This window comes from Capricornis sumatraensis, chromosome 10 (genome assembly GCF_032405125.1).
Source record: "Capricornis sumatraensis isolate serow.1 chromosome 10, serow.2, whole genome shotgun sequence".
Taxonomy (NCBI): Eukaryota; Metazoa; Chordata; class Mammalia; order Artiodactyla; family Bovidae; genus Capricornis; species Capricornis sumatraensis.
In genome coordinates this window covers 57,446,394-57,553,463 of record NC_091078.1, presented here as the reverse complement: position 1 = coordinate 57,553,463, position 107,070 = coordinate 57,446,394, and the positions used below count along the sequence as shown (strand labels likewise).

The 107,070-nt window shown below is 47.0% G+C and overlaps 2 protein-coding genes and 1 pseudogene across 3 annotated transcripts; all 3 read right to left on the bottom strand.

Moving 5' to 3' along the window:
• Positions 1 to 7,623: 7,623 nt before the first annotated feature.
• LOC138087658 (tRNA pseudouridine(38/39) synthase pseudogene) lies at positions 7,624 to 9,052 on the bottom strand (annotated as a pseudogene).
• A 35,906-nt stretch (positions 9,053 to 44,958) lies between these two features.
• Positions 44,959 to 64,557, bottom strand: EXOG (exo/endonuclease G). Of its 2 annotated transcripts, XM_068982898.1 has the most exons (6): positions 64,395 to 64,557; positions 62,678 to 62,827; positions 59,779 to 59,918; positions 58,026 to 58,102; positions 55,904 to 56,018; positions 44,959 to 45,524 (listed from the first exon to the last, which is right to left on the bottom strand). In XM_068982898.1, exons 1-6 carry the CDS (start codon positions 64,555 to 64,557, stop codon positions 45,063 to 45,065), a joined length of 1,107 nt encoding a protein of 368 aa, XP_068838999.1. In that variant the 3' UTR covers positions 44,959 to 45,062. The 2 variants fall into 2 exon arrangements, with proteins under 2 accessions (XP_068838999.1, XP_068839000.1); XM_068982899.1 differs by lacking the exon at positions 62,678 to 62,827.
• A 12,898-nt stretch (positions 64,558 to 77,455) lies between these two features.
• Positions 77,456 to 104,318, bottom strand: ACVR2B (activin A receptor type 2B). Its single transcript, XM_068982212.1, has 11 exons — positions 104,267 to 104,318; positions 83,644 to 83,851; positions 83,298 to 83,407; positions 82,991 to 83,142; positions 82,769 to 82,912; positions 82,124 to 82,267; positions 81,657 to 81,805; positions 79,984 to 80,098; positions 79,201 to 79,339; positions 78,966 to 79,096; positions 77,456 to 77,650 (listed from the first exon to the last, which is right to left on the bottom strand). Exons 1-11 carry the CDS (start codon positions 104,316 to 104,318, stop codon positions 77,456 to 77,458), a joined length of 1,539 nt encoding a protein of 512 aa, XP_068838313.1.
• Between the last annotated feature and the right edge of the window lie 2,752 nt (positions 104,319 to 107,070).

Genomic DNA, 107,070 nt, shown 5'->3' with positions numbered 1-107,070 from the left:
ATTAAGTGTTCTGTAAATTTCCTTTTTCTAATTAAAAAATTTGTATTTATTTATACATTTATGTATTTTTTTATTCGGGCTGTGCTGGGTCTTCCTTGCACCACGCAGAATCTTTAGTTGTGACGCGAACACTTAGTTACATATGGAATCTAGTTGCCTGACCAGGGACTGCACGGGCCACCTGTATTGGGAGAGCAGGGTCTTAGCCACTGGACCACCGGGAAATCCCTGTAAATTTCCTTCAATTCCATTATCATTTCACAGTTCTTTTCTTGTTTCTTACTTTTTGTTTCTCCAGGAAAAAAAAAAAGCGTTCTATAGTATATATTCAAGTATCTTAAAATGCTGGAATATAATCAGCACAAATGAAAAATGAAATCATTTCAAGAAAATAATTTGTTGATGCAAAAAAAAATCTTCATGATGTTTCATCTTGTCCTCATTTCTTGAGCCGATCTGTATCTTTCACTCTAGATGAATGTTCACTCTAGATATTTAAAATAAAATAAGATATTGTTGCCCACATCTTAAAATTGCATAACCATTCCTTACTTTTGACTGAGTAGTACTTGGAAGTAGAGTTAAGGATCTGCAAATGAGAAATGCTTCCTAAGTGTTTTAAAGAGGCTGTCGGGAAACACTATTTGGTGAAGTCATTTTGTATAACTTATAGCTCTTACTAGAGTCCAAGCTCACTCTGCTCAGAGGTGTTAGGATCAAGAAGGGACTTTATTCGGGAGCTGGCTGACGGAGAAGATGGCAGGCTAATGCCTTATAATAACCATCTTCTCAGGGCCTGGTTGCTAGGTTATTTATGGATTGGAGACAGGGGGAGGTGAGGAAACCAAGTAAAAAGACTATTAAATCCTTGCAAATGTCTCTTAGAATGGCAAGCCTCAGGCAGGGGAATGTGTTAGTTGCACTTCCTTACAGTCCTTCTCTGGTGGGCAGCGCAGGTTATCTCCCTGAGGCAGGCCATTATGTACGGTTATAATAAAAAAGGGTTAAAGTCACTGAAGCAGATCCAGTGTAAATTTAAAATTAACTCTTGCTGGTTACATAGTGTCCTCTCTACTCAACACTGCTGCTGCTGCTAAGTCACTGCAGTCGTGTCCAACTCTGTGCAACCCCATAGACGGCAGCCCACCAGGCTCCCCCATCCCTGGGATTCTCCAGGCAAGAATACTGAAGTGGGTTGCCATTTCCTTCTCCAATGCATGAAAATGCAAAGTGAAAGTGAAGTCTCTCAGTCAAGTCCGACTCTTAGTGACCCCATGGACTGCAGCCAACCAGGCTCCTCCCTCCATGGGATCCCAGGCAAGAGTACTGGAGTGGGGTGCCATTGCCTTCTCTGCTACTGAATACCACTGGGATGGAAAATGTAGAAACCCCAGGATGAGTAATATGTTCCTTTTTTTTTTTTTTTAATAAGCAGGTCTTGCTGTCTCTAAGCTGAACCTGGTCACCTTTTTTTGAGCAAAGAAGAGCCCTGGGATGTGAAGAAAAGGAGACAACAGTCACGCACCCAGGTAGGTGGGGATGAATAATGCAGATTGCGCAGGGCTGATGTCCGAAGGCCAAGGAGGAACCGAGGCCTTAAACTGTGGCTGGGGCGGCTCTGTCTGCTTCACTGGGGATTCCCTCGAGAAGTCCAGGCCTCTGTGTCCTGCCGTCACAGAGGTCCCTCTCCCGCTCCGCTCCCCATGTCCTAAATCCTCTAAGGGTTTCCTTTTGCTCAGGTGATCTTCCGTGGCAACCGGAGTGAGAACCAGAGGCTTCCCCACTCCAGCAAGGGATGTTCCAACTCTTCTTCCATTGCTTAGGGGGGCTGGGAAAATCTGTGCGTTTACAGAGTTCCTTTATGGAGTTTGTGTGAGTTTCTCCTCCCGTGTCTCCTAGAGACACCTGCACGTCTGCTGACACCGGGAATGTGAGATAGACTGACTGCCCCCCATTCACGTCTGTGCGGAGCAGGCCTCCCCAGGGCCAGACCCTCCACTGGGTCCTCAGAAATGAACCTGGAGCCTCCCAGTGTTTACCCAGCATCACAGTGGAGTAACCTGGGCCACTTCTTTAAGATATCATTGATCCTGGGTCCTGCCTCAGACTAATTGACAGAAGCTCTGGGGGTGCAACACAGAGGATGGTAGAGTCCAAAAAAATAACAGAAATGATCCCATGGAGAGTCAAAGGTGAAAATGACTTTGGTGAATATTGCTCAGAATTTCCCATCTATATGAATTACTTTTGGATCCCATTAAAAACAGATACTGGGGGCCTAACACTCAGAGGTTATGACTCCCCAGGTCTGGGTCATTAATTTGCAATTTGAGCAACCAATGAAGTTGCTTCCCCCAGACCTCATTCCCAGCAGCATTAATCTAGAGAAATCAAGAAAAGTGCCTGAGTGCCTTACACACAACCACCCTATCTGAACACAAATACTGCTGCTCCCAGTGAAGACCACCACCAACTTCTGGAAAGATGACATTCTCTGCTCACCACTTGCAAAATGAGTAGGGACTAGAGAAAGCAGCGGAGTCTGAACAGTGGGGGGACAACACGTATTCATTCACGAAAGGAATGTTTCATGAGGATCTACTGCGTGCTCACACGTATGTGTTAAAGACACTGTGCTAAGATCCACACATTACGAGAGTTGATTGTTGTAATCTGCTGGGGACGGAGGCTTCAGTGTTGGGGACTGGGTATTCACTGTTGGGAACTGGGTGTTCTGTGTTCATCTTTACCAGGAGGATTTAGATGTCAGGCTTGCTTTCGTGGGAGTAGAGATTATCTTTGTTTCTTCTCTTTCCATATCATGGATAATAAAGATAAAACCCACCCACCAAATTTCAAGTCCTTTGCTCTCCTTAACCTGTCTGAGTCTGAGCATCAAAACCTGGAAATGCCAGATCCGTTCACGAAGGTGGCAGAGCTGCCGGGAGCTCTGGTCTCTGAGCTGCTCTGAGAAGGGTGACCAAGGCATGGGGGCGGAGCCATGGTGGGACATTTTTTCCTTTTTTGGTCGTTTAAGTGATCATTTTAAATGGAATCTGAACTGACATTTCCTATTAGGCTCTGCAAGTCTGATTTTGGAAGAGGGACTATATTCTGGATGAAAACTCTGGAGCAGCAGAGCTGTGGCTGCAATGTTAAGCGTCAAATGAGAAACAGGAATCTGGGGCATTAAATGGGCTGCTTGTGAGATGGGACTGATCCTGGGTGACCAGCACCCCTGATTCCAGTCTGCTCTTGGGGCAGATGCATTGTTAGAGTTACCAGATTCAAGTCACCATGAGTTTCACCTGGATTCCCTGTGCTGGTGTGTGCCAGAAGTCCTCCGTGCGCTGTTCGGTGTGTGGTGGGAGACGGATAAGGCAGGCAGAGTGATATTACTATCAAGGGCGAAGTCTCTGATCGTAGGGCACAGAGGTGCTGGGGAGAGGTTGGCACAAGTAAGGGGGGCTGGGAGGAGTGGGAAGAGACTGCACTGAGAGTCCTCAGCCCCAGTGCACCTCAGCGAGGTGTTCAGGGACAACAAGAGGAGCGCGCTCCCTGTGAAATGTGGCACTGTGTGTTAGAATACTAATTTCTGCCCATTTCAGGTTTTCAAGAGTTAATCTGAACCTACCTCTTTTCAGTTCCAGCAGCCTCAAATCAAAGGTGGTTAAGAGCACTTTATCTGCAGGAACTAGGGGACAGGTTTTTCTAGGAAAGGAAAGTGGAAAGTTAAGTTGCTCAGTCGTGTCCGACTCTTTGCGACCCCATGGACTGTAGCCCACCAGGCTCCTCCATCCATGGGATTTTCTAGGCAAGAGTACTGGAGTGGGTTGCCGTTGCCTTCTCCAGGAGATCTTCCAGACCCAGGGAATGAACCCGGGTCTCCCACATTGTAGGCAGACACTTTACCGTCTGAGCCACCAGAGAAGTTGGTTTTTCTAGAGAAGATGCCAAATGAAAGCAAGATTACTATTTGATTGTATATTACCATCACCGTGGTCTTGAAAAGCCTAGGTCGCTGGGTGTGATTGACTGTTCTTAATTTGTTTTCTCAGGTTAACATGCCTAGACTCGATATTAAGTTTTGTGTGCTTAAATAGGCTACCAAAGCGTGAGAATCACCTCAGTTTAGTGGCCTCCTTGTTTAATCACTTTTAACAGTGGGAACTCAGTAGGCGGAATATTACACTTCTCATCCATTTGCAAGCTAATTTAGGAGTTGTCCACCTAACACAGAAATGCACAGGCGTTTGGGTGCAACAGTTTCACCAGATAAGCCACGTGTGTAGAAACCAAAGGCCACGTCTGTGACAGCAGGAAAAAGAACATGAGCAGCTGTGTAAATGCATAACTACCAAGTGTTCTGGTTAAGTCGTTTTATTCATAATTACCGTGGAATAAGGCGCTGTTTGGGAATGCAGGAGATCCATTTCTACTGGTGTGAAAGTATCACCTTCAAATATCACTGGTAAAGGAAAGCAATTTCATTGACAGAAAGTCTGATCTGACAATATGTCAGTATTGAACCATGTACGTAGTATCTTAGCAGTGGGGTATGTCTGGATGTGTACTATACAAATTCAAAAGTAGTTTGTGACACATGGAAGTTGCATAGCCAGGAGGATACACTTAGTAGTGACTAGAACACCTGGAGATAACATGTTACTACCTCTGGGGGGAGGTGGTTAATTCATGGACATTTTTACTTGATTTTATTAAATATTTCATAATGTGTGTTACTTTATAATTAAATTTGCTCCTCTGTAATTTTCTATCGCTACCTTAATATATGACCACACGTTTCGCAGTTTAAAGAACATTCTACAGTTCATAAGTTAGAAATCTAGCAGTCTTGGCTGGGCTTTCTGTTTCGGGTCTTAGAAGGGCAATGAGGAGGGGCTCGTGAGGCATAGGTTCTTATCTGCAGCTTCCAAGAGAGTCCACTTCCAGGACCACTCAGGTGCGAAGCAGGACCCAGTTCCTTCTGGTGGCCTCTGTGCCACCCTTCCACCATCACACCTTGCACCTGGTGTCCCTGAAGGAGAGAAGAAATACTGTGTCATTGTGGACTCATGTGTTCTCTAATCTTGTACAGTGTATTCAGTTGAAAGGATCATCACAAGTATTTTATGTCAGGAAGGTTATTACCTCAAGGTCTAAAACTAGAAACTAGTCACAGTTAGGTTATGATTTAAATGCAAGTCATGGGATTAGTGAATAGAAAAAATTAGTGACCCCCCAATCTACCCACTGCAACTACCATCACCCGCCTCCATCCCTCTCCTCCTTCATTCTCTGCTCCTCATTGTGACCTCATGCTCTCAACCTGTGACCTTCAGATATCTCTGGAACTAATGCTCCCCCTTCTCAGCCTCTTTACTGCGCTCCCACACCCATCCTGTGCATTTCAGACCTTGATCTCCATGAAACCTCTGCCCCTGATCCCATACTCTCAGCCCAGCCCTCCCCACTTCTGCTCTCCCAAGCCTTTTATCCTTTGTTTCCTCCTCCTCCTTTGCCCTCCCGTCATTCCAGAGACTTCGGCCCATTTCTCATGTCTTGTGTGTCTAATGCCCTCAAATGTTCCAGTCTTCAGTTACCAAGTGTCCTGCACCATTTCCCCCATCCCTGTAATTCCTGACTCTGCAATTTCCCCTGCAATTTTGGGGAATAGTTTGAGAATAGATATTAACTCTTCTCTAAGTGTTTGGCAGAATTCACTTGTGAAGCCATCTGCTCCTGAACTTTCTTTTTTTGGAAGCTTTTTTAAATAGCACCTCTATATATGGCATTCTCTGATGACTTAGCAGGTAAAGAATCTGCCTGCAATGTAGGAGACACAGGTTCAATTGCTGGGTAGGGAAAATCTCCTGGAGGAGGAAAATGGCAGCCCACTCCAGTATTCTTGCCTGGGAAATTCCATGGACAGAGGAGCCTGGTGGGCTACTGTCCATGGGGTTGCAAAGAATCGGACGCAACTGAGCGACTGATGCCTGCATATCTATATCTATATAGATAGACAGAAGTGTATATCCATCTGGCGCAATGTGTCATTTAAGGCCGGTGTTTCCTCATTGATTTTCTGTCTGGATGACCTGTCCAGTGTTATCAGTGAGGTGTCAAAGGTCCCTACTTTTATTGTGACTGTCAGTTTCTCCCTTATGTTAATACTTGCTTTATGTATTTTGGTGCTCCTATGTTGGGTGCATAAACACTTAAAATTGTATTTTCTTCTTGGATTGATCCTTTGATCATTATGTAGTGTCCTCCTCTGTCTCTTTTAAAAGTCCTTATTTTAAGGTTGAATTGGTCTGGGAATTTCCTGGCAGTCCAGTGATTAGGACTCAGCGCTTTCACTGCCGTGAATCAGGTTCAGTCCCTGGCAGAGTACTAAGATCCTGCAACCCACGCAGCCAAAAAACATTTTTTTAAAAGGTTGTTTTAAAAATCACTTAAAATTTTAAATATACTGGCATGTGGAGTATGAGAGACTTCTTGGGATATACTAAAGTTTCAAAAAAGTTAAAAATAGAATTACTGTGTGACCTAGTGATTCCACTCCTGGATATATATTGAAGAAAAAGCCCAAACACTGTTTCAAAAAGATATATGTACCCTAGTGTTTATACTAGCAGTATTGACAATTGCCAAGATATATAAGCAACCTAAGTGTCCATCAACAGATGAATGGATAAAGAAGATGTGTATTCACACACACACACACACACACACACACACACACACACACACACACAGTGTAATACTACCTAACAGTGAAAAAAATGAAATTTTGCCATTTGCAGCAACATGGATGGCCTTGGAGGGCATTGTGCTAAGTGAAGTAAGTCAGAGGAGGCAAATACTGTTTGAAAAATATAACAAATGAGTGACTATAGCTAGGAAAAAAAAAGCAAACTCACAGATACAGAGAACAAACCAGTGGTGACCAGTAGGGAGGTGGGAGGTGCAGTATAGGGGTTGCGGAGTGGGAGGTACACGGTGCTGGCTGTGAGACAGGCTCAAGGGGGACTTCCCCGGTGACCCAGTGGCTAAGACTCCCATGCTTCCAGTGCAGGAGCCCCAAGTTTGATCCCTGGTAGGAAACTAGATCCCACATGCTGCAACTAAGTGCTGGCACAGCCAAAAAAAAAAAGATAGGCTCAAGGGTATAGTCTACAACATGGGGGAAATAGCAATATTTTATAACCGTAAATGGGAAGTAACCTTTAAAATTCTACTACATTTTTTTAATTGTTAAAAATTAAAAATTTTAAAGATATTTTATTCTCAAAGAATATGTGAAAAAGTAGATAAGCTTTTGTCAAATTTTTCTCTTAATCAGTGTACTTCAGAGAATTGAGAAAATATGTAAGTTGCACCACAATTCATAACACACACATAGACACACAATAAACAAAAATGCTGATCTACTGATTCAGTTATAATATATGCTTTATTAACATAGATCACAGTTTCCTTTGTGAATCATCAGTATATATTCATGACATCATTTTTATTTTTATTTTTTATTTTTTTTTACTTGTGGGTTCTGGTTTTAATGACTTTGAACACAAGGCACAGGTTTCCAGGTGTATGTCAATGTATGTCCATTTAAAAATTTCTTCTTGCTTCTCCCACCTCTAGTTCTTCTGTACAGGAATGAAGGAATGTTTAAACTTTTTCTTGTTCAAGAGACTTCTTTAGCCTAATGGTGTTTTGTTGCCTCCTAGATCTTGGTGAGTTTTCTGTGGTTTAAATGATGCTTTTAAGTTCTGTATCAACACAAATTCTCTTTGTTGGTTTCTCAAAAACAGTATTTTCTTCCTCTAGTGTGTCACTACAGTCCCTTTTGGCTTTTGTTTCTTCCTCATGGAACAAATGTGGGTGTTCAATGCGTCCCCTGCGTACAAAATGCTGGATCCGGGATTCTAATCCTTGGCATTTAGGACGATCCATTAGTGGCTTATAAGTGCGCATTTTCACTCCTTCTACAAAGGCACTGGTCTGCTTTGTGACAGAGGGCTTAACATTTCTCCACTCTATCATCCCATCCATCTTTGGTCCTATATTGAGGCTTCTGGGGATTTTTCTCTATGTTCAGCAGCTCATCAATAACCTCTGGCTTCTCCATTCCTTGGCCAATCAGAAAAAAGAATAGCCATCATACAGCGGACTTGATGATAAAGGAACGCCTGGCCAGTCACTTCAAACTGGCATAACTGAAAGGGTTCTTGCCATCCCTCCTCGGCCAGGTTCTGGCCCACTCGCTGTACTTGAGCAGACAGGATAGTCCTCTGAAAATTAGTCACCCCATTGGCTACATCCATTTTACATAAGTTCCTAAAATCATGTGTGCCAACATACTTCTGGGCTGCATAGTTCATGGTTACAATGTCTAAGTTAGCACAAGGGAAGAAATAGCGGTAGGTCCGCTCCAGACAGCTGAACCTAGCACTGAAGCTAGATTCTACGGGCGCCCAGGCCAGCACACGGATGTCTGGAGGGAGTACCCGATTGAGAATGTGGGTATAACGGATCTCTGTAGCCACATCATTGACTTCGTCTTTTAAATTAAAATCCTCAGAATCCCTGCCCTTTGGAAAGTGAGAACGTAGGTCAAGAGAAATCACCTGTCCAAAGGCACTGACTCCTTTGTCTGTTCGCCCACACCGGTGATAGTTGGATGTCTGCCTGTTTTCTACCAGTCGAGTCTTGGTTAGAGCCTCAAACAGTTTCTCTTCAATTGTATTGCTTGTGTTTTCCTGACTGGCAAAGCCCTGATATCCCCAGCCCAGATAGGCGATCTTTAGAGCTACATGTCTCTGACCATAAGCACTGAAATCAAAGGCACGCTTAGCTTTTCCCCCAGCTCCTGAAGAATTCTCTCTGATGTTTGAGTCCTTGTTATTGGCCTGTTCTTTTTTAAGTCGTTTTACCTCCTGCTCCAGTTCCTGTACTCTTTGTAGGAGTTTCTCAGTCTGGATTCTGTCTGCGTCATTTTCAGCCATGATACGACAACTTCAGGAATAAATACAGAGAGATCCACCCTATCTTCCGGTTGTCGGCCACGCAGCTTTCCATGACATCATTTTTAAAGGCTTCTGTCCATTCCCAGCACAAAATGCCAATCCACCCTCCATTGTTGCCATTGGTTTATTTTCAACCAAAACTGCAATGCAAACAACTTCACTGCAAACAAAATGAACAGTCACCTCTGCTTATTAAAGATACTGGCTTTTCAAGTGGAGGTTATAATCCGTCCAGGCTTGTTCTTGAAGGTTTCCATTACTCTCCACACTCTCGTAACAGAGAGTGACATTCTTCCTTATTACTTCTTTGTATTTTCTAAACAGTTTACAAGAATCATATTTTCAATGTATGCTCAGTCATGTTAAATTTCTGAAATACGTTTGAACTCAACTGATAAATATTTTCAAAGACCTCAAGGATTCAGAACCAAGAGCTCTAACATTTTTGATATTGTACATATGTGTCCCCTAGTGTATTTGTAAAATGTAAAGTGTATCATCCACAGATTGACAAGATTTACCCAGGTGAAAATAATTAGTGTGAATTCTTCTGTAAATGTTTGATAGAGGGAAAAAAAGCTCAGTAGAAATCACCAGTGACGCCATATAGTCCTGGTACTATTTGCTGGGAGATTTTTGAGCACTGTTTCAGTGTCCATAGTAATTTGATCCGTTCAGATTGTTTTACTTCTTCGTGATTCAGTCTTTTTCTTTTTTAATTTTTTACTTGGCCTATAGATTGTTTAGGATCATGTTGTTTAATTTTTACATATTTGTCAACTTTCTAGTCTCTGTCCTGTTGTTCATTTCTGGTTTCTTACCATTGTGGTTAGTCTGTAAGTAAGCAAGTCAGAAAGAGGAAGACAAATGCTGTATGATATCACTTCTATGTGAGATCTAAAATACGACACAAATGAGCCTATATATGAACCAGAAACAGAATCCCGGACATGGAGAACTGACAGGTGGCTGCTGAGGAGGAGGGGTTCTGGGCAGGATAGAGGGAGGTTGGGTTAGCAAATGTGAGCTTTTATGTACAGAATAGATAAACAGCAAGGTTGTACTGCAAGTTATATTCAGTATCCTATGATAAACCATAATGGAAAAAATGTGTGTGTGTGTGTATATATATACACACATAAATATATAAGACTCACTAATAATTAGTATGATATCAGTCTTCTTAAACTGGCTAAGATTTGTTTAGTGAACCATTACTTGATCTGTCCTGGAGAATGTTCAACAAGCAGTTGAGAAGACTTTCGCTGCTATTGGATGAACTGCTGTGTTTTTGCCTGTTAAGTCCATTTGGTCTAACGTGTAATTCACGTTTAGTACTCCCTTACTGACGTACTTTCTGAATAATCTGTTCACTGCGGAAAGTTAGGTATTAAAGATCCGAACACTTTTTTTCTTTTCTCTATGTCTCTCTTCAAATCTGTTAGTATTTGCTATGGCACCCCACTCCAGTACTCTTGCCTGGCAAATCCCATGGACGGAGAAGCCTGGTAGGCTGCAGTCCATGGGGTCGCAAAGAGTCGGACACAACTGAGCGACTTCCCTTTCACTTTTCACTTTCATGCATTGGAGAAGGAAATGGCAACCCACTCCAGTGTTCTTGCCTGGAGAATCCCAGGGACGGTGGAGCCTGGTGGGCTGCCGTCTATGGGGTCACACAGAGTCGGACACCACTGAAGTGACTTAGCAGCAGCAACACAGTAACACTGGTGAGTGCATATTTATTTGTTTGTCATCTTGATGAATTGACAACATTATCATTATTTCAGTTCAGTTCAGTTGCTCAGTCACGTCTGACTCTCTGAGACCCCATGAACTGCAGCACACCAGGCCTCCCTGTCCATCATCAACTCCCGGAGCTTGCTCAGACTCATGTCCATCGAGTCAGTGGTGCCATCCAACCATCTCATCCTCTGTCGTCCCCTTCTCCTCCTGCCTTCAATCTTTCCCAGCATTAGGGTCTTTTCAAATGAGTCAGTTCTTCACATCAGGTGGCCAAACTTCATCAACTTCAGCATCAGTTCTTCTGATGAATATTCAGGACTGATCTCCTTCAGAATGGACTGGTTGGATCTCCTTGCAGTCCAAGGGACTCTCAAGAGTCTTCTCCAACACCACAGTTCAAAAGCATCAATTCTTCAACATTCAGCTTTCTTTATGGTCCAACTCTCACATCCATACATGACCACTGGAAAAACCATTGCTTTGACTAGATGGACCTTTGTTGGCAAAGTAATGTCTCTGCTTTTTAATACGCGGTCTTGGTTTGTCATAGCTTTTCTTCCAAGGAGCAAGTGTCTTTTAATTTCATGGCTGCAGTCACCATCTTCAGTGATTTTGGAGCCCAAGAAAATAAAGTCTGTCACTGTTTCCATTGTTTCCCCATTTATTTCCCATGAAGTGATGGGACCAGATGCCATGATCTTCGTTTTCTGAATGTTGAGTTTTAAGCCAACTTTTTCACTCTCTTCTTTCACTTTCATCAAGAGGTTCTTCAGTTCCTCTTCACTTTCTGCCATAGGGTGGTGTCATTTGTGTATCTGAGGTTAAACTATAAAGAAAGCTGAGCGCCGAAGAATTGATGCTTTTGAACTGTGGTACTGAAGAAGACTCTTGAGAGTCCCTTGGACTGCAAGGAGATCAGTCCTGGGTGTTCACTGGAAGGACTGATGTTGAAGCTGAAACTTCAATACTTTGGCCACCTGATGTGAAGAGCTGACTCATTTGAAAAGACCCTGATGCTGGGAAAGATTGAGAGCAGGAGGAGAAGGGAACGATGGAGGATAAGATGGTTGGATGGCATCACTGACTCAATGGACATGGGTTTGGGTGAACTCCGGGAGTTGGTGATGGACAGGGAGGCCTGGCGTGCTGTGGTTCATGTGGTTGCAAAGAGTTGGACACGACTGAGCAACTGAACTGAATTCTGCATATAAGGTAAATAAGCAGGGTGACAATACACAGCCTTGACGTACTCCTTTCCCAATTTGGAACCAGTCTGTTGTTCCATGTCCGATTCTAACTGTTGCTTCTTGACTTGCACCAAGATTTCTCAGGAGGTAGGTAAGGTGGTCTGGTATTCCCATCTCTTAAAATGAATTTTCTACAGTTTGTTGTGAGCTACACAGTCAAAGGCTTTGGCATAATCAATAAAGCAGAAGTAGATGTTTTTCTGGTACTCTCTTGCTTTTACCATGATCCAGTGGATGTCAGCAATTTGATCTCTGGTTCCTCTGCCTTTTCTAAGTCCAGCTTGAACATCTGGAAGTTCACAGTTCACATACTGTTGAAGCCTGGCTTGGAGAATTTTGAGCATTACTTTGCTAGCATGTGAGATGAGTACAATTGTGCAGTGTTTCAAGCATTCTTTGGCATTGCCTTTCTTTGGGTTTGGAATGAAAACTGACGTTTTCCAGTCCTGTGGCCAATGCTGAGTTTTTCAAATTTGCTGGCATATTGGGTGCAGCACTTTCACAGCATCATCTTTTAGGATTTGAAATAGCTCAACTGGAATTCCATCACCTCCACTAGCTTTGTTTGTAATGATGCTTCCTAAGGTCCACTTGACTTTGCATCGCAGTATGTCTGGCTCTAGGTGAGTGATCACACCATCGTGGTTATCTGGGTCATGAAGATCTTTTTGTACAGTTCTTCTGTGTATTGTTGCCACCTCCTCTTAATATCTTCTGCTTCTGTTAGGTCCATACCATTTCTATCCTTTATTGAGCCCATCTTTGCATGAAATGTTCCCTTGGTATCTCTAAGTTCTTGAAGAGATTTATAGTCTTTTCCATTCTATTGTTGTCCTCTATTCTTTGCATTGATCACTAAGGAAGGCTTTCTTATCTCTCCTTGCTATTCTTTGGAACTCTGCAATCAAATGGGTATATCTTTCTTTTTCTCCTTTGCCTTTCGGTTCTCTTCTCAGCTATTTGTAAGGCCTCCTCAGACAACCATTTTGCCTTTTTGCATTTCTTTTTCTTGGGGATGGTCTTGATCACTGCCTCCTGTACCATGTCACAAACCTCTGTCCATAGTTCTTCAGGCAGTCTGTCTGTCAGATGTAATCCCTTGAATCTATTTCTCACTTCCACTGTATAATCATAAGGGATTTGATTTAGGTCATACCTGAATTGGTCAAGTGGTTTTCCCTACTTTCTTCAATTTAAGCCTGAATTTGGCAATAAAGATTTCATGATCTGAGCCACATTCAGCTCCCAGTCTTGTTTTTGCTGACTGCATAGAGCTTCTCCATCTTCGCCTGCAAAGAATATAATCAATCTGATTTTGGTATTGACCATCTGGTGGTGTCCATGTGTAGAGTCTTCTCTTGTGTTGTTGGAAGAGGGTGTTTGCTATGACCAGTGCATTCTCTTAGTAAAACTCTGTTAGCCTTTGCCCTCTTCATTTTGTACTCCAAGGCCAAATTTGCCTATTACTCCAGGTACCTCTTGACTGCCTACTTTTGCATTCCAGTACCCTATGATGAAAAGGACATCTTTTTTGAGTATTAGTTCTAGAAGGTCTTGTAGGTCTTCATTGAACCGTTCAGCTTCTTCGGCATTAATGGTTGGGGCATAAGCTTGCATTGCTGTGATACTGAATGGTTTTCCTAGGAAATGAACAGAGATCATTGTGTCATTTTTGAGACTGCACCCAAGTACTGCATTTTGGACTCTTGTTGACTATGATGGCTACTCCATTTCTTCTAAGGGATTCTTCCCCACAGTAGAAGACTCAAACACAGGTCTGGCTCAGTCTCTGTGGGGTCTCTGGATCCTGGTGCAGACAAGATTTTGTATGAGCCCTCTGAGCATCTCTGGTGGGTATGGGATTTGAGTCTAAACACGATTTTGCCCCTCCTTTCTTCTTTCTGAGGCTTCTCCTTGCCCTTGGATGTGGGTATCTCTTTCTGGTGGGATGCAACATTCTCCTGTCGATGGTTGTTCAGCTGCGAGTTGTAATTTTGGAGTTCTTGCAGGAGCTGATGAACACACATCCTTCTACTCTGCCATCTTGCCCTTCTCCTATTGTATAATGACCTTAATTTTTTTTCTTGTTGCAGCTTTTGGCTTAGAGTCTGTTTTGTCTGGTGTAACTCTTGCTATCACTGCTTTCTTTTAGTTTCTACTTGTATGGCATGTCTTGTCCTAAAGCTTCACTTTGAGCCTAATTTGTGTTTTTAACACTGAAGTCAATCTCTGATAGGCAGCATATAGTTTGATCTTATATATTTTTTCTAATCCAGTTGATTTACAATGTTGTATTAGTTTCAGGTGTACAGCAATCAATTATATATCCGCATATACCCATTCTTTTTTAGATTCTTTTCTCGTATAGGCCATTACAGACTCCTGAATAGATTTCCCCTTGCTATGCAGTTGGTCCTTATTAGTTATCTATTTTACATATCGTAATATAGTAGTGTGTATAGGTCATTCCCAATTTCCCAATTTATCCCTCCCCCACCCTAACGCCAGTAACAATGTTTGATTTCTACATCTGGATTCTATTTCTGTTTTGTAGATAAGTTCGTTTGTACCCTTTTTTTTTAGATTCCACGTATAAGCGATATAATATGATATTTGCCTTTCTCTGACTTCACTCAGTATGACAGTCTCTAGTTCTATCCATGTTGCTGCAAATAGTATTATTTCATTCTTTTTTATGGCTGAGTAATCTTCCATTGTATATATGTGTTGTGGTCTGTGCAAGGGTTGGAAAAGAATCTCCAGACGTGGAGTATTTCAGAAAGGAGCATGTTTATTAAGAATAAATAGCAGAGGTAATGTGGGCACTGCAAGCGCAGTCAGGCCAACTTCCTGACAGATCAGGGAGCAGCGACCAAAGGGAGGACAGAGAGGGAGAAGGGGATAGAACAGTCGGCAGGCTCAAAGGAGAGCTGACGCTTTTGCGGGCTTGAACTTGGGTGAAAGACGCGCAGTTGTGTCTGACTCTTTTCGACCCCATGGACTGTAGCCCACCAGGATCCTCTGTCCATGGAACTCTCCAGGCAGAAATACTGGAGTGGGTTGCCATTCCCTTCTCCAGGGGATCTTCCCAACCTAGGGATTGAACATTGCAGGCAGATTCTTTACCATCTGAGCCACCAGGGAAGACCTTTTGTGGGCCAGCAGCCAAGTATTATAGCCTCAAGACAGAAAATTATTGCTGAAAGGGTGGCATTAGGTGATTGGTTAGGGCATTTTGGGTGAATACTGGAGTGGGTATTTTTACCTAATATGGGGTCAGGGAACTGGTCAGTAAGGATGATGGGGGGAGCGCTTAGCAATGGTTGCTATAGAGTTCAGTCAGTTCCAGAGATAACAGTGCTGGGCTCCGTATCTGTGGCCTTGGTTCAAGGCCTCATACCTGTGACCTCAATATGGGACTCCACAGTATGTATGGAATCTTCTTTATCCATTCCCCTGTTGATGGACGTTTAGGTTGCTTTCATGTCCCAGCTATTGTAAATAGTGCTGCTATGAACACTGGGGTGCATGTGCCTCTTTAAGTTATGATTTTCTCTGGATATATACCCAGGAGTAGAATTGCTGGATTATATGGTAGCTCTGATGCTGGGAAAGACTGAGGGCAGGAGGAAAAGGGGATGACAGAGGATGAGATGGTTGGATGGCATCACCGACTCAATGGACATGAGTTTGGGTAAACTCCAGGAGTTGGTGATGGACAGGGAGGCCTGGCGTGCTGCAGCCCATGGGGTCACAAAGAGTCGGACATGACTGAGCAACTGAACTGAACTGATGGCAGCTCCATTTTTCATTTTTTAAGGAACCTCCATACTGTTCTCAGAAGTGGCTGTACCAGTTCACATTCCCACCAACAGTGTAGGGGGGTTCCCTTTTCTCCACACCCTATCCAGCGTTTACTGTTTGTAGATTTTTTTGATGATGGGCATTCTGACTGGTATGAAGTGATACCTCGTACTGAATAGTTTTGACTAGTATTTCTTTAATAATTAATAATGTTGAGCATCTTGTGCTTTTTAGCTATCCATATGCCTTTGGAGAAATGTCTATTTAGATCTTCCACCCAATTTTTGATTGGATTTTTTTAAAATTGAGCTGCATGAGCTGTTTGTGTATTTCGGAGATTAATCCCTTGTCAAGTTGCTTCATTTGCAAATATTGTCTCCCATCCTGAGGGTTGACTTTTCACTTATATCTTCTTGATGTATTAATCCTTGTATCATTATAAAATCAGCTTGTGTCTTGCTGTTGGTTTTGACTTAAAGTCTGTTTTATGTGATGTGAGTGTGGCTGCCTCCACGTTATTTGGCTTCCACTCGCATGAAATATAGTCATCCATCCCTTTACGTTGAGTCTATTTGTGTTCTCTGAGCTGAAATGAGTGTCTTATATGCAGACTATAATCCAGCCAGCCACGCTACAGCTTTGATTTGTGCACTCAGTCTGTTTACATCTAGAGTGATTGCTGACATGTATGGACTTAGACTGACATGCTAGCGATTGCTTTCTGGCTGTGTTGTTACTCCATTGTTTCTTTTCCCGCTCTGTGCCTGTCTGTCTCTGTAACTCAGTGATTTACCAAGTTGGTATGCTATGCTTGCTTTTTTTTTTTTTTTTTTTTACTGTTTATGATTCTACTAAAGAGCTTTGCTTTGTCGCTACCGTAGGGCATACAGAAAACATCCCATAGTTAAAACAGTCCATTTTATGCTGATGGAAACTTATCTTTGCATGCCTGTAAGTGTTCCATTCTTTTATTCTTCTCCTTTTATGTTATTTCACAACATACCTCATTTTACCTGCATATTTGTTAAGATGCTATCGTAAGTATCCACTTTTCTCTGACATTTTTCCTTTCATTCATTTTAGTTCCAGACTGGTTTTTGGTTCTTTTTTTTTACAGTTTTTGCCTGTTATGTTTTTCTGCTCTTTTCTTCCTTTTCTTTTTTCTGATTTCATTGAACTCTCTTTGTCTTTCCTTGTAGCTTACTGAGATCTCTTATAACAGCTTTTTAAAGTTATTAATTAGGTAGATTGAAGATTTCTAAGTCTTTGGGGTTGATAACTCAAAGACTTGTGAAGTCACTTAGTATTGTTAGATTACTTTTTTTTTTTTTAATGTTCCTGGGGGGTTTCTGCTACTATACTCACTTCCCAAGTAGCAGCCACCTGCTCCAGGGTTTACTAATTGTCTTCAGGAAAGAAACACCCTCTCTCAGCCCTCTAGAATTAGAGAGGGCTTTCTCAGCTTTCTCAGGCCTTTATGGATAAACCTGATTCACATTTCTTATCATATCTTTTGGCAGAATTCTTGCGCTTATATACCATCTTTTGATCTTGCAACACAATAGGCTGGGTGCTGACAGCCCCTCTTTTCTTCTCCTAAGGATGGTGCTACTGCAGAAATTTCTGGTCTGCCTCTGTCCTACAGATGTGACCCAGCTTTCTGTGTGTGTTCTCAAGCTGTTGCCCAAAGCTTGCTCTCAGGGCCTCGGTGGGGAGCGCACATGGTGAGCTGACCACCAAGCTGCGGATTTGTGGTGGTAAGCTGTGCAGGACACCGAGGCTGCCCTCTGGCCAGTCTGGAGGCTGTCTGAGAGGAGCATCCCTGTTGACTGGCGGATGGGCGTCTTGATGGAGCCCGCAACACAGTGAGTAGCATCTGTACCACATCGGTGTCTTAGGAGAATCCTATGAGCCTTCTTCCCAGCCCCCAGGCATGAAACTGACTCAAAATTCAGCACGCTGGCTGGGGCAAGAAAGCAAGAGGCCTGTTTTGCTGCACTCACACAGTTGGGAGCGTGCTGTCCCCAGCTTGGGTCTTTTTCCTCAGGATTGCTTTGGCAATGTGGGTATTTTGTGGTTCTGTATTTATTCTAGGATCATTTGTCATAGTTCTCTGAAAAATGTCATGGGTATTTTAATTGGGATTGCTTTGAATCTGTACATTGCTTTGAGTAATAAGGCTATTTTAAAAAGACTAATTTTTCCAATCCAAGAGCATGGGATATAGCTTCATTTATTTGTCACCTTTAATTTCTTTTTTCAATGTCTTATACTTTGGGTATATAAATCTTTCACCTCTGTGGTTAAATTTATTCTGAGGTATTTTATTATTTTTGGTACAATCACATGGTTTTTTCTTAAGTTCTCTGGTAGTTTGTTATTAGTACAGAGAAAAATAACTTATTTCTGTGTATTGTGTATATTTCAAATTTACTGAATTTATGCTAATTATTTGGTGAAATCTTTAGGGTTTTCTCTACATGTTATCGTGTCATCTGCAAACGTTGACCGTTTTACTTCCTTTAGAAATTAGATCCGTTTTTATTTTTTCGCTGTGACTAGCACTGTTAATACTGTGTTGAATAAAAGTGCTGAGAGTAGGCATCCTTGTCTTGCTCCTGTTCTTAGAGGAATTTCTTTCAGCTTTTCACCACTGAGTGTGATAGCTCTGATTTGTCATGCATGTCCTTTAGTATAAAAGCTATGTTGCCTTTATACCCACACTGAGAGTTTTTATCATCAATCATCCTTTGAATTTTGTTGATACGATAGTTTGCCAAATACTTTTGCTGGAGGAAGATCATCATATGATTTTTATCCTTTGTTCTGCTAATCTAGTGTGTCACCTGTTGATTTGCATATATTGAAACATTCCTGCAGGGGTGAGCTAAATCCCATTTGACCATGGTGTATGGTTCTTTCAATGTATTGTTGAATTCAGTTAACTACTATTTTGTTAAGGGTTTTTGCATCTGTGTTCATGACTGATATTGACCTGTGATTTGCTTTTTTTTTTGATAGGGTCCTTCTCTGGTTTTCATCTATGGGTGATGCTGGCCTCAGAAAATAAGTTTGAAAACACTCTTTCTTCAGGTTGGGGAGAATAGTTTGAGAAGAATAGATGTTAACTTTCCTTTAAATGTTTGATAGAAATTTATCAGTGAAGTCACCCAGTCCTGGACTTTTGTTTAGTGGGAATTTTTTGATTACTCAATTTCATTTCTAGTATTGTTTCTATTTTTATTTATTTTTTATTTATTCCTGATTCAATCTTAGAAGATTTATGTTTCTAGGAATTTATTCACTCCTTCTGGGTTGTCCAATTTGTTGGTATATAACTGTTTGTAGTAATCTCTTCTGGTACTTTGTATTTCTATGGTGTCTTACAACTTCATCTCTTTCATTTCTGGTTTACTTGGGCCCTTTCTTTAAAAAAAAATACTATTTTTGTCTTTTATTCTTTACAGAAGCTTAATAAGTGTTTGATCTACTACCCTTACTATATGTATACCTTTTCCAGGGAGATTTTTTACTTTTGTGTGGTTTTTTGTTACTGATTAGTGACACTTCTTTTAAGCTGAAGAAAATTGCTTCAACATTTCTTATAAGGCTGTTTTATTAGTGATGAACTCATTTAGCTTTTGCTAGTCTGGGAAACTCCTGATCTCTCCTTCAATTGTGAATCATAATCTTGCTGGTAGAGTGTTCTTATTGTAGGCTTTTTTCTTTTTAGAACATTGAATATATCCTATCATTCCCTCCTGGTTTGCAACGTCCGCTGATAAGTCAGCTGACAGTCTTAGGGGAATACTTTGCACATAACTAGTTGCTTTTATTTCACTACATCCATGATCCCTGTTTAATAAATTTTTGAGCCTTTAACATGTCTTGGTGTGGACCTGTCTGTCTTTACCTTGATGGGGACTCTGTGCTTCCTTTCCCAAATTTGGAGAGCTATCAGTTGTTATACCCTCTGATAAGGTCCCTGCCCCTTTCTTGCGTCTTTCTGGGATCCCTATAATGCGCATGGTGATATTTCCTGATGTTGTCTCAGAGGTCCCACTTTCTATTTGTTCATTCTGTTTCCCTCTTGCTATTGAGCTTGGGTGATTTTCATTTCTCTGTCCTCCAGATCACTGATTTGTTCTCCTGTATTACATAATCTAATGTTGCTTCCCTCGTGTGTGTGTGTGTGTGTGTGTGTGTGTTGATCTCAGTTATTGTATTTTCCAGCTCTTTGGTTATTATATGTTATTACTCTCTGAAGTTCTCACTCTGTCCATCTATTTTTCTCCTGACTTGGATGAGCATCTCTGTAATCATTATCTTGAACACTTTTTTTTTTTGGATACAACACTTCTGTTTTATCTAGTTCTTTTTCTGATGTTCTATCTTGTTACCACAACGTAACAAATTCCTCTGTCTCCTTACGTGTCCTGATTCTCTGTGCACTTCTCTTCATTAGGTTCAGTTCATTCCATTTCCCGGTCTTGGAGAAGTGGCCTTACCCAGGAGATGCCTGGAGGGCCCAGCAGCACATTCCCGGGCCAGCACCGGCAGGCGCCCGGGGGTGACCCCTCTGTGGGCTGCGTGGCGGGGCCCACTATTGTGGACCGGCTGGTAGGCGGCGTTGGACCCTGAGCTAAACTGACGGCAGGTCCTGCATTTTGTGGTCGCCCTGGGCGTGCTGGTGGGCAAGGCAGCCCCCCCCCATTATGGGTGGTGGTGTGTGGCGCTCCAGGTGCAGAGGGGATCGGCTAGGCCCCCAGTGCCTCTGGTTGTGAGGCCTCTGGTTGTGAGGCCTCTGGTTGTGGTGCAGAAGCAGCATAGGCATGCTGGCAGCTGGGGCACGCCGGGTACGCCCCAGGTCGAGGGAAGACCGAAATGTGGCCTGCCAACGTCTCGGTCCCTAGCGGGAGTCCCAGCTGCCTCTCGCCTTCGCTGAGAAGTTGTCTTGAGTTGAGCAGGTGGGTCCGAGCCTGGTGTCTCTGAAACTGCTGGCTCTGAGCGGGGACTGAGGATGGGGGGAGTCTGTGTGGTGTCCCCGAGAGCAGAGTGTCAGTTTCCCTTAGCCTCCAGCTCTCCGGAACGTGAGCCCGGTGGGTTCTCGGAGCCGGACCTGCTGCGCTGGGCTGAGCAGCCTGATGGAGGCCTCAGACCCCAGCCCCCTCATGCAGCTGTGACACCTTCCAGCTGCGAGTCACTGTGCTGGAGGTGTGGGTACCGTTAGACTGTGATTCCAACCCTCCTATTCACCTGTGCTTTCTCCTTCCTTATACTTGCAGCTGTGAAGAATTTCTCTGCTAGTCTTCAGGTCATTTCAGAGATAATTGTTGTGATTTTGATGTGTCTGTGGGAGGAGGTGAGCTCAGTATCTTCCTGCTGCTGCTGCTGCTAAGTCGCTTCAGTCGTATCCGACTCTGTGTGATGCCATAGACGGGAGCCCACCAGGCTCCCCCGTCCCTGGGATTCTCCAGGCAAGAACAGTGGAGTGGGTTGCCATTTCCTTCTCCAAAGCAGGAAAGTGAAAAGTGAAAGTAAAGTCGCTCAGTCATGTCTGACTCTTAGCAACCCCATGGACTGCAGCCTCCCAGGCTCCTCCGTCCACGGGATTTTCCAGGCAAGAGTACTGAAGTGGGTGCCATCGCCTTCTCCGCAGTATCTTCCTACTCTTATCTTTTTGATCGCCTCTCAAGAGCTTGTTTTTTTAAAAAATATATGCACCTAACACTATAAACATAACTCTAAATTGTTTTACCTGTACTCCACGAGCTTAGATACTTGCATTTCCAATTTTGTCTGCTTTAAGATATGTATTTTTTATTTCTCTATTGCTTTATTCTTTTAAAATATTTATTTATTTGACTGTGCCAAGTCTTGGTTGTAGCACACGGGATTTTTAGTTGCAGTGTGTAGGATCTAACCCGGGCCCCCCTGCATTGGAAGCCCAGAGTCGTAGCCACTGGACCACAAGGGACGTCCCCCTATTGATTTAGTCTTGTGTGCAATCGCTGTTCGGAGCTTGTTGTTCAAATTGCTAAGTGTCCTTGAATTTTTAATTATTCTTCTTGAGTTTCAGTTTTGAACCATTGTGGTAGGAGATGATGCTTGACATGATTTCAATCTTCTTAGATTTTTGAAGATTTCTTTTGTGGTATAACATCTAATCTATCCTGGGAAATGCTCTATGAATACTTGAGAAGGATGAAAATTTTGCTGCTGTTGAGTGCAATGTACTGTAAATGTCTGTTACGGTCACTTGATATCAAGTGTGTATTCAAGTTCAGTGCTTCTGGGTGGGTATTCTGTCTGGGTGATCTATACAGTGTTGAAAGTTGGGTACTGACATTTCTTACCATTATTTTATGTCTTCATGTTTTCCCTTTCACAAGTGTATTTCCTTTACATGCTGAGATGCTCCAATGTTGGATACATACATATTTATGTAGGATATATGTCTGTTGGTTACATACATCATCTCTTGATGAATTACTCCCTTTATGATTATATGATAACCTTCATTTCGTTGAGAGGTTTAAGTCTTCTTTGCCTTATAATAGTGAGGCAAGTATCATTTGCATGGAATATCTTTTTTCCAGTTATTCAATTTTATCCTATACATGGCCTTAAAATTTACACAAATCTCCTGTACACAGTATGTAATTGATTTTTGTGAATCCATTCAGCCACCCTATGGATTATTTAAATCGAAGTATATGTCATTTATAATATTACATTAGTCTCAATGGTACAAAATTTTAGTACTTTTATACATTATGCCCCTCTTGGTTATTACAAACTAATGATTTTATTTCCGTGTTGTATAATATATCCATGGGTGTTTTTTTTTTTAATTTATCTTTTTATTGAAGGATAATTTCTTTACAGAATTTTGTTGTTTTCTGTCTAACCTCAACATGAATTAGCCATAGGTACACATATATCCCCTCTGTTTTGAACCTCTCTCCCACCTCCCCCCATCCCACCCCTCTAGGTTGATACAGAGCCCCTGTTTGTTTCCTGAGCCATACAGCAAATTCCTGTTGGCCATCTATTTTACATATGGTAATGTGAGTTTCCATGTTACTCTTTCCATGCATCTCGCCCTCTCCTCCCCTCTCTCTGTGTCCATAAGTCTGTTCTCTATGTCTGTTTCTCCACTGCTGCCCTGTAAATAAATTCTTCAGCACCATTTTTCTAGATTCTGTATAGATGCATTAGACTACGATACTTATCTTTCTCTTTCTGACTCACTTCACTCTGTATAATAGGTTCTAGGTTCACCCACCTCATTAGAACTGACTCAGATGTGTTCCTCTTTATGGCTGAGTAATACTCCACTGTGTATATGTACCAAAGCTTCTTTACCCATTCTTCTGTCGATGGGCATCTAGGTTGCTTCCAGGTTCTAGCTGTTGTAAGTAGTGCTGCAATGAACAATGGGATACATGTGTCTTTTTCAATTTTGGTTTCTTCAGGGTATATGCCTAGGAGTGGGATTGCTGGGTCAAATGGTGGTTTTATTCTTAGTTTTTTAAGGAATCTTCATACCATCTTCCATAGTGGCTGTATCAATTCACTTTCCCACCAAGAGTGCAAGAATGTTCCCTTTTCTCCACACCCTCTCCAGCATTTATTGTTTGTAGACTTTTTGATGAGGGCCATTCTGACCATTGTGAGGCCATCCTGACCGTTGTGAGGTGACATCCCGTCATAGTTTTGATTTGCATTTCTCTGATAATGAGTGATGCTGAGCATCTTTTCATGTGTCTGTTAGCCATCTGTATGTCTTCTTTGGAGAAATGTCTGTTTAGGTCTTTCCCCCACTTTTTGGTTGGGTTGTTTCTCTGGCATTGAGTTGTATGAGCAGCTTGTATATTTTGGAAATTAATCCTCTATCAGTTGTTTCATTTGCTATTATTTTCTCCCATTCTGAGGGTTGTCTTCTCACCTTGCTTGTATTTTCCCTTGCTGTGAAAAAGCTTTTAGGTTTAATCAGGTCCCACTTGTTTACTTTTGTTTTTATTTCTGTTACTTTATTTCTGATCTTGCATAGAGGATCTTGCTTTGATTTATGTCGAGTGTTCTGCCTATGTTTTCCTCTAAGAATTTTAGTTTCTGGTCCTACAGTTAGGTCTTTAACATTCTGGGTTTATCTTTGTGTAGGGTGTTAGGAAGTGTTCTGATTTCATTCTTTTACATGTAGCTGTCCAGTGTTCCCAACACATTTATTGAAGAGACTGTCTTTCCCCCATTGTATATTCTTGCTTCCTTTGTCAAAAATAAGGTGCCCATAGGTGCATGGGTTTATTTCTGGGCTTTCTATCTTGTTCCATTGGTCTCTATTTCTGTTTTTGTGCCAGTACCGTACTGTCTTGATGACTGTAGCTTTGTAGTGGAATCTGAAGTCAGGAAGGTTGATTCCTCCAGCTCCATTCTTCTTTCTCAAGACTGCTTTGGTTATTCGGGATCTTTTGTGTTTCCATATGGACTGTGAAATTTTTTGTTCTAGTTCTGTGAAAAATGCCACTGGTAATTTGATAGGGATCGCATTGAATCCGTAGATTGCATTTGGTAGTATCGTCATTTTCACAATATTGATTCTTCCTACCCAGGAACATGGAATCTCTCTCCATTTATGTCATCTTTGATTTCTTTCATCGGTGTCTTATAATTTTCTGTGTACAGTTCTTTTGTCTCCTTAGGTGAGTTTATCCCTAGATATTTAATTCTTTTCGTTGCAGTGGTGACTGGGATTGGGCCCTTAATCTCTCTTTCTCATTGTCATTGCTAGTGTATAGGAATGCGAGTGATTCTGTGTATTGGTTTTGTCTCCTGCGACCTTGCGGAATTCCATGTGTGTTTACTTTCTACGTTTGTTGCTGTTTGGTCACTAAACCATGTCTGATTCTTTGCAACCCTGTGGACTGCAGCATGCCAGGCTTCCCTGTCCCTCACTGTTTCCCAGAGTTTGCTCAGATTCATGTCCACTGAGTCGGTGATGCCATCCACCCATCTCACCTTCTGCCACTGCCTTCTCCTTCTGCCTCAATCCTTCCCAGCATCAGGGTCTTTTCCAATGAGTCAGTTGTTCAAATCAGGTGGCCAGAGTATTGGAGCACCAGTCCTTCCAGTGAATAGTCAGGGTTGACTGGTTTGATCTCCTTGCAGTCCAGGGTGAATTGCCATGTCCTCCTCCTATGGACCACATTTTGCCAGAACTCTTCACTATGACCTGTTCATCTTGGATGGCCCCGCACGGCATGGCTCATAGCTTCCTTGAGTTTCACAAGCCACTTCACCTCGACAAGGCTGTGATCCATGAACAGGATCTTCTGCATAGGGTACCGATTATCTTTCCCTCCCTGCTTCATTCTCCCCCGTAGTAACCATTACTTTGTTCTCTCTGGGTCTGTTGCTGTTTTGTTATATACATTTCTTCCTTCCATTTTTTTAGATTCTACATGTGAGAACATAGAGTATTTCTCTAACTGATTTCACTACGTATAATACATTCTAGGCCAGTCCACGTTGTTGCAGGTGCAGAATTTGATTTTTTAACTATTTATTTTTATTTACTTATTTCTCTTTTTGACTGAGCTGGGTCTTCACTGCTTTGCATGGGCAGGTTCTCAACCACTGTTCCACCAGGGAAGGCCCTCCTTACAGTTTTGGTTTGCATTTCTAGGAATTACCTAATGGATGATCTTTTCAGCTGCTTTCTCCCCCCATGTTTTTAAAAGAATAAAATTTACCCCTTGAAATGAGCAACAGAAATTTGGCCCAGTTTTGAATTATTTTTCTTATTCTTATTACTTTTCTTATTCTTATTACATATCACATGATGTTTCTTGATGGCTGAGGTCATGTAGAGCCCATAAAAAAGTGTTCATGACTCAGGCATGTCCGACTCTGAGACCCCATGGACTGGGGCCTGCCAGGCTCCTCTGTCCATGAGATTCTCTAGGCAAGAATACTGGAGTGGGTAGCCAGTCCCTTCTCCAGGGGATCTTCCCCACCCAGGGATTGAACCCAGGTCTCCTGCACTGCAGGCGGATTCTGTACCATTTGTTGTTATTCAATCTCTAAGTCGTGTCTGATTCTTTGCAACCCCATGAACTGCAGTACGTCAGGCTTCCCTGTCCTTCACCATCTCCCTGGGTTAGGTCAAACTCATGTCCATTGAGTCGGTGATGCCATCCAACCCTCTCATCCTCTGTTGCCCCCTTCTCCTCATGCCTCAATCTTTCCCAGCATCAGGGTCTTTTCCAATGAGTCGGCTCTTTGCATCAGATGGCCAAAGTATTAGAGCCTCAGCTTCAGCACCGGTCCTTCCAATAAATATTCAGAGCTGATTTCCTTTAGGATTGACTTGTTTGATCTTGCTGTCCAAGGGACTGTCTAGAGTCTTCTTCAGCACCAAAGTTTAAAAGCATCAATTCTTCGGCGCTCAGCCTTCTTTATGGTCCAACTCTCACATCCATACACGACTACTAGAAAAACCATAGCTTTGACTAGACGGACCTTTGTCGGCAAAGTGATGTCTCTGCTTTTTAACATGCTGTCTATGTTTGCCATAGCTTTTCTTCCAAGGAGCAAGTGTCTTTTAATTTCATGACTGAGGTCACCATCCATGTAAGTAAGTAAAGTCGCTCAGTCATGTCCGACTTTTTGTGACCCCATGGACTGTAGCCTACCAGGCTCCTCCCTCCATGGGATTCTCCAGGCTAGAGTACTGGAGTGGGTTGCCATTTCCTTCTCCAGGGGATCTTCCCAACCCAGGGATCGAACCCGGGTCTCCCGCATTCCAGGCAGACGCTTTAACCTCTGAGCCGCCAGGTAAGCCCATGTGTCCATAAAAACCACTTTTAAATTTGTTGTTCTGGGAAATGGCCTCAAGGGGGCAGCATTTCTTCATGCCCCATTCTGGTAACAAGGACAGGCCTCATCATAGCCCAAGTCCTATCCGTGGGTTGTAGAGTGCACAGTGATAAACAGGAAAAACAAACAGCCAAGGGTCGAAGGTCATTACTTCTTATTCGTTACCCTTCACCCTCCAGACATATCCCAAGTCCTACCAGAGTGCTAGGCTGAGACTGTTGTGGTAGGATGGTGAAATGATTAAGTAGGAGGCTAGAAGTGGGAAGGCCACCACCAGATGTGGAGACGGGATGACTTTTCAGAGCTCTTCCAACCCAGAGTACGCACCATTTTTGGGGGGGAAATAGGCTTGGTGTAACTGCAGGAGAGTCCTGCTGGATCTGAAGATGACTGTCCCATGCAGAGGGAGCCAGGCACTCGAGTTCACCAGGGGAGGGCTCACTTGCTTACACATCCTCCCCACCACCTTAAGGAACATGACGGTCCATCCTTGGGATCCATGCCTGCTCAAGCCCCAGGGATGTGACACTCTCAGACTGCCAGGCCTGGGGGCTCTAGAGTAGGCATTTGTATTCATTTTCTTCTCATATAATTTTTATTTTATATTAGCATATAATTCATTTACAATGTTATGTTTGTTTGAGGTCTATAGCAACTTGATGCATATATACATTTATCTACTATAATCCTTTTTCAATATAGCTTAAGACAGATTGTTGAGGAGCTTCCTGTTATATCCAGTAAGTCCTGGTTCATTATACTTTTGTTCTATCTCTCAGTCTTGCTATCTATCTATATATCTTTTTATCCAGGCTATCTAAGTATCCAGCTATCCAACTGTATATCTATCTAGTTGTATCTACTTATTTGTATTTCCATCTATCTAGATGTCTGTAGCTCTATCGATGTATCTATCTATATTGAATTCCATGGACAGAGGAGCCTGGCAGGCTACAGTCAATGGGGTCACAAAGAATCAGATGACTGAGCAACTCACACACACACATATCTATCCAGCTATCTATATATTTTTTCATGTATATTTATATCTATGGGCTTCCCGGGTAACTCAGTGGTAAAAACTCCAACTGCAATACAGTAGAGACGCAGGTTAGATCCTTGGGTTGGGAAGATCCCCTGGAGAAGGAAATGACAACCCACTGCAGTATTCTTGCCTGGGAAATCCTATGGAAAGAGGAGTCTGGCGACGATACTCCATGGGGTCACAGAGAGTCAGACACTACTTAGCGACTAAACAACAATAATTTATACCTATATTTATCTAAGTATCAGTTTATCCAACTATCTAGCTATCTATCTTTCTCCCTATTTTTATTATCCAACTTTCTATATATCCAGGTATCTTTCTTTCTATATTTATATCTATAACTCAAGCTATTTATTTGTTCTTGTTCAGTCACAAAGCTGGTGTCCCACTCCTTGCCATCCCATGGACTGTAGTCAGCCAAGCCACTCTGTCCCTGAGGTTTCCTAGACAAGAATACTGGAGTGGCTTGTCCTTCCTTCTCCAGGGGATATTCCTGATCCAGAGGTTGAACCCGCATCTCCTCCACTGGCAGCCACATTCTTTACCACTGAGCCGTCAGGGAAGCCCAACATGCTTATCTATTAATCTCTCTATATATCTCTAAGTGTATTTATGTCTTTGGGCTTCCCAGGTAGCTCAGCAGTAAAGAATCCGCCTGCCAGGGCAAGAGCCGCAGAAGGTGCAAGATCAATCCCTGTGTTGCAAAGTTCCCAAGCAGGAGGAAATGGGAACCCACGCCAGCATACTTGCCTGGGAAATCCCATGAGCAGAGAAGCCTGGTGGGCTGCAGTCTATAGGGTCGCAAAGAGTCGGACACAACTGAGCAAATGAGCACACAGGCATATTTGTGTCTGTCCAGCTATCTATATACTCAGCTATCTATCTAAACTTGTATCTTTGGATCCAACTGCTTACAGCTATCAAACTGTCAATTTATCTACTTATTTCTGGTTATGTTTCTGTCTCTATCCAACTGTCTATAGATCTATCTATAAATATATGTTTATATCTACCCACTACCTATCTCTTTATGTATATTTATATATGTCTTGTGTGTATATATATACACACATACACACACACACACACACACACACACATACATACACACATATATATCAATCTTAAGGGAAATCAACCCTGAATACTCATTAGAAGGACTGATGATAAAGCTGAAACTCCAGTTTTGGACATCTGATGGGAACGGCCAACTCATTCGAAAAGTCTGTGATGCTGAGAAAGATTGAGGGCAGGAGGAGAAGAGAGCATCAGAGGATGAGATGGCTGGATGGAATCACTGACGCAACGGACGGGAACTTGGGCAAACTTCAGGAGATGGTAAAAGGCAGAGAGGGCTGGTGTGCCGCAGTCCACAGGGTCACGGAGTCAGACACCCCTGGGGGACTGAATAACAACAACGTTATGTCTATCTATCCAATCTCTATATATCTCCAGCTATCTCTTTATCTGTCTACCCCTCTTTATATCGACATCAGTCAAGCTATGTATAGATGTATCTACTATAATTACTATCTGCTGCAATTAATACATTAAGCTGTATAATTATGTCTCTGTATACACCTATCTATATGCAGATATACTCATCTGTCTTTATATCAGTAACTACATACATAGCTATCTATGTATCCTCCTCTGTATCTATGACTATCTTTCCAGCTATGTATGACCCAGCTATTCAGGTATCTCTTTATCTATCTGTCCATGTAACTGTATCTGTGTATGTTTTAATTCCTGCCACTTAGATTACCTAACCCCCAAGGCCCACACTTTCCTTAGGTGACTCTAAGTTTGTGTCCTAAGTCTGGGAGTAGGTTGCTGTTTGATAAAGAAGATCATTTGTATTCGTGTTGGATTCTATCTCAAAGCTGGTCTTCCTGTGAATATGTGGATCAGAGTGGTCTTCTGCAGTGTAGCAATGTTGCCTCCACTGGGAGGCTTTACTCTTGTCTTTCAGCTGAGTAACGTCCATTGCACACGCATACCCAGTCCTCACTGTCGATGTATATTCATGTGTCCAAGGACTTTTTTGTAGGTTTCATGCCTTGCTTCTTGTAAACAGCAGAGCATGGAATGTTGGGGTGCAAGTGCCATTCGGAAGAATGGTTTTCTCCAGATATAGCCCCAGAAATGTTATTTTAGTATCTCCTGGTTGCTATGTTTTCAGTTTTGAAAGGAAGCTGCTCATTGCTTTTTTGAGTGGCTTTTAGCCATCTGCATTCCCCTTATGAAGAAAAACGACGGTTCCATTTTCTCCATCCCCCTCGACCATTTATTTCTTGTAGACTGCCTGTTGACCAGCGCTGGATGACACCTCACTATCCCTTTGGGTTTCCATTTCTCTAAGAGATGATGTTGAAAAAAATACCCAGGGGTGTTTTTTTGGTTTGTTTTTTAGTGTGAACATATTATGCTCTTGATGGAAAACAGATTCTAAAATTTGGCCATTCTTCCTGCATTTTGTCTCACAAAACTCAGGCTCTGGGAGCATGTAGAACTCCGCAGGCCTTTGCCCAGGAGATGGCGTGAGCCACAGGCTTTCCAACTGTAGTTCCCAAACATGGCCACAAGGAGGCGACATTTCTTGATGCCGCCTCCTGGGAACCGGGGCATGCTGAGCCCTGGTCACAGCTGGGGTCCTGGGAGGTAGAGTGCAGAGAGAAACCACAGAGGGCCAAGGGTTGAGGGTCATCTCTTCAACATTACCCTTCACCCGCCCCCCCCCACACACACATTCCAGGTCCTGCCAAAGGGCTCTGCTGAAGCGGTCATGGGAGGATGGGGAGGTGACTGGAAAGGAGGAGGCCAGAATTGGTATGCCTAGCGACAGGAGTCGTGGAGACAGGGTGCCGTCCCAAGGCCCTTCCAGCCCAGAGTGTGTGCCGTGTGCTGAGGACCACAGGCCTGCTGGTGTGGCCGTGGAGGGTCCCGAGGAGCCCCACACTGTTGTCCCATGCAGAGGGGGCCAGGACCGCGACATCCACGGCAGGGCTCCTTGGCAAACACCTGCCCAGCTGACTCGCCACTGCACTGTCCGCCCTCAAGATCCACGCCTGCTCGGGCCCGGGATGAACCACTGCCCCAGCTCAGCGTGTCTGGTGAGGGCTCTAGAGCAGACAGCTGTACTCATTTCCTACTCTTCACAGCCTGTCTACCAGCAACTGGAGTCGTCTTGTGTACCGTTGCGCTTCTCTGAGGGGCACAGCCACTGGATGTGCTTTTGCACGTGCATCCGTCTGTCTTTCTGAACATCCCCTTTCCCGTAGCTTGAGAGTGCTGAGCTCTCTGTTGTTTGCAGTATGCCCCGGTTCATCACGCTGCCCTAGTGCCTCCCTCTCTCCTGTATCCCTAGATTCCTCTTTACAAATTATCATGCAGCTCTTGCTACCCAGCTTTCCAGGTATGGCGCTATCCACCCATCTCTGTTTCTAGCTGTTTCTCTCTGCAGCTGTCTCCAGATCTATCTGGGTAACTACCTGTACCATCCAGCGTGTATGGACCTTTGTGTTGATGTCTCTGCTGCTGTCTCTCTATCCGGCTGTCTCTGTACACTGACATCTCTGTACACTGACATCCGATTCACCCGGCCGGCTCTATATCTGTCTGTCTATATACCTGGTTAATCTCCTCTTCTGAACTCGATCCAGCTCTCGATATATGTATTTATCCGTGTGTACTATTTCGTCAGCTCCCCAATGTTCCAGCTCTAACTCTCCATCTTAAGTTCTAAGTAGGCCTCTCTTGCTTTTAACACACAGCTCCTTCTCTCTCTGATTGTAGCTCTAATCTCTCTTAGCTCTCCATAGATCTGTGTCGATATTTCCATCTCTCTGGCTACTTCTAGGTGCAGCTCTGTTCTATATCTACACCAATATATGTGATCGAACTGTCTCCTTGCAGGTGCCCACCTATCAATCCATGTGTGTATGTACCTGTCTCCACTGCACCTCTCTCTCTCCAGCCAGGTGCATGTCAATCTACCCGTCAATCTGTATCGATACCCACTTCTGTACACTCTCTCTTCCCATATATCGGTCCACATGCTCTGTAGACAGCTCTCTCTATGGATCACTCTGGATTCGTATCTAAGATCTCTCTGCCAGCTGTGTGTGCATGCCTCTCTCTCTTGGGAAGTCTCTCTCCGCCCACGTAGCTAGATATCTTTGCATCTGTATTCATATCCGTGTCTCTGTCACTCTCCTGGTATCCTTACATCCTGCTCGCAGGTACTAATGTATACATCAACCTATTAACTATTGGGACTTCCCTGGTGGCCCAGTGGTTAAGACTCTGGCTTCCAATGCAGGGGGTGTGGGTTCAGTCCCTGGTTGGGAAACTAATCCCACATGCTTTGTGGCATGACCACAAAATAAAATTTAGGTCTTCCCTGGTGGCTCAGAGGGTAAAGCGTCTGCCTGCAATGCGGGAGACCTATGTTCGATCCCTGGGGCGGGAAGACCCCCTGGGGAAGGAAATGGCAACCCACTCCAGTACTCTTGCCTGGAAAAGAGTGGATGGAGGAGCCTGGTGGGCTAGAGCCGATCGCTCTCTCTCTGCTCTGTATGTATCCAGCCGTGCCTTTCTCTCTCGGTCTACCTATGTCACTGTGCTTTACGTATTCGAATCCCTGCCACTTTGGTTACTTCCTCCCCCGCCGCCCCAGATTTCCTGCAGGTTACTCTAGCTGTATTTTCCAAGTCTGGGAGACTAGTCCATTTGTATTTATTTGCGATTCCACCTAGAAGCGGTCGCATATGGAATTCAACTCAGCGTGACTTCCGTGGGCCCCTGTGATCCTCTGCAGGTCCATCCACTCCTGGCCTGATGTCTGTCTTCTCTGCCGAGTCACGGCCCTTCGCACACCTGAGGCATTGCTGGAGTCCATTCACGTGCGTGATGGACATTTTTGCTTTTCTGCCCCTTGGTTACTATCAGTGGCGGTGCAAGCCACGTTGGGGTGCACATGTCTGTAGGGAGGATTGTTTTCTCCAGATGTAGTACCCAGAAAGGTATTCCAGGACCCCGCGGTTAGCTGTCTTTTGAGTTCTGAAATGATGCAACGTACTGTGTTTTCGAGTGGCTTTTAGCCATCTGCCTTCCGTCTACTGGGAAATGGGGGTTCCCTCTCGTCCTCCCCCCACTCGACCCCTTACCGTTTCGAGACTGCCTGCTGACCAGTGCTAGAGGAGACCTCACTGCAGCTTTGGTTTCCATTTCTCTAAGGGGTAATGATGCTGACAAATCTCCAGTGATTTTTTTTTCCTGCTGATTTTTGTGTCAGGAACATTTCCCTCTTGATGGCACTTGGCTTGTGCAGTTCAGCCCTGTTCTTCTTTTTGTCTTAGCAACCTCAGGTGGTTTATCTAGGGCTGGCATCATTTAGAACCCCGCAGGCCTTGGCCCAGGAGATCCCCTGAGGCAATGGCTTTCCAACAGTGGCTCCCAAAGATGGCGACATTTCTTGATGCCTCCTCCTGGGAAGTGGGGCACGCTGAGCCCCAGGCAAAGCTGGGATCCTGAGTGTAGAGTGCAGAGAGAGGAAACACAGAGGGCCAAGGGTTGAGAGTCGTCATCTCTTCGCCGGTACCCTTCACCCCACACACACATGCTAGGTCCTGCCAAAGGACTCGGCTGGCACGGCCACGGGAGGATGGTGAGGCGACTGGAAAGCAGGCAGCCAGAACTGGCACGCCACCACCAGGAGACGCGGAAACAGGTGACGTCCCAAAGCCCTTCCAGCTTATTAATCTGCATTAACAGATATGCATTCAGAAGATAGAATTAAACGTATGGATTGACACAGATATATAGCTAGCTGGGTGTGTGTGTATAAACACAGAGAGAGAGCAGGGATAGCTGGAAAGAAAGATATAGATAAAAATATAGGGAGAAGGAAATGGCAACCCACTCCAGCACTCTTGCCAGGGAAATCCCAAGGACAGAGGAGCCTGGCGGGCTACAGTCCACAGGGTCGCAAAAGAGTCAGACACAACTCAGCAACTAAACAACAACACAGATACACAGAGAGATCTGTGGATAGCTGGAGAGACTGACAGAGATACAAATATAGAAAAGCTGAGAGCTGAACACAGGGATACAGATCTATAGATATCTATACAGAAAGATATAAACAGATAGCTGGACAACTGGAAACACAGTTGGATAGAAAGATATAGATACTAATACATAGAGATATAAATAGAGATATATAGATAAATCCATAGACAGCAACACAGATACAGATGTAAATAGAGACAGACCAATACATATCTGGATAGAGAGAACTTACTAGGTTGGGATTAAAACACACATATTACTGTCATATATATACTATACATTAATACATATACATGAATGTATGTATAGATGACAGAATGGATATTGAATCAGGCATTACTGGACAAGACAGGAACTTCTACTCAACACTCTGTCCCAAGCCATCTGGGAGTACAATCGAAAAAAGAAACACGTGTATACATAACTGAATCAAGTTGTTTCCACTCAAACACAACAATGTAAATGAACTGTCCTTCCACAGAAAAAAATAATTACATGTATGTATGAACTATTACTTAACCAGGAAACAGAGAGAAATCATGCTTTTGCAGCGACTTAGACGATTTCTAAGTGAACATCCTGTTGTTGAAACCTAGCATCCACTCACACATATGGAATGGAAAGGAGAAGACAAGAGTACTGGGTGAGGCACAAAGGAGCAGCGTTTATTGCTTTGCCAGGCTAAGGGGGCCACAGTGGGCTCATGTCCTCAAGACCATATGAGCTACACTGGAGGGGGCAGGGAGTTTTATACCGTCCACGGAGCAGGCGTGAACAGCTCACAGACAAGTCTCGGATTAGTTAGCATCCAACCATCTCATCCTCTGTCGTCCCCTTCTCCTCCCACCTTCAATCTTTCCCAGCATCAGGGTCTTTTCAAATGAGTCAGCTCTTCGCATCAGGTGGCCAAAGTATTGGAGTTTCAGCTTCAACATTAGTCCTTCCAATGAACACTCAGGACTGATCTCCTTTAGGATGGACTGGTTGGATCTCCTTGCAGTCCAAGGGACTCTCAAGTGTCTTCTCCAACACCACAGTTCAAAAGCATCAATTCTTCAGCGCTCAGCTTTCTTCACAGTCCAACTCTCACATCCATACACGACCACTGGAAAAACCATAGCCTTGAGTAGACGGACTTTTGTTGGCAAAGTAATGTTTCTGCTTTTTAATATGCTATCTAGGTTGGTCGTAACTTTCCTTCCAAGGAGTAAGCGTCTTTTTATTTCATAGCTGCAGTCACCATCTGCAGTGATTTTGGAGCCCAAAAAGATAAAGTCTGACACTGTTTCCCCATTTATTTCCCATGAAGTGATGGGACCGGATGCCATTATCTTCGTTTTCTGAATGTTGAGCTTTAAGCCAACTTTCTCACTCTCCTCTTTCACGTTCATCAAGAGGCTTTTTAGCTCCTCTTCACTTTCTGCCATAAGGGTGGTGTCATCTGCATATCTGAGGTTACTGATATTTCTCCTGGCAATCTTGATCCCAGCTTGTGCTTCCTCCAGCCCAGCGTTTCTCATGATGTACTCTGCATATAAGTTAAATAAGCAGGGTGACAATACAGAGCCTTGAGGTGCTCCTTTTCCTATTTGGAACCAGTCTGTTGTTCCATGTCCAGTTCTAACTGTTGCTTCCTGACCTGCATACAGGTTTCTCAACAGGCAGATCAGGTAGTCTGATATTCCCATCTCTTTCAGAATTTTCCAGTTTATTGTGATCCACACAGTCAAAGGCTTTGACATAGTCAATAAAGCAGAAATAGATGTTTCTCTGGAACTCTCTTGTTTTTTCGATGATCCAGTGGATGTTGGCAATTTGATCTCTGATTCCTCTGCCTTTGCTAAAACCAGCTTGAATATCTGGAAGTTCACAGTTCATGTATTGCTAAAGCCTGGCTTGGAGAATTCACTGATCGCTGAGGAAGGCTTTCTTATCTCTCCTGGCTATTCTTTGGAACTCTGCATTCAGATGGGTATATCTTTCCTTTTCTCCTTTGCTTTTTGCTTCTCTTCTTTCCACAGCTATTTGTAAGGCCTTCTCAGACAGCCATTTTGCTTTTTTGCATTTCTTTTTCTTGGGGGCTGTCTTGATTCCTGTCTCTTGTACAATGTCACGACCTCCGTCCATAGTTCATCAGGCACTCTGTCTATCAATCAGATCTAGTCCCTTAAATCTATTTTTCATTTCACTGTATAGTCATAAGGGATTTGATTTAGGTCATACCTGAATGGTCTAGTGGTTTTCCCCACTTTCTTCAACTTCAGTCTGAATTTGGCAATAAGGAGTTCATGATCTGAGCCACAGTCAGCTCCCAGTCTTGTTTTTGCTGACTATATAGAGCTTCTCCATCTTTGGCTGCAAAGACTATAATCACTCTAATTTCAGTGTTGGCCATCTGGCGATGTCCATGTGTAGAGTCTTCTCTTGTGTTGTTGGAAGAGGGGAATAATCCTGCCCAATATAGGGAATGGACACAGAGTTGGAAATAATCTTGATTTCCAAGCTCAGCATCACTATTTTGTGTTAATAAAACATTACCTCTCTTTTAAATTGCTTTGCCATAGCACCTAGAAAAGCATTTGGAAAGTACTGGATGTATTACAATGAAGATCACTGCAGACAGTGACTGCAGCCATGAAATTAAAAGATGTTTGCTCCTTGGAAGGTAAGCTATGACAAACCTAGATAGCATACTAAAAAACCAGAGATATCACTTTGCTGACAAAGGTCCATATAGTCAAAGCTATGATTTTTCCAGTAGTCACGTACGATGTGAGAGTGAGACCATAAAGAAGGCCAAGCACCGAAGAACTGATGCTTTTGAATTGTGGTGCTGGAGAAGACTCTTGAGAGTTCCTTGAAATGCAAGGCGATCAAACCAGTCAGTCCTACAAGAAATCAACCCTGAGTATTCATTGGAAGGACCTGATGCATAGAGCTGACTCACTGGAAAAGACCCTGATGCTGGCAAAGATTGAAGGCAAAAGGAGAAGAGAGCAACAGAAAATTAGATGGTTAGAGAATATCACTGGTTCAGTGGACGTGAATTTAAGCAAACTCCAAGAGACAGTGAAAGACAGAGGAGTCTGGCATGCTGCAGCTGATGGGGTCACAAAGACTCGGACATGACTTAGCGACTGGATGACTACAACAATACCATGAAGACAATGGTTAAAATACACCCCTGCAGTGTTCTGCAAAAGAGCCCTCCTATTTTAGTTGTCAAACAAGAAAGTAATTTTTGAAGTGTTTCCTTTTTACCTATTTTAGTAACCAAGTCGCCTTTTCCTAGGAGGCTATAGCTTGAGCTGGGGCTTCCCAGGTGGCGCAGCAGTAAAGACTGCCTGCTAATGCAGGAGCTGCAGGTTCGAAGATCTCCTGGGGAAAGAAATGGCAACCCACCACAGTATTCTTGCCTGGAAAATTCCATGGACAGAGGAACCTGGCAGGTTACCATCCGAGGGGTTGCAAAGAGTGGGACACAACTGAGCACAACATACATGGTAGCTTGCACACACAGCAGCTTGAGCTTTCTTGTTTGTTATTACTGTTTTTAAAGTAGGAGCAAGGTTTCATGATTCTAAGACTTTGAGACCATAAGGTTGTATTTGGCAATGGATATATTGTTTTGAAAATGGCTGATGATATCCTTAAGTCTGATAAAGTTTCCGGGAGTATAGAAACGTGTCTGAACCCATGTCCATTATGGCCACCTAGTTCCCACTTTGGATGTCTGAACCACAGTTATTTCATTTTAATTTTTTAATGTAAGTTTTTTAAATGGCTAAAGTAGATGTACAACACATATTTAACAGGCCACAAACAGGCTGTTTTCATCAGCCCAAAGTTCAAATTCAATCCTGTGCAAGCCAGAATGATTTCCCCATACCTCAACATGTGAAAATGTCTTTCACCATGTTTCCCATTCGATTGCAGATGTTTCCATAAACACCACTGATAAATCAATACATTTCTCCAACGCTGCCAGGCTGGCTCAGTTGCCTGCTCTGGGTCCCTGTATGTCCCTTGGTGCTAAGCCTCTTTTTTTTTTTTTTCCTGCCTAGTTCTCCACTTTGGGGGAGAACGAATCAGATATCACAAACAAGCTCAGAGCTATGCTACTGGGGAAATGCTCTGTAGGCTATCCAAGTTTATCACTTGCACTTAATTGTCACACAGGCAGTGCACGCACGCTTTTGGCAATACGCAGCAAACAAGCACTGGCACGTCATGAACAGTTATTCTCTGTGGCATCTTCACTAGAGTGTTTTTTCATCCTGAATATCAGAGTCAGAAGTAAAACAGTAACTTTCCATTTTGATAGGGAGACAGACATTTGGTGAACAGTGCGACTGAGTGAGCGGGATGGTTCTTACAGGCCTGGTTCAGATGTTTAGGTCAGCTGTTTTTCCACTGCTGTTGTCCTCTTTTCACCTTGGTGTGGGTGTCATTTGGGGTCAGCAAGCTTTTCTATAGTCAAGTGGAGAGGCCCTTCTTAAGTGCAAAGTACAAACTCAAGTCAGCTTCCTTCGTTCTGTTGTACACGCTAGTTAAGAGTGCCTGATCGGGGTCCTTTGCTTGGGCCTAGTCCTTTCAGTCGGGTCTTTTCCAGTGCACATAATCCCTTAGCTGTAGGTCACACGGCATCTGATCTTCATCCAGAGAGAGGGGACTGTGACTGGCTTTGGAAACAAGCTTAAAACACCCTTTTACTAGTTCCAATGAACTGTACTAATATAACATAGCAATAAAGAGCCATTTTGGACGTAGATAATAAATACAAAGCCTCAGTAAACACAGAACTGCAATATCAACACATGTATACAACTGAAATATAATCTTTTTCTCTCTAGATTATCTTTTAACTAAACCCAAACTAATTAAGGCTGACTTGTTCAAAGTAAGTCTGGTTTCAATAACCTTGGCCTGATTACTTATATAAACTGAACTGTTTATATAGGCTTGTATTTATTTATTATGCCACACTGTGTGGCTTGTGACATCTTAGTCCCCTGACCAGGGACTGAACCCATGCTTCCTGCGTTGGAAGCACACAGTCTTAACCACCGGACCACCAGGTAAGTCCCTAGGCTCTTTAAAATTGGCTGCACTGGAACTTTTCAGTAGGAATCTCACATTGGACTTCTGAAGGCCTCTCAAGGCCAGGAAAACCATGCCAGTGGCTTGCCTTCAGATTCTACCTGTGATATCTATAGACTGAGTACATCTGTCTTTTTTCCAGGTCCCAATAATCTCTAGATTCCTACACATGACAAGGGAGTCTTTTCCATTCAGCTGATAAGGTTGCTCAGAACCCAAGAGGTCCTCCAGTTTCTGGAGAAACCAGGTAGAGACAAAACAAAAATATTTTAATTTTACCTGTAGGTGTAAATTATCATATTGTTGTAAATCACAAGAAAAAAAGGAGCTTTTCCATATCTGAAAAACAAAGATTACTAGCCAGAAGTAGGTCAGACAAGTCGTAAAAATCACCACCATATTGAGCAGCTGACTTAATCTCATATAATTAATCTTGGTTCTGTTTGAGTCCAATTTTCCCATTCGTTTTGTGACCTTGCCTGATGACTGAGAACGCTACTGACTGATCATTTCAAAAAGTCTGTGACGTTTTTAAGGACTGTATGATCTGTCCTGTGAAGTGAGTGTGTTGGTCACTGGAACTTGCGGAAACTATACTCCAAGTGCGAGACCCCACTGTGGCAGGATCGGCCCTGCAGGATGAAAAGCTATAACCCCTCGGGTGAAGATGAGGTTTGTCGGGGAGCCAGGAGAAGCCGAGTGGCCCTCTTGGATTTCCCACGGCCCTGATTTTTTAATTTACAGCTACTGTTTATTAATTTTAAATTCCCTGACTTAGGAGGAAACCATTTCCGTGCTATAATGGAGAGCAGTCTTAACAACACAGAAAAAGCTCTTTTCTTGAAGTACTTTTTTTCACAACCCTTTTTATCACTTTCTGGATTTGTATTAATTCTTCCCTTACTTTTCCCATCCAGAAACAACCACCAACTTGTAGGACAAAATTATCATCATCATATTTTCCCCTCAACAAAAATATCTCCAGCCTTACACCTTCTTTAGCTGGTAATGTAATGTATCTCGTACATGCTCTAAACACCAAAATGGTTCCCTTCCCATTTTAGTAGCTTTAATATCACAATTTTCAACCCCTAAAAAAACCCCTTACTCTCTAGTGAGAACAAAGAAGCAAGCAACTGTCAACCGTCATATTGGCATCAGCAAACTTAAGAACATATTCTGTAACCTCTAAAAACAGGCATTTTTTCAAACTACAATTTCTTTTTTCAAAGTGGTATAAGACATGAGTCTAACGAACACAACTATCCTTAGTTTCCCTTTTGCAAAAGTAGGTAATTGCAGATTTCATTTGTAAACACTTTTCTTTAAGCCAATTAAATAGAGCTCATGTACAAATTAACTTCAGCAACATTATTCAGACACATACTCTGACATAAATACATCCAAACAGAGATCTCATTTTTTAAAAATCTTTTTGTATTTCTTGACTCAGTCACTGCACCTAAATTTATCAGTTTATGGCTAACAGTCACAATAGTCAAATTTGCACGTTTGATTTTAAAAGGATCCTTTTTCTTCCCTCCTTCTTTCCTCCCTTTGACTTGAAGTTCTACCAATTAAAACTCAAGGCTGAAGTCCCAGGCAAAGTGGGCTGTGTTTGTACTTCAAAGGCATGGCAAGAGTTTACTGCAAGTTTTCTGCTAAGAATATTTTTGTTCTCTCAGGGTCAGTGTTCTGAAAAAAAGTATTTTTATCAAGCCAGTTTTCTCTAATTGTACATGCAAAAAAGGATCAGTTTTGGAATTTCAAAACAGTTTCAACCAATTTTCTCCACCTAAAGAATACTGTGACCACATGTGACCACATGGTGTTGGTTCTCTTTCCCTTATTTGCAGGTTCATAGATTGACCAGTCTGCCAGAATTTTCCCTAGGAGGCTGTCAGATGGAATCAAAATGAAGACGCGCTTGCCATGTGTGTCAAACACTCGCTGGCAAAACCAAAGGCACACCATACCCAGAGAAAACCAAACTTTGAAACGATACACGCACCCCAGTGTTCCATTCAGCACTATTCACAACAGGCAAGACACAGAAGCAACCTACATGTCCATCAGCAGAGCAAGGGGCAAAGAAGATGTGGTGCTTATACCAAGAGAGGCCTGCTCAGGCATAAAAAAAGAACAAAATAACACTAGCAGCACCGTGGACGCAACCAGAGATGATTATCCTAAGCGAAATACATCCGAATGAGAAAACAAACACCACACGATATCATTTGTTTGTGGAATCTGAAGTACAACACAAAAAAGCCTGTCTGTGAGACAGGAACGACTCACGGCCATGGGGAACAGACCTGTGGTTGCCAGCGGGGAGGAGGCTGGGGTTAGTAGATGTAAGCTATTATACACAGAATGGATAAACAAATCCTACCGCATAGCACAGAGAACTGTATTAAGTATCTATGATGAACTATAATAGAAAATATATATATATGTGTAACGGAATTACTCAGCTGTATTGTACAAATTAATGCAACACTGTAAATCAACTATGCTTCAATTAAAAAAGACAAAGTCCTGTGTCTACAACTTATTTTTTTAATACAATTTTAAATGGTTCAAGAAAAGAATGCAAATAAGACACAGTATCGAGGGAGAGGACAGTCACTGTACTTGCAACTTCTCTGAAGGCTTGAAATTAACTCAAATGCATTACGTCACAGCGATCCCTAAAGGTAATGTGGTTTCAGGGCAGACCAGTAAAGTTTAGGAACACGAAAAAGCAGCCCATCCAACCACCAACCAAGCATCCAATCTCCCCTGCCCCAAATTATACAGAGTGCAGGGCGTCCGGCCAGCGCTCTGACCTAAGGGTTGGTCCCCAGAGGTGGGGGGCCTATGGCATCCCGTGATGGGTCGTCTCCATGACAACAGCGGGCCAGATGGAGGCTGGAGGCGGCAAGAGCAGGAGTTGCGCAGCTGATACGAAGCCGCCCCTCACCAGCTCCACCAGAATCAATCAGAGGTTCGAGGAGGAGACTGAGGGCCCATGAAGGGGAAGGGCAGACAAGGTGGGCGTGGGAGTGAGCAGGCAACACACGGCAGGCCCTGGGTCGGGACAGGCTGCTGGCAGGAAATTCAAGGTGCACCATGCTGACACCAGTGACAGACAGACATGGGCTCAGGAGGATGACGACAGGGAGCCCGTGGGTACTCACGGTCACTCCTGCAGCAGGCTGCACCCGGCCCCATAGGGAGCCGCTCCCTCCAGAGCAGACTCTGCCTCTCCTGCTGGGCTCCAGTCTAAGTCCTGAAGGAGGGACGGAGGTTTCCAGTTCGAAGACCGAGGCGCGAGGCCGGAAGCGCTGGCAGGTGTTTAAGGAGCTCGCACGCTCATCCTACCTTGGCCACTTGGGTGAGGTCCCCCTTGCCCCACGATACTGGTGACACAGTCTCAATCCACAGACCAGAGAGCCTGAAGCCTCGAAATAAAGATGTCGCTGTGAGTGGAGAGATTAGCGAGCCCCTCACCCCCGGGGGGGGCTCTCAGCAGCAGAGCCCCCAGCCTGGTCCTTCTCCCCCAGCAGCACCAGGGGCTCCCTGGGTGTATTGGGGCAGAAGGCAGAGTCCCAGGTACAGGAGCCCAAAAACCTCACAGGACCGAGGAGGGCTGGACGGGGATCGGCTCAAGGCAGTGGTGAGGTGGACAGGCCTGGCCTGGGGCTCTGCTGCATCTGAGCCCCAGTTCTCAGACATCCCAAGGAGGAAGGCGGAAGTGATCTGATTCAGAGGAATGTCCTGAGCTCTATCTACACAGTGCTTACGTTTCAAAGTTTATCTTGGAGGGACTCTTACTGGAAGTGTGGAGACAACAATTCAGGCATCACGTGTGGTATACCAACACAACTTTTATATACAGTAATGACTGGGAGACAGCACATTTTATTTATATATATATATATATATATATATATATATATATATATTTAGTATGAGTAGCTATCTCTATTTTCCACAACAACCAGGTAGCATTTTCTAACACATTTTCTAAGGACCAATTTTCTAATTACATTCTAAAACATGTTAGAACACTTGACGGATCTAAAAATCAAGACTCTCTACCATCCAGGTGAATACACAGAAGCAAGAATGGCATGGGAATAACCCCACGTCTGACGGAAATTCCCGTGGGAGGACAGCAGAGTGACGGGCCCAGGGGGCATCGGATGGGGGCTCGCCCCTGAAGACAGGCACCAGGACCTCTGCCCCAGAGCTGCCCTCAGGCTCCTGGAGAAACACCCAGAAACACCTCTCCGATAAGGAGAGAAAGTAACAGATCTTTTTTTTTGGTTTCACAGTGACACTTTAGCTCTTTCTCCCTGAGAAGAAAAAGACAGGCACAACCTAATGGGGAACAGTGTGTTGAGAGAGGCCGGTATTAATCAGGCTGGAGTATTCTGACCTTCCCTCCCAACTTCTTTCTCTTTTACCCAAATAAAGCAGAATAAGATCTACCATTACCGTCTTACCTTCATCTTTTCCTTTATCTTGGGCTGTGCTGAGTCTCTGCTGCGGTGAGGGGGCTGCTCTTCGTTGCCGTGTGCAGGCTGCTCGCGGCGGGGCCTCTCCTTGCAGAGCAAGGGCTCCGGGCACTCAGGCTCGCACTGTGGTGTGCACGGGCCTAGCTGCTCCAAGGCATGCGGCGTCTTCCAAGACCAGGGGTTGAGCTCGTGTCCCCTGCACTGGCAGGCAGATCCTTAACCACTCAACCACCAGGGAAATCCCTCATGCCTTTATCTTAACGTCTTGGCATTTCTGCTAGAGATAAACACATCAACACCACGAAAACGGTTCTGGTAACACCACTTGGAAAGACAGCAGTGATGGGACGCCGTCAGACAAGTGCCTGTATGATACTTCAAGATATTTTACTGCCTACGCTTATGACAGCCCACGGAAGGATCCCACGTAAATCCCAAACTAGAGACTCGGCCCAGAAACACAGCCACTGCTTCCCCTAGAGCTGGCTGTCTTTGGCCCAACCACGGGCCCTCTGCCATCCACGTAGAGAAGCAAGCACAAAGGTGAGCAGGTCAGAAGCTGGTGACTCTGCGGGCACAGACCCTTCTTAGGTTCCTCAACCTCTGGGACAAAAGGCCCACCTGGAAAGCAACACACACATGGATCTGGCACCAGCCAGTCAATAGAAGAACCGCATTTCTGAAGGCAAGTAGGGCTCTGATAAACCCCAGAAAGCACTGACCTCTCTCGTTCAATCACTGTGACTGTTTCTTCCCAAAGCACTAAGGAGGGTTCAAGTCGGAGGACATTCAAGTCTCTTTGGCTGGATGGCAGGCAAGAAACCAGACCCTCTCACCAAGTGGGCCCCAGGCTCACAGACACCCGTGGAAGAACGTCTTTCTGAGCCGAAAGCCTCTGTGTCAGAGACGACTTCAACACACCCCATGTTGGGTGCCTCGTTCCTCGTGGATTACTTCTTTGGGAACTTTGGGCAAAACACTTAAGCTCTCCAAGCCTCAGTTTCCTCATGGGTAAAACGAGGACAGTGCCATTTCCCTCAAGTGGGATAATACATGGAAAACACTGAGCTTTGTATACACAACCCACGAAGTGAGCAGAAAATGCAGGCGCTGGGGGCTTCTACGTGACGGAAGAGGGGAAACAGCGGGTCCACGAGAGGAGCAACAAGAAAGAAACAGACAAGGCATGCGGTCAGGATAATGCAGAGAGGCGTTAGACCAGCTCAAGAGGTGTTAGACCAACTCACGTCTTAGTTAACGAAAACATATAAATAATGCTGGGCTCCAAGAAGGCGGAGCAGATACAAAGACCCTGTGCGACCTGGAGACAGAAAATATAACACCTTCACATCCAATACCTCCGAAGGGACACACCCAGCAGACACAGCCCTCCTTTAGCCTGACACAGGACCAGCCCGTGATCTGCAGGTGCTAACAGCTTCCTTATATAGTCACCTCCCGTGTCAAATACTGCACCAACCGAAAAATTTGACATCTTTCACCTTTTGGGGAGAAATTTGGTCTGAAACTTAGGATTCCACCATTTTAAGAACAGAGTTGCTAAAACACAGTATCCCGAAGAGGCCACACCCGCTTCCTTGCAGACCACGTCACGCTTCTGAGAGGAGAACTAGGAGGGCTTCTCCTCCAGGACGCCTGACTGCTCCCGAGCTTGGAGTTCCTTCAGTTTCTTCGCGTAGCGAGTCATGAAGTACTCGTCGGGCTCGATGCCCGCGTTCCGAAGATTTTCCATGACCTTTTCCAGTCTGACTACTGATCGGGCCCCCTCTACCTTTCTTGTGCTCAGGTACAGGGTGAACTCCCGGAAGTCCAGGAGCTTACAGGTGTCCACCGAGCAGATGTTCCTGATGTCCATTGTTCTATCCAGATGCGGGAAAAACGCCAGTCCCGACAGCTTCTCCAGGTCCTGCAGGCTCACCTGGAACTCATTCAATTGGGGCTGGAAGCCAATGGCCTTGTTGGGCACCACGAAGGCCCCGAGGGCCAGGGGCTCGGCAGAGCCCGCGCTTCTGCGTGCCAGGATCACCTTGTACAGGTGGGAGGGCACTGCCACGTTGTCCTCGCCGATCACCTACGAACAAAGCAGCCATTATCAGCAATGCTAATGTACACTGCGCATGCGTGCTAAGTCGCTTCAGTCGTGTCCGACTCTGCGACCCCACAGACTGCAGCCTGTCAGGCTCCTCCGTCCATGGGGTTCTCCAGGCAAGAGTACTGGAGTGGGTTGCCATGCGACCGAGGGATTGAACCCAGGTCTTTCGTGTCTCCTGCACTGGCAGGCAGGTTCTTTACCACTAATGGCAGCTGGGAAGCCCAATTTGCACAGTGCTGTGCTTAGTCACTCAGTTGTGTCCGACTCCTTGAGACCCCATGGACTATAGCCCACCAGCCTCCTCTGTCTATGGGATTCTCCAGGCAAGAATGATGAAGTGGGTTGCCATGCCCTCCTCCCAACCCAGGTCTCCCACATTGAGGTGGATTCTTTACCATCTGAGCCACCAGGGAAGCAAGTCCCAAATATTTCCTGAAAAGACTTCCAGATGCAATTCCAAAAATGCAGTTAACAAGCTACTCCACCCCATCCCAGTGGATTTCAATTCAACTGCCAAAGTTAATAATAAACCAAGACAGATTCTCAGAGAAGATGAGCATTGAACAGGTAGATTCTGACCATCTTTAAAGTAAGGTCACCCCAAAGACCAGGACTCCCATTCTCTGCTCTCTTTGTAGGACAAAGGAATGCCAGGAGTGAGTCCTGGGTGTTTCAATGGACAAGAAAAGCTGTCGCCTTCTCTTTGTCTCATAATCAGAACTTTCAGTGCTAACACTCAATAGTCAAAACTGCCAACTTAGGAATTCCCAGAAATAAAAATACAGCCTCAGTTTAGCAAATTCACTAGGAGCTAAACACATAGCCTTTCAAGAAGCAGCCAGACAGACCACATCAGGATTGCTATCTCCGGTGTCACCTAGACTGCAGCTCATTTTTATAATTAGATTAGGTAAATAGTAAACGCCCTCTGCTCAGAGCTCTGCACACTAGGGTCTGCCATCAAACACACAACTCCTGAATGTGTCATCAAATCTAACACTTTGGAAAGGTCTCTACACAACGAAGCAGCCAGAGCTGGAGACAACTCGGTCGCCTGTGCGGGCTGGCTGTAATGATGAAATAACACTGTTAGGAAACCTGTTCAGATTTCCTTCCATTTGGCCTAAGAGCCATTATCTGTTTTCTGCAAAAGAAAAAGTGAGCATCCGTTTCCTTAACGGCCTCCAATAAAATGACACGATCCCACAACAGCATGCTGTGCAGCCCTTGGTCCTCCCAGGCCCGCCCATCCTCTAAGAGGCCTCCCTTCCAGACCCAAACTGCCAGCTTGGGCAGGCCCCGCTGGAGCCCAGATAAGACAGAAGAACGGGAGCCGTAGAGGATTCGCTTCCGCCTTTCCCAGCTCCTACCCACGTGGCACAGCCCAACGACTCAGGCCATCTGCTGCCTAACACGCAGGGAGGCCCCACCACCATGACCCACCACAGGGCTGCGGGGAAGACCCACCCAAAGGAGTGATGTCAAACTAGCTGTCCTGGAAATTAGTGCAAGCGGTTGGTCAGGGTGCAGTTTAGAGTAAGGTTTACAGAACTGCACAACCTAGGTAACATCCTCCAACAACTCATTTTTGCGTGTTCCTCAAAGACCAAAAAACACACTGAAGTGAACCCGATGGAGTGCACAACAAGCCCATGTTCACTCAAGAATGCAACTCAGAGGTGCTGTGCCCGGCATGCTGGAAATACTTAAGGAATAAGGCTGAAAGTAAATACAGCTCACGCTGCTCTCAGGAGTGTCCCATGGCGGGCAGAAGTCAACTGCCGGGAGCCAGCGTGAGGAGCTCCGCCCATGGCAAACGTCATGAGGAAGGAGGCCCGGCATACGCAAAGGCAGGACCGAGCCTCAGGAGACCCCCTGTTCCCGAGCATCTACCCCCAAAACCAGAGTCTGCCTACTTTACTGCTTTACGCTCTCACCCACACCTCTGACTTTACAGGGGGCTGTCCCCCACCACCTCTCTCGGAGAAGGAGTTAACTTACAGCTCCAGTTAATAAAAATTCCTGGGCGTGACAAGAGTGTTTCAACTTACAAACTCCTCAGAAGGTTCTCTAGCCTGCCTGAGCAGGTTCGTCCAGCCACATGTGATTATTTACAGCCTCCCAACCGTGAGAGGCACGAGATGCTTTAAACTTTCTAAATACAGACTCTTTTGAGAAGTTAGAAAATTATTAGTATAGTATAGTGGGTTGATTAGGAATTATATTGGTGAAGGGTTTTTCATTTGTTGGGCCAATATTTGCTGCTAAGTCTCCATACCCCCTGCCCTTATATACATTAATGAATACAACTAGCATATAGCAGAAATAAGTATTAACCTTTAAGATTAATCATGTTAACCCTTAGGCTAAATTCCTTTCTCTGTTGTAACCCACTGCACCTTCACCCTACAGGAATGCAACTTTATCTGGTGCCTTCGGAGGGTGGCGCCTGGTTTACGAAAAAATCACCCCTGGAAAAATAAGTTTTCTGGTTGACTGACCGTTATCAGAAAGGGCCATAAAATGTCAGCAGGCCTCATGGCCAGAAGATGATGTAAAACCCCTAAGACCTTTGTATACATGTATATGAACCACCTGATTTTGACAAGGGTCAGGTCTACTGATCCCGCATGAATCTGTATTCTATCTCTATGTGTAACAAAAAGTATATAAGCAAACCTGAAAATAAAGAAAACGGACCAGTTTCTGGAAAGACTGATTCCGTTTTTCTGGCTGAATTTCCATCGGAGCGTGGAGGCTCGCCATGTCTACTTACTTGCCCTGGCTTCTAAGACCCACGCAAGAGGGAGCCCAAGGCAGGGCACCCTCTGGTATTCAAGTGGGCGCCGGTGGCCTATGTAGATGGTGCAAATTCCTTGTCTTGGAGTTTTATTGGTTTTCCACGTAAACCAAGTTATTCAGCATCTTTTTCTCCACTAATATTTCATACTACACTACCCTTTTCTAATCTCTCTTCATATCTATAATTAAATAGTTCTTTTCAGGATGCCGACTCCGTCCCCGCTTCGAATTCCCTGGATCTACCGGGGCTGGACCCTGGCAGTCAACACCCACAGTTTTCACTGCAGGTAGAATGTGGTGAGATGTCAACACAGAGCATCAATGCCTGCGCTGAGGGCGTGGGTGCAGAGGAAGTCAGGAACCAGAACTGAGGGCAGGGCAGCAGCTGCGCCAGGGTTTACAAGGGGGGGAGTCTAAATGGCCTTCAAGCTGGGAACCAACAGTTAAGCAAATCCTTGGTGCCACCTGGTGGACATCTCCGTCACTGCAGCACAGACCTCAGAGGGCCACTATGATGAGCCTTCAAGACCAGTCACTTGAATATTTTCTCTCCTCACGGACTCTTTGTTTACACACACAAATGACAACTCTCAAAAATAATTAATAGGTCAAGCCCGTGTGCTGCCAACCAGGGTTTCTAATAACCCTGGTTCATTAAATTCTAGGCAAAAGTAAAGAAGCTTGACATTTTAAGATTCATTGTTTAACCTCATGGAAATCTACCATTTCTATTAGATTTTCAAAAACACTCACATAGCTAGGGAACCTCCAATACTGCTTTTGAGAAACTGCATGGACACAGGAATTCCTACTAAGAACCACAAAGTGTGACTCTTCCACTCATGATCTTCTTGCAGTTTTCAACAAAAGGGGGATAAAATATTCTTCACAGAAATAAAGAGAAAAATAAAAACTTGGCCACTCACTATCTGCTGATTCAGTCTGCTTTGTTCTCAGAAAGTAAACATCTTTAACCTGCCTAATACCGGACCAGTATTATTTGGAAATTCAGAAAACTCATCATTTCTTCATTGAATTTAAAATTTAAAAAAAAAAAAACCTAAAATATTTTAAAACTTCTTTGTAGACAACTCAACCTACAACATAAATCCTTCCCATTTTCAGGAAAATTGGAAGACTTTCAGAATATGTTTCTAGAAAATAGGGCACCAAAACAGAATAGTTCAGCAAATTAAAACCCCAGAGATCTAAGGCTTTGCACTACGTTGCAAGTCACAGCCACGGTATCTTCTTTTTTCATTCATAAAATGGCTAGTGACAATCCCCAAGCAGTCCATCTCTGAATAGTTCTGTAGACACAAAGATACGTTAGTTGACAAAAGGATTTTGAAATCTGCAAGGCCTATGTAAAAAGTTATTTTTGTAGCAGACATCATTCGAGACAGGAATGAAACTGCATTTGGCACAAACGATGGTTCTGCACCGGGACAGGGGAAATGTGGGATTAAGCAAGATAAGACCAGTTCAAGGCGGACAAAAGGGATTCAGGAGAAGAAAAGTAGGCTGGACACAAATGATGCCCTAAACAAAGGACCCAGGGCTTAACTGATTTATCAGTAAGTAAATCTAGTCCTTTTCATATAATATTTAGGTATAAAAATACTTTACAAAGGAAATTCTTATTGCTGTTAAATTACCGAAAAGCACTGAACTCTTGTCAAGGGTGTAACAAAAACTGGAAATCAACCAGGAGGGACTAGAAAATACAATATATAACAATCACAAAGCTGGCACTCGCTCACGACCTGAGAGAAGTTCCCATGCCTGCTGGCCTGAGCTTGTCTCTTCCCACCCGAGAGACGGAGATGACAATTTGCTCCCCCGTCTCACCCCCAACTGACTCCATACACACAAAGCGGGGCCTTCATGCTGACTCTGTGCCAGAGAGACTGGCCACAAACACCACCCAGGCTAAACCTGCTCTCTGTCGTGCCATATACGCAGCATCAAGAGGAAAAGCATGTACCTACGAGACTCAGACAGCTGTAACACTGGTTATACTGGTTATCCGGTTACACTCCCTTGGCAAGACAATAAAAAGATATTCCAAAAACAAAACTGTTGGACACATCAAGAGATGAAGCCCTGAAAATAAAGTCAGACTAATCAAGTGAAAGAGAGAGACCGTGATGGTGTGATTAGCAGGGAATCCCGACCTGAGCGAACAGAGGGACAAGTGAGGGAGTCACAGGGGTGTGGCCCCCCCGTGTGCTGCCTGTGAAGCCTCTACGGACGCTCAAACCCCAGCAGACAGTCCTTCTCACACTGGGCACCCGCCCTGGCAGGGGTCGGGAGATGCCAAGCCAGTGAAACAAGCACATCTTCCCAGATGGTCACTTCTACTGAGTGATTTAGGATGGGGGTAAGGAAATATATATATTTAATATATATATCTATAGATTTGCTTGCTTTTTTAATAAGACTTTTATTTTTATTTACTTTTTGACCCTGGCCCGTAGCAGTGAAAGCGCTGAGCCCTAACTACTAGACCACCAGGAAGTTCCCGAGACTTTATTATTCTTATTTATTTATTTTGGCCTCATCACATGGCATGCAGGATACTAGTTCCCCAATCAGGGATTGAACCTGTGCCCCCTGCACTGGAAACTTGGGAGTCTTAACCATTGGATCCACCCAGGGAAGTTCCATAAGGAAATATTCATCCAATAAAAGAGTTGATGTCAATTAAATAGATATAGAAATTAAGACTGCATAAAGATAAAATAAGAGATTAAAAAAAATAATTGCTGATCACATCAGCTGATGCCTCGAAATCCCTGGAGGAATATTTTCAATTTCCTCCCCCTCCTGGAATTAGTGGAAGTTTGGAAAATAGTGCTGTAGAAGGAAAAAAGGCTATTAAGTACTTCTCACAGGACAACTCCCCCACTGCCGAGCCGTCAAATCTGAAGCTCACTTTCTTGCCAGGACAATTACAATGTTCAGGCTGGAATCTTCAGGTATGTTTCACTTGCCTGGATTCTATCTCTCCTTAGAACAGGCACATGGCTGACCTAAGCTATAATAAAGGGGGTGATTCTGATTAGAGCTGTCAGATGACTCACTTCTGATAAAATCACTGCCTCTCATCTTCCCGCGGGCTCACGTTCACGCTGGTCCTATGACGCTGCAGTGCTTTCCTACATATACCAGCAGACATTTCTGCCTGGCTAGAAGGAATCCTCTTGGCCCATTTTCTGCTCTTATTTTTGCATGCCAGCAACTATCATTTGTAACTGCTCTCCATCCACACCATGTTTTACCTCCTGGCCTTAAGTTTCTATATATGAAGAGCACAGCCAACCCTTCACTGGAGACTTTTGAGAGCTTAAAGAACAACGCTAAGAATGACGAGCAATTCTCATACAAGGAGAGAGACCCACGTTTGGATTTCCCCCTTGACAATTACTAGCAATGTCACTTGGACATGACCCCTTGAAACCTCAATTTCCTCCAATAAAGGAAGATAATCACTACCTGTTTGTAAAAGCTGTTTGTGAGGACTGACCGGGATAGCATGAACAAAGCTACATACATACTAGGAGGTATACAAGGCCCTTGGTAAATACCAGTTCACCTGCTCCACTTCCTCCAAAGTACACATACTAGCTACACATAAAGCTTCACCACTAGAGAGAAAAGTAAACAAATACATTATTTTTATTGGCTATATTCTACTCAAATAAGGTTCAGAGTGTAGTTGTAAACAAGAAGGAAATACCAAGTGGACAGATTTAATTTAAGAAAACAAATCATGAACTGTCATACGTAAGTGCAAAGCATTCCCTGGGAAGTAGGATCCATGATTCAAATACGCATTCATTCCTTGAGAGGAGCAGACCCACTTCCAGGGCTGGGCAATGCCATGTCCTCTTTCTCAGCATCTCTTAAGGACATGGTTTTACCCATAATAGTTTTATCACAAATTGCCAGAAAATAACCTGAATTTTCAGTTGCGGATTCAAGTTGAGCATTTGCATCTGCTGCAAATCTTACTTTTTTTTTTTTTTTCCAAAAAAACTCTTTTTGAAGTGTAGTTGATTTATAATGTCTTTGTTGCAAGTATACAGCAAAGTCATTTAGTTTTGTTTACACACACACACACAGATATTCTTTTTCAGATTCTTCTCCATTACAGTCATTACAAGATATTTAACACAGTTTCCTGTGCCACACAGCAGGGCCTTGTTGTTTATCCTTCCATTTTGCCTTCTTCCCTAGACAAGAGCTCTAATCCAGCTGTCTGAGGGACATACTGTCTCTTAGCACACATCCTACTTTTTCCTGCCTCTTCCCCTTGCCTAACTCTGCCTCCCATGTCTGTTTTCCTTAGCCAAATTCACCCAGGTTCATATGCGTATAGATTCATATGCATACGTCTATTTTTAGCCCAACCCAATTCTTAAAATGGTGAGCTCTGAGACAATTTTTTCCAGTTAAATTTACTAACGGACCATATTTTCCTTTCATGCTAATAAGTACACTAAGGACTTTTTAATGTAAAATTTCACCCGCAGTCAAGTTTGATCTGAAAAATGACGCTGGGCTTCCCTGGCAGTCCAGCGGTTAAGAATACACCCGCCATGCCCTGTGACATTGTGGGAGGCCTCCACAATCGCGCAGGTGTTCAGAGCTTCAGCAAAATCTGAGTACAAGTTATTAAGCTAAAGAACTGATGAAGGTGGTTGACTCAAAGACATTAAGAGAGAGAGAGATGACTTCCATAATGTGAAAGAGAGGAAAGAAGGGGAAAAGTATCCAAGGACACAGGCTGAAGTTTGTAATTCCATGTGCATGCCTCCCATGTGACAAGTACCTAAAGATCTGCTGAATTAAAAGATTTGCCAGTGTGAACATGAACAGGTCCTATCAATTACTACAGACATGGAAAACTAATGTTACAGGTTCAGAGGCCCAGAATCTGAAAGAAAAGGCCTAAGACTGATAATGCTTTAAACAAAAAACCAAGACTGTTACTCAGAGTACACTCTTCAAGAAGCTCACCGTGACTGCCCCCACACATTCATCACCATGACACTAACTAGGGTCAGAAGAGCCGACAGGTCTCTTCTAAAACTCTCTCTGAGAATACCTATACACGCCTTCATTGATCGACTATTTAGTAGGAAAAGCAAGGTTAAGTCTTTTTAGTAGTTAATTTTATATAACCCAGTGTAATAGAATTCTGGTATACAAAAGATATACTAAAGAGGTATATATATTTGCTTCATTCTGAATTAATTGCAAATTTAAAATGTGTCAGGATGGCATATGGAACACTTGTACTCCCTTCACCTGGATTCATCACCTCTGAACATTCTGCCCAATTCTGTTTATCACTCAACCTTTTTCTATGTTTTTTCCCCTAAACCTTTTGTATTTCTTAAGAGCAAAGACATTCACTCACATGATCACAGTATAATAAAGTCAGTAAGTTTAACACTGATAAAATATAATTATCTAACCTACAGACCTCAAATGTTACCAACTGTCCAAACAGTCTTATTCAGCAATTTTGTTTTTCTGATCTAGGATCTGATCTAAGATAACACAATGCGTTTTATTTCGTGTACTTTAGTCTTTAGTCTCCACTAATCTTGAACGGTTAATTTCTCAAGGCCCTGTCTTTGAGGGTACGCCTCTGTCTTGGAGGACACTAACATTTTTGAAGAGTGTCAGTCAGCTACTCCATGGCACGCCCCTCGGGTGGGGTGCATGACGACACTCAACAGTATGCATCCTGGGCAGAAGTGCCACAGCAGTGATGCCGTGTCCTTCCCAGTGCGACACGCCAAGAGGCAGTTTATCAGGAAGCCTCTGCTGCCAGTCCTTCACTCCCACAAGCACTTCTGGAACACTGAGTGTGTGAGCACCTCTGGACGCCTTAAAGACCCACCATCACTGCTGCTCAGAGCCAGACAGGGTGATCACAAGCCAGTCAAGGGGGACCCAATATACCCTCAAGTTGCTGTTATTTTCCTAACTCTGTTTCTCAGGGCATTCAGTTTTATCGCAGACTCCGTTAAGTAACTATATAACCTAACAGGTGGCATTTACTAAACATCTGTTCCCTTCAAACACACCCACCCTTTGACTTTCCAGGAAGTCCTTCAATCTCTCTCTGTTTACTTCCTCGACCACGTCTCTTATTCCTCCTTACCCCACTTCGTTCCTGGGCACTCGGTACATCTCACAGTACATCAACTCAGCCACCCTCTTGGCAGAATCCTTCATCTTACCCATCAACAGGCGTGGCCTCTCTCTCTCACACCACTAATCATATCTTCATTCTCCCTTTCCTTTAATCCATCAAGTTCTCAAATATCATGCATGTTAAAAAAAAAATTTTTTTTTTCACCTGTTTTAAAACAAAATCCAAGCATCTAAAAAGAAAAGCTTTTCCTCCCATTTATTCAACTAACTGGGCTTCCCAGGTTGGCTCAATGGTAAAGAATCTGCCTACAGTGCAGGAGCCACAGGAGACATTGAGTTCCATCCCTGGGTCGACAAGATCCCCTGAAGAAGGAAATGGAAACCCACTCCAGTATTCTTGCCTGGGAAATCCCAGGAACAGAGGAGCCTGGTGGGCTTCAGTCCATGGGGTCACAGAGAGACCGACACGACTGAGTGCCTGAGCCATGTATTCAACTATTAATAACTGCAAGCTGGATGTCTTCCTGAATGTTTCCTCTTCACCCCAAAAACTGAATTTGTGATGACTCTTTACTATACTTCTCTATTTCTCCTCACTCCACCTGCCTGAGTCCAGCCTTTATCTATAACGATACCTAAAGCCCACAACTCTGCTGTTGATCCTAAGTGTTCTGAGCTCACACCGCTCCATCTTCTGGAGTGCCCATGCTCCCCTCCTGCCTCTGTCCACTCTTATTCCTCCATCAAGATCTAGCTCAAAAATCACCTCCTTGGGGGACTTCCTTGGCAGCCCAGTGGTTAAGACTGGGCTTCCAATGAAGGAGCAAGGGTTCAATCTTGGGTCAGGGAACTAAGATCCCACAGGCCAAAAAACAAATAAATCAATCCCCTCCTCTGTGAAGTCTTCCTGACCCCTGCAAATAGGGTTGGTCACTTCTTTCTGACACCACTTCATCTATGCATGTATACAGCAGCTCACACTGCAACATAATTAGCTGATAACATGTCTGTCTCCTTGTCTAAACTGCGCACTCCTTGAAGTCAATGGTTGCTTTTTAACCCATCATTATATCCTCTATGCCTATCATTCCAACCGCTCAATAAATCCTTGTGAACAAATGAAACTAAAAAGTTGAATACAGAGACTTCCCTGGTGGTCCAGTGTCTAAGACTCTGAGCTCCCAAGGCAGGGAGCCTGGGTTCCATCCCTGGTCAGGGAACTGGATCCTGCCTGCTGCAACTAAATATCCTGCATGCGGCAACTAAGGCTCAGTGCAGTCAAATAAATAGATATTTTTTAAAATAATAATTCTAAAAAGTACAATACAGAATGAGATGATAATCTCACCCACATAAGCCCGAATGTTAAAACACGTTTCTACCTGGTAACTAACTGTTTTCTTCCCATCACTTCCGGTCTGAGGTAAGGTCAGCGGTCCAGATACTATCCAAACATCCTCAAACCTCTCTGTCAGTTCTCGACAGTACATTTCTATTCTGAAAAACAGAAAGCAAAAAGATATGTGATAGTCTCATACCCAAATGTAGAAAAGAAGCAAATAGTACCAAGTCCGTGGGAGAGGTAACAAGAATACTGAATTACAGAAATCAGTGCAAACAGTGAATATGGCATAAAACACTAAGAAGCAAATAAGCAACGTTCTTCCCAGTTTGCTGTATGAAAAAACTTAAAAAATCACATGCATTTATACAACTATCTACATGTTCCTGTGTGTCCATTCAACGTAAAGTTTAAGACTGAAATTATGTTTTGCTTCCTCCCTTATTTTTCTACGCTGGTAGTTCTCAAACTTTATTCAAGAATTATGTATCATTTTAACAAATTTATATTTTTTTAATGTAACTACATTTACTGTAGGACAATCAGGTTTATCCTAGCATTTCTTAAACACTGTCACACTGTTTTAATAGAAATGAAATATTAGTAGCACGAAATGAAATATTATTACTAGTATAAAATGAAATATTAGTATTAAATACTTAAAAGACTCCCTGACAGAACTGAACAAAAGCATCTGAAATATAGAGAACGCCCAGATGATTTTATACAATAGTTCCTCATCCACAGAGAATACATTCCAAGACCCTCAGTGAATTCCTGAAATTGCAGACAGTACCAAATCCTAAATATGCTGTTTTTTCCTATACACATATATCCATGATAAAGTTTAATTTTTAAACTAAACATGGTAAGAGATTACATACAATAATAATAAAATAGAACAATTATAACGATGTGCTTTAATAAAGGTTATATGGGTGTAGTCTCTCAAAATATCTTACTGTACAAATTCCTCCATCTAAACTAAGCCCTTATCCTCCTTAGCGGCTGTGATTTATGCAGCTTGAGGTGCAACAGCAAAAGTAGCGCAAGTTTTGCTTTTCTTCACAACTTCATGGATAAAAAGATTCCTTCTTACCTTACATCACAGCAATTCCAGCATCGAATTTTTTTCTTTAAGTCAACAACTTTTACCTTTTCACTTAAGGGAAGCACTTTATAGCGTCTCTCCAGCCAATCCAAGTTGCCACCATTGCTACTCTGGCATTTTGGGGCCATTAGTAAATAATGTGAATATAATCACTGTGCAAGTGAGATGGTTACTGACCAACAGGTGGGACACACTGGATGAAGGGAAGATTCACATCCCGGGCAGGACAAGGCAGAAGATACTAGGATTTTTTTTTTATCTTTAAAAAAAATTAAATTAATTTATGTGGCTGCGCTGGGTCTTCACTGCTGTGCATGGGCTTTCTCTAGTTGCAGCAAGCAGGCTCTCGAGCTCAGACCCAATAGTTGTGGCATGTGGGCGTAGTCCCCCGCAGCGTGTGGAACCCTCTCTGAGCAGGGACCAAACCCGCGTTCCCTGCACTGACAGGTGGGCTCCCACCCACTGGATCACCAGGGAAGCCCGGGAAGCACTAGGTTTTATCAGGTTACTGGGCAAAGCACCAATTTATAACTTAAGAAAATTAATTTCAAATAAATAAATCAAACTTATACTTCTGGAATTTTCCACTTAATGTTTTTAGACTGCGGCTGATGGTCAACAATTGAAACAGCAGAAAGCAAAACCACAGATGAGAAGGGACTGCTGTAGACAGCTTCCATCAGAGTGGGAATGGTTATGTTCAGGGGTGCGTTCTCAAAAAGCTCAGCAACTCTTTTAAGTACAAACAGAGCAAAATTCAGAGCCCTGTGCCCAGTGCACAGCGCTCCACTGCCTCGGGAATACTGTCTTCACTAGTTTCTTCCAGACTTGCGGCCAGTGGAAACGAGACCAAAAGGCTGGCTACGGACTGACGTCTGTACTTCCATAGGAAACCATCCCCAAATCCAGCAAAGAAAACCAGCCCAAAGCATTTATCTTCAGTATTGTTAGCATTTAAAAAACAAGAGACAGAAACAGCTCGGGCACGCATTCTCCTTGTCACATCCCTCATCTCCCACAGAATCACATTTTAAAAACTCTCCCTGCTCACCTGTTCCAATATCCAGCATTATTATCAAAATTCTGAGGCACGATATTAGAGAGGTAAAAGGTTTCAGCCATGGCTTTCTGCGAAAAGAAAAACAGAACATGTACTGAAATGCCTTCCCCTCCGAGAGGGGCAACCAGTTCCTTACTCAAACCTCAGCTCCAGGCAATTACAGCCACTATTTGTTTAGATAAATGAAAGCCACAACTGCTCCATGACAGAAAGCTCAATAAGGATTATCATCAGAATAAGGACTGTTACAAAAGTAGTTTGGCGTGCAACCTTTCTTCACAATTTATTAAATTCATATATGTAATGTCGACTACATGAACAAAAAATTTCCGACATATAGCTAAAAGGTCAATTCTAGTGTTAAGTCTCTGGCAAAGAGTTTCTCAACAAAGGTCAGCTTTCAGGAACACAGCAGTGTTTAAGTAGCATAGTACAAACACATTAGTTCAAAAGCGGTACCAAAAAAGTCCTGTTCTTTTGAATTTCTGGCCTCTGTGTGTTCATTCAGGCTTCCCTGGTGGTTCAGACAGTAAAGAATCTGGCTGCAATGCAGGACACCCGGGTTGGATCCCTGGGTGGGGAAGATCCCCTGGAGAAGGGAATGGTTACCCACTCCAGTATTCTTGCCTGGAGAATTTCATGGACAGAGGACCCCGGCGGGTCCATGGGGCTGCAGAGTCAGACACGACTGAGCAACTAACACTTTTTCATGTGTTCCTTCGCCTCCTGTTTCTGGCCTGTACGCCCAAGGCTCTGCACCAGGTTCCCTATTATTGACCTACACTAACTGCCAAGGTCACCAAATAGTCTTCAAAAAGTGGCTCTCAGGCTTGCATGCACGCTGACATAACCTACGGAGCTTCAAAAAAATGGATGCTTGGGTCCCATGCCCTAGAATTCCTGATTTACCTGCTCTGATTACAGTCTGGGTACCAGGATTTTTTTAAGACTTCCCCAGCTTCTTACAATGAGTATCTAAGGTTGAGAGTCACTATCTTAAAGACAATAATCACCAACAATTCATGTAATAAATCTCAACGTCAGAAAAGTCATTTCTCCCCTTTTTTTGGCAGAAAAAGTATCCTAAACTAAAGGAGGCTAGAGAGACATGACAATTAAATGTAATATGTGACTCATGATTAGATACTGAATTTTTTTTTTTAAAGTTCTAGATGACATACTTGGGATAATTTGGCAAATCTGACTGTGAACTGTATACTAGATATTATACAAAAACACATTTGCACACATTTCTTATAATGATATAACTTGATATATACTCAAATATCCTCATCCTCAGATAATATAATCTCCCAAACAACCTACCTAGGCATGAAATGTTACCATGTCTGCAATTTACTGTCCATGGTTTAAGAAAATTCATACATGAAGTAAATGTATCAAGATGCATTTTCTGTGCTATCCTCAACTTTTTTCCAAGTCAAAATATTTTTGCTGTGCTCTCTTTTCAACTTTTCTACAGGTCTGAAATTAAAAATGAGTGAGTCGTTTAAGCTCATATTGGCTTTCCAATTCCCTTTTGCATAGCTTTTAGTGTTCCTCACTCCACTCCTTTAAAAATGCTTGAGCATCTGAGCAAAGAAAAGAAGTGTAATCAGGAAGAAAAGTATAGAGTATGAAAATTCTCAAGGGTTAGGGTTTGGGTCTTAGGTTAATTTCCAAGTCCCACGGAATGCATAATAACCAGCCCTGTGTTCCCATCCCTCCCAAAAAATATGCCTACAGTTGAGAATTTGTTATTTCCTGCTGGAGCCATGTGGCCTCGTGACCACCCACTGCCAATATAGTCCTCGTTGAAGGCGCTGAAGGCTGGAGGGATGTTGGGATCTGGCTTGAATTTACAATGTTTTCTGTCTGCGGCACCTGAAGAAAAAAGACAGACAATAAGTGCACAAATATCTCTCGAGATTCTCTAAGCAAGGCAAGCTGCCAGCTGGTGTCTCTTTGAGCGGTTAGTAGGTAGTGTCAATCCTTAGTGATGGCATGCACGTCTCAAGTTCCTGGGATAGTTCAGATACTTCATTTGAGTTTAGCAAGAACTAAGTCTTGCCTTCAGTCCCCCTCACCCCATAAGGCTACAGAAACAAAAGCAATATGGCTTTAGTTAACCAGGACCACTCTGACCCTCTCTGGACTCTGGCATTCCCCCAAATACTGGCCTGGCAAAGCTCTACTATCATATAGGTTCTTCATATATATTTTTTTTTAAGTGATTTTTTTCTATATACTGCTAATAACATTTCTTGTTGTTTTCGGCAGAAGAGTTAATCTAAATAACTTAGCCTGTCATTACTAAAACTGTAAAACAAATGCTTCATACTAAAATCAAGGAAATCACAGGTATATTGCTTCCTGTTTTCAAATAATATTAATTAGCTCTATTTCACCTCCTCAAAACCATAGAGCTCACATGATTAACACTATGCAACACAGTGCTTTTTTTCACATACCTGTGAAAATAATAACTTAAGCGCAAGATAAAATTAGTAAAGCTGAAATCCCATCTTGGGCAAACTGTTGTATTTAAAGGAAATTTATCAGGCTTGAGACTAAATCAAGTGAGTTTCTCTTGATGTAAATTTATAATCAGAGACTTCCCTGGTGATCCAGTGGCGAAGACTCCATGCTCCCAAAGCATGGAGCCCAGGTTCAATCCCTGGTCATGTAACTAGATGACACACGCCACAGCTAAAAGATCTCGTATGTGGCAACTAAGGCCCGGGGCAGCCAAATAAACAACTTTTTAAATTGATAATCAATTTCACTTGCTATGATAAAGTTACACTTACATCAGTTCCCTTCTAGCAGTAAGCATATTTCCAAGTGAAAGTGAAAGTTGCTCAGGCATGTCTGACTCTGGGACCCCACTGACTATACAATACAGTCCATGGAATTTTCTAGGCAAGAATACTGAAGTGGGTAGCCTTTCCCCTCTCCAGGGGATCTTCCAACCCAGGGATTGAACCCAGGTCTCCTGCATTGCAGGTGGATTGTTTTACCAGCTGAGCCACAAGGAAAGCCCAAGAATATTGGGATGGGTAGCCTATCCCTTTTCCAGGGGATCTTCCCAACCCAGGAATTGAACTAGGGACTCCTGCACTGCAGGCGGATATTTACCAACTGAGCTACCAGGGAGGCCAAGCATATTCCAATCCTCCTGCTATTCTGCAGGTTAATGAGTACTCTACGAAGGCACACACTCATTTTAATATATTTAAACACAGTATGCAGTATAAAGCAATGGAGAAATAATTTGTGGGTCATATAGCAAATTAAAAGGCAAATAACAGAATGGGAATAAAACAACTCTGACAAAGCAACAGTCTTAATAGAAAAATTTCCTACAAAATTCAAAAAAGAATATCCCCATTGAAAATGGTAAAGAAAAATTCACAAAGAATAAATCACAAAATACTAACCCTCAAAGTGAGGGTTAATTAACCCTGGTAATGGGTTAATTAACAAACAGTAATGGTGGGAGTGTAACAGCAAATAGGACAAAGAGTGATAGTGGGCGTGTAAACTGGAAAGGCTTCCTAAAAATCAGTCTAACAGTAAACAGCAAGACCTGGCCATCCTGATTACAGGAATGCATCGAGACAGGAGGACATGTGAACAGACGCACGCACCAGCCTGCCTCTCCAATCGCGAATCCCGTTCGCCCTCGCTACAGCCAGGCTGGCCTTCCTTTAGGTCCCTAATGGAACAACACTCTTCACATGGAGGCCTCTGAAGAGGCAACTGGACTTCTCCTTCCCTGTCTGGAATGCTCTTCTCTGCATCCCGCTACCCACCCAGCTCACTGCCATCCACTCTTCAGGCCCCTTTCTCAGAGAAGCCTCGCTAAGCAGCATCAGGTTCTCCTGTTATAATCTCTCATCATCTTCTTTATTGTTCCTTAATTATGCAAACCCAACTTGCAATCACTTCTCCTCTGGAACAGTTAACACCAAGTGTAACTACACGTTCATGAGTATTTGATAGGTCAACACACCCGCTCCCTGACCCAGTGTCCTGGGGGTAGAGACCATCTACTCTGGTCACTGAGAGAAGGCCCAGCACAGTGCCAGGCACATGGCAGGCATTTGAAGGTATGTGTGGAGGTTATGTGGAGAAGGCAATGGCACCCCACTCCAGTACTCTTGCCTGGAAAATCCCATGGACAGAAGAGCCTGGAAGGCTGCAGTCCACGGGGTCGCTGAGGGTCGGACACGACTGAGCAACTTCACTTTCACTTTTCACTTTCATGCATGGGAGAAGGAAATGGCAACCCACTCCAGTGTTCTTGCCTGGAGAATCCCAGGGATGGTGGAGCCTGGTTGGCTGCTATCTATGGGGTCGCATAGGGTCGGACACGACTGAAGTGACTTAGCAGCAGCAGTGGAGGTTATGAATGAGTGGTGCTCACAGCAGCCGTATTTGTGACAAAGCCTCCAATTCATGTGTCAAGATACAGATCCTCTCAACCCCTGAGACAGCCAGACAGGGTCCATTTATCTAGTGAGCCATACAAACATTTTCTACAAGCGCAGTAATGTAGAAAGGGTTGAAATTATTCATAACCCTCCTTGTTCTCAATTTGGAAACATCTTTCATCAATACCTTTGCTTCTAACCACCTACCCATTATCTTGCTCTTGGATATATGTTCAAGAACCCATCGAGGCACCCGCTTTGATTGATCATAAGACAAGGCATGGTTAGTGTAACACCTTGTCTCTGTTCCAGCTAAAGGGAATCCAAATTGTTCCAAGACAGCCTTTTCCGAAGAACCTAAAAACGGAAAGGGTGCAAACATAACAGTTAGTGACTTTTAGTAGAAACAAAAAATAATAACGAAGGGGGTAAGACAAAGGACTGGCTCAACCATAACATTAACCAGGTAATCTCATTTTTGCAATTACTTACAAGGCAAAGGAGAGAGTAAGCAAAATACTAGTTTGGCCTAAAATCAAGTGCATAATTCTAGCCAAGTAAACTGTAGCTATTTCATTAACTGTTAAATAAGAATCCGATTTTACTGGTCTTTCACATCGAATTTTCAAATCTCTGCACCACACAACGCAGTGTACTCAAGAAAAACTCCTGTCATCGATATAACTGAATGGGAGACAGCCTACCTATTCACCATGCTTTAAGAGTTAATGTGGGGACAAAAGCATAGACTTTTAATTTTTAAATTTTTTTTTAAGATTCTCATTCAGGGACTTCCCTGGCAGTCCAGTGGTTAAGATTCCAGGCATCCAATGCAGGAGGTGCTGGTTCAATCTAGGATCAGGGAACTAACATCCCACATGCCTCGCAGTCAAAAAAAAAAAACACAAAAGCCAAAAACCCAAACAACAACAACAAAAAGACCACCTCACTGACACGCTTCCTCGATGTTCTGGTACTGAGGCAGAGATGTATGCAGCAGCAAGACAGTGGTGAAACGGGTACAGCTTTTCCTAATGAAACTAAACACCTGCTGAACAGGGAGTCAGTCTCCAAATAACGCTCTTTCCATGTCCTCTCCAGGCTTCAACTCACCAGAGTACCCTCTCACTAAATCTCAAGTGTCAGAAGGAGCAAATGAAATGCGTATGTTGGAGACAGAAATGAGCATGAGCTCATCTACTCTGTCAGACATAAGGTACACCCGGTAACTTGCAGATTTACTTGCGTTGAAGAAGGCTAGCAGATGTTCTTCATTGAAACAATGATCAAAGGAGGACAGCTCCGGGATCTGCTAAAACAGCGCCCCCCAACCTTTTTGGCATCAGGTACTGGTTTCCTGAAAGACAATTTTCTCAAGGACCTGGGGGTGGGCCTATGGTTTCAGAATGATTCAAGCTCATTACATTTACTGTGCACTTTATTTCTATTATAATTACATGAGCTCCACCTCAGATCATCAGCAATTAGACCCCGGATCTTTGGGACCCTTGTGTTAAAACTATGGGGTCCTTCGTTCATTCATCTACACTTACTAGACGCTAGACGTCCATTATGTACCAGGTACTGGGCCGTGTATACGGTGGAGAACAAAACTTTAAAGAAAAACACGGTCCGAAAAAAAAAAAAAAAACCACGGTCCGAGCGCTTATGGAGCTAACAATCGAGGAGAGGGCAGAAGACAGTGAAAAACACGTGTGGGGATCAGTACTTGGGGGATAGTAGACCCCGGCCGGAAGGAAGCACACGGAGCCGGCAGGTGAGACGCGCCGTGGGGAGAGGAGGCAGAACCGAGACTGGACAGCGGCCGGTCAAGGGCTGGGCGAGTGGCGACAGCGCGTGCACAGTTACTGCTCCCGGCCGAGGCAGAAGCCTGGACCCGAGCGCTGGGGGCCCACACACTCACCGTCCGGCTCCCTCACCACCGCCGCTGGCTCAGCATCCCGACTCCGGAGGAACTGCACGACCACGAGCCCAGTGCTTGCAGCGCCCGCGACAGCTCCGGCCACGAAGCCACTCAAAAAGCGCCGGGACCCTCGGAGACGGGAAGCAAAACTTTTAGCAGCCATCTTGCCCGAGACGCTAGCCTTCTGCCGCAGCGCATGCACGCTCCAGGTCGGCCGCTTTAAAGCCAATCGCAACCACGGCGTCCAGACACGCATGCGCCACCTCGAGTCGCCTGGCACGGAGGCTCTCCCGGACGCCGGAGGCTGGGGCGCAAGCGCGCGCCCTCCGGTGACCGACCTGGAAGCCCAGGCGCACGCAAGCTCCACCTCCAGTCCACTTGGACCGGGTGATGCGTGAGGGCATGACGCCATGAGGTCTCAGTATGTGCACATACAATCCTTTTAGTCCCACTTAATAGGTGAGTACACCACTTGCACATGCTTACAGTAAGGTCCTAAGAACCGAGATTCCAACTCAAATCTGATTCTAAAACCTGTGCCACATTGTGTTCACGACACGTGGCTTTGAAGCCGCATGATACACAAATCAGAACTTCCGAAGACAGCTTTGCACCTAAGGAGTTTCTTGACAAGACAGTACTCCATGGTGGTTCAGGACCCTGAATCACAGCACAGGGTTTTGGATCCCCACTCACCATTTCCACCTGCTTCCTCTTTTGAAACAAGAATTACTACTACTACTTCTTAGACCCTAGGGTTGTGAGGATTAAAGGAGATTAAGCATATGGTGTGTTGAGACGAACTTGAGGCATGTTGTTAAATGCTGTTAATATTCACAATTTGTTATTTCGCTCTACTTTTTATATGAAATCTAGTTTGCTGAATGCTTGCTGTCTAAAAATGGGTAAGTTTTATGCACTCCCACTCACAGATGGGTCTTCATTTTGCAGCATACTCTCTGGCATTCCATGTGGACTTAGTTCACTAAGCAGGAAGCCATTGCTAACTTCAATGTAGACCTTGTTTTGACAGTTTCATGACTCCATGCCTCCTCCCAGGAGTACCTGTCATGAAGTCATCTTGTATCATCCCCTGGGCCTCTGACACTAACTGGTTTAGCTAGGTCAACCAGAGTCTTCCTAAGGATTTTTAATCTGGAACTTTCTGCAGGTAGCAAAGTTGTGACAAGTGGAACTCTGGCACCTAAGGCCTTTTTTTCCTGCTAAGTAGTCAAAGAGCAGATGCATCTGGTTTTGCACAGAACACAAGGGGATCAAATGCTGAGACAGGTGAAGGTCTGTGATGCCAAACCCCGTTTCCAAGGCCCCTGAAGAAGTTCAGACAAATCCTGCCTTTACCCAGAGCTGGGCTGGCCACTTGTCCCAGGATCCTTCCAGCAAAGCCCCCTTTTTGTTCAGTGGTGTCTGGCAACTGCAGTCAAGAATACAGACAAATACAACCAGGCAGCATTAGTTATCTGCAGGTTTCAAAGCTGCTTCCACCAGAGTTTACGAAATATACACGTTCACTTAAGAGGTATTTCTCAAGGCCCTCCCGAGTGTATGCCACTAGAGGGGAATGGTGGGTGACTTCTCATCTACATCCTGCACTTGGAAACAATGGTGGGACCCCATAGTGGGTCCCAAGAGTCAAGAATTAGAAGAGAAGATTGCCTGACTCTGGGTAGGATGCCTCCTCTGGGCCTGTTGGCCTACCTTTAAAATGAAGGACTAGTAGTTTTAAAACTGTCATTAGGGGAACTTCAGTATTCCATAGGGGTGCTTGAGAAGTAAGGGAAGGAGGCAGAGGCAGGCTGAATGGCCCCTGAGCCTTCTTCTACTTGCTTGTGTGGGCAAGCCTGCTTTTATGAACTGGCTTGTATTTTTTTTTTTTTTTAACTGAAAAAAAATTCCTTTGCTGAGGAGAAAGCAACCAGATGGCCCGTGCAGTCCCAACTTCCAATGTTGTTAGCACTAAGGTCTTTATTCAAAAACATTATTAGCCTTTTGTCTTCCTCTCCTTCACTGATAAAAGGTGAACTTCCTAACACTAAAAAAGGACAAAATGGACTCAAAACTGAACAGGTGATTCCTAAATAAAGGGCCCCTCCCTTCAAAAATTACTCCGAAGTGTTCTAAGCAAGTCATTTAATCTTCATAATAAAGTGAATAAAAACACACTGACCCCACCAGAAGGATTCAAAACTGTTGTTTCTCCACACTTAGAAAGTATTAGTCACAAGCCCTCCCCCCAAAAAAATCTTTTATCTTACTACAGAAAGCAGTGAAGTGATTTCTGAGTCTTTCCTGTAAATTATAGACTATAATTATTTTATTCACAGGGAACCATGTTTGCATCTAGTGAGGTAACTCAGAAAGTCCAAAACAAAAGACCTGACTGCTGGTTTACATCTGGGGAGGTGTTCCATCACTGTATTTTTTAATAGCTCAGCAAGTGACCAGGCTACTCAACCATGTCTGGAAATGGCAGCACTTGTATTCCACAGTAGTCCTGAGTATAATGTTTTTTCTGGGTTTCTCTGCTTCACTTACAAAAACAGTGCTCAGGGCTGTGGGGTATTGTTGCGTGAGGAGGTCTTGGGGATTTGCAAAACACACCCCTGCTCTGCAGGAACATACTCAAGAGTCCCAGGATGGTCCACGAAGGAGATGCCCCCTGTCTCCAACTAAGTCCTGAGCTTCTGAAGGGCGGAACTGGAGACCTGTGCTTAGTCACCCACAGGACCTTGGCAGCCTGGTATCAGCCATTAACAAGTGCTTGCATCCCACACAGGAACTCACAGAGGTGCTCAAGTTGGCCCTGTAAGTGGGAGAACAGAACCCCCCTGCCATGTGATTAAGAGAGACCACAGGGTTTTTTTTATTATTATTATTATTTTATTTTCATATACAAAAAGATAAAACTTGAAATAGTTCTAGATTTTTCCTCCTATTCTGTTGGGGTGTGGCTGCTTCTTCACACGGGGGGTGGGGGTTGGGGGGGGGACTACATTCACATCGGTTTATTTGAGGACCCAGTGCAGAGTTTAAGCAGCAAAACCCCAACTTAGCAGATCTAATTTCAAACTTGACACTCATTTCTAAAATTACCACAGTAAAAAGGAACAAAGATCCACTGCAAATGAATGAACTATGATACAATGTTCTTTCCAAAATGTCTTCATTTTGCAACTGTAATTACATGGATGTCTGCTTTAGGCCATTTTAGGTGTGTGCGGGTATTTAATATATATATATAGTTGTGTGTATTTTATATATATATAATATATATATTATATATATATAAATCAGCACACTTTTCAAATCCAGACAGGGTAACAGCAACAAGCTTAACTCTGTGTGTATATATATATATATTTTTTAAACATGAAACTTTAGTATAACTTTTGTTAATTCAGTAGTACAATCTATTTCTGTTCTACAAAACTTTTATTGTATAGCTACAAGGGTGAAAAGTGACCTATTACATTTACATCTCACATATCCTGGTACACAGTACTTATTGAATTTGAGCCAAAAACAAGAAGTCTTTAGTTTTAGCACTTAAAGAGCTTCCTCAACTTCTACTGTCTGAAATCATATCCTAGTCACATTTCCAGAGTTTGCAAATTATTCATCATTGTTAACGGCAAGAAACAGGTGAATCCAAACTTTTAATTACAGTTTTATATACAAGTTAGATAACACAGCTCAAGAAGACTTTGCTATCCATCCTAAACCCAACACACACATTCTCCACTAAGTTATTAGACAAGTCTTAGGGATTTCTGTCTTTCCCTTACAAATTCTACAAACATTTAGAAGGAGCTGGTAAAACTGATATATGACGATGGCAAATGAGAGGTGACATCTACTGGTTCCAAAATCGGTCCTGCAGATGTGCTCTGCTGTGTTCTTTACCTGTGTCTGTTGCGTGCAGAAGCTCTTTTCACAAGAACTGACATCAAACTCAATATAAGCTGAATTTACAGTACTGTATGAAGTTATTCAGATTCAGGGACAAATGTGGAAAAATGTTAACACATGGAAAATTTGGCCTTTGATGCTACCATAAATATGTCAAATTCATAAGCAGATTCTTTTTCTACAGTTGAAAAATGGCATCATGTCGATTTGTGGTGTGGAACTGAAATCTCGAAGTATGTTTCTCATCTGCGGTAACCCTCACCAACCCCCCCAATTCTCAAGTACCACCCAACTTACTTTTGGATTTTTACAGAATTCTAGAAGAAAAAAAAAAATGGAGGGGGGAGGGAAAAGACGCTGGCATTTTAACAAGTCTCCCCCTCCCAGGAGGTCGTCAGGCTCTCAGATGAGGTCTCCTAAGAATCTCTGCATGGTCACTGGCTCTCAGACGGCCTCTCGAAAATGACCTGGACACTTTCCAACTCAAACCCCAGCTGTTGCCTCATCCTTCCTACTCTCATCTCTGCCGCTGCTGGTGAGACTTCGATGAGTGCGTTCTTCACTTATGGAAAAACTATTTGGCAAAACAGACACCTAATGTGTGGCAGTGCTCTGAGAAAGCCTCAGCTAAAGCCCCTGCAGAGAGCAGAGCGCGCGCTCTGAGGGCTGCGTTGGGACCCAGCGGGGACACACTGACCCTGCTGTCCTATGGCCAGCAGCACTGGCCAGACAGCAGCCCACACTCACTAGGGCCGAGTTACCACTTTAATCTTGGTCTGCCATCTACGCCCCGGAGACGCAAATTCAGATGTGGTGACTGCTGGTTAGTTAAACTTTCTGAACTGGTTTGGAAAAAAAAAAAAAAAAGGCTCTTTAAAAATATATATATATATTTATTTAAAATACATCAAAATGACAAACAGCCATAACCCGCAAGGCCTAATTTCACAGCAACATATGCTACAGACATCTTCCCAAAATGCACTGTGGTAGATGGGGTGGGTGGGGGGGAATCGATCCTGCCATTTAAGGGAATGTTCTACACTTGAGCTTTAGCGACTGGACGTGTGTTACAAAGAGCTCATTTTCAGAACTCATCTGTGAACAGGGCCAACCAGCTGAGTCACTTTGCCTATTCAGAGCCGAGAATACTGAAAACGGCAGAATTCAGAATGGAACACGGGAAGCACCGTTCAGATGACACTCAAGACCCATCCCACCACAGGGCCGTGAAGAGCTTGCCAGAAGCCCCTTTTTCCAATCCTTAGGAAGAGATTTACTTTAAAACAAACAAGTACCCATACTCGGCAGGGTTCCTGCGTGTGTGTGTGTGAGAGAGAGAGAGAGACAGAGAGTGCGTGTCGCAAGCCTGCAGTTTCAAGAGGACCCAGATGGTGACACTGTTCCAACACGAGGTCTGAGGTAACTGGTTCTTAACACGCCTGGAGCACAGAACTGCATCCAGAAAATACAGCTGGGAAAAAGGGAAAAGGCGGGATTTCTGGCTAGAAAAGACAAGTAGAAAAAAACTTACAGCAGTTGCTTTTGGGGGGAGGCAGGTGGCGAAAACAAAGGCACGACAACTGCATCCAAGGCGCGCGGCTGGAGGGCAGACAGACGCTCTCTGATGGGGAGCAGGGAAGGGCCGAGGGTTGCTGCCCAGAGTGCCCCTGCATCTGCCGAAATGCAGCTCATTCAAGCATAAAAGGGGTGGCGCAAAACGCTGCTCTCGGCCAGGCCGAAGAGAAGCACAGCAGGTTTAACGGGACACAGTAGAGACTCTCCTGACACCACCGTCCCAGCCAGCGCACCTTTGAACCCAGCGGCTGAAGCCAGAAGGCCTTCAGCAACTGTGGATACAGAATATTAGCTACATGACTGACCTCTTATACATCCCCATCAGAAAGGCTCACCCCAGTAACCATCCACTCTCCACCCAAAAACCAAAAGGCTAACAGGTAAAGACCGCCTTCCACATCACGGCCGTGATGCTGACCTTTGTAGGAAGAGCAGGAAACCCTTGTAGGGGCTGGGCAGAGGCCCTGCTGGTACATGGTTCTGAGCCCCCTCTGCGGGCTCCAGGGTTGCTTGCTAGAGGCAAGCAGTGAGTCAGCCCAGCCCCTCTCGCCTCCCAGCAGCCTTAACAGAGAAGACAAACTTGCCAGGCAGCCCTCCATTTACTCTGATCGCACTGCCCACACACCACGCCCCTCCCTTTCCGAATGGAAAATTCTCTCCTGAAAAACTGGATAATTTGGTCTGAGATCATTCGGTTTGGTAGATTTCTCCAATCACCGAATCCTCGTTTTACACATTTGTTGCCTGAATCTTACTCGAGTCCCAAGCCACCCCAATCTGCACCCTGGTACCATTTCTGTTCCCCGAAACCCCTTCACACCACTACACCCATGAGAGTAACTTACAAAGGAATTATTCACCTCAGAACCCTTTGTTCAAAAGAAACCTCAGGAGGAAGCACGTATATAAAGCACACGGCAGGATCCTCTGGCCTCTCCCAGCCCCTCTCCTCGGCAGACTGCCCCATGCAGACAGCTGTGAGTGGAGTTTTGGGCCAAACAAGACCCATCGGTGGACTGCAATCTGCCAGTGTATCAACGAGAAGTCGCAGGAGCACTCAGGGACAGCCCCACACCACTCACACTCCAGTGTACACTTATCTTGAAAGGTAAAGCTCATGGCTCTGATTACAAAATCATTCTTACTCAAACTCACTGGACTTTATAAAAATAATCTGTGGTAAAAAACAATCTCCACACTGTGCAGAAGAAATCCGTCGGGTGATATAACTAAATATATATGTAGTGCTACAGATTTCTTAAAGTAAAATTTCAAGTGTCGTATCTCTATTATATAACCTATTCTTTTATTTACAATGCTACCTAACAACATTCGAATGCGAACATGATTGGGAGAATCCAGGAATGAGCCCGCGCCCAACCCACAGCAGAAATTCCCAGGGCTCAAGACAGGACTCCTCCATTTGCAAAAAAAAGACCCATCCACATCTGCCTGAAAAGCATGAGCTAATGGGCCCTATTTTTTGTAACTGTGAGCTTCAAAATGTAAACTTTGCAAGTGAAGGAAACGCGTTTCTGTGGATGTCCAGAAAAGCCCACAGCTGTAGAATCCACTGCATATACACACACGTCTGTGTGTATATTTCTTTAGTGTCCTGTAGTGGGCTTGCAGGAGTTCTCAGAATTGCCTAGGCTCCAGACAATCCAAAGACACTCCTGGAAAGGGCAAGGCAAAGCCCATCTCCACATGCTGGCATTTAGGGAATATGTGTTTTAATTCATGAGGAAAAAACACTTGTCTTATCGCTACGAGCTGCCATAGGAGCAAATAAAATCTCACTGGTTTTGGCACTACAGGGGTACATGGAGGATCACAATCACAGAGTCCTGCTTCATTCATACCTGGAAGATACCGTCACAACAATGTAAAAGCTGGGTGAAAATTCTCAGTAGTGGTAAATCTTTTCAATTCAAAATTCTGTCCAAACCAAAGTTTACAGTGAATGCAAAATGAGTTTAAAACAAGAATATTCAAAATACCCCACCAGATAATCTGGACTTCTTCTTGATGGTCATTTGTAGTTCTCCTGGACCCACCGCAGTCATCCCTCTATATGGAGGGTTGCGGGGTGGAGATCCGAAATCCACTGATGCAGAAAACTCTTGCAAAAAATGACGCACATTTGAAATCACCTCCAGATTACTTATAATACCTAATATAATAAAATACTATGTAAAGAGTTGTAAATATAATGTAAGTACTATGTAAAGAGTTGCCAGTAAGTGGCAAATTCAAGTTTTGATTTTTGGAACCTTCTGTAATTTTTTTCCCCAAAATATTTTTGACTCGAGGTTGGATGAACTCGAGAATGAGGAACCCATGGATGTGGAGGGCCGACTATAACTGTTTTTCAAGTGTGGCTGAGTCACATGAATTAATTTCCAAGGGAAGGGGTGCATTTTAAAATTCCATTTATTTTTGCTACAAAACTAAATCCTCTAAAAAAAAAAAAAAAACTTCCCCAAGCCTCCTAAAGGTCTGGGATACATTCATAGGTGGACTGCTGGTTGCAAATAAACTGTCAGGAATCTTACTTAAAGAACATGCCTATAACCCTGAATTCATTGTTTACAAATCTAGACTTAGAAAAAAAAAACAAACAGCTTATCAACTGAATTACTGGGCTGGTTTCTTTGCCTAAAACATAACTCCTGATTGGGACTTGAACTCATCATTCCTAGGCTGAACACATCAGCTGCTGAGTATTTTACCAGCTCAGCTTTTGTGAACAGCCACTGACCAGAAAAGGCCACCTCGTCTCCTTTTCTTTCTTGGCCGCTTGCCCTGAACCGAAAGGGGAGGCGGTGGGATGGGGTGGGGGGTGGGGGGTAGTCAGTCAGTTCCCTGTGCTTCTTGAAGAGTCAGGTCTGAGGCAGGCCTGGCCATCTCTCCAAAGATTCAGAAACAGCTGGCACTGACAAACTGAGTTAACTCCTGGAAAATGCTTTCCGATTTAGGTATTTTTCTAGTAAGCCAAGTTCTCTGGAATAATGCCTGGCTGTTCAACTTCTAGTATGCATTTGCAGTCACATGCCACTCTTTGCAACCCCATAGACTACAGCCCACCGGGCTCCTCTGTCCATGGAATTTTCCAGGCAAGAATCCTGGAGTGGGTTGCCATTTCCTACTCCAGGGAATCTTCCCCACCCAGGGACTGAACCCACGTCTCTTGCATTGCAGGTAGATTCTTTACCACTGCGCCACCTGGGAAGCCCCTTCACTTCTAGTACACGTCTAGTACCAATTCTAACAACTTAACGTACGTACGCTCACTATATTCCTTAAAAAAAAAAAACAAACCATGAAATCCTTGTATTGCCAACAGATGCTGGGAACGTCACATTGTATTCTCGAAGAAGCAGAATTCCATTTGCAAGAGGGCCATCTAGTCCTCCCACCCCAAGAGAACAGCTCCCTCCCTGGCCTCATGGTTCAGAGTACAGGGGCCACGGGAGGGGGCTCTCTGAGCCACATACACGACATATGGTGGACCCTCAATGGGCGGCTCGGCCTGCCACGAAGGAAACATCACACACGCACCCCAAGCACCCAAAGAGGAGCAGCACGGCGGCCAGCTGGAGAGAAAAGAGACAGAGAAGAACCGCGGGATCCCCTGCTCAGCTCCCTAAGGCAGGGCCCAGCCACAACAGGAGGGTCGGCCTGGTCCCTGGGGGCAGGGGGAGAACCACCTCAGAGGCCTAGAGATGACAAATTTTTCCCTTGGCTGAGAAAGCAAGAGTGGGCGGCTCAAGCGTCCCGAGGCTGTCCGAGGCTGCACAAGGTCCCTCTTCTGGACACAGGCCGCCCCATGCAGACAGGATGAAGTCTGCATCAGAAGCAGCTGGCACGTGTAAGGAAGCCTCCCCAGCAGGACTGAGCCCTTGGGGCCCCTACTGAGAGCCAAGAGGACAAGAAGTCCATCTGAACAAGAGGCTGACGGCGCTTACCCCACTGCCACCGGGCCGGGTCTCCCTTGCTCCTCAGAAGGTCTTGCCTGTGGCCCTCACACCCTAAGTAATTCAATCAGAGAAGGACTCCTGGGAGGGACCAACGGCCCCAGGATGTGCTAACGCGCATGCCCATGCCCTTCCATGGCCTGTGATGAAGCGTCCTCTGCGGGCACTGACACAGCGGCCTCTGTCCCCACGTGTCTCCTCCTTCCCTTGCTCACTCCTGGCTCCCTCTGGCTCAGGAGACCTCCCCTGCTGCTGCTGCTGCTAAGTCGCTTCAGTCGTGTCCAACTCTGTGCAACCCCACAGACAGCAGCCCACCAGGCTGCTCCGTCCCTGGGATTCTCCAGGCAAGAACACTGGAGTGAGTGGAGACCTCCCCATGAGGGACCAAAGAGAAGACACTCTCCACAGCCAGGAGCCTGCCTGGACGACAGCACACTTGGGAGGAAGGCGCAGGGGTCCTGGGCCACTTCTGTCCTCTGACTTGGCCACCCTCCTACCCTGAACGGGGCAGGGACGATGAGACCAGACTCCACGGCTCCCAGTCTTCCACAGAGCTTGGAGGGAGAGAGAAAAGAAATGTAGGAGAGATATGAGCTCCCTGGAAATGGAGAGTGCATGAAGCATCTGTGGAGATGAGCACAGGCTGAGCCCCACAAGCCCATCAGCACAAGCCGGAGCCGCGGATGGTGGGCTCCCCCAGAGGATTCGTGAGGACAAAGATGACTTCATCAGAGGCAGAAGACCCCCCAGGTCCCAGCGGCACGTCGGGAGAGAGACGCCCACCTTCTCCCGGCCACCACCACGGTCAGGGACCCTCGGCACAGCACACGTGTGCCACCAGAAGCCCTCTGCCAAGACACACCTCATTCCGGTGCCACGGCCCTAAGGAAGTGACGGCAGCTGGGCACAGGGCCAGCAAAGGGGGACCCCCACCCCTGCCTCAGCCTAAAGAGGCCCCGCAGCAGGGCAAAGCTCGCTCTCAGGAGAATCAAGCCAGCACGCAAAACAAAAACTGCCCAGAGGAAACCTAAAGCCAAACAGAGGCTGGGGTTCAGTGTTCCACACGGGACAGGATCAGGGATCCGGTCATTCCTGTCTGAAATCAGCTACATTTCTTAGTGGTTTATTTGTTTCTTCTGAGGGTTGAAAAGTAGAGATGCCCAGCACTGCCTACCTAAGTGAGGAGAAAGCTGGAGAAACCAGATATGGCACTTTTCAATAAATATTTTAAAGCTTCTGAAAGAAATAAGTGGAAAAGAAAAGCAACTGCTGTAAGGCCTGTTTTGCTGTTAAAAATCGTTCCGAGGGAAGAAAAATACCACAGCACAAAACAGTTTAAAAAAGAAAAGGAAGAAGAGAGAGACAAATAACTTACTAAAAAAAACAAAAACCTGTCCCTGGAGCCACCCTGGCCAGCTCACATTTTGACCCGTGAAGCAAAGCTCACCTCCCACCGCACAGTGTCCAAACACGCAGAGGAGGACCCAGCCTGGGGGGCCCAGAGCCCCCACCGCCCGGCCCGGCCGTCACAGGCGGCCGGGGCAGCGCGGCTCCAGAGACCTGCCGGGCACTTCCCCTCACGCCCCCGCTGATTTGCTGAAGAAATTAAGTCTCAAGTAAAATTACCTCATGGGGGTCTAAAGGCCACAGTTTTCCCAGGTTAAAGTGGGATCGCCTGTCATTCTGAACAATGACCTCCCAAGTCGAGGGAAACAGCGGAACCTCCAAAAAACTCAGGAGGAGGCGCCCACCCCCCACCCTAGTCAACCTCTCCCCGTCGCCCACCAACTCGCCTTCCCTCAAGGTGAAGAGATCCAGTTTTCAAATAAAAGAGTCTAAAGCAAAGGGAAGGAAACGCCTTCACAAAAAAGAGTGACGAATGCCCAGACTCAGCCCCGACAGCCAGCCCACAGTGGATGACAAGTATTTACAAGGGGACGTTATCAACGAAAAACGGGAGCACTCCCTAGAAGACTCACAACTTTTTTTCTTTTTCTCTATTTCTTTTAAACTTTCTTGTCATAAAAGCCAACTTACATTAAAATATACTTACTACGAGACAACACAACTAATAAAATATATAATAAACCTTACACAAGTAGAAAATTCTGAGGTATTTCTGGTTTGAGGTGGTCTGTGGTCGTGAAGTTTTAATTCTTTTACTTTTCAAAATTTAAACCTCGGAAGCCACATAGCAAAGCATTTGCGTGGATGTGTGTGTTTTTAAGAAAAAAAAAATTTGCATGTTTCATAAATTAAAAAAAAAAGTCAAAGGTTGAAACAGCAGCATTAGGAACATTCACTGACGAGAGCAAGGTTATGGCAAAACAGAGAAACGGTTTTTTTCGAATATGCACCTCTTGTGAGGGGGTCTGGAGAAAGCTGTGTCCACGAGCTACATAAAGGGACAGTAACGTCACCACACAGGGCAGACAGAGCCAGCGCTGCCTGACTCTGGGGCTCTCCAGAGAGACAGGCCTTGGCCAGGCCGGACCCAGGAAATCCTCTCGCCCCGGCTATGCAGGGCGCCCCCACGTGGCCATTTCCCTGAACTGCTCCAGGAGGAAACAACTTTTCCTCCCTTATAGATATTTACAGTATAATGTCTCATGAAGACTGTACTCACTAAACCGTGATGATTTCTACCCTTGCCGAACCTTAATATCAGGGTAGAAAAAAATGTTGTGTCTTATGCCCAAGCCCAAGTGAGTGAAAAGAAAAACTGGACAGGGCACACAGATGGGCCAGAGCCACACCTGATTTCAGACTTTCTCCAAACCCCGCTCTTGCTGTTCATGCTCGGCCTCCACGCAATCCTTCCCCTCGATTCCGGGTTACCTGAGAAGTAGTCTCATAGCAAAGGATGTTGCTCCGAGTGTGCCCGAGTCCAGTGTAGCTCTGCTCCAGAACCCACCCCCAGCTCCGTCCTCCCCTCCAGTCCAAACCATCCTCATCCTCAGCCCAGTTTTTCCTCGGTCAGGACAACACCCGTTCATCCGTGAAAAGACACGCCTGCTGTTTCTTAAACTCACTGTCTAAAAAGGGATAAAACCACAGTAAAAGGTGAGGCGGGAGGGGGACGAGGGCAGAGGGAAACTCCTCGTGTGAGGAAGGTGTGTTCTTATGTAACAGTCTTCAAAGGTTCCTCTAGGTAGAGTTTGCAGCATTAAGTTTCCTAAGACAGGATGGGTTTCTTTGTGTCACAGGTTCTGAGACAACAAACAAAGAGAAAGCGGGGGGAAAATGGACCCCGAGGGGCGGGAGGTGGCCGAGGCTCTTCAGCATGGCGCTGGTTCCTCATTCACAGCTCAGCACCGCAACGCCTGCTGACGTGTCCGCTGTTTGCGATACAGTAGAGCAATGTGCTGGTAAAAACTGATCCAATCCAAAAAAATAATATTAATAATAATAATTATAATAATTATAATAATAATAAAAAGTCAAGGTAAAATAGCAGCTGCATTTTATGTGTTTGTTGGTATTATGGGATTTCCAAAACAAAACACAAATTTTTTTTGTTTTTTTTTTTCCTTTCCTCTTCAGATCTACTGAGTCTGGAGAGCCACTCGTGTCCTGGGCTTAGATGCTCGACTCCTTCGGGGGCAGGTCCACGTTGGTGACAGAGGTCACGAGGGAGACGAGACAGTCCGAGGTAGTGCCGTTGACCGACCTCCGGATCAGGGACACTCGCTCCTCCACGCAGCCCGCGGACAGGCGAGCCTCCGCGTCGTGGTCCCAGCACTCCTCGATTGTCACGCAGAGCTGGGCCAGGCCCTGCACACCAGCGGGAGAGAGGAAACGCATGCCTCTGCTGGTGGCCCTCAGTGAGGACAAGCAAACCAGCGATGTTCCTGAGGACTGAGCCCACAGGCCCGTCCACAGGGCTCTGGGGGACACTCCCCTGCCAGCAGTCAGCGTCCTGAGCCCACCAGCCTCCTCCACAGCCCCCAGGGAAGGGCCACTGAACCTCAATACTCAACAAGGGAATCCAGGGCCCACAGGGCTGCCTGCCTTGGACTGGTGACATTGCAACAAGATCTTAGGCAAAGCCCAAATCACACAGGGGCCCAATGTGCAGTTACAGTGGAGACAGAGGGGGACTTCATCCCACCCTTTTCCCCACGGCCCCCAGAACCTCCCCAGAGTCCAGGGAATGGGGCCTGACACCCTGTGCTAGAACCAACTGCGTGAACCTGGGAAAGGCCGTAAGATGAGCAAAGTGCCCACCCATACTCAGAACGATCCGGCCTGCTTGGCGGTAGGCCACACTCAGCTCCCTCTGGGCCTGTTCCACGTCAGGGAACTGGACTGGCGACCGCAGAGTCTCTGCCCTGAGAGACTGAAAGTCTGAGGCAGAAGCAAGGCCCAGCTCCCCTCTCCCGGTGCCTGTATTTTCTCCATTTGCAGTCTTGGGTTTCAGAGAGCAGGCAGCATGGCAGCAGAACCTGACCTCCACAGCTCAACCCCTGACCATGTGGGAAGAGCGCTAGCCCCCAGTGATGTCCTTCAGAATTAACCCTAGGGTGCCAGGGGGAAGGGAGTCAGTGGAGCTCAAGGCAAATATCCTCCCAAGAAATGTTAACGGTTTCCACAGCTGGGGTCTTTTGTACATGTCCGCAGACTGGAGGGGCCCAGATGCCACGTAGCTCAGCCCAGGCCCAAAAACTCGATGAGGGCAAGGAAAAGCGATTACTTCATCCGAGCTAAGCCGTATTAAACACTTAAGTGATAGGTGTCCTGCCCAGTAAGGTACAGCAACTCCTTAAATCTAATACTACCCTGAGGAGACAAGAGCTCAGAGAAATAAAGCAATTTGCCAGATGTCACCCAACTACTGACGGACAGATCCAGGATTTCAGGTCCCATCACTCGCTGGGGTCAAAACCAGAGCCGCCGCCTTGGAGCGCACTAGCCTGCACAGACACTCCCAGGTGGAAGGGAGGCAACGCACGGGGGGAGGTGGGGCTGGGCCTGCGGCCTGAGCCCTCCCCTCTGGCCCTGCCGCACAGGGCGGCTGGGTGAAGCTCCCCTCCTGGCCGTCAGCATCCCATGCCCACAGCCGCCTCCGCAGCCCCCCACCGACCCTCACCGGGTGTTTCAGCCAGTGATCCTTGATGGCGGGCCGCATCTTCTTGTGCACCACAACCTCCTGCAGCTCCTCCAGGGACGGGTGCTGGCCGATCTCCTCCTCAAAAGGCAGCATGTACTCATCCACAGGTCCTGGAGAGAGTGAGTCCCAAGGCGGGGGTGGGGGCGGGGGTAACCCGACTGCCCGACTTCTCCCCCACCATGCCCAGGATGCTCAGGGCTCCCGCCCTGCTCACCGTCGGCAGCTTTGCAGCGGGACACGAGCTCCCACAGCACCAGCCCCATGGCGTACATGTCGATGCGCAGAAAGGCGTCTCTCTGGAAGTTGATGGCTCCCTCGAGCACCTCGGGGGCCATGTACCGCCGCGTGCCCACCTGCGTGAGGACAGAGGAGGGGCTGTGGTCACCGAGCACGTACAGACGCACTCACAGGATACGGGAGCTACAGCCCGTGTGCGCAGCAGGGTCATCGAGAATGACAGCTGTCCCCCATGGTTGTGGAGGGGAGGGGGCGGGGAGGCCTACAAGGGGCACGATGTAATGACGACTGTGAAGTATCACTCCAGACAGTAGTAATCTACCACAGAACTGCTGCCTCTTAACTCCATCAACACCACAAGGGGCTCCACAGATAATGTGTATTTTACTGAGACTGACGTCAAAAACAGAAGGGAGAGAATAGTTCAAAATACTAACAGCAGTTGTTTTAGGATGATCTGCTCAGGTCTACCTTTAGGTTACTTTTTCTCCAGGTTTTTGATTTGGATTCTTAAAATACACTTATTTATTTTTATCTTGTTTAATAATTACAACTGAAAGAGGGAAGGGAAATCTGTTTCTCCCTGACCGGCGCAGGAAGCCACGCCACCCTCCAGGCTTCACCTCCCCACTGGTGAAATGAGAGCATTGCCCCTGGGGTTCTCAGACAACTCTGATCTCACAGGGTGATCCCTGTCCCCTGCCAGCTGACACCAGAAGGGCAGTGTCCACCCCCATCTTCTACCCCTGAGGCTCATCACCTGCCCATGAGTGTCCCCCGGAGGTTTCCCTGGCTCAAACCGAACAGCCAGGCCAAAGTCAGCCAGCACAGCAGTGAGGTCACTCTTCAGCAATACATTCTTGCTCTTAAAGTCCCTGTGGAGACGGTGGACTGAGATGGAGCCGAACCTGTGGTCCGATCGGCCCTGCTCCTGCCTTCCCACCTGGACTCCCAGAGCCCTAAGCCGGGGCCCATCCCACCCTGTGGGGAGCGGGGTCTGCACCAGGTTGGAGTTCCACGAAGCCACCCAGGTGGGCAGCTTATTACACCCCGCTCCGTCAGTGTGAGAATCCCTAACTGCACTCCGACCAGAGCTGTCAGAGCAACAACGACCCCTGTCCAGTCCCCAGCATCAAAGGCCGGCTCTCACATTCTCAGAGGGTTTGAGGAGGGGCACTGCAGCTGGGGATGTGAGTTTCCTGGCAAGAATTTACACCATCTGGGATGTGAATGAGAAGAGAAGTTTCGATGAATTTGCCTGATTCTGAGCAGGCCCCAGAGCAGAGGTCCCCAACCTCACGATCTAATGCCTGATGATCTGAGGTGGAGCTAATACAGTAATAAAAATAAAGTGCACTGTAAATGTAACATGTTTAAATCAACCTGAAACCACCCTCACCCCAGTCTGTAGAAAAACTACTGTCTTCCACAAAACTGGTCCCTGCTGCCAGAAAGGTTGGGGACCGCTGCCCCAGACGTTCGAGCTGCCCTGGAGGTGGCACAGTGGGTGCTGGGGTTGCACTCAGCTCTGCCTTTCCCTAGCAGGTCCTCAACTTCCTCATGCCTGTCTCAGCCTTCCTCTGAGGACTCAACTGATGGACAAATGCTTAGAGCCACCCCTGGCACACTTCCTATGCACTGTTGTTAGCCTGGACCCTATGGAAGAGTCAGCATTCAACCGAGTTTGCCCTACAAAAATGGTAATTTCCTACAGTCAATGCCCTATGTCATTCATATTATTCCCACTGGGGCCCTGCAGCTTTGAGGCTCCCTCACAGTCAGAGAACCACACTAAACTGTCATCTTGTCTGTGCTGCTGTTCCTTTCCCTGTAAGAAGGGCTGGGAAAAATAGTACTTATCTCACAGAGCAGTTAGGAGGCTTAAATGACTTGGCATTTCGGAGTGTCTAGAGTGGTGCCTGCCACTGTGATGAGGAGGTAACACAGACTGGCTCTCAAAGCACCATCCCAGGACTCCAGAGAATCCCCAAGACTGTTTCAGGGGATCTGTGAGGTCAACATTCCTTTCATAATAATCCATTATTCGCCTTTCTTAAAGCTCATTCTCCCAGGACTACAGAGTTTTCCAGAGGCTACATACACACGCCGTCACTCTGACAGTTAACAGGATACGTATGCTGTAACACAGCAAGGATCAATGCACAGGACTCCAACCAGGGACAGAATCAGCACTTCCCTCTGTGGCCACTGGAGGGCACCAGAGAACCAGCTTGCAAGACCACAGCCAGAGCAGACAAGGGCAGAAGAAGGCAGGGGAAGGGCCAGAGTTACCCCTGACACACCACAGAGTGGCTAAGCATGTTTATGAAACTGAGACCGGCCCCCCGACCCTCCCCGGGCCCTGCTCTCAACCTCCAACCCTCTCTGTGGCTCCAGGTCAAGAGAAGAGAGGGCAACTGCTAACCCAGGTACCTGTGGGCAATAGATGGCTTGTGGCCCTCGCCCCGGCACCAGGGCACATCCTCGTGTAGGTATGAGAGGCCTCTAGACATTGTCTCCGCCACGTGACACAGCTCGTTCCATGTGATGATGTTCCCCTTGAGGTAATCCGTGAGGGAGCCCTACAGGAGACGGCACAGGCTCTGGGCACGCGGGCAGGATCCAGCCCTGCCCCTGGAGGGCCGCACCCGTGGGTCAGATGGCTGAGTGCCCCACCAGGAGGCTGGCACCGACGAGGCCAGGAGGGGCTGGGAAGCGGGTGGTGTCAGACAGTGATAATTATGAAGTCACTACTTCTATTTGCAACAACTGATCCCAGGGAGAGGGGTTCTTCCTGCAGACCCTCGTGTCCACACCCGTGGAAAGGGACCTCAGGGGAAGGCCACGGTGGGGCCCACGGTCACCTCCCGCGGGAGCAGGGTCCACAGGGCGAGGCTCACCTTGTCGTGGAAGGCTGTGATGAGCCACAGCTCCGCCTCCAGGCTGGAGCCTCGCTTCTCAGCGGCAATGAACTGCAGCAGGTTCTCGTGCTTCATGCCAGGCGTGCTGAAGATCTCCCGCTCACTCTGCCACGACTGCTTGTCCTGAAGCAGGGAGGCGCAGCTGAACCCCACCGCAGCCACGCCACCTGGCAGCTTCCCACCCGCTCCCAACCTCCTCTGTCAAGGGCAGGGCAGCACTCAGCTGGGCCGGGACCACAGGCCAGCGGTGAGCCCTGAGATCACTAAGCCCAGCACCTGGTTTACGACGGGGCACTGAGGCCCAGAGTGACAGAAAGGAGCGGCCCAGGACCACCCAACCAACGAGAAGCAGAGTGTCCTGGGCAATGGCTCCGTCAGCCTGGTGTCCAGGGCCTCTAAGCAGAACCTGATGTCAAAGCAAAACCCTAAAAACCAGGGTGGACTGAGGTTCTGCAAATCCGGGTTTCGAAAGCCCTACCCTAGGCCCACAATAAACGCTGCCACCCGCAATGGGGCCCATTCCTCTCTCACCCCGCTTGCACAGGGTATGGACTGCTCTTGGGCAGGAGGGCTCAGGCCCCAGCCCGATGACCTGGAGACCACCCCCCACAGGCAGACACACACCTGGAGTGGGAAGATTTTGACAGCCACGAAGTCGTTCATGAGCTGTGCCTTCCAGACACAACCAAAGCGCCCCCGAGCCTTGATCTCCAGCAGCTGCAGAGGCTTCAGGCCCACCAGAGGGGACGGGGGTGGAGGTCCAGGGTCCTGGGGAGATCGAGGGCTTAACAGGATCTGGCCGTAATAGGATCTACCCCACCCCACCCCGAGCCAGCCCCATCTTACCTCGTGGATGTCCACGTGGCCGTAGGGGGGCTTGCGATGTCGGTACATCCAGAAGGCCAGCAGGGCGATGAGGGAGAGGCCCCCGACGGGCAGCAGCGAGTAGGCCAGCACAGTGAGCACGGTGGGGGCTGTCGGGGGTGGCTCGTACGTGACTGGGGGACACACGGAGCCCAGCGTCACACAGTCCGCCTACCTGCACACCTCCAGGGCCAGAGCAGAGACCCCTGCAGCCGCTCCCCACCCCACGCAGGAGCCGAGCACCTGGGGGCCAAGGCCGGCCCACATCTGCCCCCCCCCACGCCCTCACCTTCTGGGCCGCCCGTCTCGGGAAGGTGGGTGAAGCGCTCGTTGCAGAAGTTGCCTTCGCAGCAGCAGAAGTACACCTGGGGGTTCTCCTCGGTGGCCACGCACTCCTGCCTGGAGGCACAGGTTCCCACCCACAGCTCGCCTGAGGAACAGACTCCCAGGGCGGCCCAGCCAAAGCCCTCACCACGGACAGAGATCCCTACGGGGAACCGTGGGGGTCGGGCTCCCCAGGAGCGGGACGCAGAGTCGGGAGGGAGATCCAAGGGTGGACACCTCCCCCAGCATCACTGGGGACCCGGCGAGAGCCTGGGTGGGCTCCAGACACCCGGCCTCGGGGGCAGCGGCACCTGTCGTAGCAGTTGAAGTCGTCCAGCCAGCAGCCCTTCTTGACGAGCTCGATGGTGCCCGAGCTGTTGCGCCAGGAGGCGTAGCAGTGCAGCCGCTTGTCCCGCTCGCCCTCACAGCGCTCCAGGCCGCTCTGGTTGGTGCGCTCCAGCTCCCAGTTGGCGTTGTAGTAGATGCACTCCCGCGTCTCGGCCTCCCCGCGCCCGGAACCTGTGCCCGGGGGAGGCAGCTGCTGCTGAACCACCCCAGGGCCCTGGGGTGGAGGAGGGGCGGCCACAGACTGCCAGCCAGGTGCGCAGGGAGGGGCTCGGCCAACACCTGGGGCTCTGGGGGGCCTCCCTGCACCACAGCAGGGGGCCCGAGACCCCTGGCCTGTCAGAATCACTGCGTGTGCTGGAGTGGGGCGGGAGGGGGATGCTAGACATGCCATTCCTGGGCCCAGCCCAGACCCCTCCAACTGGAGTGGGGGCAGGATCTGTGTTTTTAACCACCCCTTTGGTCCCAGGTGGTTCTGGTGCAAAACTCGGGGACCACTTCCGAGAAACTAGGAGCGCAGCTTCCTGCCCATTTCTCTGTCTTGTCTCAGAGCACCTCTGCTAGCCAGGGGCGGGGCTGAGGGAATGGGGTGGACCTAGGAGACCAAACGCTGCGGCAGGGCCCAGGCTGGTGCCAACGATGCACACACCTCCCCCTCCCCCCGCCCACCTGCAGCAGCATTGGCAGCTGCATACTCTGCAAAGCCCCCGATCCAGAGGGCACACGGGACCCACTGCCTCCATGTCAGCAAATCTAGTGGGGGTCCTCGGAGACTGGTGACCTGTGGGCCAGACCCCCAAGCTGGGCTACAGACGGGGTGCTGGGCACAACCCCACCCTCCTTCCCCCGACTGCAGCACGCAACATTGCCAGGCTCTTGAATATGCTCGGCTTCCAGGCTTCACACAAGTTACTACCTCTGGCTGAAAGACGTTCCCCACTTTCTCCTTTAAATGTTGGCTCCTCTCTCCCTGGAGGCCAGGCCAATTACTCTCCACTTCCACAGGCCTTTGCACTTCCTCCATCACCTCATTTATCCCAAGTGACTAATTGCCTATTGCTGTTTAAGGGGTTATTCCAGACATCCAAAAAGTACAAAAATAATGCAACCAAATAATCCCCCCAGAGACAATAACATAATAAATACTCATATAAGAAACAAAACATTACAAATGCGCTTGATGATTGCTTCTTAAATGTCAGGCTTCCCCCACAGGACTGCAAAGCTGATGCTTTGACAGCAGAAACCTTGACCGTCTTGAGTGCTAGAACCAGGTCCAGACACAGGCTGGAAAGATGGGCAGAGGCGCCGAAAGAAGGACGGACCAATAACCAGACAGAAGGACATAGTTCTCTCATGGCTGGAGCTGGATTGTCGAGGGAGGGGAAAACGAGGGATGGCCTCAGCCTGCAGCCCAAGCCCTAGGGTCCATCTCTGCTCAGACAACAAGCCTCCGCGCCCCATATAAAGCTGGGAGCCCGGACGAGAGACGTTAGCAGACAGCAGGAGTGTTCCAGGCTTGGCCCAGCTCCTCTCTCCAGGCTGCTGACCAGGCAGGCACCCCTCTGGCCACTCCTGTGAGCAGGACCCATGCGGACAGGGCTGGGAACTCCAAATTTCAAGGCTCCAGTTAAGACCCAGGGCTCAGGATGACCGTGGACCCACACCTGACAAGATCCTCCTACACGTGCATGCGTGCTAAGTCACTCAGTCATGTTGATTCTTTGTGACCCCATGGACTACAGCCTGCTGCCCCTGTGTCCATGGGATTCTCCAGGCAAGAATACTGGAGTGGGTTGCCGTGCCCTCCTCCAGGGGATCTTCCCGACCCAGGGACAGAACCCATGTCTCCAGCGCCTCCCGCACGGGCAGGCGGTGCCCTACCACTAGCGCCACCCGGGGAACCCCACACACCAACTGAACAAAAGGGGCCCCGACCCCATTCAGGTCCTGGTTTGGACACCCCCCCCGGCAAGTGCCCCAGCCACCTCGTGCCTCTGTTTCCCCACTCATGTAAAGGGGATGCTAACAAACCCACTTCCTTGGCTGTCCCAAGAATGACGTGAGTTACTGCATTTTAAGTGAGAACGATGCCTGGCACCATCACTGTTATATCAGAGTCAGATCCCTCCCCACTGCCAACGCCATTTCGTCACAGCACAAGCCCCCTGCCCCATCAGGCTGGGGGTGTGTACACCCACACCTGCAAGAGCTTTGTATTCAGAGCCCCAGGGGGACTCGGGGAGACTGGGAGGCTCCATGCCCCCCCACTCTCATACTCTGCTGCCAGCTGGAGAGGAATCCCCCTCCTCCCTCCTCCCTGGCACTCCTTCTGCACACACTCAGCTATTTATAGCCTCTGGCAACACTCCAACCACAAGGCCGCCTCCGCCTTTTAATAGACACAGGGCTCCTGCCCACACTCATAGAGCCGGGGCCCCCTACACAGGAGGCTCCCCCAACCCCCGCCCATTCACCCATCCCAGCAGGAGAAGAAGCTGTGCCCCTACTTGCTGCCTCAGAGCCCAGAGGGGCACCTCCCCCGAAGACATGAGGATAAGGGGTTCATTCTACCCCAAGCACCAGCCAACCTGAGCACTAGCCTCTCAAGGAATCAGGTATACAAGCAGCAGTGTCCCCAAGAGGCAGTCCTGATGTTCCAAGGAGTCTACACGTCGGTGGGAAGACACCTCTGGTGCTCCCCAAGCCCCCAGTCCAGGCGAGACACGGAAACCCCAATCCTGGACACACAGAACCACCTGCAGATTCCACTCAGAACCCACGATCTGAGAGCAGGATGGACCTGAATGGATGGGCTGTGACATGCAAGGTCTGTTTCCCAGGCCAGCTGGCCTTGGATGTCCCCAACTTGCACTTGGGGAGACAAGGGGGAAATCCAATGGGGGGAGAGAGCGGGCTGGAGACCTCAGGCAGACCTTGCGGGGAGGGTGTGCAGCCGGAGCAGCCACGCCTCCCCTGGAGACCCCCGAGCTCTGGGTCTGCGGAACATTCAGCTCAGCCAACAGCTCTCAGAGGTACCACAGACCCCAGCAGCCAGCCGGCCGCTGCGCTCTGCCCCTGGTTCCTGGGGCTCCCTGAACAGCCCCGCCTCCCTATGGGCACAGTCCCCCTACAATGCGGAGCAGTGAGAATGGGATGCCACCCACCTCAGGCACCAGGTCACCACCCCCCGCTCCCTGCAGGAGCCACCAAGCCAGAGAGGCGGCCAAGTGAGGCAAGCCCAGCCTTCTCCCGCGTCGTCCAGCCTCCAGGTCTGCGCAGAGACAGCCCCCACCCCGCCACACAAGTGCACACAGAGGTCAGGCTCCCTTCCCCGGAGGCCGTGCTTTGGGCTCCCCTCACCCTGCCCCGAGGAGGGACCTGCCCTTAGCTGAACTCCCGCTGTCACTGCAGGCTCCTCCAGAGCAGCCAAGGAGGGTTCCGAAGGTGGGGGCGGCCAGCGACAATATCCGGATCTGAGTTTGTGACTCCGCCTCCCCCGGTCCACACAGGATGCTCTTCACCATCTTCCCACAACCAGAGTAGGATGGCTGGTGTGTGCGGGATAAAGGGAACTTAAGTGGAGGTGAGGAGGAGGGCTGGAGCATCAGACAAACACACACACACACACACACGTGTGCACGCACCGTGCAATGACACACACATACAAGAGGCAGAAAAGAATCCCACAGTGGATTGCGCCCGTCTCTGAACTTCTCCCACACACGAGAACAACTCTACCCAAGATGTTTATTAAGGGTCAAAACCGGGTTTTGAGCCCAAGGCTGCCTCGCTGTGGAGTACACACCCTCTTCACCTGCTCTGTGACGCCTCTACTCTCGGTGTTAGCGAACAGCTCACTGTACGGCCAGACCACAACCTCAGGGCCCATCCTCCTGTTGGACTTTTAGGGTTCTTGACAACATTTGCTGATGTAAGCCCTACCGCCATGGACCCTCCTGGGGTCCTCTCCTGTGTGTCTTCTCACAAGCGGGTGTTCCTCTAGGGGATACACCACAGCTTAGAGATCAGAGATGGGGGAACCAGGGATGAGCATCTCCAACTTACAGGACACGGTCACACTGTTCTCCCACGTGGATGTACCACTGTACGTGCCCAAGAGACTCCAGCCCCACTGAGCCACCCCTCAGCCCCTGTGACGTGCTAACCGGGCCAGGGTGAAATCGGATGTCACGGTTTTGATCCCCATTTCCTAATCGCTTGTGAGAGTGGTCATGCGTGTGTGTGTCAGCCCCTTCTGAAAACTGCCTGTTCACGTCCTTTCCCATTTTTCTGCTGGGCTGCTTCTCCTTTGGGTTATAGAAATTTTTTACATATTCCAATAAAACTTTTCTTACTACAAAATACCCCCTTTCATTTGTTTGCTCCTTGCAGAAAGCCTACTTTAACGTGACATTAACACAGCTATATGACATTTCTCGTAGTTAGTATTTTCCCAATTAATCTTTATCCAACTCGTACTTCAAAGCTTTCTGTATTTCCTTTTATCCCCACTCAACCTAATACTGTCTTTGATCTAAAACTGAATCCCGGGTCCAGGAAGATTCCATGTGCTGCGGAGCAACTAAGCCTGTGCAGCAGAACTACTGCAGCTACGTGCTCCAGAGCCCGTGCCTCATGACAAGAGAAGCCGCTGCAAGAAGTCCCCACACGGCGATCAGAGTAGACCCCGCCTGCCACAGCGAGAGGAAGCCTGTGCACAGCGACGCAGGCCCAGCACAGCCAAGAAACCCCCCATTACAGGTCCCATTACAAGTACCACTGTGTTCAAGAAAGCTGGAGCTATCAAGGGGGCATTTCATGCAAGGATGGGCACAATTAAAGGACAGAAATGGTAAGGACCTAACAGAAGCAGGAGATTAAGAAGAGGTGGCAAGAATACACAGAAGAATGATACAAAAAAAGGTCTTAATGGCACATAACCACGATGGTGTGATCACTCACCAGACATCCTCAAGTGGGCCTTGGGAAAGGCTAGTACGAACAAAGCTAGTGGAGGTGATGAAATTCTAGCTGAGCTATTTCAAACCCTAAAAGATGATGCTGTTAAAGTGCTGTGCTCACTACGTCAGCAAAATTGGAAACCTCAGCAGTGGCCACAGGACACTCCAATCCCAAAGGGCAGTGCCAAAGAATGTTCAATCTACCGCACAACTGCGCTCGTTTCACATGCTAGCAAGGTCCTGCTCAAAATCCTTCAAACTAGGCTTCAGCAGTAGAGTTTAGAAAAGGCAGAAGAACTAGAAAGAAAACTGTCAACATCTGCTGGATCATAGAGAAAGCAAACGAATTCCAGAAAAACATCTGCTTCATTGACTATGCTAAAGTCCAGATCACAACAAACTGTGGAAAGTTCTTAAAGAGATGAGAGTATCAGACCACCTTACCTGTCTCCTGAGAAACCTATATGCAGATCAAGAAGCAACAGTTAGAACCAGACATGGAACAACAGACTGGTTCAAAACGGGGAAAGGAGTACAACACCTGTATACTGTCACCCTGCTTTTTTAACTTATATGCAGAGGACATCATGAGAAACGCTGGGCTGGAGGAAACTCAAGCTGGAATCAAGACTGCTGGCAGAAATATCAACAACCTCAGCTATGCAGATGATACCACTTTAATGGCAGAAAGTGAAGAGGAATTAAGGAGCCTCTTGATGAAGGTGAAAGGGGAGTGGAAAAGCTGGCTTAAAACTCAACATTCAAAAAACGAAGATCACAGAATCCGTTTCCATCACTTCATGGCAAATAGGTGAAAAAGTGGAATCAGTGACAGATTTTATTTTCTTGGGCTCCAAAAACACTACAGACAGAGACTGCAGCCATGAAATTAAAAGACACTTGCTCCTTGGAAGGAAAGCTATGACAAACCTAGACAATGTATTAAAAAGCAGAGACATCACTTTGCCAACAAAGGTCTGTTTAGTCCAAACTATGGTTTCTCCCACAGTCATGTACAGATGTGGGAGCAGGACCATAAAGAAGGCTGAGTGCCAAAGAACTGATGCTTTCGAATTGTGGCGCTGGAGAAGTCCCCTGGATTGCAAGATCAAACCAGCCAATCCTAAAGGAAACCAACCCTGAATATCCATTGGAAAGACTGACACTAAAGCTGAGGCTCCAATACTTTGGCCACCTGATGTGAAGAGCCACCTCGCTGGAAAAGACCCTGATTCTGGGAATGATTAAGGGCAGGAGGAGAAGGGAGCAACAAAGGATTAGATAGCTGGATGGCACTACCAACTCAATGGACATGAGTCTGGGCAAATTCTGAGAGGCAGTGAAGGACAGGGAAGCCTAGCATGCTGCAGTCCACGGGGCTGCAGAGTCGGACACGACCTGGTGGCTGAACAACGTTTAAATTTGTTTTTTCTCTACGGTTACCACCTTTAGATTATCATTTTAGATCCCATTTCAGGGACTTCCCGGGGGGTCCAGTGGCCAAGACTCCTTGCTCCCAACGCAGGGGGCCTAGGTCTGATCCCTAGATCTGACCCTACATGCCGCAACTAAAAATCCCAAGTGCGCAACACCTGGCACAGCCAAATGGATGCATGTTTCAAATTCCGTTATTTCAGCCACTTGCACCCTATTTCCATTTCATTATAGGCTAACCTTCAACGTGTACGTTTATGCTAAAAGCCGAAAGTTAATCAACATCTCTCCTATCCCTTATTGGAACTTCACTGTTCTAATTACCTCCGTCCAACCTACATTAAATTAGTTTAACATAATATTTGTGCTCCACGTGTAGTCGGTTGTTCATCTTCTTATCTGCCTCCCAAAGCAGATACTATTTAGGTTTTACACAGTCAGCATCTTTTTCTCAGTCCATACTTCCATCAGTCTGTCTGCGCACCCATTCATTCTGGAACTCCACTCTTCCTTCCAGGACCACTGTCCTTCCTACAGAACACCTTTCTTCAGTACAGATCTTTGGATAAAGAAGCCTTATCTCTCTGAAAATGTCACTTTGTTCTTTTTCCTAACTGACAGTTTAGAAGAACATAAACTGTTAGGTTGAGTAATTTTCTCTCAGCATCTTGAAGGTATTATTCCACTGTCTTCTGGCTTTCACCATTACTGCAGAAAAGTCTGATTAGTTTAACTTTGTAGATATTCTGTCTTTTCCCTCTGGTTGCTTTCTTAGATCTGCTTCTTGCAATTTCACTAATGAGCTAATGTTTAAGTTTATTTGTACTGCTCAGAGGCATGGGCTTATGCAGTTACGTGCTAAGTCGCTTCAGCTGTGTCCCCATGGACAGTAGCCTGCCAGGCTCCTCTGTCTATGGGATTCTTCAGGCAAGAATCCTGGAGTGGGTTGCCATACTGCTCAGAAGAATATGCTTTTAATCTGATGATTCACATCTTTCATTGACTCTGAAAAATTCTTTGTTGTTGTTGTTATTGCACACTAAGTCATTGTGTCCAACTCTGTGACCCCATGCACTGAAGCACACAGCGCTTCCCTGTCCTTCACTATCTCCCGGAGTTTGCTCACATGCATGTCCATCGCACTGGTGATGCCATCCAACCAGCTCATCCTCTGTTGCCCCATTTTCCTCCTCCCCTCAATCATTCCCAGCATCAGGGTCTTTTCCAATGAGTTGGCTCTTCCTATCAGGTGGCCAAAGTATTGGAGCTTCAATATCAGTCCTTCCAGTGAATATTTAGGGTTGATCTCCTTTAGGATGGACTGGTTTGACCTCCTTGCTGCCCAAGGGACTCTCAAGAATCTTCTCCAACACCACAGTTTGAAAGCATCAACTCTCTGGCGCTCAGCCTTCTTTATGGTCCAACTCTCACATCCATACGTGAATACTGGAAAAACCACAGCTTAGACTATATAGACCTTTGTCAGCAAAGTGAAGTCTCTGCTTTTTAATATGCTGTCAAGGTGTGTCATGGCTTTTCTTCCAAGAAGCAAGAGTCTTAATTTTGTGGCTGCAAGCCCTGTCTGTAGTGATTTTGGAGCCCAAGAAAATAAAATCTGTCACTGTTTCCACTTTTTCCGCATCTATTTATATCTCCCTGTTCTATGTTCTGACATTCCTGTTACAAGCATCAGACCAGCCTCTTAACTCTGCTTTCATATTTTTCAAATCTATGTCTGCTGCTGCTGCTAAGTCGCTTCAGTCGTGTCCGACTCTGTGCGACCCCAGAGACAGCAGCCCACCAGGCTCCCCCATCCCTGGGATTCTCCAGGCAAGGACACTGGAGTGGGTTGCCATTTCCTTCTCCAATGCATGAAAGTGAAAAGTAAAAGTGAAGTCGCTCAGTCGTGTCCGACTCTTAGCGACCCCATGGACTGCAGCCTACCAGGGTCCTCTGCCCATGGGATTTGCCAGGCAAGAGTACTGGAGTGGGGTGCCATTGCCTAATCTGTGTCTAAACACCATTATAGATAATTCCACAGATCTAACTTCCAACTAATTAATTCTCTCTTTAGCTGGGTCTAATTTGCTATTTAGTTCTAAGTAATTTATAAATTCAATTAATCTATTATTTTATTTCGACAAGTTCTACTTAAAAAAAAAAAACCTTCTTGGTCAATTCTGATACTTCCATTTCTTGTCATACTTCCAAATCTCTAGTTTATATAAACTCCATAATTTAACTTCCTAAACATCTATTTATCCCACTTGTTACTTTTGATGATTTCACTCATGGAATCTTGTTTCCCTGTGTGTTTTGGAATTTTTGATTCTGTTTTTGGATACAGAACTTATGTTCAGTGGCGGCCTTTTCTGTGGGAATAAAAAGTGAAGCCAAGTTTTTCCAGAAATAATTTGTATTTTTGCTTCTGCCAAATTCTGCCAAATTCTCTAGGACAGTACCAATCTGGAATCACTGTAATTATTCAACTTCAGGTTCCCAGGAAACACAGATGGTATAAACTTCAACTCCAAGCTCATGGAAGCACACAGATCTATGGTTACAAATTCTCAAGTGGAACTACCCACCTCCCCAGTAATCAACAATTTATCTATTCCCTTTATCAGGAAAAGAACGTTCCCTCTTGTCCATACTTTCACTGAATGAATAACCCTGCAGAAGTCTTATCATGTGAGAGCCTCAGTTGCAGTTCCGCATCTTATCTCCTGTGCCTCACACACTGCTACTAAACCCGCATCTTTAAATTACGGAAAGAGGCAAAGTCCCTCAGGAGAAAGCAGCTTTCGCCAGTGAAAGGGCACAGCTCTAGTTTCCAGCCCACTCTTGCTTCTCCTTTTTTATACATGCAATTATGAATATACATTTAAAAAGGATATTCGCTATACTTTATCCAGCATTTCCACGTGTCTTGTATAACGAGGTTTTTTGGCTGTTCTGTTCACTATTATCGCCAGAAATGCAAGTCCGGAGCAATTTTCAAGGGTGACAAGAGGAGCTCTACCAGCCTGCATGATAAGTCGCTTCAGTCATATCCAACTCTTTGAGACCCTATGGACTACAGCCTGCCAGGCTCCTCTGTCCACAAAATTCTCCACAAAATGGAGTGTGCTGCCATCCCCTCCTCCACGGGATCTTCCCCACCCAGAGACGGAACCCAAATCTCCTACATTTCCTGCACTGACACGTAGGTTCTTTACGACTAGTGCCAGCAGAACAAGAAATCAAGCTAGGTCACCTCGAGTCACATTCAGCTTCGACTTTGTAAATGATCCCCTAACACCATCCACAGAACAAGGTTGGGGGGGGTGGGAGGGGGGATTTCCCTGGTGGCTCAGTGGTAGAGAATTAGCCTGCCGATGCAGAAGACAAGGGTTCAGTCCCTGATCCGGGAACATCTCACGTGCCACGGAGCAATTAAGCGGGCGCACCACAACTGCTCAGCCTGCGCTCTGGAGCCTGGAAGCCACTACTGTAGCCCGTGCGCCCCAGAGCCCTGCTCCACGAGAAGCCACCTGGGCCAGAGAGGAGCCCCTGCACTCAGCAGCCAGAGAAACCCCGAGCAGCAACGGAGCCTCGGCGCAGCCAAAACTAGAACCAACAGCTAAAAAGCAAGGGCCCAGGACCATTCTCCACAACGCCTGCCTTTCTCCAGAGCCCATCATTCCTGAAGGACACTGGCAAGAGAGCTTGTAGATAAAAGGTCAAGGATTATACACAAATGTTATTTTTGCTCCTTCGTGTAATCCCATTAAAACCACAGCAAAGAAAAGGTTTTTAAGGCATACACCCATAAAGACAAAAGGAACAGCAAAGAACCGCAGAAGTAAAGTTCTGAAGCCGGAAAGCAAATACACGAGTGGCCAATGGCCACACGGAGTCCTAAACTGGCTGCAGAGAAAGCTGAGAAGCAACATGATTTCCACCACCTAACATCTTCATCCCACTTTAGAGTTTGTCTTCTTCTGGCTCCCTCTCTACTCTGTATCTTTGCGGTCCCAAACCAAAAAGAAGGGCTCACTATACTTACCCTCTGTTTCAAATTCCAATTCCTGTCTTCCTCGCCCCGCAAGGGTGTCAAGTGCAAGGGTCGGCCTCTCAGTTGCCCATGTGCAACTGAAAACAGACTCAGATGTAAAAGTCACCACCCAGGGCCTCTGCAGTCACACGGATCCTGGCCTGGTAGGTATGCCCTATCTTCTTAGCTGTACAATGCCTTCAACTGGAGGTATTTTCTCTGTTTGTCCATCTTTTCCAGGTGCCTTCAGAAAAAGGGTTGATGCTGATCATCAAAAGAGGGAACCTCCATATCTACTTTGACCCAGTTTTTAAATATATTTTCAGGACTATATATAATAGCTCAAGAGGACACCTCCACACATACACAGCAACTGAGATCACCAGTGCAGATAAGACTGCCCAAAGAAAGTGTTAATCGAGAACACTGACCCCAAAGCAGAGTCCTGAAGAAAATTAACTTCCCTTCCAAAGGGTAAGTCAAAGGGAAAACAATCCCCTTTCAACCGACTCCATTATTTTAGACTCTTGTGAAGTGCACTGCATCTCCTTGCCCTCAAATTCGTAACCGGCAATATGACTGTACTAGGAAATAAGGTCTCTGAAGAGGTAATAAAGGTCAGTCAAGGCCACATGGGTGGGGCTCTGACAGGACTGCTGTCCTTCTAAGAGGAGGAAGAGACACGCCCAGAGAGAAGTCTGTGTGAGGGCAAGCAAGAAGGCAGCTCTCCGCACGCCAAGGAGCATCCTGACAAAATCTCGGTCTTGGACTTCAAGCCTCTAGAGCAGTGAAAATTAATTTCTGTTACTGAAGCCCCCGAGTCTGTGCCATTCTGCAGCCTAAGCAGATTACTACCTAGACAGCGCCCATCACCTGTGCAATGTGGGAAAGCTGGACGTCACTCACGCTACAAACAGTACCCACTGCCACCCAGCTCCACAAACGGCCTGACAAGCGGGCTCACACAAGGAATCCCAGGAAAACAGCAGTGAGAGAACAGAGCGCGTGGTGAGGAAGGAACTGGGACAGCAGGGGCTCTAGAGAACAAGCCATCTCAACCTGCCCTCTTCAGTTCTTCAGCCAGTCAGGGCAGAAGCGGGTCCCAGGGAAGAAGCCACAACCCCACCCAGGAACTGAAGCGCATGCAGCCCCTTCTGCTGGGAAAAGCCTCTCCCCAGACTCCAGGCCACTCTTCTACAAGTTTCTCTCATCCTCCCTACCTCCACTATCGCCACACGAGACACCAGGATCCTGCCACGCCCAGAATGTGTCCAACGCACTGGCTGTACCAGTAGAGCCTGCCCTCCACAACTTTCAGCAAGAGCCTCAGCTCCTCCGGGGGTGGAGGCAGCGTGGAGCCTGACTGGTGAGCACACACAGACGCACACATGCACATCCACCCTGAACCCGGACGCATCCTGGTCGGTCCACTGCCACCTCCCTCCATCGGCACAGACGTGGGAAGCAGCCTCTCTGGAGCTCCTTAGACAGCAGGTCAGAGGAAGTGGGCATCCTTCCTGTCTGGACACCCTTCATGAGGTGGGCGATTTCCAAGCCCTGTAACCTACCATTACACAGGGACACAAACACACACACACCACCACAACGCAGTATAACCGTGTGTAATCGTTTCTCGATATCTATATTAAAATTCAAAGCATACATGCCCTGTGACTCCGAACTCTCTCCTCTTGTCATCAATCCTTGGCAAACAACCTGCATAAACTGAGCAATCAGAAAGTCCATCAACAGGAGACCAGACAAAACGCAGCCTATCTCCGAACTCTGAGATTTCACACTATAAAAGACTGGCGTAGACCCATATACACTGAAAAAGACTGCCAGAACAAGTCTCCGAGCTTAAAAAGCCACGACGGGGACTGCCCTGGTGGTCCAGTGGTGAAGACTCCATGCTGCCACTGCAGGGGACACAGATTCAATCCCTGGCCAGGGGAACTAAGATCCTGCATGCCATGCGGTGGGGGAAAAAAAACACACACACACCACCAAAACCACGACATGTGACAAGGTGGATGCAAGTTACGAAACACGGTGAGCAAAAGATGGGGACACAAAACAGTTCATCCTGCAAGACTACATCCCTTTAAAGCACAATGACAGCTTCCCTTGTGGCTCAGCTGGTAAGAATCCGCCTGCAACACAAGAGACCTAGGTTCGATCCCTGGGTTGGAAAGATCCCCCGGAGAAGGGAAAGGCTACCCACTCCAGTATTCTGGCCTGGAGAATTCCATGGACTGTATATAGTCCATGGGGTCCATGGGGTGGCAAAGAGTCGGACACAACTGAGTGATTTTCACTTCACTACACTTCAAAGCACAATGTCAGGCTAAACTAACATATGCTATTAAAAAAAGGCAGTGATTACCCTCCAGGGTTTAGAGGTCAAGACTGGAATGGAGAAAGAAAGGGTTCAGTGGGGAAGGGGTGAGTATCTCCATCTGGATGCTGATGACATCAGCATATTCAGTTTGTGAAAACTCAAGTTGTCACTTATGGTAATTACACTCTCCTATACATAATTTATACTTCAGTTAAATGTTTGGAAAAGAGTAATACCTTTTTAGGTTAAAAAGAAAAAAACAGCTTTCTGTCTTTCTCTAAGTCTAATACTTCTATAGATACACAGGTCAAACTGCACCAACTGGAGAAGGCTCATTTCTGGAAGTGGATTCAGAAGGCAGACAGAGCTGGCAAAAGAGACCATGGGTTCCCCTGTAATATCTAAATTTCTGCAACTAAATCCATATGTGTTACTTATAAAACTAAAAATTAACAAGAATTTTAAATGGGACAAGAAGTTATGGCCAAAGTGACTATTACTATCAACTACACCCCAGGTGGCCCACCAGGAGACCCCAGGATGAGCGGAGGTCTGGGAGGGGCTTTTCAGGAGGGCAGACAGGACCGCACTGGGCCAGCTCGCCTCCCCCACGGAGTCCTGCAGGACTCACTCTCAGGTCAGGGTGCGGGCTTCACAGGAGGCAGCAGCCATGTGGGAAGGGAAACCAGAATTCACCTGACTCCTCTACCCCTCTATTTTCTAAGCTCCAGAGCAGATGAACCCTGATTCCCTTCTGCCCTCAGGGCCCCAAGGGCTCTCCTCTAACCCCTACTTTCTAGTGGTAAAAAATCTGTCTGCCAAGGTAGGAAACATAAGAGATGTGAGTTCAATCCCTGGGTAAGGAAGACCCCCTGCAAGAGGGCCCAGCAACCCACTCAATATTCCTGCCTGGAGAATTCCACGCACAGGAGCCTGGCAGGTTACAGTCCGTAGGGTCAGAGAGAGTCAGACGTGACTGCAGCAACAGGCAGGCACGCACGCACTCCCACCCAAGCCAGCAGTTCCAAGGGGAGCTCTGGTCTGCCTGGCCTGTGAGGCCCTGAAGGGAATGTCAAACTTGGACAGGAGGGTAATTCTCAAACAGAATACAGTAATGGTTTCTTAACCCAGGGTTGCCAGTCCAAGACTGAGAACTCACGCATGCTTTCCGAGTCAATGAGGGGAAAGGGGGAAGAAGAGCTGTCAGTGAAACTGGACGTTAAAAGGCATTGTCCTCATACCTGCAAACACTGTGCTCCACTATACAGGCCAGGAGGAGAGAACATCCTGGCGTCAACACTCAAGAGCAGCCACTTCCAAGTCAGCCTCCCGTTTTCATTGGTGCTTGTCTAGGAGGCAGGCAGCGGCCCCTCCCTCTCCCTGGATGGACAGACAACAGCTGGTCTGGTCACATCTTCCCTGAAACGTTGGGCCACCAGCCCCAGGAAGCAGCCTCCTCCATCCTCCAGCCAAGTGCTTGGGTTTCCAAGCAGCCTTCCTTTTCCTTCCCCAGAACTAATTTTAGCCTCCTTGGTTGTCAGAGTGGAACTGAAATAGTCGGCAGAGGAACGTTTGCAAACAAGAATATGCACTCACCTCACAAAACGCCTCAGCTCCAGCCCAGAAAACGGCCAGAGAGAAGTCATCCCAGTGAGTGGCAGGCCAGACCCCCAAAAGCCAACCCCCCCCACCAACCCGGGGAGGAGGAGGACTCACATCCGCCCACTGGGGCAGCAACCTTCCTTTCCCACACCCACTCCCAGCGATCACATGCCCATGACTGAAAACACTCCGCTAGGGCCGCCAGTCCCTGAGAGAGTTTGAAAAAGACACATGTATGTGCACACCCAGACAGGGAGAACCAGGGCAAGGCATGGGGTTGTCCAAATGCAAAAAGCCAAGGCTAATCCTGGGCCGGGGAGGCCCGACGAACTCCCGAACAATCTCAGCCTGCATTACCAGTCGGCTTCCAGCACCTACCATACTCTCAGACAGAGAGAGCACTGAGAAACTTCACCATCAGACTCAGAAGAGGCCAGCGGCCTCTCCTCTCCCCCATCCCCACCAAACAACTGAGGCGTCCAGGAGCAGGCAAAGACCAGGCGCCTCTGGGGTTGGGATGGCAGGCCGCAGTTTGGTGGAGAAAGGCCAAACAAGGGGGAGGTGTTTATTCTGGAACAAAGAACAGGTGACAGAATGGAAGGGAAGAGAAAAAAGATAAAGAATCCTGAGACGGCAACAAAGTCCCCTTTGGGAAAACCCAAAAGATGGAAGCAGAAAGTCTTAACACCAACAGAATAAATAAATAAATACAAACAAACAAAATAAAAACCTGTAAGCACTTCACACACCACACAGCAGCGACAGGGAGTACTTGGAAACTGAAGCTTTGGGGACTGCTTCCTCCCACTCTGCAATAGTGCTCAGTTCAGCAAGGTGTATTTTGCTGATCTCAAGATCAGACAGGAGATCCCCCGCAGAAGGCTCCGGAGTCGAGCCGCGAGTAGATTGGGGGAGGAGTGGAGGAAGAACAGGGAGCTGCCAGTCTGCCAAGAACAACCAACAGGCGCCGGAAGAGATCAACCCCCCGGTCGGGGCCGTGGTGCCGGCGCCCATCTGGTCTCCAGCCTCCAGCCGCGCTGCCCACCACACCTCCCCGGCCCGGGAGGAGCTGCGCAGCGGCCCCATACCTTTGGGGAGAGGCGGCGCCCCCGCCCCGGTGTCCACGGCCTCGGAGCCCCAGGCCCAGGGCGGCGGCGGCTCCCCAGGGTGCTCGGCGGCCGGCCCGCCCGCAGGGCTCGCGGGGGAGGGCATGCCCGATGCTCCGCTGGGCCCGCGTCGGCTGCCAGGTGCGCGCACAGGGGCACCGGGACACCGAGCCCCCGGCCCGGGCGGGCGAAGCAAGATGCGAACCTGGCGGTGCACTCAGAGTGGTGGGCGGGGGCGGCAGGCAGGCGGCCCGCCCCCCCGCAATCGCCGCCTCACTGAAACCTGAACCACTTCTGGGAAAACTCAAGGACGCCAGGATTCTCTCCACGGTGGCCAGCGGCACTCCTGAAGCACAAATTTGAACCAAACCCTGACGCTGAAGCAGGAATCTCCCAGACTTTTAGAATCCAACCTTCCGCCCTGAATCTTATGAGCAAAGTGTGTGTGTGTGAGTGTGTGTGTGTGTGTGTGTGTGTGTGAGTATGCACACGCGCCCCTGGGGGGAAAAAATAAGGGGGATGGTATTAGCCATTAACCCTATCTCCCACAACTCTCTGTCCCTTTAAAATCATGAGAACATTCTAGATCAGATTCTCAATCAGGTGATTTATGCCCTCTCCACTCCAAGCATTTCTGGTTTTCCGGATTACAAGTGCTAATATTAGCATTTTGTGGGTAGAGGCCAAGGGATACTGCAAACCATCCTACAATGAACAAGACACCCCCCCTTCCCACCTATACAAACACCAAAGAATCATGGGATCCAAATTGTCAACAGTGTCAAGGTTGAGCCAGCCAGGACCCTGCCTGAGGGCTGTCTGTCCAATCTCATTCTCAAAAGAAGGATCCAGATCAGTTACCGCCTACCTAGGTCCCCAGATCCCAGTAGCTGGTAAAGGGCCAGTATTTACAAGTAGATCTGGTCGTCACTTGCACTACCCTAAGTTCCCAGGTAGGAGGCTGAATGCACAGGCACTCAAAGGAGGGCTTCCTGAAGGAAGGAGTGGGGGTAGGGGTGCAGGGAGGAAACCAGGGCTGTCATGTGGACGGTGGGCAGGGTCACACACGGCAGAAGCAAAGAAGTCACACGCAGTGGCTAGAACAGGCAGGTGGAACCCGCCCGGTGCAGCACACCCGCCAAGGACAGCATGTTGTCCCCTGAAACAATGGGCAGGGAGCCAGGCGTTCACAAAATTCCACCCAGGGGGCCACAGTTACCTGGTATCAGTGCAAACAGTGAGTGTGCACCAAGTATGCACTCACTCTCACACGCACTCTCTATTTGCATTTTCCTGGGGAAAAATCCACAGCTCTCATAGGATCCTCAGAGTGTATGATGGGCACGCTTCACTGGGTTCCCTAGAAAGGAAGTTCCTTAGGCAAAGTGCCAGGAGAGGTCCAGGTGCTACCTGGGGGAATCAGGATGACCAGAAAGACCCTGTAGAGTAGTGAGTGGTCATCATGGCCTCGTGTGGTTTGACCCAGGTGGACAGCCTGGGAGGCTGGGTGAGTGTCTCACATCATCTACCTTGGAAGCATCTCTAAGAGCTGAGGGGAGTGCCCGCTCCTCCCCAAGAACAGCCAGGCCAGCCAGCCAGGGCAGAGCCTGGAGTGCTTAGCAGGTACGAGGACACGGACACCCTTCCCCGGGAAAGGGTACCTGGGGCCCGTGACTCTCTGGTCTGTGTCCCTGAGAGCTACCACTACACTGGGCCTGAGAGTCACTTCACTCATTGCATACACATGTCCCCCCGAGGAAATGGGGCACATCTTTGGGTGGGAGAGTAGTTGTCTACGAGAACACCAGGGAGCAGTCAGGGCTTGCACTTTCTGATGGGACAGACAGAAATCTGGTCCTCCTCCCCAGCCAGGGGCCCCTGACATTCCACTCAGCATGCTCTCCAACCCACAGGCCCTGATCTAAAGCCCAAGTACGCAGACAGAGGTCAGGATTCTTGGGGGATACACAGATGTGTGTCTGGGATATCCTCTGCAAGGCAAGAGCCAATGACTTGTTTCCCAAGGACACTTGGCCAGGCACAGATCACAGAAGACTTGCAAAACTCACTAATGCTGATCTTGTATCAAGCACTGTACACCATGACTGCAGCATCCATTCTGCCTTTTCGAATAGGCCTGCAGCATCTAATACGGTAGCCACTAGCAAAATGAGGCTACTGAGCATATAAAATGTACAAAGTCTGAACTGAGACATTCTGTAAGTATAAAATATGCCGTGCATTTTGACGACAGTAAAGAATGTAAAATGTCTGTTTTAATACTGACTACAAGTTGAAATGACTGTGTAATATACGTTAGGTTAAATAAAATAGACCATTAAAGTTAATTTGCCCTTATTATGGGGCTGAATCTGTCCCCTCAAAATTCTTATGTTGAAACTCTAACGCCCAATGTGATGGGATTTGGAGATGGGGGTCTTTGCAAAACGTTAGAGGTCCAAGAGGGTAGAGCCTCCTTGATGGGGTTAGTGAAAGCAAAAAAAAAAAAAAAAAAAAAATCACAGTGCCCCCAGTATCCCCACCTGAAGCACCAGGTAAGGCCATGTGAGGATGCAATGAGAGCACGGCCATCTGTAAGCCAGCAAGACAGCCCTCACCAAAACCCAACCATGCCAGCATATTGGCCTCAGACTCCCAGCCTCCACTGGGAGAAAAAAGTTAGGTCACACAGCCTGTGGCATTTTGTTTAGCGCCCTGAGGAGGCTAAGACACACCTGTTTCTTTGTCCTTTTATTAACAAAACTACCAGAAAAGTTTAAAGTCTTCTATGTGGTTCCCTCTATATTGCTGTTTGACAGTGCCATCCTAGACCTTCCTTCTACAAGGAGGTGGGGGTACTTCTAAACAGCAAGCCCAGGGTTTGAAGGAAGCACATCCAGGAGGATGGAGGAACAGGAGGACCAGCTCTGCCCCCACTGGGGTCTGCTGAGGCTCCTCCCATAGTTCCTCACAAGTCAGGTAGTGGCCACCAGAGGACTGGCTGATGGGACCACAAGAAACACACAGTGACTCCCACCTTCCTACAGTAAAGAATCCGTCTGCAATGCGGGAGACCTGGACTCGATCCCTGGGTTGAGAAGATCCCCTGGAGGAGGGCATGGCAACCCACTCTAGTATTCTTGCCTGGAGAACCCCCATGGACAGAGGAGCTTAGCCGGCTCAGGTCTAAGCACACACACACAAGCACTGCCCAAGCCAGGGAAGAGCATGGCAATCCCAGGGACCCAATCCCACCCTGCCTCACCTAATCAGCTGGGGACCTGAGACTGGTCAGGACAGAAGAGTTAATTAGGGAAGAGGCCAGCTCTGAAGGCCTGGTCTTGGAAGAGCCCAGCACCTCCAGAAGGGATCCAGAGACAGCCACGTGAGCCGCTGCTTGCCTAGTAAAGTAGGCTAACTGCAGCCCTTCCCTCTAGAGGCCAATGTCTTCCTTCACTTCAGAGATCTCACTTGGGAGAAAAGCATCGCAAAGCAAAACTTCAAAGGCAGAGAAAGGAACAGGTTCAACACCATGAACACTTTGCTTCTGTGACACGAGAAATGGCTCCAAAAGATCCATGACTCCCTTCCATACTGTGCCCAAGTACCAATAAGGGGCCGCTTCCCAGGTGGCTAGTGGTAAAGAATGCGCCTGCCAATGCAAGGGATCCAGGCTGGCTCCCTGGGTCGGGAAGATCCCCTGGAGGAGGAAATGGCAACCCACTCCAGTATTCTTGCCTGAACAATCCCATGGACACAGAGGAGCTTGGCGGGCCACAGTTCATGGGGTCGCAAAGAGTCGGACCTGACTGAGCACGCATGCATCCACCAATAAGGGTTCTCTGTCTTCCATTCGCTGCATTCAAGTTACACAGCTCCAAGCTCCACAAGGAGAAGTTACCTGCCTTCGGTGCAGACAGCTAAGCCACGATACATCGGAAAGGAGGCCGGTAGAGTGGGAGTGGGGATAAGGAGATCCGGGATCCCCACCCCCGCAGCAGCCCGGGGATCCCAGCCCCGCCCCTGCACTCCCAGCCCCGCCCTTCGCGGGTTTCCCAGACTCTTAAGCTGCTGCCACCGCGGGCGGCAGGGGACCCGCGCTGCATGTGTAATGGGGGCTGGGAACAAAGGCGCGCAGGACCAGCTCCCCGGCTGCCGCGCACCAGCCTAAGAGACCGTCCCGGGCTTCTCCCTGAAGCTTTAATGCGCGGCTTCCGTGGGCTGCCCAGAGCCATCCGAAGCGTAGTGCGGAGCCTGTCCGCGCGCGCACACTAGAATAGGGCGCGTCCCAGTACCGCTAAAAGAGGAAAAATCTGTGCGCCAGCCAGGGGGAAAAAGCGATCTCCCAGCGGGACTCCGTGTGCATACACCCGCACCCACCCACCCTAAGCCGCCAGCACGCACGCCGAACGCTAGCAGGGTCACCCACCCCCGCCACGTGCTTTCCCAGAGGTCAGAACGAATAGGGACCTGTTGGTTTTTCTTCTCGCCCCACCTCTCCTTCCAGGTGCCCCAAAACAAAGCAGTTTCTTGGAGTGACCGCACCTCGCATACCGGGGCGCCGCAGGGAAAGCGGGCGTAGGTGAGAGCTGGAGCCAACGGCGCGCCTCCCGGGGAACACCACGCAGACGTGGTGGGGTGGAGTGCAGGAGACTCCTCTGGGCTGTGTGAAGGGGCCCGCTTCGCTCCGCTACACCTAAGTGGCTCTGAGGGTCGCGCAATCCTGCCCCCAGCCGCTGCTGCACCTACAATCCCGCTACCTCCGTATAAGATCTGCCCGCCCCTCTTGGCCACCTTCCCCATGCTCCGATTTTCATCTCACTCTCCCTGGGTTCCACGCGCTCATATAGCCAGAACCCCGACCCTGGGGTCGCCTCCGCGAACTGGAACTCCGCAGGCCGCCGCACAGGCAAGATCACCTCCCCACCAAGACCAGGGAGCGGGGCGCCCTGCGCGCCCCCTGTCCCCGCCCCGGGAGGTGCAAGCTGGGTGCAGGTGGCGCGGCAAGGAGGCCGCGGGCCCGCCCTTTGTTGGTAAACACCGCGCGGCGCCCGAAGCCGCTCCGCGCGCCCTTCCTGCGCCCCCCACGCCGCGCCTCGTTCTTACCGGCGCACAGCGATCCCCAGAGGAGGGCGAGGGCCGCCCAGGGCGCCGTCATGTTCCGCGGCGCCGCCCCGCGGACACCCGGAGCCCGCGGGCAGGGCCGCGCGGCGCTCCCGGGGCGCGCAGGGCCCGGCGGCGGCTGCGCTCTCCTTCCCGCTCCTTCCTTCGGCCTCGTTCCCCGCGCGATTCCTGCGCCTTCGTTCCCGGCAGCGTGCAGGCTCCAAGGGCCGGACGGCGGGGCCGGGCTCAGGGCCGCTGCGGGCGGCGCAGGCTTCGGCCCGGGCTCCGGGACGACGCGGGGGCCGGGGGGCGGCGGCGGGGCGCGGGCCGGGGCGCGCCCGACTCAGGCATCGCGCGGCGGGGCTGGGCCCGGGCCCCGGGCACAGGGGCCGAGTCCGGAGGGGCCATGAACGGGGGGAGGGGTGGGGGGAGGGGAGCTGAACCGAGTCCAAAATGGCTCCTGAGCCGCGGCCGCGGAGCCGAGCCAGCGGGGAAACCCGGATGTTGGATACAAAGAGGCGGGCGAGCTGGGCGGGGAGGGGGAGGGGAGGCGGGCCCTCCGGCCGCGTGGTCCGCGCCCCCCTCGGGGGCGGGGCCGCAGATAAACAACAAACGAAGGCCCCGCCCCCCAGCCGGCGTGGTCCGGAAGGCGTGTGCAAAATGCACGACCCGAGGGCGAGGCCGGGCGAGCTGGCAAGATTGGGTCCTGGACCACTTAGCCCCAGGACCCCGGGACCTCGTGGCCACGGCACTGTGATTCTTGCTTTGCACTCGAGCCCACGCTCCCGAACGCATGCTGCTTTGCGACCACGGAGAGGCTGGGTCGCCCAGGACTCTGGCGTGGATTCCCCTCTGCGCCTCCGTCTCCCTACCTGAGATGGAGGGCACAGTGAACCACAGGAGACGTGTCTGAATTGATAGGCGAACTAATCTGCAGAAAAAAAGGCTGATTTCCCTAAAATGACAAGTGGTCTCTTACGTCTGCAACCCAACCCCATACACACACAAAGGCACAGCTGGGGATCTTGAAATTGGACACATCCCAGGGAGGGAGAGTGGGAGCCCCGCCCCCGCAAAGCCGCAGATGATGGAACAGGGCCTCCAGCAACTTGCCTCTCTACCCTTAACCCCACCCCACCCCCGCTTTAATCTGCGCCTTTAAAACTGTTCTGTTGTTCCCGTAGTTGAGCTTGTCCAGCGAGTGTCTCTGCTACCCTCTTCACTCCCCAAACGGCTGCTTGAGAGCCCCTTGTCTTCTGTGTCGGTTTCTACCATCCTTACCACAATCAGGGCTTGGGAGGGTCATGATGGAGAAGCAAATGGCAACCCACTACAGTATTCTTGCCTAGAGAATCCCATGGACAGAGGAGCCTGGTGGGCTGCTGTCCATAGCGTCGCAGAGTAGGACACGACTGAAGCGACTTAGCAGCAGCAGCAGACAAAGCTCCCAGCTAAAGAGGGAAAGCCCGCTCACATCTCAGGGATGAAGGGCGGAATCCTTCGGTACAGAAATGGTCCTCTGGCTGCTCCTGATTTGCCACCTTTCTTGGAGCAGGACAAGAGGAGCCAGGCTCGAGGTGGAGCCTGGAAGTCTGAGTTGTTTCACTTCTCTGAGCCTCAGTTTCCTTTTACAGAAAGCAAGGAGGCTAAATAAAGGGGAAAATGTGAGTAGGCTAGATTCCTTCCATGCTCTACATTTTTTAAATAGCAGAAACCTATTCAAACAAGATCTTATGTAAAAGTCCACTTTGTAGAAAGTGTATCAATGAAGTTGAAATGAGGGCCCACCACCCCTCGTTTCCACAGCACTAGGAACACCTCAGGGACCACACTTGGGAGTTACTTGCAGATTATAGGATGCTATACTGCTGGACACATGACAAGAAAAGCAACTGCCATTCCTTGGAAGGGAAGATAAATCACTGCCTCCTTCCTGCTGGAAGGTAGCAGCCATAATCTGTGTGCCAACAATTAGACTGGCTGCTTCTCTGCTACTCCGCAGCAGGTAGGGTATCAAAATAAAGGCTCGGGGTGGTTCAAACAGCCAACACATCTGTGTCTTCCACCCTGGCATCTCTGGGAACTTCAAATTCATATAACCAAATGCTTACCTGACATCCCTATTGGGCAGCCTATCAGGTATCTAGAACTTGCCGTAACTAAAGCAGAGTTCCTCATTCCCCAACAAATCTGCTCCTCCGGTTGTGCCTGTCTGAGTCAATGGCATAACCAGCCAATAGTTCAAGTTGAAAGTTTATGTAATTCTTGATTCCTCCCATAATCAGTCCATCAGCAATCTAGTTTCAGAAACACATCCGCCATCAGTCCACTTCTCTTCCAAATACACTGTCACCACCCACTGTCTCACTTGTGGACCACTGCAACAGCAGTGAACTAAAATCATGTCTTGTCACCTGCTTTCATCCTTGCCTGGCTGTATGTTCTCGATAGCAACTGAAATGATCTTTTCAAAATGGGACTCCCTTCACATTTCTCCCGTGCTTCAAATCCTCCCATGGCTTCCTGTTATGATGGCTAACTGGTATATGAACAGCCCTATTTCCTCCACCATCTCACCATCATCAGCCAGACACACTGACCTACTTTCTGTTCCCAAGACACATTAAGGTGGTTTCTGCCTTAGACCCCCACCCTCACCCCAAACTCCCCACTGGCAAGGCTGGAATCCTCTTCCCATGATTCTCTTGCAGAGCTGAAATCCATGTTGTTAGGCTCATAGGATTAGCCTGTCTCAACCACCATTTGCTCACGTGCCCACAGGCTGTTAGGGAAGGTGATCCTGGGTA

Excerpts from the sequence above, each read along its gene's own strand:
- ACVR2B (XM_068982212.1), bottom strand. The coding sequence starts at position 104,318 with ATGACGGCGCCCTGGGCGGCCCTCGCCCTCCTCTGGGGATCGCTGTGC. Across the intron at positions 79,340-79,983 it reads CGGGGGACACTCATGGGCAG|GTGGGCACGCGGCGGTACAT; the intron begins GTGATGAGCCTC and ends GTCCTCACGCAG. Across the intron at positions 77,651-78,965 it reads ATCACTGGCTGAAACACCCG|GGCCTGGCCCAGCTCTGCGT; the intron begins GTGAGGGTCGGT and ends GCTGGTGTGCAG.
- EXOG (XM_068982898.1), bottom strand. The coding sequence starts at position 64,557 with ATGGCTGCTAAAAGTTTTGCTTCCCGTCTCCGAGGGTCCCGGCGCTTT. Across the intron at positions 59,919-62,677 it reads ATCCAAGAGCAAGATAATGG|GTGCCGCAGACAGAAAACAT; the intron begins GTAGGTGGTTAG and ends TTTTTTCTTCAG. Across the intron at positions 56,019-58,025 it reads AATGCTGGATATTGGAACAG|AATAGAAATGTACTGTCGAG; the intron begins GTGAGCAGGGAG and ends TCTGTTTTTCAG.